Genomic DNA, 144,179 nt, shown 5'->3' on the forward strand with positions numbered 1-144,179 from the left:
CCCAAATCTTAGGGACACAATGACAGCAGTGCTAAGAGGAAAACTAATAGCCCTGAGTGCCTCCAAAAAGAAACGGGAGAGAGCATACACTAGCAGCTTAATGGCACATGGGAAAGCTCTGGAACAAAGAGGAGCTACTTCACCCAGGAGGAGAAGAAGACAAGAAATCATCAAACTCAGTGCTGAAATCAAACAAGTGGAAACAAAGAGAAACATAGAATCAACGAATCCAGTAGCTGGTTCTTTGAGAAAATCAACAAGATAGATAAACCCTTAGCCAGAATGACAAGGGCACAGAGAAAGTATTCAAATTAACAAAATTAGAAATGAAAAGGGATAACAACAGAAACTGAGGAAATACAAAGAATCATGAGATCCCACTACAAAAGCCTATACTCAACAAAACTGGAGGATCTGGAGGAAATGGACAATTTCCTAGACAGATACCAAATACCAAAATTAAATCAGGACCAAATACATCATCTAAACACTCCCATAACCCCTAAAGAAATAGAAGGGGTCATAGAAAGTCTTCCAACCAAAAAAAGCATAGGACCAAATGGTTTCAGTACAGAATTCTATCAGACCTTCAAAGAAGACCTAACACAAATACTCTTCAAACTATTCCATAAAATAGAACCAGAAGGAGCACTACCCAACTCCTTCTAAAAAGCCACAATTACGCTGATACCAAAACCACACAAAGATCCAACAAAGAAAGAGAACTTCAGAACAATTTCCCTTATGAACATAGATGCAAAAATATTCAATAAAATTCTTGCCAACCTAATCCAAGAACACAGAAAAACGATCATCCACCATGATCAAGTAGGCTTTATCCCAGGGATGCAGGGATGGTTCAATATAGAGAAATCCATCAATGCAATCCACTACAAAAACGAACTCAAAGAAAAAAAACACATGGTCATTTCATGGGATGCTGAAAATGCATTCGACAAAATTCAGCATCCTTTCATGCTTAAAGTCTTGGAAAGAACAGTAATTCAAGACCCATACCTAAACATAGTAAAAGCAATATTCAGCAAACCGGTAGCCAACACCAAACTAAATGGAGAGAAACTTGAAGCAACCCCATTAAAATCTGGGACTAGACAGGGCTGACCCCTTTCTCCTTATCTTTTCAATATTGTAATTGAGGTACTAGCTCGGGCAATTAGACAACATAAGGAGGTCAAGGGGATACAAATTCGAAAGGAAGAAGTCAAACTATCATTATTTGCAGATGATATGATAGTCTACCTAAGTGACCCAAAAACCTCCACTAGAGAAATCCTATAGCTGATAAACAGCTTCATCGATGTAGCGGGTTATAAAATCAACTCGTGCAAATCAGTAGCCTTCCTATACTCAAAGGATAATCAGGGTGAGAAAGAAATTAGGGAAATGACACCCTTCACAATAGCCACAAACAATATAAAGTACCTTGGCATGACTCTGACCAAATATGTGAAATATCTGTATGACAAGAACTTCAAGACTCTGAAGAAGGAAATGGAAGAAGACCTCAAAAAATGGAAAAATCGAGGTCCTTCAAGATGCAAGTGGGGCTTCCGGGCAGCCAGCGGGGAGCAGTCGGTGTGCTCCGGTGAATCCAGCGGGCCCCAGCAGGAGACTTTGGGTGCCTGCTTTGGGATCTGAACGGCCAGAGCCACAGCGCTCGGTCTCCAGGAAGTGTGGGAGACCAGGTGTGCACCCAGAGGCAGTCTGGGAGCTCGCAGCACGGCTTGCTCCCAGTCCTGAGGCCTCTGGCGGGAGCCCTCAGCTCAACTCTCTCCGCTTCTGGATCCAGATCAGCCTGGGTGGCAACACCCAGGTCCTCTCCAGGTCCTGCAAGAGGCAAGAGGGGCTTCCGGGCAGCCAGAGGGGAAAAGTCGGTGTGCTCCGGTGAATCCAGTGGGCCCCAGTGGGAGCCTTCGGGTGCCTGCTTTGGGATCAGAACGGCCAAGGCCACAAAGCTCAGTCTCCAGGAAGTGCGGGAGACCCGGCGTGCACCCAGAGGCAGTCTGGGAGCTCTCAACATGGCTTGCTCCTGTGGCCCAGAGCTTGGGTCCCAGTCCTGAGGCCTCTGGCAGGAGCCCTCAGCTCTCAACGCTTCAGGATTCAGATTAGCCTGGGCTGCAATACTACATCTCCAGGTCCTACAAGAAGCGAGAGGGGCTTCCGGGCGGCCAGCTGGGAGAAGTTGGTGTGCTCCAGTGAATCCAGCAGGCCCCAGTGGGAACCTTCGGGTGTCTGCTTCGGGATCTGAACAGCCTGGGCAACAGCACCCTGTCTCCAGGCAGTGCAGGAGGTAAGCTGTGCACCAGAGGCCACCTGGGAAGGGGCAGCTTGCACTGGTGAGTCCAGCACTGACAAGACCAACTAACACTAGTGAGAACTAGATGGCAAAAGGCAAACGCAGGAACGTCACTAACAGAAATCAAGGCAATATGGCAACATCTGAACCCAATTCTCCTCTACCAGCATGTCCTGGATACCCCATCACACCAGTAAAACAAGATTTGGATTTAAAATCACTGGTCATGATGCTGGTACAGGAACACATGAAGGACATACTTAAAGAAATTCAGGAGAAAATGGATCAAAAGTTAGAAGCCCTTGCAAGGGAAAGACAAAAATCGTTGAAAGAAATCCAGGAGAATACAAAAGCCAATAATGAGGAAACGCAAAAAACACTTAAAGAAATACAGGAGAACTTTGGTCAACAGGCTGAGGTCATGAAAGAGGAAACACAAATATCTCTTAAAGAATTAGAGGAAAGCACAAACAAGCAAGTGAAGCAGCTAAGCAAAACCATCCATGATCTAAAATCAGAAGTAGAAACAACTAAGAAAACTCAAAGGGAGACAACTTGGGAGATAGAAAGCCTTGGGAAGAAATCAGGGGACATAGATGCAAATATCAACAACAGAATACAAGAGATAGAAGAAAGAATCTCAGATGCTGAAGATTCCATAGAAACCATGGACTCAACAGTTAAAGAAAATGCAAAATGCAAAAAGCTTGTAACCCAAAATATCCAGGAAATCCAGGACACAATGAGAAGACCAAACCTAAGGATTATAGGCATAGATGAGAGTGAAGATTTACAACTTAAAAAGGGCCAGCAAATATCTTCAATAAAATTATGGAAGAAAATTTCCCTAACCTAAAGAGAGAGATGCCCATGAATATACAAGAAGCCTACAGAACTCCAAACAGACTGGACCAGAACAGAAATACTTCCCGTCGCATAATAATCAAAACACCAAATGTTCTAAACAAAGAAAGAATATTAAAGGCAGTAAGAGAAAAAGGCCAAGTAACATATAAAGGAAGACCTATCAGAATCACAGCAGACTTTTCACCTGAGACTATGAAGGCTAGAAGGTCCTGGGTAGATCTCATGCAGACTCTAAGAGAACACAAATGCCAACCAAAACTACTATATCCAGCAAAACTCTCAATCACCGTAGATGGAGAAATAAGATATTTCATGGCAAAACCAAGTTTACCCAATATCTATCCACAAACCCAGCCCTACAAAGAATAATAGGAGGAAAACACCAATACAAGGAGGGAACCTTCACCCTGGAAAAAGCAAGATTTTTCATCAAACCCAAAAGAAGTTAAGCAGTCAAATTTAAAAAATAACGTCAAAAATGATAGGAAGTAACAATCACTATTCCTTAATATCTCTTAACATCAATGGACTTAATGCCCCAATAAAAAGACAGACTAACTGACTGGATACGCAAACAGGACCCTACATTTTGCTGCTTACAGGAAACACACCTCAGGGTCAAAGACAAACACTACCTTAGAGTAAAAGGCTGGAAGACAATTTTACAAGCAAATGGTCTCAGGAAACAAGCTGGAGTAGCCATTTTAATATCAGATAAAATTGACTTTCAACCCAAAGTCATCAAAAGAGACTGTGAGGGACACTTCTTGCTGGTCAAAGGAAAAATAAAACAAGAAGAACTCTCAATCCTGAACATCTATGCTCCAAATGCAAGGGCACCCTCTTTCGTAAAAGAAACTTTATTAAAACTCAAAGCACACATTGCACCTAACACAATAATTGTGGGTGACTTCAACACTGCACTTTCCTCAATAGACCGATCAGCAAAACAGAAACTAAACAGGGACAATTGAAGCTTTGGACCAATTAGATTTAACTGATATATATAGAACATTCTATCCTAAAGCAAAAGAATATACCTTTTTCTCAGCACCTCATGGTACCTTATCCAAAATCGACCATATAATTGGTTACAAGACAGACCTCAACAAATATAAGAAGATCGAACTAATCCCATGCCTCCTATCAGATCACTATGGAGTAAAATTGGTCTTCAATAGCAACAAAAACAACAGAAAACCCACATACAAGTGGAAACTGAACAATATTCTACTCAATGATACCTTGGTCAAGGAAGAAATAAAGAAAGAAATTAAAGACTTTTTAGAACACAATGAAAATGAAGACACAACATACCCTAATCTATGGGACACAATGAAAGCAGTGCTAAGATGAAAACTCATAGCCCTGAGTGCCTCCAAAAAAGAAAATGGAGAGAGCATACATTACCAACTTAATGACACACCTGAAAGCCCTGGAACAAAAAGAAACTATTTCACCCAGGAGGAGTAGAAGGCAGGAAATCATCAAACTCAGGGCCAAAATCAATCAAGTAGAAACAAAGAGAACCAGACAAAGAATCAACAAAACCAGGAGCTGGTTCTTTGAGAAAATCAACAAGATAGATAAACCCTTAGCTAGACTGACCAAAGGGCACAGAGAAAGTATCCAAATTAACAAACTTAGAAATGAAAAGGGAGATATAACAACGGAAACTGAAGAAATCCAAAAAATCATCAGATCCTACTACAAGAGCCTGTACTCAACACAACTGGAGAATCTGGAGGAAATGGACAATTTCCTTGACAGATACCAAATACCAAAATTGAATCAGGACCAACTAGACCATCTAAACAGTCCCATAATGCCCAAAGAAATAGAAGGAGTCATAGAAAGTCTTCCAACCAAAAAAAGCACAGGACCAGATGGTTTCAGGGCAGAATTCTATCAGACCTTCAAAGAAGAGTTAACACCAATACTCTTCAAACTATTCCACAAAATAGAAACAGAAGGAACACTACCCAATTCCTTCTACGAAGCCACAATTACACTGATACCAAAGCCACACAAAGATCCAACAAAGAAAGAGAACTTCAGACCAATTTCCCTTATGAACATCGATGCAAAAATGCTCAATAAAATTCTTGCCAAGCGAATCCAAGAACACATCAAAACGATCATCCACCATGATCAAGTAGGCTTTATCCCAGGAATGCAGGGTTGGTTCAATATACGGAAATCCATCAATGCAATACACTACATGAACAAACTCAAAGAAAAAAACCACATGGTCATTTCATTGGATGCTGAAAAAGCATTTGACAAAATTCAGCATCCTTTCATGCTTAAAGTCTTGGAGAGAACAGGAATTCAAGACCCATACCTAAACATAGTAAAAGCAATATACAGCAAACCGGTAGCCAGCATCAAACTAAATGGAGAGAAACTTGAAGCAATCCCATTGAAATCAGGGACCAAACAAGGCTGCCCCCTTTCTCCTTATCTTTTCAATATTGTACTTGAGGTACTAGCTTGGGCTATTCGAAAACATAAGGAGGTCAAAGGGATACAAATTGGAAAAGAAGAGGTCAAACTATCATTATTTGCAGACGACATGATAGTCTACCTAAGTGACCCAAAAAATTCCACTAGAGAGTTCCTACAGCTGATAAACAACTTCAGAAAAGTGGCAGGTTATAAAATCAACTCAAGCAAATCAGTGGCCTTCCTATACTCAAAGGATAAGCAGGCTGAGAAAGAAATTAGGGAAATGACCCCCTTCACAATAGCCACAAACAGTATAAAGTATCTTGGGGTGACTCTTACCAAACATGTGAAAGATCTGTATAACAGGAACTTCAAGACTCTGAAGAAGGAAATGGAAGAAGAGCTCAAAAAATGGGAAAACCTCCCATGCTCATGGATCGGTAGAATCAATATAGTTAAAATGGCCATTTTGCCAAAAGCAATATACAGATTCACTGCAATACCCATCAAAATCCCAACTCAATTCTTCACAGAGTTAGAAAGAGCAATTATCAAATTCATCTGGAACAACAAAAAACCCAGGATAGCTAAAACTATTCTCAGCAACAAAAGAAAGTCTGGGGGAATGAGTATCCCTGACCTCAAGCAATACTACAGAGCAATAGTGTTAAAAAGTGCATGGTATTGGTACAGTGACAGGCAGGAGGATCAATGGAACAGGATTGAAGATCCAGAAATGAACCCACACACCTATGGCCACTTGATCCTCGACAACGAGGCTGAAAACATCCAATGGAAAAAAGATAGCCTTTTCAACAAATGGTGCTGGTTCAACTGGAGGTCAGCATGCAGAAGAATGCGAATTGATCCATCCTTGTCTCCTTGTACTAAGCTCAAATCCAAATGGATCAAGGACCTCCACATAAAGCCAGACACTCTGAAGCTAATAGAAAAGAAACTGGGGAAGATCTTTGAGGACATCGGTACAGGGAGAAAGTTTCCGAACAGAACACCAATAGTGTATGCTCTAAGATCAAGAATTGACAAATGGGACCTCATAAAATTACAAAGTTTCTGTAAGGCAAAGGACACCATCAAGAGGACAAATCGGCAACTAACAAATTGGGAAAAGATCTTCACCAATCGTACATCAGATAGAGGGCTAATATCCAATATATATAAAGAACTCAAGAGGTTAGACTTCAGAAATCCAAACAACCCTATTAAAAAATGGGGTACAGAGTTAAAGAAAGAATTCTCACCTGAAGAACTTCGGATGGCGGAGAAGCATCTTAAAAAATGCTCAACTTCATTAGTCATTAGGGAAATGCAAATCAAAACAACCCTGAGATTTTATCTTACACCAGTCAGAATGGCTAAGATTAAAAATTCAGGAGACAGCAGGTGTTGGAGAGGGTGTGGAGAAAGAGGAACACTCCTCCACTGCTGGTGGGGTTGCAAATTGGTACAACCACTCTGGAAATCAGTCTGGGGGTTCCTCTGAAAACTGGGCACCTCACTTCCAGAAGATCCTGCTATACCACTCCTGGGCATATACCCAGAGGATTCCCCACCATGTAATAAGGATACATGCTCTACTATGTTCAGAGCAGCCCTATTTATAATTGCCAGATGCTGGAAAGAACCCAGGTATCCCTCGACAGAAGAGTGGATGCAAAAAATGTGGTATATCTACACAATGGAGTACTATTCAGCCATTAGAAACAATGAATTCATGAAATTCTTAGGCAAATGGATGGACCTAGAGAACATCATACTAAGTGAGGTAACCCAGACTCAAAAGGTGAATCATGGTATGCACTCACTAATAAGTGATATTAACCTAGAAAACTGGAATACCCAAAACATAATACACACATCAAATGAAGTACAAGAAGAAAGAGTGGCCCCTTGTTCTGCAAAGACTCAGTGAAGCAGTATTCGGCAAAACCAGAGCAGGGAAGGGGGAATGGGTGGGTGGGAGGACAGGGGAAGAGAAGGGGGCTTACAGAACTTTCTGGGAGTGGGGGGCTAGAAAAGGGGAAATCATTTGAAATGTAAATAAAAAATATATCGAATAAAAAAATAAAAAAAAATTAAAAAAATGGAAAAATCTCCCATGCTCATGGATCGGCAGGATCAATATAGTTAAAATGGCCATTTTGCCAAAAGCAATATACAGATTCAATGCAATACCCATTAAAATCCCAACTTAGTTCTTCATAGAGTTAGAAAGAGCAATTCTCAAATTCATCTGGAATAACAAAAAACCCAGGATAGCTAAATTTATTCTCAGCAACAAAGGAAATTCTGGGGGAATCAGTATCCCTGACCTCAAGCAATACTACAGAGCAATAGTGTTAAAACTGCATTGTATTGGTACAGTGACCATCAGGCGGATCAATGGAACAGGATTGATGATTCAGAACTGAACCCACACACCTATCGTCACTTGGTCCTCAACAAAAGGGCTGAAAACATCCAATGGGAAAAGGCTAGCCTTTTCAACAAATGGTGCTGGTTCATCTGGAGGTTATCTTGCAGAAGAATGCTAATTGATACATCCTTCTCTCCTTGTACTAAGCTCAACTCCAAATGGATCAACGACCTCCTCATAAAGCCAGACACTCTGAAGCTAATAGAAAAGAAACTGGGGAAAACCTTTGACAACATAGGTACAGGGGAAAATTCCTGAACAGAACAACAATAGAGTATACTCTAAGATCAAAATTTGACAAATGGAACCTCATTAAATTACAAAGCTTCTGTAAGGCAAAGGACACCATCAAAAGGAAAAATCAGCAACCAACAAATGTGAAAAGACCTTCACCGGCCCTATATCAGATAGAGGGATAATAGCCAAAATATACAAAGAACTCAAGAAGTTAGACCCCAGAAAACTAAATAACCCTATTTAAAAATGGGGTACACAGCTAAAGAAAGAATTTTCACCTGAAGAACTTAGGATGGTTGAGAAGCATCTTAAAAATGCTCAAATTCATTAGTCATTAGGGAAATGCAAATCAAAACCTGGAGATTTCACCTTACACCAGTCAAAATGGCTAAGATTAAAAATTAAGGGGACAGTAGGTATTGGCGAGGATGTGGAAAAAGAGGAACACTCCTCCACTGCTAGTGGGGTTGCAAACTGGTACAACCACTCTGGAAATAAATCTGGTGGTTCCCCAGAAAACTGGGCACTTCACTTCCAGGGGATACTGCTATACCACTCCTGGTCATATACCCAGAAGATTCCCCACCATGTAATAAGAATACATGCTCCACTATGTTCATAGCAGCCCTGTTTATAATAGCCAGAAGCTGGAAAGAACCCAGGTATCCCTCAACAGAAGAATGGATGCAAAAAATGTGGTATATAGACACAATGGAGTACTATTCAGCCATTAGAAGCAATGAATTCATGAAATTCTTAGGCAAATGGATGGAGTTATAGAACATCATACTAAGTGAGGTTACCCAGTTTCAAAAGATCAATCATTATATGCACTCACTAATAAGTGGATATTAGACTAGAATATCAGAATATCCAAAATGTAATCCACACATCAAATGAGGTACAAGAAGAACAGAGGAGTGGCCCCTGATTCTGGGAAGACTCAGTGTAGCAGTATAGGGCAAAACCAGAACAGGGAAGTGGGAAGGGGTGGGTGGGAGAACAGGGGGAGGGAAGGGAAGGTGTACTTTTGGGGAATGGGAGGCAGCCTGAAAGGGGGAAATCATTTGAAATGTAAATAAAAAATATATCAAATAAAACAAAAAGAAAAAGAATAGAAAAAAAGAACACCCGCCCTCATGGATCCGGAGAATAACATAATAAACAGTAAAATAACTTCTAGAGGTAACACCATCCCTAATTTTAAAGTCTACCACAGTGCTATAGTAATGAAAACACAAAGTATTCTCATAAAGCTGGTAATGTATGCTCTCTCCATTTTCTTTTTGGAGGCACTCAGGGCTATGAGTTTTCCTCTTAGCACTGCTTTCATTGTGTCCCATAGATTAGGGTATGTTGTGTCTTCATTTTCATTGTGTTCTAAAAAGTCTTTAATTTCTTTCTTTATTTCTTCCTTGACCAAGGTATCATTGAGTAGAATATTGTTCAGTTTCCACGTGTATGTGGGTTTTCTGTTGTTTTTGTTGCTATTGAAGACCACTTTTACTCCATAGAGATCTGATAGGAGGCATGGGATTAGTTCAATCTTCTTATATTTGTTGAGGTCTGTCTTGTGACCAATTATATGGTCGATTTTGGAGAAGGTACCATGAGGTGCTGAGAAAAAGGTATATTCTTTTGCTTTAGGATAGAATGTTCTGTATATATCTGTTAAATCTAGTTGGTCCAAAGCCTCAATTAGTTTCATTGTGTCCCTGTTTAGTTTATGTTCTCCTGATCAGTCCATTGAGGAAAGTGCAGTGTTGAAGTCACCCACAATTATTGTGTTAGGTGCAATGTGTGCTTTGAGTTTTAATAAAGTTTCTTTTACAAAAGAGGGTACCCTTGCATTTGGAGCATAGATGTTCAGGATTGAGAGTTCTTCTTGTTGTATTTTTCCTTTGACCAGCAAGAAGTGTCCCTCAGAGTCTCTTTTGATGACTTTGGGTTGAAAGTCAATTTTATCTGATATTAAAATGGCTACTCCAGCTTGTTTCCTGAGACCATTTGCTTGTAAAATTGTCTTCCAGCCTTTTACTCTAAGGTAATATTTGTCTTTGACCCTGAGGTGTGTTTCCTGTAAGCAGCAAAATGTAGGGTCCTGTTTGCGTATCCAGTCAGTTAGTCTGTGTCTTTTTATTGGGGCATTAAATCCATTGATGTTAAGAGATATTAAGGAATAGCGATTGTTACTTCCTGTCATTTTTGACGTTATTTTTTAAATTTGATTGCTTAACTTCTTTTGGGTTTGATGAAAGGTTACTATCTTCCTTTTTCCAGGGTGAAGTTTCCCTCCTTGTATTGGTGTTTTCCTCCTATTATCCTTTGTAGGGCTGGGTTTGTGGATAGATATTGGGTAAACTTGGTTTTGTCATGGAATATCTTAATTTCTCCATCTATGGTGATTGAGAGTATTGCTGGATATAGTAGTTTTGGCTGGCATTTGTGTTCTCTTAGAGTCTGCATGAGATCTGCCCAAGACCTTCTAGCCTTCATAGTCTCAAGTGAAAAGTCTGCTGTGATTCTGATAGGTCTTCCTTTATATGTTACTTGACCTTTTTCTCTTACTGCCTTTAATATTCTTTCTTTGTTTAGAACATTTGGTGTTCTGATTATTATGTGACGGGAAGTATTTCTGTTCTGGTCCAGTCTGTTTGGAGTTCTGTAGGCTTCTTGTATATTCATGGGCATCTCTCTCTTTAGGTTAGGGAAGTTTTCTTCCATAATTTTATTGAAGATATTTGCTGGCCCTTTAAGTTGTAAATCTTCACTCTCATCTATGCCTATAATCCTTAGGTTTGGTCTTCTCATTGTGTCCTGGATTTCCTGGATATTTTGGGTTACAAGCTTTTTGCATTTTGCATTTTCTTTAACTGTTGAGTCCATGGTTTCTATGGAATCTTCAGCATCTGAGATTCTTTCTTCTATCTCTTGTATTCTGTTGTTGATATTTGCATCTATGTCCCCTGATTTCTTCCCAAGGCTTTCTATCTCCAAAGTTGTCTCCCTTTGAGTTTTCTTAGTTGTTTCTACTTCTGATTTTAGATCCTGGATGGTTTTGCTTAGCTGCTTCACTTGCTTGTTTGTGCTTTCCTGTAATTCTTTAAGAGATTTTTGTGTTTCCTCTTTCATGACCTCAGCCTGTTGACCAAAGTTCTCCTGTATTTCTTTAAGTGTTTTTTGCGTTTCCTCATTATTGGCTTTTGTATTCTCCTGGATTTCTTTCAATGATTTTTGTCTTTCCCTTGCAAGGGCTTCTAACTTTTGATCCATTTTCTCCTGAATTTCTTTAAGTATGTCCTTCATGTGTTCCTGTACCAGCATCATGACCAGTGATTTTAAATCCAAATCTTGTTTTACTGGTGTGATGGGGTATCCAGGACATGCTGGTAGAGGAGAATTGGGTTCAGATGTTGCCATATTGCCTTGATTTCTGTTAGTGACGTCCCTGCATTTGCCTTTTGCCATCTAGTTCTCACTGGTGTTAGTTGGTCTCACCAGTGCAAGCTGCCCCTTCCCAGGTGGCCTCTGGTGCACAGCTTACCTCCTGCACTGCCTGGAGACAGGGTGCTGTTGCCCAGGCTGTTCAGATCCCGAAGCAGACACCCGAAGGCTCCCGCTGGGGCCTGCTGGATTCACTGGAGCACACCGACTTCTCCCAACTGGACGCCTGGAAGCCCCTCTTGCCTCTTGCAGGACCTGGAGATGTGGTGTTGCCGCCCAGACTAATCTGGATCTGGAAGTGTAGAGAGCTGAGGGCTCCCGCCAGAGGCCTCAGGACTGGAATCCAAGCTCTGGGCCACAGGAGCAAGCTGCGCTGCGAGCTCCCAGACTGCCTCTGGGTGCACACCGGGTCTCCCCCACTTCCTGGAGACCGAGCGCTGTGGCCCTGGCCATTCAGATCCCAAAGCAGGCACCTGAAGGCTCCCGCTGGGGCCCACTGGGGCCTGCTGGATTCACCGGAGCACACCGACTTCTCCCTGCTGGCCGCCCGGAAGCCCCTCTTGCCTCTTGCAGGACCTGGAGATGTGGTGTTGCCACCCAGGCTAATCTGGATCCGGAAGCCAATCCCCGACAATATTAATGATACTCTTATGTTTGCAGATAGGAGTCTAGCATGGGTGTTCTGAGAGGCTCCTCCCAACACCTGACGCAGATAGAGGCAGACACCCACAAACAAACAATAGTTGGAGCTTTGGGACTCTCATGGAAGAATAGAATTGATTGAAGAAGAAGAATATGAAGAAGTATGGAGAGGGTCCTGATCCTGGAAAGGATTGATCTAGCATTGGAAGGGAATATAAGGGCAGAGAAAAAGGAGGGAGGTGATTGGAGAAGGGATGGAGAAAAGAAGGTTTATGGGACATATGAGGAGGGGGGATCCGGGAAAGGGGAAATCATTTCGAATGTAAACAAAGATTATAGAAAATAAAAATATTTAAAAAAAAAAGAAGAAGAAGAATAGATTGAGGCTCCCTCAAGGGATAAGAACTCCACAGGAAGACAATCAGAATCAACTGACCTTGACCTTTGGTTGCTCTCAAGTCTGAACTACAATCAAAAAACATACAGGGGCTAAACCTAGGCCTCCCCACACATATTTAACAGGTCCTACTCTTTCAAAAAAGAAGCAGAGAAGGAGTAGAGGAAAGGTTGTGGGAGGGGGTGAACTCAATGAGGTCAGTGAGCAGGATATAAAGAGATTAAGTAAAAAAAATTAATTAAAAAACTTAAAAAATACGAATGTGGCACCTTGGAAAATCAGAAAGTAGCAAAAGCAGGGTGGCCATGCCAGCCTTCTACCTGCCTTTCTTCCCTAACAGAATCCATAACCCTTAGCCCAGTACCACGTTATACCATCAAGTAGTCTACCCATAAAAGATGACTGCACAGGCCTTAAAACTTCTCCCCTATTTTCTTACCAGTATGTTGTGTGTTATTTCCTAAATTGGACATTTTTACTACCTTCCCCCCATCTATCTCTTTTTTAGATTAAGCAAAACATGGATTTCCATTTTTTTATTTCTGAATAATCTTGTGTCTTATGAAAATGAATGTATTTGTTAATGCCTTTCTCTTATAACTATCTCAACATATATATATATATGAATTCAGACTGTCCTCATATAATCAAACATACTGCATGAAATTAATTGAAGAAAAATTAGTATGTGAATGAGAAAAACACTAAACCATGAATCAAATCAAGGCATTTTTCAAATACATTAGTAGGAAACCCATGTTTCCTGTTACAGCAAAGCAGGGACAATCCTGTGACAGATCTCAAGTGTTATCTGATAACACTCTCAGTTTCACAGGACAGCAATCTGTCCTCAAGGATTCATCTATGGGATTTACATGTGGTGATGAAAATATAGCTTCCCTCACCTATAACTTGAAGCATTAGATACAAATGATTAGAAAACATCAACTCTAAAGGAGTTTGCCTGGGTCCAAATGTGTGAACACACACCTTGAACAGCAGCCTATATCTGGGAATTCTACTTAGTTTCTTCTGTAAGGAGTTTGCAAGTGTCAAGTGTTAAGTTGAGGTCTGGTCAATTTGAAATGAATTTTTGCAGACTGAAAGCTATGTATGTAACTTAATTCTTCTACACATGGATATTCACTTTTCTTATGAACAGTTGAAAAACAACTGCATTTTCTCCAGTAAGTATTGTTTATATATCTGGCAAATATCAGATAGCTGTAGATCTGTCTGGCCATATTTGGATCTTATATTATGTTGCATTAATTTCCATATCTATTTTTATGCCAGTGCCATGCTCTTGTTGTGACTACAGCTCTTTAATATACCTTTTTAATTAGATGTATTCTTTATTTACATTTCAAATGTTGTCCCGTTCATGTCTCCACCCCCCCCAAAAAAAATTCCTTAACCCATTCCCTCTCCTCTGCACACCAATCCACCCACTCACACTTTCCTGTCCTGGCATTCCCCTATATTCTGGCATCTAGCCTTTTCAGGAAAAAGGGCCTTTCCTCCCTTTGATGTCCAACAAAGCCATACTCTGCTATATATGCATCTGTAGCAATGGGTCATATGCACTTTGGTTGGTGGATTAGTCCCTGGGAGCTCAGTGGGAACTGGGTGGTTCAAAGAGTTTTTCTTCCTATGGCAAGGCAAACCACTTTCAGCTCCTTGGGTCCATTCTCTAGTTCCTCCATTGGGGACACTGTGCTTAGGTCAATGGTTGGCTGAGAGTGTCCCTCTTTGTATTTGTCATGCACTGGCAGAGCCTCCCACATGAAAGCTATTTCAGCCTCCTGTCAGCAAGCACTTGTTGGCATACACAATGGTATCTGGGCATTGTAACTATATATGGGATGGATCCCTGGGAGGGGCAGTCTCTGGATGGTCTTTTGCTCAGGCTCTCCTCCACACTTTGTTTCTCCTCCTGAGGGTATTTTTTCCCCAGTTATAGGAGGATCAGAGTATCCATACTTTCTTCTTCCTTCTTCTTGAGCTTCATTTTGTCTATGAATTATATCTTGGTATTCCAGACTTCTGTGATAATATCCATTTATCCGTGAGTGCATATCATGTGTGTTCTTTTGTGATTGGGTCACCTCACTCAGGATGATATTTTCTAGTTCCATACATTTGCTTAAGAATTTCATGAATTCAATGTTTTAATAGCTAAGCAGTATTGCATTATGTATATGTATCACATTTTCTGTATCCATTCATATGTTGAGTAACATCTGGGTTCTTTGCATCTTCTGGCTATTATAAATTAGGTTTCTATGAACATAGGTGAGCATGTGTCCTTATTACATGGAGAATACTCTCAATATAAGCCCAAGACTGGTATTGCTGGGTCCTCTGATAGCATTATGCCCAATTTTCTGAGAAACTGACAAACTGATTTCCAGAGTGGTTGTACCAGCTAGCAATCCCATGAAGAGTGGAGGAGTGTTCCTCTTTCTCCACATGCTTGGCAGCACCTGCTGTCTCCTGAGTTTTTAATCTTAGCCATTCTGACTGGTGTGAGGTGGAATCTCGGGGTTGTTTTGATTTGCATTTCCATGACAACTAAGGTTGCTGAACATTTCTTTAGGTGCTTCTCAGCCATACAATATTCCCCAGTTGAAAATTCTTTGTTTAGCTCTGTACCCTATTTTTTAACAGTGTTATTTGGTTCTCTGGACCCTAACTTCTTGAGGTCTTTGTATATATTGGATATTACCCTCTGTCAGATGTAGGGTTGGTAAAGATTTTTTCCAATCTGTTGGTTGCTGTTTTGTGATAGTGACAGTTTCCTTTGCCTTACAGAAACTGTAATTTCGTGAGGTCCCATTTTTCAATTCTTGATCTTAGAGCATAAGCTATTGGTGTTCTGTTGAGGAAATTTTTCCCTGTGCCCATGTCCTCAAGGGTCTTTGCTTGTTACTTTTCTATTAGTTTCAGTGTGTCTGGTATTATGTGGAGGCTTTTGATCCACTTGGACTTGAACTTAGAACAAGGAGATAAGAATGGATTGATTTTCATTCATCATGCTAATCGCCAGTGGAACCAGCGGCATTTGTTGAAAAGGCTATCTTTTATCCACTGGTTGATTTTAGCTCCTTTGTCAAAAATCAAATGACCATAGTGTGTGGGTTCATTTCTGGGTCTTCAGTATGATTCCATTGCTCTACATGCCTCTCACTGTACAATACCATGCAGTTTTTCTCACTATTGCTCTGTAGTACTGCTTGAGGTAAGGAATATTGATTATACCAGAAGTTCTTTTATTGTTAAGAATAATTTTGACTATCCTGGGTTTTTTGTTATTCCAGATGAATTTGAGAATTGCTGTATTTTTTTTCTTTCTTTCTTTTTTCTTATTTTCTATTTCTTTGTTTACGTTCCAAATGATTTCCCCTTTACCAGTTCCCCTCTCCCCATATGTCCCATAAGCCTTCTTCTCTCAACACATTCTCTAATCACCTCCCTCTGTTTTATCTGTCCTGGTAGTCCCATACAAAGATAGATCAAGCCTTTCCGGGATCAGGACCCTCTCCTTACTTCTTCATGGGAGTCATTTGTTATGCTAATTGTGCCTTGGGTATTCAGAGCTTCTGGGCTAATTAATATCCACTTATCAGAGATTGCATTGCATGTGTATTCATTTGTGGTTGGTTTACCTTACTTAGGATGATATTTACCCAGTTCCAAACATTTCCCTAAAAATTTCCCTAAGTATTCCATTGTCCAAATATACCACATTTTCTGTATCCCTTCCTCCATTGAGGGACATCTGGGTTCTTTCCAGCTTCTGGCTATCATAAATAAGGCTGCTATGAACATAATGGAGCATGTGTCAATATTGCATGCCAGGGAATTCTCTGGGTATATGCCCAGGAGAGGTATAGGAGGGTCCTCCGGAACTGTCATGTCCAGTTGTCTGAGGAACCTCCAGACTGATTTCCATAGTGGTTGTACCATCTTAAAATCCCAGCAGCAGTTGAGGAGTGTTCCTCTTCTCGTTCTAGGTTTTCTTTGAAGGTCTGACAGAATTATGCACTGAAGCCATCTGGTCCCGTGCTTTATTTAGTTGGGAGACTTTGTATGATCACTTTTATTTCTTTAGTGTTTATGGGATTGGTTAGATGATCTATTTGAGCCTGATTTAATTTTGTTGTCTGATATCTGTCTAGGAACTTGTCCATTTCCTCCAGATTCTCCAGTTGTGTTGAGTATAGGCTTTTGTAGTAGTATCTGATGATTTTTTGAATTTCCTCATTTTCTGTTGTTATATCTCCCTTTTCCTTTAATTTTGTTAATCTGGATACTGTCTCTGTGACCTTGGGTTAGTCTGGCTAAGGGTTTATCTATCTTGTTGATTTTCTCAAAGAACCAGCTCCTGGTTTTGTTGATTCTTTGTATGGTTCTCTTTGTTTCTATTTGATTGATTCCAACCCTGAGTTTAATGATTTCCTCACTTCTACACCTCCTGGGTGAAATAGCTTCTTTTTATTCCAGGGCTTTCAGGTGTGTCATTAAGCTGCTAGTGTATGCTCTCTCCATTTTCTTTTTGGAGGAACTCAGGGCTGAGTTTTCCTCTTAGCACTGCATTTATTGTGTCCCATAGATTTGGGTATGTTGTACCTTCATTTTCATTAAATTCTAAAAAGTCTTTGATTTCTTTCTTTATTTCTTCCTTGACAAAGGTATCATTGAGTAGAGTATTGTTCAGTTTCCATGTGTTTTTTAATTTATTTTCTATATTCTTTGTTTAAATTCTAAAATCTTTCCCCTTTCCTAGTTCCCCCCTAATATGTCCCATAAGTCCTCTTCTCTCTATCCATTCTCCTATCTTTCCCCCTCCCTTTTCTCTGTCCTGGTACTCCCCTACAATGCTGGATCAAGCCTTTCCAGGATTAGGGCCCTCTTCTTCCTTCTTCATGGAAATCATTTGATATGCTAATTGTATCTTCAGTATTCAGAACTTCAGGGCTAATAATATCCACTTATCAATGATTGCATTCCATGTGTATTCTTTTGTGATTGAGTTACCTTGCTTAGGATGATATTTTCCAGTTCCATCCATTTGCCTAAAAAAACTCATGAACTCATTGTTTTTAATGGCTGAATAGTACTCCATTGTGTATATATACCACATTTTCTGTATCCATTCCTCCATTGAGGGATATCTGGGTTCTTTTCAGCTTCTGGCTGTTATAAATAAGGTTGCTATGAACATAGTGGAGCATGTGTTCTTATTGCATGCTGGGGAATCCTCTGGGTATATGACCAGGAGAGGTATAGCAGGGTCCTCTGGAAGTTTCATGCCCAGTTTTCTTAGGATTATTGTTCAATTTCCGTGTGTATGTGGGCTTTCTGTTGTTTTTGTTGCTATTGAAGAACACTTTTACTCCATAGTGATCTGATAGGAAGCATGGGATTATTTTGATCTTCTTATATTTGTTGAGGTCTGTCTTGTGAACAATTATATGGTCGATTTTGGAGAAAGTACCATTATGTGCTGAAAAAAAGGTATATTCTTTTGCTTTAGGATGAAATGTTCTATATATATATCTGTTAAATCTAATTGGTCCAAAGTTTCAGTTATTTTCACTGTGTCCCTGTTTAGTTTGTTTTCCTGATCGGCCTATTGAGGAATGTGCAGTGTTGAAGTCACCCCCAATTATTGTGTTAGGTGCAATGTGTGCTTTGAGCTTTAGTAAAGTTTCTTTTTTGAAGGAGGGTGCTTTTGTATTTGGAGAATAGATGTTCAGTATTGAGAGTTCTAGACTTTCTTTTCCTTTGACCAGCAAGAAGTGTTCCTCAGTGTCTCTTTTGATGACTTTAGATTGAATGTCAATTTTATCTGATATTAGAATGGCTAATCTGTCTTATTTCCTAAGACCGTTTGCTTGTAAAATTGTCTTACAGCCTTTTACTCTAAGGCAGTTTGTCTTTGAAACTGAGGTGTTTCCTGTATGCAGCAAAATGTAGGGTCCTGTTTACGTATCCATTCTGTTACTCTCTGTCTTTTTATTGGAGAATGGAGTACATTGATGTTAAGAGATATTAAGGAATAGTGATTATTACTTCCTGTCATTTTTTATGTTATTTTTTATATTTGATTGGTTATCTTCTTTTGGGTTTGATGAAAGAAGGTTACTATCTTGCTTTTTCCAGGGTGAAGTTTTCCTCCTTGTATTGGTGTTTTCCTCCTATTATCCTTTGTAGGGCTGGGTTTGTGGAAAAATATTGGGTAAACTTGGTTTTGTCATGAAATATCTTAATTTTTCATTCTATGGTGATTGAAAGTTTTGCTGGGAATAGTAGTTTTGGCTGGCATTTGTGTTCTCTTAGATTTTGCATGAGATCTGCCCAGGATCTTCTAGCTTTCATAATCTTTGGTGAGAAGTCTGGTGGGATTCTGATAGGTCTTCCTTTATATGTTACTTGGCCTTTTTCTCTTACTGTCTTTAGTATTCTTTCTTTGTTTAGTACGTTTGAGGTTTTGATTATTATGTGACAGGAGGTATTTCTGTTCTGGTCCAGTCTAGAGTTCTGTAGGTTTCTTTTATATTCATGGGCATCTCTCTCTTTAGGTTAGGGAAGTTTTCTTCCATAATTTTATTGAAGATATTTGCTGGCCCTTTAAGTTGTAAATCTTCACTCTCATCTATGCCTATAATCCTTAGGTTTAGTCTTCTCATTTTGTCCTGGATTTCCTGGATGTTTTGGGTTACAAGCTTTTTGCATTTTGTATTTTCTTTTGTTGAGTTCATGGTTTATATGGTATCTTCAGCATCTGAGATTCTTTCTTCTATCTCTTGTGTTCTGTTGTTGATATTTGCTCTATGGCCCCTGATTTCTTCCCAAGGTTTTCTATCTCCAACGTTGTCTCCCTTTGTGATTTCTTAGTTGTTTCTACTTCTGTTTTTAGATCCTGGATGGTTTTGCTTAGCTCCTTCACTTGCTTGTTTGTGTTTTCCTGTAATTCTTGAAGAGATTTTTGTCTTAAGCTCTTTCATGACCTCAGCTTATTGACCAAAGTTCTCCTGTATTTCTTTAAGTGATTTTTGCATTTCCTCATTGGCTTCTATCTTTTGACCCATATGCTCCAGAATTTCTTTCAATGATTTTTGTGTTTCCCTTGTGAGAGCTTTTACTTCTGATCCATTTTCTCCTGAATTTCTCTAAGAGATTTATTTATGTCCTTCATGTGTTCCTGTAACAGCATCTTGTCCAGTGATTTTAAATCCATATCTTGATTTTCTAGTGCTGGGGTATCTAGGACATCCTGTTAATGGATAATTGGGTTCAGATGCTGCCATATTGCCTTGATTTCTGTTAGTAACATTCCTATATTTGCCTTTTGCCATCAAGTTTTCACTGGTGTTAGTTGGAATTGTTGTCAATGCTGGACTCACCAGCGCAAGCTGCCTCCTCCCAGCTGGCCTGTGGGTGCACAGTTGGCCTCCTGCACTGCCTGGAGATGGGGCACAGTGGCCAAGGCTGTTCAGATCCAGAGGTGGAGACCCGAGAATTACTGTTTCTAACTTTATGAAGAATTGAGTTGGAATTTCGATGGGGATTGCATTGAATCTGTAGATTGCTTTTGGCAAGATCACCAGTCTATGACCATGGATGATATTTTCATCTTCTGAGGTTTTTTCAAATATTTTTCTCAGAGAATTGAAGTTCCTGTCATACAAAACTTTCACTTGTTTGGATAGGGTCACATCAAGATTCTTTATATTGTTAGTGACTATTATGAAGGCTGTAGCTTCCCTAATTTCTTTCTCAGCCTGTATATCCTTTGAGTATAGGAAGGCAAATGATTTGTTTCAGTTAGTTCAATACCTGGCCACTTTGTTGAAGTTGTTTATCACTTGATGGAGATCTCTGCTGGACTTTTTGGGGTTTTTTAAGTATACTATCTTATCCTCTGCATACAGAGAATTGTTCCTTTCCAATTTGTATCACTTTGACCTCCTTTTATTGCCTAATTGCTCTAGCTAAAACATCAAGTACCATATTGAATAGATATGGAGAGAGAGGGCAGCCTTGTCAAGTCCCTCATTTTAGTGGAATTGCTTCAAATCTCTCTCCATTTAGTTTGATGTTGGGTACTGGTTAGCTGTATATTGCTTTTATTCTGTCTAGGTATGAGCCTTGAATTCCTGATATTTCCAAGACTTTTAACATGAAAGGATGCTCAATTTTTTCAAATGATTTTTCAGCATCTAATGAAATGACTATGTGGTTTTCTTCTTTGAGGTTTTTTTTTTTTTTTAATGCAGTGGATTACAATGATGGATTTCCATATATAGAACCATCCCTGAATCCCTGGCATGAAGCTTACTTGACTCTGGTGAATAGTCATTTTGATGTGTTCTTGGATTAGGTTGGCAAGAATTATATTGAGTATTTTTGCATACATATTAATAAGGGAAATTGATCTGAAGTTCTCTTTCCTTACTTGATCTTTGTGTGGTTTTTGTATCAGCATATTTCTGACTTTAAAGAATGGGTTGTCAGTGTTCCTTCTGTTTTTATTTTGTGCAATATTTTCAAGAGTATTGTTGTTAGGTCTTCTATGAAGGTATGATAGAATTCTGCACTAAAACTTTCTGGACATGGGTTGTTTTCTGGTTGGGAGTTTTTCAGTGAGTGCTTCTAAATCTTTAGAGGTTATGGGACAGTTTAGATGGTCTATCTGATCCTGATTTAACGTTGGTATTCAGTATCTCTCTAAAAAATTGTCCATTTAAAACAGATTTTGCTGTTTTGTTGAGTATAGGGTTTTGTAACAAGATCTGATTTTTTTTAATTTCCTTAGTTTCTGTTGTTATATCTCCCTATTCATTTCTAATTTTGTTAGTTTGGATACTGTCTCAGTTCCCTCTGGTTAGTCTGGCTAAGGCTTTAGCTATCTTGTTAATTTTCTCAAAGAACAAATTCTTGGTTGTGTTGATTCTTTTTATAGTTCTTTTTGTTTCCACTTGGTTGATTTCAGCCCTGAGTTTGATGATTTCCTGCAGTCTACTACTCTTGGTTGTATTAGGTTCTTTCTGTTCTAGAGCTTACAGATAGATGTACAGTTAAGCTGCTAATGTATGCTCTATCCATTGTCTTTTTGCAGGCACTCAAGGCTATGAATTTTTCTTTTATCACTGCTTTCATTGTGTCCCATAAGTTTGGTAATGTTGTGCCTTAATTTTCATTAAATTCTAAAAAGTCTTTGATTTCTCTCCTTATTACTTCCTTGACCAAGGTATCATTGAGTAGAACATTGTTCATGTTCCATGTCTACATGTGCTTTCTGTTATTTTTTTCGCTATTGAAAACCAGCCTTGATGTCTAGTTATCTGATAGGAGGTAAGGGACTATTTCTATCTTCTCATATCTGTTGAGGTTTTGTGACCTCAATAGATATGAGTTTGTGATCAGTTTTCGAGAAGGTACCTGAGGTGCTAAGAAGAAGGTATATTCTTTTTATTTAGGTTCAAATGTTCTATAGATATCTGTTAAACCCATTTGGTCTATAACTTCTGTTAGATTTACTTTTCCTCTGTTTAATTTGTGTTTCCCTGCTCTGACCATTGATGAAAGTGGAGTGTTGATGTCCCCACAATTATTGAGTGAAGAGTAATATGTTTTAAGCTTTAATAAAGTTTCTTTTATGAATGTGGGTGCCCTTGCATTTGGAGCATTGATGTTTAGAATTGAGAGTTATTTTTGGTAGATTTTTCCTTTGATGAGTATGAATTGTCCTCCCATGTGTTTTTTGGTGATTTTGGTTGAAAGTCGATTCCATCCAATATTAGAATGGCAATTTAAGCCTCTTTGCTGTGACCACTTGCATGGAAAATTGTTTCCCAGCATTTTACTCTGAGGTAGTGTTTGTCTTTGACCCTGAGGGGCATTTCCTGTCAACATCAATATGGTGGATCCTGTTTATGTATCCAGTCTGTTAGTCTATGTCTTTTTATTGGGGAACTGAGTCCATTGATGTTAGGAGATATTAAGGAATAGTGATTGTTGCCTCCTATTCGTTTAGAGCACTGTTATTTGGCTTTGTTTTTCCTTAATGTCCAGGGACATCTAGTCTCAAGATCCTAGTCAGGCAAGCAGTGTTACATATGGGTTCCATCTTTGGGAGTAGACTCTAAATCAAATCTTTATTAGTTAGTTACTAATAAAAAGGGAATAGAAAATGACTAAAGGTTGGTCTCATGAACCTTTCCTTGGAGGAGACAGCTCTGATGTGCACATAAATAAAGATTCTTTTTTATTATTTAATTTATATACATTGAAAATGTTGTCCCCCTTCCAGTTCCCCCCATTCATGAGCCCTCCCACATTCTCCCTAGTCTTTTTTTGTGACTAAGAGGCTATTCCCCTACCGACTCAATCCTACCCCATCCCTCTAGCATGAAGCCTCCATAGTACTAAGTGTATCCCTCCCACTGAGGCCTGACAAGTCAGTCCTCTATTACATAGGTAATTGGGACCATAAACCTGACCAGGTACACCCCTTGGTTGGTGGGTTAGTCCCTGCCAGATCCCAGGTGTCCAATTAGTTGATACTTTTGTTCTTCCTATAAATTGTAATCCCATGCAGCTCTTTCAGTCCTTCCCCTAGATTGTCTATTTGGATGACTGGGGTCAATCCAATGGTTAGCTGTAAGTATCTGCGTGTGTCTCAGGCAGCTGCTGTTATAGCCTCTCACAGGACATCCATGCCAGGCTCAGACTGCAATCCACATCTTGGCACCAGCAATAGTGCCTGGGTTTGGTGTCTGTGCTGGGATGGATCCCAAGGTACAGTGATGTCTGGTTGGCCTTTCCTCAGTATCTCCTCCATTTCTTGTCCCTGCATTTCCTTTAGAAAAGAACCATTCTGGGTTAAAAATCTTGAATATGGGTGGTAGCCCCATCCCTCAACTGGTAGCCATGTCTATCTACTGGAAGTGGTATGTACAGGTACTATCTTCCTGCTGTTGGAAAGAATGTTTGAGGAACATTTTGGCTAAGGAAATCTCTATTGAGTCCTGGGAGCCTGCCTCATTCCTGGTGTCTGGTATGTTCTAGTGGTTGCACTCATTCCCCAGCCCACAGTCCTGAATATTTCTATTCAATCTCTTGGTGGTCTGGGATTCTCGCCTGTCTCTCTAACCCCACTCCATACCTGACCTGTCCTGTTCTGTTGCTTCCTCCTCTCCCTCCCACTAAGGTCCTTCCCTCCCTCTGACTCTTATGATTATTTGGTTCCCCCTTGTAAATGGCAATGAAGAATCCAGACTTGGGTCTTCCTTCCTATTAAGCTTCATGTGGACTTGATTTGTATCATGGGTATTCTATACTTTTTGTCTAATACCCACATATCAGTAAGTACATACCACGAATATTCTATTAGCTATGGGTTACCCAAATCAAGAGTATTTTTTATATTTCCACCTATTGGCCTGCAACATTTGTGATGTTCTCATTGTTAATAGCCAATTTGTACTTTATTGTATCAATGTACCACATTTTCTGTATCCAATCGTCTTTTGAGGAACATCTGGGTTCTGTCCAGCTTCTGCCTATGATAAATATTGCTGCTAAGAATCTAGAGGAGCATGTGTCCTTGTCATATGTTGAAGCCTTATGGGGGGTATATGCCCAGGTATTAGATACCTAGGTTTTCAGATAGAACTATTTCCAGATTTCTGAGAAACTGCCAGATTAATTTACAAAATGGTTCTACCAGTTTTCAAACCTACCAGCAAAAAGGAATATTCCTCTTGCTCCACATACTCACTAGCATCTGTTGACAGCTGAGTTTTTGATCTTAGAAATTGTGATTGCTGTAAAGTGGAATCTCAGTCTTGTTTTGATTTGAATTTCCCCAATGACTAAAGGATGTTGAACTTTTCTGTAGGTGCTATTTAGCCATTCATAATTCATCACTTCAGATTTCTCTGTTTAGCAATATACTGCATTGTTACTTGGGTTATTTGGTTTTCTGAAGTGTAACATCTTGAGTTCTTGTATATTTTGAATATTACCCCTCAATCAGATGTAGGGTTAGTTAAGATTTTTGCCCAATCTGTAGTTTGCCTTTTTGTCCTATTGACAGTGTCCTTTGCGTTAAAGATGATTTTCAGATTCAATAGGTCCCCTTTGTTATCTATTGATTTTAGAGCCTGAGCGATTGGTGTGCTGTTCAGGAAATTTTCCTCTGCAGCTCTGTTTTTGAGGCTCTTACCCATTTGTTTCTTCTATTAGATTAAGTATATTTGTTTTTATGTGAAGGTCCTTGATCCACTTGATCTTGAGCTTTCTACCAGGGTATAAAACTGGATCAATTACCATTCTTCTACATGAATACTGCCAGTTAGACCAACACTATACACAGAAGAGGGGAAGGTTAGCAGTAGAGAAGGGAGAGAGGAAATAAGGGAAGGAAGGAGGGAAGGATGGGGGAAACAAAGGGGGGAAGAAGGGAGGAATGCAGGGAAAGAAAGAGGGAGGTAGGGAAGGAGAGGGAGGGAGGAAGGGAACAAGGAGGAAGGGAGAAACAGAATTTTCTTAGACACTGATGACCCACAATATAGGAAGTCATGTCTCTCAGAGCAAAGCCTTGCTAGACTCTTGCCTGCAAGCTCAAATACTTATCATTAATAATGCCAGGGACCAGCTTTTGCCCATAGGATGGATCTCAAGTTGGGGTGATTAATGTTTGGCAATTCCCTCAGTCTTTGCTTCATCCCCCATGGCTGCATTTCATGTAGACAGGCTAAATTAGGGGTTGAAAGTTTCGTAGGTGGGTTGGTGTCTCTATCAGTCCACTGGAATTCCTGCCTGGCTCTAAGAGTTGGCCTCTTCAGTTTCCATGTCCTCAATATTGTTGATCACACTCAACTTCACAACCATTGATTTCTGGGCACCTTTCTTATACCAGGTCTCTGTGTCCATTTTGAAATTACCCTCACCACCTCATCCATGTCAGTTGCAGATTTTCATTTTGTGGCCATTTTCCTTTCTCTCCTGCTATTCCCCATACCTGTTCCTAAATTCCTGCTTTATCCAACACATCCTGCTCCTTTCCATACCCCTTGATGATCTGCCTCTTATGATTACATTATTCACCTTTCTAAATGAGACTCAAGCATCTTCCTTCGTGTCTTCCTTCCATTTTAATTTCTTCAGGTCTATGAAATATTTTTAGATGGAACACCAGGCCAGCACAATTTCCATTCTTTATTAAAAGGAGGAGAAGCAAGGACTAGTAAAAAGAGAGCAAGGGGTCGGGGTCTTGGTGTTTTACCTGGGCTGTGACATAGATGCCAGGTAATGATGCACACTATCATATACACATGATGTGGGTGAGTAGTGCCCAAGGAATGTGTGGCAGTTGCCATGGCAACAGATACAGGATGGTCATTGTCACCTGATTCTGAGGCTAACTGTAAACAGGTTCTGATGCCAACAAGTATAGCATGATACTTGTATTTTATGGCTAATATCTACTTATAAGTAAATACACACTGTGCATGTCATTTTTGGACTGGGTTACATCACTAGGATGATAGCTTCAAGTCTGATCCATTTCCTTGCAAACTTCATGATGGCTTGGTGTATAATAACTGATTAATATTCTATTGTGTACATGTACCACATTTTCTGTATTCAAGCTTCAGTTGAGGGGCATCTAAACTGTTTCCACTTTCAGGCTATTACAAATAAAGCTGCTACAAACATAGTTAAGCCAGTATCTTTGTATGTTGGTGGAATACCTTTTGGTTATATGGCCAGGAATCGTATAGTTGGGTCCTGCAAAAGAACATTTCTCAGTTTTCTGAGAAACCACCAAATAATTTGTGAAGTGGTTATTCAACTTTATACTCCTACCAACAATGAATAAGTGTTCCCCTTACTCCAAATCCTCACAATCATGTGGTATCTCCAGAGTTTTTTAACCTAGCCATTTTGATGGGTGTAATTTTAAACCCTAAAGTTGGTTTTAATTTACATTTCCAGGATAATTAAGGAATTTGAGCATTGCTTTAAGTGCCTCTAATTAAAACAGGGTCTGGGCCACTCCATGTATTAGTTAAAAGGTCTCACCTTTTAACCATGGCATAAGAATTAGAAGTAACAGGATGCCAATGGCAATCCACTGCAGACTGACCTTTAGCATCAGTTTGCAGGAAATTCAAAATGAATAAAACAAAAGCAAGGTGTGCTTTGGATGATTTGGAAGGGTATAGTTTCCCTTTCTTTGTTTTAAAAAGCCAATTTTTAAGAGTGTGATGTGCACGCTCAACAGTTCCTTGGTCCATTGGGTTATAAGGAATTCCACTTTTATATTAATACCAAATTCTTTACAAAACGAGATAAAGTTATTTCCAGTGTAGGCTGGCCCATTGTCCGTCTTAATGCCTTTGGGTAATCCCATGCTATTAAAAGCTTGTAAACAATGATTGATTACATTTTTAGAGGCTTCTCCAGAATGTAGAGAAGCAAAAAGAAATCCAGAACAAGTATCAATGCAAACATGTATAAATTTTAATTTTCCAAATTCTACATAGTAAATTACATCCATGTGGCAAATATGATTAGGCGTAAGGCCTCGTAGATTAATCCCTAAATGAGGAACTTGCAATAATGTAAGGCAGTTCGGGCATTGTTTGACACTCATTCTTGCTTGCTCCTTTGTGATCTTATGACAGGGTCTTAATGTATGGCTAGAAATGTGGAACTTATTATGATTACATCTAGCCATTTCAACAGGTTCTAAAACTAAATGCAATGCTCTGTCAATGCAATAATTGCCTTAAGCTAAAGCTCCAGGAAGACTGGAGTGAGCTTGTATATGGCCGATATGAAAGGGATTTTGTCTAGCAAGAATGATATTTTGCAATTGTGAAAACAAAGATCCTGCTGGCGTATTAAAATTAAATGTGCCACAGGTCTCTAATCACGGTACAGAATCTGCAACATAAGCACTGTCTGTAAAGAGAGTAAAGGTACTATTAACAGATTGAAAGACACATAATACCGCTGTCAGTTCTGATAACTGAGCAGAAAGTCCGGGGGTCTCTATAACCACCTGTTGATTATTAAGAAGATATCCAGCTGTTCCTTTGAAAGAAACATCTGTGAAATTAAAAGAGCATTATGCAGTGGCTGTAAAGATGTCATATTAGGAAATACAACCTCATGAGTATTTAAAAACTTTATCAATTTATCTTCAGGATAACGGTTATCTATAGTTCCCTCAAAGCCTATTTGAGCAAGCAACCAATCTGTGCTATGTTGTTTCAGCCAAGCATCTTGATCTACGTTAAAAGGCTGAATAATAATATCTGGTTCTTTGTCAAAATAAGTTAGTGCCTGCTTTCTTCAAAGTACAGTTACCTGGGATACTGCCTCATAATATGGCAGAATATTACATTGAGGAGACACCCTCAAATGACTCCACATAAGCGGAGCCTTTGCCATAAATAATAATAATAATAATAATAATAATAATCCTGTAGGCAAATGAGTCATATTAAAAATTAGCAGATGTAAAGGTAAAGAATTATCTATTTAGGTAACAAATTGGTTTTCAACAGCTTTCTCAATTTGCTGTTAAGGCCAAAAGCCCTTCTGGAGTTAATAATCTAGGGGATATAGGGTCAGCATCCCCCTTTAGAATATCAAATAAAAGTAATTCTCCTGTAGTACACTTTAAATACGGGAAAAACTATTTAATATCACCCAACAACCTTTGAAAATCATTTAAAGTTTTTAAACTGTACCTGCGAATAATTATCTTCTGGGGAAAAAACTTGATCTGTCAGTGTGAAACCCAGATAATTATACGGACCCTGGTGTTTACTTTCTCTGGAGCTATTTGTAATCCTTTAGAAGCTAAAGCCTGTTGCAAATCTTTAAAACACAAAAGCAAATTCTGAGGATTCCCCCCCCCCCCCCGCAATCAAAGTATCTTCTGTGTAATGGACAAGGTAAATATCTGGCCATTGTTGTCTTACAGGCTGAATGTCCTATGCCACAAACTTCTGACATAAGATGAGACTGTTAGCCATGCCCTGAGGAAGAACTGTCCATTGGTATCTTTTCATAGGTTCCATGAAGTTAATAGAAAGAACACTGAAAGCAAATCTTTTGCAATCCTCAGGGTGCAATGGAATAGTAAATAAACAATCTTTTAAATCTATAACTTATAATATCCTCTAGGAATAGCCATGGGAGATGGAAGAGCAGTTTGTAAAGCTCCCATGGGTACCATGGTCTCATTAACCTTTCTTAGATCTTGTAGCAATCTCCATTTACCAGATTTTTTCATGATAACAAATTTTGGGGTATTCCATGGAGACTGAGACTTTCTTAAATGTCCTGCCTCCAGCTGCTCCTGCACTAGCGAAAAGGCAGCTTCTGCTTTTTCTTTAGATAAAGACCACTGATCAACCCACACAGGATTATTATCAAGCCACTGAATTTTATCAGTGTGGGATGCAGGCAAGATAGTGGTCATTACTGAAAATGCCCCAAACCTCTAGTGTTAGGGTTAGGCTTGGACTTTCAAACCTTTTAATGCCTTGTCCTTCTTTTCCATGGCTAGACCCTGATTATACAAGGGGCCAATTTCGGAACAGAGGTGAAGATAACCAGCTAAGTCTATCTTCCCCCTGTGAGGTCTAATGGTTTTGTGACAGGCTGTGTTAGCATTCTCATAAGCCAACTGAGTGACAAACGGATCTTTTGCCTGAGAATCTCCAAAATTTCTGCTAGCTGTTTTTAAATATCTATCCACAAAATCCTGAAAAAACTCATCAGGAGACTGTCTAATGCCCATTAAGCTTCCACTAAGATCCCCCTTAGATGGTAATAAATTCCACGCATGGCGGGCAGTCATTGCAACCTGTGCATACACTGTGATAGGAAACCCAATCTGATTAGTATTCCTTCATATATAACTTCTCCCAGTCATATTTCAGTATCCCAATCTGGATTGCCTGCCTGAGCATTTACAGTAGCAGTCCTTTTACTAGCTTCACGCCACTCAGAATTCCAAAGCAAGAAATCTCATCCTGACAAAGTAGCCTTACATAGACTTCTCCCATCCTGTGGAGTTAAATTTGACTCCATCAAAGTATCCAATAGAGCTTGTGTAAAAGGAGCCATAGGGCCATACTGCACCAGAGCTGCCTTTAATTCTTTTATCACTCTGAACTCCAATGTCTGATATTGTCTAATCCTATTCTCCTGGTCTCTGATCTCAAGGACAGGGAAGGCTAACAGGTCCGACGTATCCTGTCCTTCCCCACGAGCCTGACTTACAGCTCTTTCCAGAGGCGATTGGCTCATCTCAAGATCATTGTTCTCTCTAATATTTGATACCCTTTTTAGCTCCTGTAACTCATTAGTCAACTTTTGCAACTTAATCTCAAACTCCAATTTTTGTAATTGCATATCCCTCTGGATATCATCTCCTACAACCGAGGTCATAGGGAGAGCAGAAGGCAGGGTAGGAGGCCATTCTTCTCCGTGATGTTCAGCCACTCCTTTTTTTGAATCAGCTTCTTTTCTATAATTAGCTCATCAGCACTATCTCTACACTTTTTTTAAATTTAGGTTTGAGAGGACCCTTTTTTGAGCAAGTTCTCTCCAGCAGGCCTTTTTTTTTCTTTTTCTTGAGATTCCTCAAGTTCTTCCCGCATGATATTTGATTCCTTCAGGGTCCCTTCATCGATAGCCTCCTTTGTAAGTGTCCAGAGGCAGAGGGTAATACTATCTGCCTTGGCGGCCTTTAGCGAATTACCAATTCTTTCCCAGGTTCTCCCATTTAAAGTTCTTTTTTCTTAGAACCATGGGCAGCAAGAATCTATCCGATCTAAGAAATCTTCTAACCTTCGTTTTTCAAACCCGATCCCTTTCACCTGAAGCAGCTCCTGGAGGCTGCAGGCAAAGTCTTGCCTAGAATGTTCCTGTTCCATCCTCCACTATCTATCCTAACTGGATACCTTGCTGGGTCAACACTGGTCCACTTAGCCTTATCCTTTCCCCCCCCCCACAACAACAGTTTCAAAAAGATGAAATTTTACTCTAGCACTAGTATTTAACTCCTATAGTTGTTTACCATACAGGATACCATCCTCTTTCCATTTTTTCTGTGAAGCTTCACGAAGATAGGGTCACCTCAGGAAATCCTCCTGTATCAGGTCTGTCCATGTTCAGGCGCCAGTCTATTGCTGCCTGCAGTGACTGGTGAACCAGAGGCCTAAAAGAGAATCCTGGGGTTTTATGGGAGTCGGCAAAAGAGAACTGAGTCAGGACGACTTTTGTTGATCAAAACTGAGACCTTAATAAACATTAGTAAATATATAGCTTAAAAGCCTCCACGCCCCCCAGGCTTCAAGGTGAAGTCAGAGAACTGGCTGGCTCCCCCAGCAGGTCACCTGCTAAGATTAGCATACTTCAAGTCTAGCAGATCCAGAATACTTCCACACAGCTTCCAGGTGAGAGCAGCAGCCTGTATTGTGTTCTAAAGAACAATGGCCAGGAATTTCACAGGCTGAGCACATAGGCTGGAAACCCCACCTCAATGCTGTAAGTAGAAGAAAAATTCCACTACACTGGGGTATCCAGCCTTCACAAGACAAAGGGCCTCTATTTACATTGATGTCTGACAAGGCCATCCTCTACTACATATGCAACTAGAGCCATGGGTCCCTCTACATGTACTCTTTGGTTGGTGGTTTACTCCCCGTGAACTCAGGGTTCTGGTAGGTCAATATTGTCTTTCCTCCTATTGGACTGCAAACCCCTTCTTCTTCTCAGTCCTTTTTCTAACTACTATCATCTGCATACAGTGAATTCTTCCTTTGAAATTTGTATCACTTTGACCTCCATTTGCTGTCTAATTGCTCTAGCTCTAGACAGCTAGAACTTCATGTACTATGTTGAATAGATATAGAGATAGAGGGCAGCCTTGTCAAGTTCCTGATTTTAGTGGGAGTTTTTCAAATCTCTCTCCATTTAGTTTGATATTGGGTGCTGGTTTGCTGTATGTTGCTTTTACTATGTTTAGGTATGGGCTTTGAATTCCTGATCTTTCAAAGACTTTTAACATGAAAAGATGCTAAATTTTGTGAAATGCTTTTTCAGCATCTAATGAAATAACCACGTGGTTTTCTTCTTTGATTTTTTTTTTTTAGATAGTGGATTACAATGATGTATTTCCGTATTTTGAATCATCCCTGCATCCATGGGATGAAGCTTACTTGACTCTGGTGAATAATTGTGTTGATGCGCTCTTGGATTCTGTTGGCAAGAATTATATTGAGTATTTTTGCATCTATATTTATAAGGGAAATTGTTCTGAAGATCTCTTTCCTGATTGGATATTTGTGTGGTTTTTGTATCAGCATATTTGTGACTTCATAGAACAGGTTGGGTAGTGTTCCTTCTGTTTTTATTTTGTGGAATAGTTTGAAGAGTTTTATATGAAGGTCTGATAGAATTCTGCACTAAAACCATCTGGTTTTGTGCCAGTTTTTGCTTAGGAGATTTTCAATGACTGCTTCTATTTCTTTAGGAGTTATGGGACAGTTTAGATGGTCTATCTGATCATGATTTAACTTTGGCATTTGATATCTCTCTAAAAAAATGCCCATTTAATATGGATTTTGTTGTTGTGTTTAGTATAGTCTTTTGTAGTAGGATCTGATTTTTTTAAATTTCCTCAGTTTCTGTTGTTATATCTCCCTTTTCATTTCTAATTTTGTTAATTTAGATACTGTCTCTGTGCCCTCTGGTTACTCTGGCTAGACTTTATTTATCTTGTTGTTTTTCTCAAAGAACCAATTCCTGGTTGTGTTGATTCTTGTATACTTCTTTTTGTTTCCACTTGGTTGATTTCAGTCCTGAGTGTGATGTTTCCTGCAGTCTATTCCTCCGGGTTGTATTAGCTTCTTTCTGTTTTAGAGCTTGCAGATGTGCTCTTAAGCTGCTAGTGTGTACTCTTTCCAGTTTCATTTTGGAGGCACTCAGGGCTATGAGTTTCCGCATAGCACTGCTTTCTTTGTGTCCCTTAGGTTTGGGTATGCTGTACCTTCATTTTCATTAAATTCTAAAAAGTATTTGATTTCTTTCCTTATTTCTTCCTTGACCAATTATCATTGAGTAGAGCATTGTTTAGCTTCCATGTATATGGGCTTTTTGTTACTTTTGTTGCTATTGAAGACCAACCTTAATCCATATTTATCTGGTAGGAGCCACGGAATAATTTCAGTCTTCTCATATCTGTTGAGGTCTGTATTATGAGCAATTGTATGGTCAGTTTTGGAGAAATTACCATGAGGTGCAGAAAAGAAGGCATATTCTTTTGATTTAGGTTGAAATATTCATCAAATCTTTATTAGTTAGTTACTCCAACAAGTTTTGTCCCAGTATTGTGCTTACATGTCTTGCAGGTAAGACACCACTGTACAGCAAATGGGTTTGTGGAAAGTTTGGTTTCCCTTTTGAGAATGTGCCAAATAAGGTACTGCTTCCTGTAGGCACCTGATTATCTTCTCCATGTTCAATGAGTTGAGTGAGTATGGTCTGTAAAGTTTGTGGAGAGCAGCCTACTTCCTGGGCAATAAGCAAGGTTGTTTGGGAATTTGAGCTGCACCCTACACTGTAAATCTGAAAAGTTCTATAACAAACACTCCAGAAATATTCTTTGGGGAAGACAGCTTTGATGTGTACATAAATATTCTTTTTTATTTGGGTGTAAAGTTGGGGTGAATAATGTTTGGCCATTCCCTCAGTCTTTGCTTCATCCCTCATGCCTGCATTTCATGTAGACAGACTAAATTAGGGGTTGAAAGTTTTGTGTGTGGGTTGATGTCTCTATTGTTCCACTGGAATTCCTGCCTGGCTACAAGAGGTGGCCTCTTCAATTTCCATATCATCAGTGTTGCTAATCACAGTCAACTTCACTACCATTGATTCTTGGGCACATTTCTTATACCAGGTCTCTGTCTCCACCTGGAAATTCCCACCACCACCTCATCCACATATTTTCAGTCACATATTTTCATTCATTTTTGTGGCAATTAAACTTTCTTTCATGTCATTTCCCACACCTGTTCCTGAACTTCCCCATTGTCTACCACATCCTGCTCTTTCCCATACCCCTTGATGATCTGCCTCTAATAACTATATTCTTTACCTTTCTAAATGAGACTGAAGCATCTTTTCTTGTACCTTCCTTCCCTTTTAGCTTCTTCCGGTCTGAAATATTTTTAGTTGGAAGACTAGGCCAGCAAAATTCCCATTCTTCAATAAAAGGGAGAGAAGCAAAGAAGAGTAAAAAGAGAGCAAGTCTCTGTGTTTTATCTGGACTGTGACATAGATGCCAGGTATAGGTGAACACTACCATGTACACGTGATGTGGGTGAATAGTGCTCAGGAAATATGTGGCAGTTGCCATTGTAACATACACAAACTGATTATTGTCAACTGATTCTGAGGCTAACTGTAAACAGCTTCTGATGCCAACAAGTATATCATGGTACCTGTATTTTATAGCTAATATCTACTTATAAGTGAATACACACTGTGCATACCTCCTCCCATGGGTATTATGTTCTGCCTTCTAAGAAGGACCAAAGAATCCATACTTTGTTCGTCCTTCTTCTTGAGCTTCGTTTGGTCTGTGATTGGCATCTTGGGAATTCCAAGCTTCTGGGCTAATGTCCACGTATAAGTGAGTGCATACTATGTGTGTTATTTGGTTATTGGGTTACCTCACTCAGGATGATATTTCTAGTTCCATCCATTGCCTAAGAATTTCATGGATTCATTGTTTTTCATAGCTGACTAGTATTAAACTGTGAATTCATTGATTTTAATAGCTGAGTAGTATTCCATTTTGTAAATGTACCACATTTTCTGTATCTATTTCTCTGTTGAGGGACATCTGGGTTCTTTCCAGCTTCTGGTTATTATAAACAAGGCTGCTATGAACATAAAATGCAGCAAAGAGCTTTGATCATGTGGGCACAGGGGGAAATTTAATGAACAGAATATCAATAGCTTGTGTTCTAAAATCAAGAACTAACAAACGGTACCTCAAAAAATTACAAAGCTTCTATAAGGCAAAGGACACTGTCAATAGGGCGTAAGAACATACAAAAAATCAGAAAAAGATCTTTACCAATCCTACCTCAGATCAAGGCCTCATATCCAGTATATATAATGATCCAAGAAATAAGAGTCCAAGGAACCAAATTACCCTATTAAAACTGGGGTAAGGAGCCTAACAAAGAATTCTCAGCTGAGAAATAAGAAATGGCTGAGAAGCACTTCATGAAATGTTTAACATCATTGGTCATCTGGGAAATGCAAATCAAAACAATCCTGTGATTATACCTCACACCAGTCAGAATGACTAAGATCAAAAACTCAGGTGAAAGCAAGTACTGGGAAGGATGTGGAGAAAGAGGAACACTCCTCCATTGCTGGTGGAATTGCAAGCTGGAAAAACTGCTCTAGAAATCAGTTTGGCAATTTCTCTAAAAACTGGACAAAGTACTACCCAAAAGCACAGCTATACAATTTCCGGGCATATACCCAGAAGATTCTCCAACATGTAATTAGGATACATGTTCTGCTATATTCATTGCAACCTTCTTTATAATAGTCCATTGGTGATCTTAGAGCCAGAGCCATTAGTGTTCTAGTGAGAAAATTTTCTCCTGTACCAGTGTTTTAAGGGTATGTCACTTCTTCTATGGGATTTATCATACAGTTTTATTTGGAGATCCTTCATTCACTTGGACTTGAGTTTTGTGAAGCATGATAAACCTGGATCTATTTTCATCCTCAACATGGAAACATCAAGTTAGAGCATTGGTTCAAGATGCTTTTTTTTCCATTGTATGGTTTTGGCTTTTTTTATCAAAACTCATGTCCTTATATGTGTGAGTTTATTTCTTGAACTTTGATTCAATTCTATCGATCAAGGTCTATTTTTCTATACCAATACCATGCAATTTCTGCCACTATTGTTCTGCAGTACAACTTGAGATGACAGTTTGTAATTTCTCCTGAAATTCTTTTTTTGCTCAGTATTGCTTCAGATTTCCTGAGTTTTTCTTTGCTTGTTTCTTTCTTTCTTTGTATTGTTTTGCATAGACCTTTAAAGATTTCCTCCTTAAAGGTCTATAAAAATTGTATTGAAATTGTATTGGGAGTTATACTGAATCAGTAGATTGCTTTGGCAGGATGGTCATTTCCACTATGTTATCCTACTATCCAGGTGTACAAGAGATCTTTCCATCTTCTGATATCTTCTCTGATTTCTTTCTAAAGGGATTGGAAGTGCTTGTCATACATATCTTTCACTTGCTTACTTAGAGTTACAGAAGATATTTCATGTTACTTTTAACCGTTACAAACTGTGTTGTTTTCCAAATTTCTTTCTCAACCAATTTATCATTTGTATATATAAAAAAGGCCAGCTATTTCTTAAAGTTAACTTTATTTCCACCCACTTTGCTGGAACTGTTTATCAGCTATATATGTTCTCTCAGAGAATATTTTAAGACCCCATTTTATACTATCATATTATGTGGAAATAGAGATATTTGACTTCTTTTACAATTTGTATCCCATTGTTGATTTTCTTATCACAGTTTATGTTGGATTTTCCAGATGAATTTTTATATAATTTAACAACAAACATAATTCTGAATCTTCTTTTGCAATTACTAGGCTTCTAGGTATTTTCTCTTATGATATTTTCATTGTATACTTTTTTATTAGATATTTAAAGCATTATTTAAAGCTTCTAGGCATTTTCTTTCTTCATAATTAATGCCTTCAATCCCAGCACTTGGCAAGCAGAGGCAGGAAGGTATATGTGAGTTTAAGGACAGTTTGGTCCACATAGTGAGTTCCAGGCTAGCCAAAGATACTCACTATGGCAATACATTGTCTGAAAATTTATTTTTATCCTTTGAAAAACTACACAGATGACATTTCAAGCAAGCAGTCTCTACACTGGCATTGTCTCCTATGTAACAGGAAATAAACTGAGAAAAAGGTATGAGAAAATGTAGAACTCACTATGTAGACTAGGCTGGACACAAATTCATAGTGGTCCATGAATATCTTCTTCCTAACTGCTCTGGTAAAACATATGCACCACCATGCCTTGATATTTTTTCTTGCTGATCTTACTTCAGTGTGTGTGTGTGTGTGTGTGTGTGTGTAGAGAGAGAGAGAGAGAGAGAGAGAGAGAGAGAGAGAGAGAGAGAGAGTATTTTCCTGATCCCTTGTCCAGATCCGACATAGGTGAGAAGAGGTTGTCAGATCCCAAGGAACTGGAGTAAATTAACTCAAGCACAGAAATCCCATAATCAAATAATTAGATAAAAAAAAAGGTTCTGATAGAATTCCAACACTCTTTCAAGGTAAAACTTCTGAAGACACTCAAAAGAGAAGGAAAAATTCTCAAAAAAGTAAAGGCTAAAAATAGTAATCCCAAAGCTAATCATCTATACATCATACCGATTGGGGGGAACTTCAAGCATTTCTCATAAAATCAGGAATAAAAAATAAAAGGGTGTCTGCCTTCTCTTCTCCAACTGAATATAGAGCTGCATGAATAAGATAAGAGAAAGCAATAAAAATAATACAAATACGTAAGTTAGAGGCCAGCATGTCTTTACTTGAAGCTGACATGCTTCTCTTAATGCTAGATCCTAAAACTCCACCCCATATATATTTTCTGAAAAGTCTAGCAAAGTGTCAAGATACAAAAATAATATTATAAAAATTGATAACACCTATAACCAATAACAAATATACTAAAAAGTAAATCAGGAAAACATTCCTTAAAAATAAATTCCTAAAAACGCATTTCTTGGACTGAACCTAACCAAGAAAGTGAAAGACTTCAATAATAACTACTTTAAAGCATTGGGGAAAAAATGAAATTAAAGAAGGCACCAGAATATGGAAAGACCTCTTATACTCAAGTATTCAAGAAAATACTGTTGTAAAAAAAATTTTGTAGCAAAATCAATCTACAGGGTTAGTGTAACCCAATACAAATTCCAGTGACATCCTTCATACCAATAGAATAAGCAATATTAAAATAAAAGTAATATTAAAATATAGGAATTAGTAGTGTGTATAAATTAATATTTTGGTAATTGTAAAACTTAACTGGTGAAAGTAGAGTCAAATCCTGCCTGAAAATCTAAAGGACTGATGGGAGGAGAAGGTAAGGTATGTTCAACATGGAGTAGGTACTTATATGATGATGTTGTAAAAACAGAAGGGATGCAGTGGGCCCTGTCTCTAATTCAGAGTTAAGGAGCAATGGAAATACAGAGCATATGTGCCCAGTACTTGAACTCCAAATGAAATTCATATGGCTTCCCACTAAAATAGAAGATGACATTTAAAAACACCAAGTCACATTTTTCAAACACTTTTATTAGGACTCGGTATAGAACTGTATTAAGAAACTAGGAGCCTAATGTTATTCATAGAGATAATCATATGCTCTTTCTCTCAAATAAAATATAAAGTAGAATTTAAGAGACATTAAGCATTGAATAATACTACTTGTTGTTACATCCTGTGAGGTAGGAGATAGATAGAAAGGAAAAGAAAATGTTAAAGGATGAAGACAGAGAACAGCCATAAAAAGAGAACACTTTTGAGATAATGTAGAAGCCCAGAAAAATCCTAGATGGGATGAACCAAAAAAAACTATTATATATATATATTATATATGAATATAAGAAACTATATCATTGTGCCACTGTAGAATTTCCCAATTCGGCATAAATTGCAATCTGATTATTCACCATGTCAGTGTAAATTAAAACAAAATGTAATATCATATTATAATCACAATGTTAAGGAAGGTAACCGTAACAATGACTAAGTACAGACTGCATCTTTTAAAGACTTTATTGAGGGCCCAATTATTCAAATATAATTTAAAAAATGATTGGGTAGATGATGACAAATTAATATTTCTCACTACAACAATGATTATAAAGAAAAATTCTAGATAATCTGTATGGGTATATACCAGTAGACTAATCTAGAAATTAGAAGAAACTTTACTTATCCTAGGAAAAATGATAAAAGTTCAAATTTCTATCATGAAGAGAATTTGGTGCTTATAGAATAATTTTATGTACAGAGATTTAATACTCCTCAGTGGAAAAGATTGAATAGAGCTACATTATAGTTGATTACATGTGTAAACTCCTAAAGCTATCTTAAGAAAAGCTGTAACTCAGAGAATACGTAAAGTATGCCACATTTACATAAACTGAAAATTGACAATCATACAATGTATAACGTAGGCATGGAAATAACTACTTAAGGCACAGAATAGAAATCAACACAAAGCTTATACTGAGGCTTCTCTCTGGAGAACTACAGCAAAGGAAACATGCTTGAAGTAGGGAAAAAGTGGGCTTAAACCATTATAAAAATTCTTAAGGAAAGTGGTGCAAAATGATTGTTTATATAATGAAAATTCTCTAAAGAACCTATGAAATTCTAAAACACTATTCTTCTATAAAATTTTAAGTCAAAATCAAGCAGAAAATTTATATTGGTTTTAAGAAATTACTGGATATTGAGTAGTCTCCATTAACCACACAGTGATTGATACAATGTAACAATTCACAACACATTAGAATGTCTAACGACTTAGTTAGAAACATATATTTGATGAACAGTTACATATTCTTTCAGATAACTCCAACCAGGATGTGAGATTCCTGCCATCCACTTGGAAATGCCCCTGGGCTGTGCTTGCCTTACAACACTATGGTACATGGCTTCAACAGAGAAACTGTCTCTAGGAAACAAGGATTTCTTTATACTCATAGTGTCCATATGCCTGGCAGCTTTTCATAGTGGGATGTCTTCCTCTTTAAGATAGTAAAACCCCATGAGTACACAGTTTCAGACACTTTGAATTCAAGTATTTCTATGTCCATCAAGTAATATCTTTGGAACAAACTTTACTATACCTCTATCAAAGATGATTCCAATGGGAACTTCTGTCCTGCTTTTATGGCCAAATAAAAGCAACTCAGTCTAATATGACATAAATTTGCATAAGTGAAGGATAAGCAATAACTGAGAGACAAGGTAGACTTGAAATACCTAAATGTTTCTTGATCTTAAGACGGGGTCGTATCCAACATTACAGTGTGCAAACAAACTCTTGATTTTAAAAGTAAGGAAGATATAAATAAGACTGGTTCCAAACATAATGAAAACCACTTTGGCTAAGTAGTCTTTTCTGTGCAGGCTTTGACGATGGTTGAACGATAATTTCTCCCAATGTTGCAAGGTCCAACTTTAGTTTGAACTGGGCCTGGTCTAGTAATCATGTTTAAAACAAGTCTTTAGCTAGATAAAAGAAAATACCTGAAAACTACATAGTCTAGGATATAAAGTTCTATGATTCTCTGTGACCTGTTGAATCCCTGGCCTCATATACCTTCTCCATGCCCATATTTACCATCAGAAACTTAGCCTTCCCAGTCCTGTTACATTGTTTAAAAAATGAAAAAAACAACTATGATTGAAAGAAACATTTAGTAGACACACCTAAAGTCACCTCAAGTTGGCAACTCTCTAACCTTTGATAACTGGGTTCATGGTGTCTAGTTGGCTCCAAGGATTGCAGGGACAGGTGATTAAAATACAGATGCCATTGTTTGGTGGAATGCATTGGCTTCACACCACTCTTTTGAATATTCTGACATGAATCATTTTACACAAATCACAATAAATTCCTTTGTCTTAAAGAAGTTATTTAAAGAACTTCTTTCTGGAATGGCCACCTGACCTCAGTAGGATCACATAGCATTTGGGAAGAAACATACATCCCAGTAAACCAGCACTGGAGGCCAGAATTGAAATGATTTCCACAGCTACCATTGTTTTGCCTGTGGAGCTCAGGTAAGTGGGTATAAAAGAAATCCACACACTACAGAAAACCAGCATGCTGAATGTGATTGTTTTAGCCTCATTGAAGGTGTCAGGTAGCCTTCTAGCCAGAAAAGCAATAAGCAAGCTGAGACTGGCCAGAAAGCCCAAGTACCCCAGAACACAATAGAAAGCAAGAGTGGACCCCTCGTTACATAAGAGGATGATTAGCCCATACTCTGACTGCATGTCAACATCAGGGAAGGGAGGATATGTTCCCAGCCAGACTGCACAGATGCACACTTGAATGATGGAACCACAGCTGACTATAGCATTTGAGAGTCGGGTCACAATCCACATTTGTAAGGTGCTTCCTGGTTTGATGACTTTGAAGGCCACAACCACAATGAAGGTCTTTGCCAAGATAGCAGAAACAGCAACGGAAAATACAACCCCAAAAATCATTTGTCTTAAGACACAGGTGACTGTTCTAGGTCGGCCAATGAATATCAATGAGCAAAAGAAACAGAGCATTAAAGAAACAAGGAGGACATAACTGAGATTTCTGTTATTTGCTCTGACAATGGGTGTGTCCCGATAGCAGATAAATAATCCTAAAATCATGGCTGAAAAGACACATAAACTAATGGCCATGGAGACCAAAACAGCTCCCACAGTATCTTCATGGGACAAAAATGCTAAAATTTTAGGGAGACATTGATTCCTCTGCTTATTTGGATACTGATCTTCAGGACACTTGAAGCATTGATCCATATCTGAAAATGAGGCAGATCATTGTATTACATTCAACCTGTAAATCTCCAAATGTACCTATGAGATCTATATCTTGCACACAGAAATTGTTGAATTCTCAAGAAAATGTCTGTGGATATATTCACTGAACCATGATATTGGAAAACAATAAATAAATAAGTTTTTTTTCTGAGAGACAAATACAGATACACTGTATTCATAATATATTCAGAAAGTGAGTGGACTTGAACAATATGAGAGAATGAGAAATGTTGAAATGATGTTGAGGGGAAATCAGACAATATGAAAATTATATTTGATTACTTATGAAAGAAAGTTGACTTTGAAGATTTTACTATTTTTCTCTTTGTTCCATTTGTTTATAAAATATTTATTACTTTAATACATTATATATGCATATCATGTATTTTAATCAAGTCTACCCCAATTTTATTCCCATGCAACTCCTTCTCTCTGTCCCTCCAATATTTTTTCTCCCAACTTTATTTCTGGCATTTTTTCCCACTGAGTTCACTTCATGCTACCTGTATGCATATCAGTATAGGGCCATCGATTATAGCATGAGCAGGACCACATATATGAAACAAACAGACAGTCAGACAGACAGACCTCAATCTTTAACTCCAGCAGCAATCAACTACCAATAGCTTCTAGCTTGAAGTGAGAGTTTGTGATCCTGTTCCCCATCCATGGTGGTATTTTGTCTGCCTTGATATGGCTTCATCTGGTACATGCCTCTGTGAGTTTATGTGCTTCAGGACCTTGCCATTTCTGCCAAATAATGCTTCCCTACAGATCTCCTCTCTGTGGCTCTTATGACCTTTCTGCCTTCTCTATCATGGCGCTCTAATCCCTGAGAGCTATTGGTTGTTGTTATTATGGAAGGTGCCAGGAGACATCTAGGAGAAGCTAAGAACTAGCAGGTGACCTTCTGAGATGTTTTCACTGTGGACTATAAAGTCAACATGCATTTCCCCTTCTAGTCAAGGCTGAAGGAATTACATAAGAGGAAAGGTCTCTGCTATTAATATGCTTTTCCTATTATTATGCATACACACAACCACAGAGAAACACTCATACATACATACACACACACACACACACACACACACACACACACACACATCACCATACCTTAGACCTTTGGGGGAGATTTATGCAGAATTACTCTTTTGCAGTGATTCTATATAGAGAAAGAGATGAATCCTTAATGTGCAATGATGATCCAGTAAGAATCCCTAAAAGTTTACTAATTAGTATGCCCCATACAATAGGACTGCTATTAAGTCCTCTCTGATATTAAAACTACAATGAAAATTCTGCCAGTCTTCAACTGTAACCAGTAAATTGATTCTGAGATAGAAAGCAGTTATCTACAACTTAGAAAATATTCTAAGAAGTTGTAAAAGAATTAAACAAAAGTCATGAAAAGGGAACTAAATGTAGTTTAGGTGCAAGGATAGAAAACAAAATATTGACTGGGTTTATCTATCCAAAACTTAAATATTAACAGTTACAAAATTATGGATTTTAGGCAGCGCAGATAGTCAGGAACAATATGAGTCATCCAGTACTCCCAGAGGAACCTGGGAGAAAACCATTCACCAAAGAGTACACATGGAGTTACCCATGGCTCCAGACACATAGGCAGCAGAGGATGGTCTTGTTAGACACCAGAGGGAGGAGAGGCCCTTGGTCCTGGAAAAACCTGAGGCAGTGGTGTAGAGGAAGACCAGGTCAGGGAAGCAGGGGGGGTTGATTGGGGAAAAGGAGATGGCTTATGAGATTTTCAGGTGAGGGGGGAAACAGGAAAGAGGACAACATTTGAAATGAAAATAAAGAATATATCTAATATAAAAATTATGGATTTTAAATTTCAATGAACCTGTACTGCTAATGACAGATAAAATATGTTGCATTTTAATGGATAGATATGTAAACAATCTCTGTTGTAAACTTCTTATTCAAATAGTGATTTGAATTTATGTTTGTACTTTTAGTGAACTTCTGTGAAAAAGGACTTGGTTGGAAAAACATGTGCTCTATTTGCATAGAATCAGTGTAAAACACTAGGAATGAATATCTTGGAGGCCAATACTACATCAAAGCAGGAGGTGAGAACAAGATGGGAAGGAGAAGAACAGCACAGTAGAATAACTTAGAAATTATAAGTGAACTTAAAGATTAAAAGGAAACTTAGAAATTGGGAAGAACATTTTTTTATTCGATGTATTCTTTATTTACATTTCAAATGATTTCCCCTTTTCTGGGTCCCCACTCCCCGCAAGTCCCATAAGCCCTCTTCCCTCCCCCTGTTCCTCCATCTACTCCTTCTCACTTCCCTGTTCTGGTATTCCCCTATACTGTTGCATTGAGTTTTTCCAGAACCAGGGCCCACTCCTCTGATCTTTTTGGACATCATGTAATATGTGGATTATTTCTTGGGTATTCCAAGTTTCAAGGTTAATATCCACTTACCAGTGAGTGCATACCATGATTGATCTTTTGAGACTGGGTTACCTCACGTAGGTATGATGTTCTCCAGCTCCATCCATTTGTCTGCGAATTTCATGAATTCATTGTTTGTAATGACTGAATAGTACTCCATTGTGTATATATACCACATTTTTTGTATCCATTCCTCTATTGAGGGACACCTGGGTTCTTTCCAGCTTCTGGCTACTACAAATAGGGCTGCTATGAACATAGTGGAGCATGTGTCCTTATTACATGCTGGGGAATCCTCTGGGTATATGCCTAGGAGTGGTATAGCAGGGTCCTCCGGAAATGCCATGCCCAGTTTTCTGAGGAACCGCCATACTGATTTCCAAAGTGGTTGCAACATCTTACAATCCCACCAGCAGTGGAGGAGTGTTCTTCTTTCCCCACATCCTCGCCAGCACCTGCTGTATCCTGAATTTTTGACCTTAGCCATTCTGACTGGTGTGAGGTGAAATCTCAGGGTTGTTTTGATTTGCATTTCCCTAATGCTTAATGATGTTGAACATTTCTTAAGGTGTTTCTGAGCCCTCCAAAGTTCTTCATGTGAAAATTCTTTGTTTAGCTCGGTACCTCACTTTTAATGGGGTTATTTGGTTCTCTGGTTTGTACCTTCTTGAGTTCTTTGTATATATTAGATATTAGCCCTCTGTCGGATTTAGGGTTGGTGAAGATCCTTTCCCAATCTGTTGGTTGACGTTTTGTCCTTTTGACAGTGTCCTTTGCCTTACAGAAACTTTGTAGTTTTATGAGGTATCATTTGTCAATTCTTGATCTTAGAGCATAAGCTATTGGTGCTCTATTCAGGAACTTTTCCCCTGTGCCCATGTCCTCAAGGTTATTCCCCAGTTTCTGTTCTATTAGTTTCAGTGTGTCAGGTTTTATGTGGAGGTCCTTGATCCATTTGGAGTTGAGCTTAGTGCAAGGAGATAAGAATGGATTGATTCGCATTCTTCTGCATTCTGACCTTCAATTGAACCAGCACCATTTGTTGAAAAGACTATCCTTTTTCCACTGGATGCTTTCAGCTCCTTTGTCGAAGGTCAAGTGACCATAGGTGTGTGGGTCCATTTCTGGGTCTTCAATCCTACTCCATTGATCCACTTGCCTGACATTGTACCAATACCATTCAGTTTTTATTACTATTGCTCTGTAGTAAAATTTGAGGTCTGGGATACTGAATCCCCCTGAAGTTCTTTTACTGTTGAGAATAGTTTTAGCTATCCTGGGTTTGTCGTTATTCCAGATGAATTTGAGAATTGCTCTTTCTAGCTCTATAAAGAACTGGGTTAGGATTTTGATGGGCATTGCATTGAATCTATAGATTGCTTTTGGGAAGATGGCAATTTTAACTATATTAATCCTGCCAATCCATGAGCATGGAGGATTTTTCCATTTTCTGATATCTTCTTCAATTTCCTTCTTCAGAGATATAAAGTTCTTGTCATATATGTCTTCACTTATTTGGTTAGAGTCACCCTAAGATACTTTAAGCTGTTTATGGCTATTGTGAAGAGTGTCATTTCCCTAATTTCTTTCTCACTGTGATTATCCTTTGAGTATATAAAGGCTACTGATTTGCTGGAGTTGATTTTGTAGCCAGCCACTTTGCTGAAGTTGTTTATCAGCTGTAGTTCTCTAGTAGATTTTTTTGGGTCACTTAAGTATACTATCATTTCATCTGCAAATACTGATAGTTTGACTTCTTTCTTTCAAATTTGTATCCCTTTGACCTCCTTATGTTGTCTAATTGCTCTAGCTAGAACTTCAAGAACTATATTGAAAAGATATGAAGAGAGGGGGCAGCCTTGTCTAGTCCCTGATTTCAGTGGGATTGCTTCAAGTTTCTCTCCATTTAGTTTGATGCTGGCTACCAGTTTGCTGTATATTGCTTTTACTGTGTTTAGATATGGGCCTTGAATTCCTGTCCTTTCCAAGACTTTTACCATGAAAGGATGCTGAATTTTGTCAAATGCTTTTTCAGCATCTAATGAAATAATCATGTGTTTTTTTTTTCTTTGAGTTTGTTTATGTAGTGGATAGCATTGATGGATTTCCTTATATTGAACCATCCCTGCATCCCTGGGATGAAGCCTACTTGATTCTGGTGGATGATTGTTTTGATGTGTTCTTGGATTCGGTGGGCAAGAATTTTATTTAGTATTTTTGCATCGATATTCATAAGGGAAATTGGCCTGAAATTCTCTTTCTTAGTTGGACCTTTGTGTGGTTTTGGTATCGGTGTAATTGTGGCTTTGTAGAAGGAATTGAGTAGTGTTCCTTCTGTTTCTATTTGGTGGAATAGTTTGAAGAGTAGTGGTGTTAAGTCTTCTTTGAAGGTCTGATAGAATTCTGCACTGAAACCATCTGGCCCTGTGCTTTTTATGGTCGGAAGGCTATCTATGACCCTTCTATTTCTTTAGGGGTTATGGGTCTCTTTAGATGATCTATTTGATCCTGATTTAATTTTGGTATTTGGTATCTGTCTAAGAAATTGTCCATTTCCTCCAGATTCTCCAGTTGTGTTGAGTACAGGTTATTGTAGTAGGATCTGATGATTTTTTTTGAATTTCCTGGGTTTCTGTTGTACTATTTCACTTTTCATTTCTAATTTTGTTAATTTTGGATACTTTCTCTGTGCCCTTTGGTCAGTCTGGCTAAGGGTTTATCTATCTTGTTGATTTTCTCAAAGAACCAGCTCGTAGATTCATTGATTCTTTGTATGGTTCTCTTTGTTTCCACTTGATTGATTTCAGCCTGAGTTTGATGATTTCCTGTCTTCTCCTCCTCCTGGGTGAATTAGCTTCTTTTTGTTCCAGGGCTTTCATTTGTTCCATTAATCTTCTAGTGTATGCTCTCTCGAATTTCTTTTTGGAGGCACTCAAAGCTATGAATTTTCCTCTTAGCACTACTTTCATTGTATCCCATAGATTTGTGTATGTTGTGCCTTCATTTTCATTAAATTCTAAAAAATCTTTGATTTCTTTCTTTATTTCTTCCTTGACCAAGGTATAATTGAGTAGAGTATTGTTCAGTTTCCATGTGTATGTGGGCTTTCTGTTGTTTTTATTGTTATTAAAGACAACTTTTACTCCATAGTGATCTGATAGGAGGCATGGGATTATTTCAGTCTTCTTATATTTGTTGAGGTCTGTCTTGTGACCAACTATATGATCGATTTTGGAGAAGGTACCGTGAGGTGCTGAGAAAAAGGTATATTCTTTTTCTTTTGGGATGAAAAGTTATATATATATATATATATATATATATATATATATATATATATATATTAAATCCAACTGGTCCAAAGCTTCAATTACTTTTATTGTGTCCCTGTTTAGTTTCTGTTTTCCTGATCAGTCCATTGATGAGAGTGGAATGTTGAAGTCACCCACAATTATTGTGTTAGGTGCAGTGTGTGCTTTGAGCTTTAGTAAAGTTTCTTTTATGAATGAGGGTGCCCTTGTATTTGGAGCATAGATGTTCAGGATTGAGAGTTCTTCTTGTTGGATTTTTCCTTTGACCAGCAAGAAGTGACCTTCCATGTCTCTTTTGATGACATTAGGTTGAAAGTCAATTTTATCTGATATTAGAATGGCAACTCCTGCTTGTTTCCTGAGAACATTTGCTTGTAGAATTGTCTTCCAGCCTTTTACTCTAAGGGAAGTGCTAAATGCCAGAGGCTACAGTTTCTGGCCTCTAAAGGAACTGAGAGAGGCAAGCCAGCTACCACTGCAAAGTAACTCAAACTTAAGTCAGGTAAATGTTTTATTATTGAAAAGCATCTATAAATATTTCAAAAAACAAGCCTTGGTCTCTACCCACCACCACCTAATTCTTTAACAACTCAGCTAAATCCAAGAGAGAACCAGACTGCTAGAGCAGTCTCTAACAGGAACACTTAGAAACTAAATCTTCCTAACATTTACTGATATCTATGTTTAGGAACTGTGATATTTTCTTTTGATTCTTTCATTTTTGGTTTTTACCCAAGAATGTATCATTGTTCTAGAAATAAAGCTGAAGCCAGGACATTTTAGGTGAATAGTTTTTCTTAGGAGACAAAACACTTGTTTTGGATGAGTTCCTTAATATCCTGGATTAAACTCTGATTAGAAGTTTATCACTGGCAAAATTTTATGGTAACAATTGCATGATCTGTGGATACAGCTGAGTCTAGGGCTGCATATAAGCCTTTAGGTTCTATTCCCAGCACAAAAATGTGTTAAATGCATGATGATGATAGAAATATTTTTCTCAGAATTATTTAGTAAACTAGAATCATATCACCCAATTAAAATCTTAATTTTCAGTAAATGTAAACATGCACATCACTCACATCACCACACATCACTCAGAACTACACACATCACTCACAGCTCTGGACTTCATTCACAGCCCCAAACATCATTCATCCCCTGGGATCTCTCAGTGGCCTCATGCTGGCTTAGCATACCAGGGAATGCATAATGAGAGCTCCCAAAAGAATCAAAGTATTTCCAAAGGAAACACTGAAATCATACAGGAAATACTTATTTAATCATAAACAAATGCTTATGGAGTTACTATAATTCACCAAAAGGGGTGGGATCAGGGTCCCAGTATCCCATTGTCCCAGGGTTCCAGGAATGGACTGCTGTATCTGCCATCAATGTCACTCTGATACATTCTTTTTACCACTTCCTCTCACTTGACAAATCTGTATTTTGTTTCAGCTGTCTCTAGATTTTATGATCATAGCAATTTATATTGTCTCTAAGCAGTATAATTTCTGTGTAAAAAAATTGCTTATATTAATATTTATCACAAGCATGACATAAGGTCATGCTCTATAATGCATCTCATACTTTAGGGTATACAGGGAGCACTAACTGTTTACAGTATATAGAGAACACTAACTTTACTCATTAATACTGCTATAGCTGTAATAGAACCAGTAGTGAAAAGCAGGGATACAAAGAAAAGAAAATTAAACTCAACGCAGATGTGCAGAAGACAAAGCTGGACTAGATACAGAAGAATACTCTGGTGGTAATAGTCACACAGGAGGCTCAGCCAGGAGGATTGCTGGGAGTCCAGGAGTTTGAGACCAATGCACACAGCATAGCAAATAAAACAGATAAACATCAGTAACAAAAATGACTGGGTTAAGATCAACATTTTTGTATGATTTTTGTTTTGTTTTTCAAGACAGGGTTTCTCTGTTCAGCCCAGGCTGTCCAGAAATTCGCTCTGTCCTGTATCAGGATTGCCTTGAACTCTGAGATCCACATACTGAGAGTTGGCATTAAGAACTTTGCCACACCCACCCAACATTAGTTTGTTTTAAAGTATTGAGAGTTAGCTGCATAAATATAACTGTCTTCAGGTGTTCTGTTATAACCCCTATCTTGTGGCTCATCATTTCCACATTCAGAACGATTTCTAGAAATTTCCATTCAGAACCATTTTACAAATACCTGTTTCATTTGTAATCTCTCCATCGGGACATGGGACACAATCATAACAACAGAATAAATTCCAACTGACAAGTGTTTTCCTAAATCCAAGTAGACAACTTTGACTGCAAACAGATGAAGGTATCTGTATAGAAGACATGGAAGGAACAAAGGCCATCAGCTCATGACATTCAGTATTAGCATCCAGATGGTAAATTTCAGCAGGATATCTGTGTAGTATAAAAAACAAGAAGTACCATGCTTTTAGAGAGTGTGAAACCAAAGTGTCTGTTTCTCCCTTTGCCTAATTCTTCTTTTGAACTCTTGCTTTTTTTATTTCATTGTTTGATTGATTTTCTTGCTTTTATTTATTTCATTTGTTTCATATAATTTTATCATGTCCTTCCCCTCCCATATTTCTGTCCAGGTCCTCTCCCTCTCTCATCCTGCCCAAATTTGAGTTCTTTCTCAAAAAAAAAAAAAAAAAAAAAAAAGACTGAAATCACCAAAACTCAACGAAGCATCAAAACCTTGAAAATAAAGTACAACAGCAAAAGAAAGCAAAACAAAACTGTAACCAAATAACAATATGTATTTATTGTGGATTACCTTCTTGTGCAGCCCAGCTACTCCTAAATATGAGACCTGCCTTGGGGTGGTTGATGTACCCAGTGTTTTGCATTGAAAAAAACTTATCAGGTCTCTTGACAACCATAATGTCCCACATTACCACATATCACCTCTTTTTATGACATCATAGAGATGCTCATGGTGAACAGTTACAACAGTAAGGATATGAGTGTGTCTGCAGATTTACATTCAAATCCAGAAATACCTGTCACAGGATATTTAATAACACTGTGAACCCTGAGATTGTGTTATTTACTGAAAAATTTGTTTCTAGTTGTGCTATGGCTCAGTCCTAGAATATAGCCTTAATCCCAACTAAAGACGGTAGTTAGTTTGTAAAATAAAGCACCCATGATTGAAAATAACTTCTAATTGAGGGGCAGGCAAAGTGACAAATCAGAGAAAGATTTGACAGAATGAGTCAAAGATAGGAAACACCCAACTCTCTTAGAATAGACAGGAAAGAGAAACAATTTGCTAGGGTGCTAGCTTCTACAATCAGGTATTGAGGTGGGACACAGTGACAGCTGAAGGACAAAGGATGAAGACCTCTGGCCATTAATACTCTTACTGTTCTGGGGCCCAGAAACTGATAGCTTCTGGCTATTTAGCTCTCTATTCTGGTGGTAGACGCTGATAGCTTTTGGCAATTAACTTGGTTTTGCTTATCCTAGGCAAAAAGCTGATGACTACTTGCAATTGACTCCTGCTGCATCAGGAGGTGATTAAGAAAAGAAACTTAATTACTTGGGCTCATTAGACATTGACTTAGGGGCCTCTTGCTAAGCAGAAAAGAGGCTCAAATTTGGTTAACTCTTCCCTATCCAGATAAAAAAGAAGGAACAAGAGAAAGAAAGAAAGAAAGAAAGAAAGAAAGAAAGAAAGAAAGAAAGAAAGAAAGAAAGAAAGAAAGAAAGAAAGAAAGAAAGAAAGAAAGAAAGAGAGAGAGAGAGAGAGAGAGAGAGAAGAAAGAAAGAAAGAAAGAAAGAAAGAAAGAAAGAAAGAAAGAAAGAAAGAAAGAAAGAAAGAAAGAAAGAAAAAGAGTAATGAAGAAAGAAAGAGAGAGACACAGAGAGACAGAGAAACAGAGAGAGAAATGAGGGAGAGAAGGAAGGAGGGAGGGAGGAAGGGAATGAAGGAAGGAAGGAAGGAAAAGGAAAAGAAAGAAGGAAGAAGAAATTAAGGAAGGAAAGAAGAAAAGAAGGAATGGAAGAAAAGAAAAGAAATTAAGAAAGTTAAAGTAAGGGACACCGACAGACAAACATACATTGGGAGAAACAGAAAGATACTACTCCAAGTCTTTATTTTTGCTTTCAGTTTTTTATACATTTTTTGTTATGAAAATCCATGTAAAAATTATATCATACATAAAATGGTAAGAAAAAAAAAAGGAATTACAGCAGAAAGGATATTATAAATTCAAAGCAGTGTTTCATTGTATCAGTTCATTATAAGTTCAAAGCAAAAGTTTCATATGGCCTTGCTTTTCCAAAGTGAACACCTGTAGGATATTTCTTGGATCTATGATTGAATAAATGTTTTCTCATTGATCATTAATGTTTCCAATCTGTTTTTCCCCTAACACAATTAGTCCATGAAACATGAAGGTATATAGAGTTCTATTTGCAACTTTTATTTTATAGGGACATTGAGAATACTTGTATCAATTTAGGAGCTCTTTAAAATCATGATCAGCATTAGAAAATCATCAATTCATCAAAACAGCATTATTACATGAAAGTACATCTTCATATTGATTCTGAAGGAAATATATCCAATAGAATGGGTAAATACACAGGAAATCATTAAGCTATATAATACGGTGAGGAAAGAGGGGTAATATCTAAGTCAAAGTCTCTGGGGTCATTGCCTCTCAGAGTGTACCCATTACAACAATTCAAAACTGTGGACTATGTCCAGAAATTTTACACACTTCTCATAGCATTTCCTAGATGACTTCTGCTAGAAACATAAAGGAATGGTGCATGAAGATTGGGGGGCAATGAGTTTTACTTGCACAGTTGTACAGAGACAGGTTGTAGAGAGTACAAGCTAGACAGAGGTAATGACAGAACCAGAAGAACTTGAAAAGGAGCCAAAAGATTAGAACATATTTCTAAACTTAGTATGAATCGAAGCAGAGCAAATTCAGTCAGAAACTGAGAGAAGTCAGATTGAAACAATCAGCTTGAAGAAGAAATTGGGCCAGAATGCCTGAGTTGAACCAGCCAGCCAGAACTCAGAAAGAGATAGACGGGGAGCTTCTTCAGCATTGAGTCTCAAAGGCTGTGAATGTGAACGTTATGGAACTAGAATAGACTGTAGGAGTCTAGAAACATCCTGAAATAGGATTAGGATAGGAGATGGAGGCAGTAAGCCTCAGAGATGACAATTAACTTCATAAAAATCAAAGTTATATTTAGAAATCCTTATTTGGAAAGACTAGTTTCATCCACATGTCTATATTTTATTTATTTACTGAAGGCAGTTACTTCCACTAAAGCCTTGACCACTATGATCCATCCAAACAGCTGTCCAAGATGTTGTTTGTTTTTTTCTTTTTTCTTTCTAGGTAGGCCATGGCTGTATCTGATCATTACAAGAATGAAGCCATCTGAAGAATTAATCCAAAATGAATCAGTAATTCTTACAGTGATTCGTAGGCAGAAAGTATTCAGCATTATAAAGGACAAACTAAGAGCACTCTCAGCCTGACTGCACTCAGCATTTCCTTAACCCTGTTCTCTGAGGACTTCTACTCTTAGCACAGCACACAATGCTTGTGGGACTGTGGCATGTGTAGCTTAATTGGGCAAGGCCATTCTGGACATTCAACTCCATAATCCTGTGGCCATCAGTCATATGTGGCATGACCCATGCCCTAGTGTTCTGGCTGGACTCTACCTCTGCAGTCACCTGGCTACAGACAGCATTTCCCTGCACCTCCTTGCTCTCTTTTATCCAGCTCCCTCATTTCTCTCTCTCTCTCTCTCTCTCTCTCTCTCTCTCTCTCTCTCTCTCTCTCTCTCTCTCTCTCTCATCTCTCTCTCTCTCTCTTTCACATGCTCATTGCCATCCCTCATCTCTCTATCTTCTTTTTCTCCTTTCTCATTTTCTTCTTTTAATAATAAAGCATAAAACTATGAACTGTCTCTTTTATTAAACCTGCTGTGTAAAAGCACAGAGCAAGCCTCTGCATTTCCAGCCTCCATGGGAAAGGATCAAAGCCAGCCTCCACTCAGCCCCACCCATAACAGGTATTCAGAGCTGTGTGAACAGCCAGGCCCACTAGCCCTGCAGCTCCTGTCCTGTGGGCCTTCAGTATGTTTGGTCCTGCTGGTGTTCCTAGCCCCTCAGGATCTGCATGCCAGAGCTCTCATTTGAAGGACTGCTGTCACCATCGCTCACACACTCTCCTACTTTTTTTTCCCCCCGCAGCAAGTGCTGACTTTAAAGATGCTTACCTGACTGTGGTGTTCACCCAAATATATGAGTTTGTCATTTAGGGAAAGATGCTGAACACTTTGAGATTCAAACACAAACTCGCCAACTTTCACTTGAGTTTTGGTACCACTCTTCAGAGACTGGTAATTAAAGATGTCAAGCTTGATTGCTGAAACTTCCTGGTTCACAGCATTCTCCCCATTGATGTTTCTCCCAAGTTGGCCCTTTTGTAAGAATGGATGGAGCTGAAAGAGATAATAACTGTCAGAAATTGCAGTATAACTCACTGAAATGCAAATAAACCTGGTTACTTTAACTGCTTTCTCTTGTGATCAATGTATGTTCCTGTGGCTTTGATTTTTGTTTCATTTATCAAACATTTATCATAAGGCTAGTGCATGTAAGGCTATACAAAGACATTAACATAGTTATATGCTTTTCACCAAATCTATCACCACTATTCACATTTTATTTCTGAACTTTTCTCAGTCACTCAGTGATGACTCTGGCAACCAAATTCTAATTTTTGAAAATTACAATTTGAAAATTTTTGAAAAATAAAAACAATTTGAATAAGGTGTTTTAAACTTTTGCATAATAGTTTTTCAGAAAAATCCACATTTTTCACCACTATAAATAACACATGAAAGTTCAAGTAAAATAAAATTTTCAGATTTTAAAATATGAAATTTGTAAATATGGAAGGAGGCAAAAGAAGAACAACTGTGGTACAGAAATGCATAGGAACATGTGATGGAGACCTGCAAAGGTGGATGGGAGTCAGAGAGAATAGTGTAAGGTAAGTTAAACAAACCTGAAGATTATGACGAAGTCATACATAGCTACAACTTTAAGCTATTTACAAAGAAAAATGCAATTTAAAAAGATTTTAAACAGTGGTATTACAGTTTATTAAATATAAAATATCCTTGTGGCAGTTAAGAAGCCCCCAAAAGACCTCAAGACAATACAGGTTATGATCATTGCCTTTGGTTACACATAAGAACAAGATGGAAAGACCCTACTGCTAAAGACACCACACACTTTGCTGCAGGACACAGCAGTGAGGCCAGAAATAATGTGAAAACTTTCTGTTGTCTTCTGCTTGTCTGTCTGTCTGTCTGGCACTTTTCACTCTGGCAGAAGCTGAACTACAAGCTGTTGAGGAAGTAAAGTCAGCAGAGGCTTGTCCCAACTGTAGATCTTGCATCCTATAATACCCACTTTCCAGACATGATATGCATACTGGGGAAAAACTGGCACAACTGTTATGGGAATAAGCAACTTCTTGCTCATGGTATTTGAGGATGTCCTTAGAAGAGGGACTCATGCCTGCTACTGCAAACCTATTTAAGATCAATGTCTTGGGAGATCAGAAGTCCTATGGGTGTGCCTACTACTTCTGTTTGGCTAAGAAGACACATTATTGAATTTCTTCCTGAATATTTATATACATAGAATCTTGCTATTGTCATATTATATCAGAGAATTTCTTGATGCCAAGAATATCAGTGCCTGGGGAAAGAAATGAATATTGGTTGTTCATATTAAAATAGGACAGTCATGAGAGGATTCCCAAATCATGGGAACCATTGGGAAAGAGGGGATGGAGATGATGCACAAATTAGATGCTTGGTAGGAGGTCCATGAAATACTGTCTTTTATGTATGACATGGTCATGGCACTCAGGAGCTTATAGTAGCTAAGTTTGCCTGCATAGAAACAGAACAAGATAGAGCCCATAAAAATGTTTAATCTCAGATGAGGGAGGATGCTTATGGGGTCAAACCTATCATGTGAGCAGTGTAAGAAGAATTTAGAATTTAGAAAATTCTGAAAGAGAGGAAGTCATTGTAGTCAGAAATACCAACACTTTTGAATTCCTTCTGCCTCGTTGGATATCTGCATACTCATTCCCATATGGAAGGCCCTGTGCATCATAAATCCAGTTGGTCATGAAAGACAAAACAAATCAAAAGACATGAATATAGACCTGGGAAATAGTGGGAGACTGGAGGATCTGTGAGTATGCAGAGAGCTAAGAGCCTAAGAGAAATGGGTGTGAAGAAAAGCCTTATCTAATTGTATACTTGTTGTAGCTGTCAAAGAATAAATTATTTTAATAGACTATATATGGTAGATATAAAAACAACTACATCTAACATTATAATTCAAAATAAAAACAAACAAACAAAATACCAATTCTCTGAAAAATTAAGTGAAAAATATCCCTTCCTTAGAGAGGAGAATGATTTACTTTTAAGGTTGAATCAGCAAAATTTTCTCCTCTTAAAATGAAGGGAAAATGAATATGATCAGATTTAAAAATATCTTCTTCTAGGGTCTGATTATCAAAACAAAACAAACTTTTGGCATCAAATGTACCTAAAATCCTTAAAATATGCCACATTTATACTTGTACAAGTCTCCTCTGTTGTATATTATCATTACTTCACAGAACATTAAAAGCAGTAATAAAAGATGTTAAAATTAAATAACATAAATATTATTGTTTGAATTTGCTTAAACTAGGAAAATCATTTTCTCAACACCATGCACATATTGTTTTCTAATAGAAATGTTAGCTCAACTTTAAACCCTATGACATGTATTTTTCTAACTATTTCTTTGTGCTACTTTATGCTCCTGAATAAACATGAATATGTTGAGAAGGAGATAGTAACAAAAAGAAGCATTCTAGCATAAGAAATGTTTTTCTAACACTATGTCAGATCATGGATCAAAATGCAGAAATTAAAAGCCAGGGCTCAATACTCTAGGAAAGCTTAAACGTAGCTATTATTACCTTCCATGGGAGAGGAGCCTGGAGTCCATCTTTATCGAATGAGTCTCCATTCACTCTGAGTGACAGCTCCTCATGGAGTGCCTGGGCAATGGCATACACAGCTGCATGGACTTTGTAGCTCAAGGGTGAGGTATTCATATCCCAAACATTCACAGATCGTGTGCTCAGGCTGCCATTTTGCTCACATTGACTTAGTTTCCTCACTCCATGCTCATAGAAATGTGGACATTCAAATAAAATCGACCACACATTCTGGATAAAGATATCATGAGGGTATTTTCTAGGTTGAATACTTCTTTGAAAATCCTTGAATCCCAGAATTTCATCCTTGTGAACTGAAAATGATAATGCTCCGCCAAAGTATGTATAAATTACATTTTGTTTAAAGGGTAATATGGTAGTATACCAATCAGAAGTTGTGATCCAGACATTATCAAATGTAGCACAGCAAATGATGAGAAAGAAAAGTGTCAGAAAATCATGAGTGTCACCAAATACAATGACAACACGTGTCAATATGAGACTTTGTACTAATTGGTACCAGCCTACTCCACCTCCAGAAAGAAATACTGGATCCTTTTTTGCAAATGCAAGACAAATTCCATGGTTGTTCAACTCCTCTGTGATTTCCTTAATAAAGAGTTCCCCCCTCATATCATCTGGAACCACCAGACCAACCCAGACCCAAGTGAAGTATAGCAGCAGTTGAATAATTCCCTGGTACAGAGCTGCAGTGTGCACAGGAAACTGGTAAGAAAACTGGAGCTGGAGTTTGGTCTCAAGACTCCGGTCAAAAGGAGCATAACTGATCTGAACAGAAAGAAAGTTACTGCATAAGTCAACACAATTAGATTGATTTTCAAATGATGTGGTTTACCTTTTCTGCTTATGCACTCTAGGAGAAAAGAACATTTAAATAACTTTACTAAGTAATGCCAATTTGTAACCTATGTCACTTACAACCATTTGGAAATCTGTCACTTCAAAACTTTCATGTTCCTGATAATAGAAGTAGAGAGACATTAACAATAAAGGCCATTTACTTGATGTCAGAAATTCATAACGAACTAATAAAGAGGAATCTATTGACAATGTAAAATCCACTATTAACATTTCTAAGTCTTTTGCCTTTTTAAATCCATAGTCAACTATCTTAAAATAAGCTTGCTTGGGTTAGAAGGCTGACTATTTACCTCAGTGATTGTTTTAAATCTTTTTTAAGAGGACCCTCTAATCACTCCATGATGTTGCTAAACTTCTTACCAGAAAATATCAGTTGAGTTGTCTACACTGTCATTCCTACAGACTTTAGGACATCACCTTTGGAATTGGGGGCAGGCTAGAGCATTAATTACCTAATCCTGCTATATGAAATGACTCACTTCCCTTAATCTAATATTGGCATAAAACAGTCCTTTTCCTACATATGTGCTCTTTTATGAGTTCCAGGATTCTTTATTTAGTCCAGGAATATATTTCCAAGGATTGGCCAACACTATCAGTCTGACTTACTTAATTGTCTATCTCTCTCTACACTGGTAGTATCATTGTAGAGAGATATCCCGGTATCCATGGCTCAGACTGGAGCTTGGTCTCCTTTCCACACAAATTCCCTAAAAAATAATCTCCTAAAATCAGATGCTCAAGGGGCAGCAGCAGTGGCAGCAGTGGCAGCAGCAGCAGCAGCAGCAGCTGGTCCAGCAGAAGGGCCATCAGCAGTGGAACGAAGGTGACAGGGTCCAGGCAGACCTTGTGCCCGCTACCAGTGACCTTCGCTGGCCAGCCGGGCTGCAAGCAGTGGTAGATTTACAGAGCCTTTCACCCTACAGAAGTTACATCAGAACTCTGCCTCCGCCAGTCAGTTACGAGAGACTATCTGCCATCTTGGATCTCGGGTGCCAGAAAAATCAGACAGACTGAGGTACAAATATAACCCAAGGCCAACATTGCAGGGGTCTAAGTCCGATAGGAGTTGGCCTGCACCCAGGCCCTGGGCTGTTGGGGGTAGGGGGGTGGGGGGAGCATCGGTGTGCAAACCCAGCCAGGAGGTTGTTAGCAGGCAAAGTCAGCTAAGAGTCATAGCCCGAGGCTAACATAGCGGGGATCTAACCAGGCAGGCCTTGGACTGCCCCCAGACCCTGGGCTGCTCGGTGGGCCATCTGTGTGCCAACCCAGCCAGGAAGTTGTTAGCCTAGCAGACTCTTCCTGCACTTTCAGGGAGCACACGCACACTCCACCATCCTGGCCACCTGACAGAACCAATTAACAGTCATAGCCCGAGGGGAACTTTGCCTGCCAGGCTTAGCCTGCCAGGCTTTTGCCTAGACTCAGAGCCTCAGCAGCTAGGCTAGCCTTGTGTGCACCAACCCGGTTGGGAGATAGGCTGCCCAGCAGAGTGACCAGCACTCGGAAAAGGTCCCCGCAGCATAAACCATCAGCAACTCACTGAAGAAGCAAACGGGCACCATCTGGTTCACACAATCTGGGGCAAGGTACACTAGGGCTCCAAGGACACCCAAGAGGAGGACAGCACATCAGCAATCTCTGACAGGGGAAACCCAGCTATCCAGTGTTGCAGAAATAGCCCTACAGCCTCACAGGGGGCACAGACACCAGCCAAAGAGAAGACCAACTAACCCCAGAAATAACAAGATGGAAAGAGCAAATGCAGGAGCACTACTAACAGAAATCTAGGCAATATGGAAGCAACTGAACCAAACTCTCCAACATCAGCAAGTCCTGGTTACACAAACACACCAGAAAAACAAGATTTGGATTTAAAATCACTGTTCATGATGCTGCTAGAAGAACACAAAAAGGACATAAATGAATCTCTTAAAGAAATACAGGGAACATGAATAAGCTAGAAACCCGTATAATAGAAACACAAAAATCACTTAAAGAAATTCAGGAGAATAAGGCTCAAGAGATAGAAGCCAATAAAAAAGAAACACACAAAAAAAAACTTAAAGAAATGCAGGAGAAAGTGAGTGAAACAGCAGAAGTCATGAAAGATGAAACACAAAAATCTCTTAAAGAATTACAGGAAAACACAAACAAGCAAGTGAAGGAGCTACACAAAACCATCCAGGATCTAAAATCAGAAGTGGAAACAACTAGTAAATCACAAAGGGAGACAACTTTGGAGATAGAAAACCTTGAGAAGAAATCAGGGGTCATAGATGCAAATATCAACAACAGAATACAAGAGATGGAAGAAAGAATCTCAGATGCTGAAGATACCATAGAAACCATTGACTCAACAGTCAAAAAAAATGCAAAATGCAAAAAGCTTGTATCCCAGAACATCCAGGAAATCCAGGACACAATGAGAAGACCAAACCAAAGCATTATAGGTATAGATGAGAGTGAAGATTTACAGCTGAAAGGGCCAGCAAATATCTTAAACAAGATTATGGAAGAAAACTTTCCCAACTTAAAGAGAGAGATGCCCATGAATATACAAGAAGCCTACAGAACTCCAAACAGACTGGACCTGAGCAGAAATAGCTCTGGTCACATAATAATCAAAACCCCAAATGTACTAAACAAAGAAAGAATATTAAAGGCAGCAAGAGAAAAAGGCCAAGTAACATATAAAGGAAGACCTATCAGAATCACCCGAGACTTCTCACCAGAGACCATGAAAGCTAGAAGATCCTGGGCAGATCTCATGCAGACTCTAAGAGAACACAAATGTCAGTCAAGACTACTATACCCAGCAAAACTCTCAATTACAATAGATGGAGAAACCAAGATATTCCATGACAAAACCAAATTTACACAATATCTTTCTACAAACCCAGCTCTACAAAGAATAATAGAAGGAAAACTCCAATAAAAGAAGAGAAACGACACCCTGGAAAAAAGCAAGATAACCACTCAAATATAAAAATAACATCGAAAATGACAGGAAGTAATAATCACTATTCCTTAATATCTCTTAATGTCAATGGACTCAACTCCCCAATAAAAAGACATAGACTAACAGACTGGATAAGGAAACAGGACCCTATATTTTGCTGCATACAGGAAACACACCTCAATGTCAAAGACAAAAACTACCTTAGAGTAAAAGTCTGGAAGACAATTTTACAAGCCAATGGTCTCAGGAAACGAGCCGGAGTACCCATTCTAATATCAAATAAAATTGACTTTCAACCTAAAGTCATAAAAAGAGGATACAGAAGGACACTTCTTGCTGATCAAAGGAAAAATCCACCAAGAAGAACTTTCAATTCTGAACATCTATGTGCCAAATGCAAGGGAACCTTCATTTGTAAAAGAAACTTTACTAAAGCTCAAAGCACACATTGCACCTAACACAATAATTGTGGGTGACTTAAACATTCCACTCTCCTCAGATCAGGAAAACAGAAACTAGACAGGGGCAAAATAAAACTAATTGAAGCTTTGGACCAATTGGACTTGACTGATATTAATAGAACATTTCAACCTAAAACAAAGGAATATACCTTTTTCTCAGTACCTCATGGTACCTTCACCAAAATCGACCTTATAATTGGTCACAAGACAGACCTCAACAAATATAAGAAGATCAAACTAATCCCATGCTTCCTATCAGATCACTATGGAGTAAAAGTGGTCTTCAATAGCAACAAACAGCAGAAAGCCCACATACACATAGAGGCTGAACAATATTCTACTCAATGACACCTTGGTCAAAGAAGAAAGAAAGAAAGAAATCAGAGGCTTTTTAGAATTTAATGAAAATGAAGATAAAACATACCCAAATCTTTGGGACACAATGAAACCAGTGCTAAGAGGAAAACACATAGCCCTGAGTGCCTCCAAATAGAAAATGGAGAGAGCATAAACTAGCAGCTTAACAACACACCTGAAAACCCTGGAACAAAAAGAAGCCAATTCACCCAAGAGGAGTAGAAGAAAGGAAATCATCACTCAGGGCTGAAATCAGTCAAGTGATTTCAAAGAGAACTATAAAAAGAATCTGCGAGATTGTAGCAAGACAGTCAGAGAAGACACTGGAAGTGCCAGATTAAGATCAGAGAGCTGAGACACAGGGTCCAGTTAGGCCCTGCGCCCACGACCACTGACCTTCGCTGACCAGCCGGGCGGCAAGTAGCTGCGGTTCTGCGGAGCCTTTCGCTGCACGGAAGCCACTTCAGAACTCGGCTTCCCGCCAGTCAGGAGAGACTCACCTCCATCTTGATTCCAGGCTCCAGAGATCGGACAGACTGAGGTACACAAACATAATCCTAGGCCCAACACCGCAGGGGTCTGAGCCTGACGGGCGTTGGCCTGCACCCAGGCCCTAGGCTGTTCGAGTGGCCATCGGGGCGCCAACCCAGCCAGGAGTTTTTTTTGCCCTGGCCGGCGCACAAGCCGCCATTTTGCCTACAGGACCCAGAGTGCTCGGGAGGGCAGAGACGGCTAACAAGCGTAGCCTGAGGCTAACAAAATGGGGGTCTAGGCCCCAAAAGGCACAGGACTGACCCCAAGAACTGGACGGCTTGGTGGGCCATCTGTGTGTCAACCCACCCAGGAGGTTATTAGCACAACAGACTCTCCCGGTGCTTTCGGGGAGCACGGACGCGCACGCCCGCCATCTGGGTCACCTGGCAGACCCAATTAACAGTCATAGCCCTAGGGGAACTTTGCTCGGACCTTGGCCACCCAGGCTTTTGCCTGGACTCAGGGCCTGGGCGACAAGGCTAACCTAGTGTGCGCCAGCACGGTTTGGGAAATCGGCTGCCCAGCGGAGTGAGCGGAACACAGGGGAGGTCACAGCAGCATACACCTTCGGAGCTCCCTGGGGGTGCACACGGGTTCCACCTGGTCCACAGACACAATCTGGGGCAAGGCCTCAGGCAGAAGCCCTCAGGTCAACTCTCTCCGCTTCAGATCAGCCTGGGTGGCCGCACCACATCTCCAGGTCCCTCAAGAGGCTAGTGGGGGCTTCCGGGCAGCCAGCTGGGAGAAGTCGGTGTGCTCCAATAAATCCTGCGGGCCCCAGCGGGAGCCTTCAGGTGCCTGCTTCGGGATCTGAACAGCCTGGACAGCAGCACCCTGTCTACAGGCAGTGCAGGGTGTAAGCTGTGCACCAGAGGCCAACGGGGAAGGGGCAGCTTGCACTGGTGAGTCCAGCACTGACAAGACCAAGTAACACCAGTGAGAGCTAGATGGCAAAAGGCAAACGCAGGAACGTCACTAACAGAAATCAAGGCAATATGGCAACATCTGAACCCAATTCTCCTCTACCAGCATGTCCTGGATACCCCATCACACCAGTAAAACAAGATTTGGATTTAAAATCACTGGTCATGATGCTGGTACAGGAACACATGAAGGACATACTTAAAGAAATTCAGGAGAAAATGGATCAAAAGTTAGAAGCCCTTGCAAGGGAAACACAAAAATCATTGAAAGAAATCCAGGAGAATACAAAAGCCAACAAGGAGGAAATGCAAAAAAACACTTAAAGAAATACAGGAGAACTTTGGTCAACAGGTTGAGGTCATGAAAGATGAAACACAAAAATCTCTTAAAGAAACACAGGAGAACCTTGGTCAACAGGCTGAGGTCATGAAAGAAAAAACACAAAAATCTCTTAAAGAATTACAGGAAAGCACAAACAAGCAAGTGAAGGAGCTAAGCAAAACCATCCAGGATCTAAAATCAGAAGTAGAAATAACTAAGAAAACTCAAAAGGAGACAACTTTGGAGATAGAAAGCCTTGGGAAGAAATCAGGGGACAGAGATGCAAATATCAACAACAGAATACAAGAAATAGAAGAAAGAATCTCAGATGCTGAAGATTCCATAGAAACCATGGACTCAACAGTTAAAGAAAATGCAAAATGCAAAAAGCTTGTAACCCAAAATATCCAGGAAATCCAGGACACAATGAGAAGACCAAACCTAAGGATTATAGGCATAGATGAGAGTGAAGATTTACAACTTAAAGGGCCAGCAAATATCTTCAATAAAATTATGGAAGAAAACTTCCCTAACCTAAAGAGAGAGATGCCCATGAATATACAAGAAGCCTACAGAACTCCAAACAGACTGGACCAGAACAGAAATACTTCCCGTCACATAATAATCAAAACACCAAATGTTCTAAACAAAGAAAGAATATTAAAGGCAGTAAGAGAAAAAGGCCAAGTAACATATAAAGGAAGACCTATCAGAATCACAGCAGACTTTTCACCTGAGACTATGAAGGCTAGAAGGTCCTGGGCAGATCTCATGCAGACTCTAAGAGAACACAAATGCCAACCAAAACTACTATATCCAGCAAAACTCTCAATCACCATAGATGGAGAAACTAAGATATTTCACGACAAAACCAAGTTTACCCAATATCTATCCACAAACCCAGCCCTAAAAAGGATAATAGGAGGACAACACCAATACAAGGAGGGAAACTTCACCCTGGAAAAAGCAAGATAGTAACCTTTCATCAAACCCAAAAGAAGTTAAGCAATCAAATTTAAAAAATAACGTCAAAAATGATAGGAAGTAACAATCACTATTCCTTAATATCTCTTAACATCAATGGACTCAATGCCCCAATAAAAAGACACAGACTAACTGACTGGATACGTAAACAGGACCCTACATTTTGCTGCTTACAGGAAACACACCTCAGGGTCAAAGACAAACACTACCTTAGAGTAAAAGGCTGGAAGACAATTTTACAAGCAAATGGTCTCAGGAAACAAGCTGGAGTAGCCATTTTAATATCAGATAAAATTGACTTTCAACCCAAAGTCATCAAAAGAGACTCTGAGGGACACTTCTTGCTGGTCAAAGGAAAAATACAACAAGAAGAACTCTCAATCCTGAACATCTATGCTCCAAATACAAGGGCACCCTCTTTCATAAAAGAAACTTTATTAAAACTCAAAGCACACATTGCACCTAACACAATAATTGTGGGTGACTTCAACACTGCACTTTCCTCAATGGACCGATCAGGAAAACAGAAACTAAACATGGACACAATGAAACTAATTGAAGCTTTGGACCAATTAGATTTAACTGATATATATAGAACATTCTATCCTAAAACAAAAGAATATACCTTTTTTTCAGCACCTCATGGTTCCTTCTCCAAAATCGACCATATAATTGGTCACAAGACAGACCTCAACAAATATAAGAAGATCGAACTAATCCCATGCCTCCTATCTGATCACTATGGAATAAAAGTGGTCTTCAATAGCAACAGAAACAATAGAAAACCCACATACACGTGGAAATTGAACAATACTCTACTCAATGATACCTTGGTCAAGGAAGAAATAAAGAAAGAAATTAAAGACTTTTTAGAACACAATGAAAATGAAAACACAACATACCCAAATCTATGGGACACAATGAAAGCAGTGCTAAGAGGAAAACTCATAGCCCTGAGTGCCTCCAAAAAGAAAATGGAGAGAGCATACATTACCAACTTAATGACACACCTGAAAGCCCTAGAACAAAAAGAAGCTATTTCACCCAGGAGGAGTAGAAGGCAGGAAATCATCAAACTCAGGGCCGAAATCAATCAAGTAGAAACAAAGAGAACCATACAAAAAATCAACAAAACCAGGAGCTGGTTCTTTGAGAAAATCAACAAGATAGATAAACCCTTAGCCAGACTGACCAAAGGGCACAGAGAAAGTATCCAAATTAACAAACTTAGAAATGAAAAGGGAGACATAACAACGGAAACTGAGGAAATCCAAAAAATCATCAGATCCTACTACAAGAGCCTGTACTCAACACAAATGGAGAATCTGGAGGAAATGGACAATTTCCTTGACAGATACCAAATACCAAAATTAAATCAGGACCAACTAGACCATCTGAACAGTCCCATAAAGCCTAAAGAAATAGAAGGAGTCATAGAAAGTCTTCCAACCAAAAAAAGCACAGGACCAGATGGTTTCAGTGCAGAATTCTACCAGACCTTCAAAGAAGAGTTAACACCAATACTCTTCAAACTATTCCACAAAATAGAAACAGAAGGAACACTACCCAATTCCTTCTACGAAGCCACAATTACGCTGATACCAAAGCCACACAAAGATCCAACAAAGAAAGAGAACTTCAGACCAATTTCCCTTATGAACATCGATGCAAAAATACTCAATAAAATTCTTGCCAACCGAATCCATGAACACATCAAAACGATCATCCACCATGATCAAGTAGGCTTTATCCCGGGAATGCAGGGTTGGTTCAATATACGGAAATCCATCAATACAATCCACTACATAAACAAACTCAAAGAACAAAACCACATGGTCATTTCATTGGATGCTGAAAAAGCATTTGACAAAATTCAGCATCCTTTCATGCTTAAAGTCTTGGAGAGAACAGGAATTCAAGGCCCGTACCTAAACATAGTAAAAGCAATATACAGCAAACCGGTAGCCAGCATCAAACTAAATGGAGAGAAACTTGAAGCAATCCCACTGAAATCAGGGACCAGACAAGGCTGCCCCCTTTCTCCTTATCTTTTCAATATTGTACTTGAGGTACTAGCTTGGGCAATTCGACAACATAAGGAGGTCAAAGGGATACAAATTTGAAAGGAGGAAGTCAAACTATCATTATTTGCAGACGACATGATAGTCTACCTAAGTGACCCAAAAAACTCCACTAGAGAGCTCCTACAGCTGATAAACAACTTCAGCAAAGTGGCAGGTTATAAAATCAACTCAAGCAAATCAGTGGCCTTCCTATACTCAAAGGATAAGCAGGCTGAGAAAGAAATTAGGGAAATGACCCCCTTCACAATAGCCACAAACAGTATAAAGTATCTTGGGGTGACTCTTACCAAACATGTGAAAGATCTGTATGACAAGAACTTCAAGACTCTGAAGAAGGAAATGGAAGAAGACCTCAAAAAATGGGAAAACCTCCCATGCTCATGGATCGGTAGAATCAATATAGTTAAAATGGCCGTTTTGCCTAAAGCACTATACAGATTCAATGCAATACCCATCAAAATCCCAACTCAATTCTTCACAGAGTTAGAAAGAGCAATTATCAAATTCATCTGGAACAACAAAAAACCCAGGATAGCTAAAACTATTCTCAGCAACAAAAGAAAATCTGGGGGAATCAGTATCCCTGACCTCAAGCAACACTACAGAGCAATAGTGTTAAAAACTGCATGGTATTGGTACAGTGACAGGCAGGAGGATCAACGGAACAGGATTGAAGATCCAGAAATGAACCCACACACCTATGGCCACTTGATCCTCGACAAAGAGGCTGAAAACATCCAATGGAAAAAAGATAGCCTTTTCAACAAATGGTGCTGGTTCAACTGGAGGTCAGCATGCAGAAGAATGCGAATTGATCCATCCTTGTCTCCTTGTACTAAGCTCAAATCCAAATGGATCAAGGACCTCCACATAAAGCCAGACACTCTGAAGCTAATAGAAAAGAAACTGGGGAAGACCCTTGAGGACATCGGTACAGGGAGAAAGTTTCTGAACAGAACACCAATAGCGTATGCTCTAAGAGCAAGAATTGACAAATGGGACCTCATAAGGTTACAGAGTTTCTGTAAGGCAAAGGACACCATCAAGAGGACAGATCGGCAACCAACAAATTGGGAAAAGATCTTCACCAATCCTACATCAGATAGAGGGCTAATATCCAATATATATAAAGAACTCAAGAAGTTAGACTCCAGAAAACCGAACAACCCTATTAAAAAATGGGGTACAGAGTTAAACAAAGAATTCTCACCTGAAGAACTTCGGATGGCGGAGAAGCACCTTAAAAAATGCTCAACTTCATTAGTCATTAGGGAAATGCAAATCAAAACAACCCTAAGATTTCATCTTACACCAGTCAGAATGGCTAAGATTAAAAATTCAGGAGACAGCAGGTGTTGGAGAGGGTGCGGAGAAAGAGGAACACTCCTCCACTGCTGGTGGGGTTGCAAATTGGTACAACCACTCTGGAAAGCAGTCTGGCGGTTCCTCGGAAAACTGGGCACCTCACTTCCAGAAGATCCTGCTATACCACTCCTGGGCATATACCCAGAGGATTCCCCACCATGTAATAAGGATACATGCTCTACTATGTTCAGAGCAGCCCTATTTATAATTGCCAGATGCTGGAAAGAACCCAGGTATCCCTCAACAGAAGAGTGGATGCAAAAAATGTGGTATATCTACACAATGGAGTACAATTCAGCCATTAGAAACAATGAATTCATGAAATTCTTAGGCAAATGGATGGAGCTAGAGAACATCATACTAAGTGAGGTAACCCAGACTCAAAAGGTGAATCATGGTATGCACTCACTAATAAGTGGTTATTAACCTAGAAAACTGGAATACCCAAAACATAATCCACACATCAAATGAGATACAAGAAGAAAGCAGGAGTGGTCCCTGGTTCTGGAAAGACTCAGTGAAACAGTATTTGGCAAAACCAGAACGGGGAACTGGGAAGGGGTGGGAGGGAGGACAGGGGAAGAGAAGGGGGCTTACAGGACTTTCGGGGAGGAGGGGGGCTAGAAAAGGGGAAATCATTTGAAATGTAAATAAATTATATCGAATAAAAAAAATAACAATAAAAAAAATAAAAAAAAAAAGAATCAGCGAATCCAGGAGCTGGTTCTTTGAGAAAATCAACAAGATAGATAAACCCTTAGCCAGACTGACCAAAGGGCACAGAGACAGTATCCAAATTAACAAAATTAGAAATGAAAAGGGGGATATAACAACAGAAACTGAGGGAATTCAAAAAATCATCAGATCCTACTACAAAAGCTTATACTCAACACAACTGGAGAATCTGGAGGAAATGGGCAATTTCCTAGACAGATACCAAACACCAAAATTAAATCAGTACCAAATAGATCATCTAAACAGTCCCATAACCCCTAAAGAAATAGAAGGGGTCATAGAAAGCCTTCCAACCAAAAAAAGCACAGGACCAGATGGCTTCAGTGCAGAATTCTATCAGACCTTCAAAGAAGACCTAACACCAATACTCTTCAAACTATTCCACAAAATAGAAACAGAAGGAACACTACCCAATTCCTTCTATGAAGCCACAATTACACTGACACCAAAACCACACAAAGATGCAACAAAGAAAGAGAACTTCAGGCCAATTTCCCTTATGAACATCGATGCAAAAATACTCAATAAAATTCTTGCCAACTGAATCCAAGAACACATAAAAATGATCATCCACCATGATCAAGTAGGCTTTATTCCAGGGATGCAGGGTTGGTTCAATATATGGAAATCCATCAATGAAATCCACTACATAAACAAACTCAAAGAAAATAAACCACATGGTCATTTCATTGGATGCTGAAAAAGCATTTGACAAAATTCAGCATCCTTTCATGCTTAAAGTCTTGGAAAGAACTTGAATTCAAGGCGCATACCTAAACATAGTAAAAGCAATATACAGCAAACCGGTAGCCAGCATCAAACTAAATGGAGAGAAACTTGAAGCAATCCCACTAAAATCAGGGACTAGACAGGGCTGCCCCCTTTCTCCTTATCTTTTCAATATTGTACTTGAAGTTCTAGCTCGGGAAATTAGACAACGTAAGGAGGCCAAAGGGATACAAATTGGAAAGGAAGAAGTCAAACTATCATTATTTGCAGTTGATATGATAGTCTACCTAAGTGACCCAGAAAACTCCACTATAGAACTCCTATAGCTGATAAACAACTTCAGCAAAGTGGCAGGTTATAAAATCAACTCAAGCAAATCAATAGCCTTCTGATACTCAAAGGATAAGCAGGCTGAGAAAGAACTTAAGGAAATGACACCCTTCACAATAGCCACAAACAGTATAAAGTACCTTGGGGTGAATCTTACCAAACATGTGAAATATCTGTATGACAAGAACTTCAAGACTCTGAAGAAGGAAATAGAAGAAGACCTCAAAATATGGAAAAACCTCCCATGCTCATGGATCAGCAGGATTAATATAGTTAAAATGGCCATTTTGCCAAAAGCAATATACAGATTCAATGCAATACCCATCAAAATCCCAACTCAATTCTTCATAGAGTTAGAAAGAGCAATTCTCAAATTCATCTGGAATAACAAAAAACCCAGGATAGCTAAATTTATTCTCAACAACAAAAGAAATTCTGGGGGAATCATACTAAGTGAGGTAACCCAGTCTCAAAAGATCAATCATGGTATGCACTCACTAGTAAGTGAATATTAGTCTGGAAAACTGGAATAGCCAAACATAATCCACACATCAAATGAGGTACAAGAAGAACGAGGAGTGGCCCCTGGTTCTGGAAAGACTCAGGGTAGCAGTATAAAGCAAAACCAGAACAGGGAAGTGGGAAGAGGTGGGTGGGAGAACAGGTGGAGGGAAGGGGTCTTATGTGACTTTCGGGGAGTGGGGGGGTCTAGAAAAGGGGAAATCATTTAAAATGTAAATAAAATATATATATCGAGGGCTGGAGTGATGGCTCAGTGGTTAAGAGCACTGACTGCTCTTCCAGAGGTCCTGAGTTCAATTCCCAGCAACCACATGGTGGCTCACAACCATCTGTAAGGGTCTTTTCTGGTGTGTCTGAAGACAGCAACAGTGTACTCATATGAATAAAATAAATTTAAATATATATATATATATCGAATAAAAAAAAAATCAGATGCCCACTAGGTCATGTCCTAAACCACAGTTCATGCTCTGGTTCTATACACTGACTTCTCCCCAGGCATCTGAGTTTAGATGTTTAGTAAACATTTCACTTTATTGAATCCAAAATCATGATAATTGAATACAGACACTCAATATATATGTTAATTGATTGGGAAACAGGAGTGAATGGGGAGGAGAAAAAGTAATACAAAACAAGAAATCACAAAACAAAATATGAATAGTTTGAGGAAGGAAACTAGCATGAAGAAATATGCAATACTTAGTAAATGCACAAAAGTAAGAAATTTAAATAGATGAAGCTTGACAATACAATTTTTATATTAATAAAATCAGATAACAAGTTAGTGAGTATCATAAAAGAAAGTAATTAATAAAACATAATTTGATTTATGTTTTCTTAATTAACAAAATATGATGACTCAACATATATCTAAAAATCTGAATGAACTACTTTTAAACCATAAAATTAAAAAAATACGCTTTTAGTGTGACAAATCACATTAAAAAAAAAACAAAACAACAAGGGTCTGTTCTGGAGAGCCCTGTTGTCCTGCTCACTGGACAAGCCCAGGATACTTTTGGCTTCTAATCCAGGTGCTGCTCTCAGGAAAATGCTGCTCCTCAAGGATATGGGCTGAAAAAACTGAAGAGCTATAATTTGTCACTCTCTATGACTCAGAGGGCTGTGGCAGGCTGTCGTCTCAGGACAGAAATTATCATCTAACACTTACCTACTGTGGGGACTGAGAATGTGGAGTAAAAGGACCTCACAGAATCTACAGGAAAGTGAACAGGCTTGGATGTGGTTGCTTCAGAGGATGGGGTCAAAATAGAAGGTCACAATGTCAAGCAATTGAATAGTTAGGTAAGAAGAGGTTTGGTTCAAGAGGTTTAGGGAGGGAAGATTTAGTTCACTGTTTTGGTGTCTAGGAGCTAACCTCAACATCAAATTATAACTGTAGAGTCCAGTAGGCCAAAGCCAGAGCTGAGGATACTGAAGAACAATGTATAAAACTATTCATACATAAAGATTTTATAACAAATCCATTGTACGATATTATACACACACACACATGTAGATATATAATCATGAGGCTGAAAGGTGGCTCAGTGGGTTGGAAGTGCTTGCTATATAAGCAGAAGGGCCTGCAGTAGAATCCTCAGCATCCCCATAACAAGTCAGACATTGCTCTGTGTACTTGTACCCTAACATAGCAGGGTGGAGACAGGTAAATCCCTAGAGATTTCTGACCAATCAGCTCAAAATCTTGAGCTTCTGATTCAGTACTCTAATTTCAAACAACAATGGAGAAAGTGATGAAGGAAGAATGTCAAGTGTACTGACATGCCTACCTATACAGTCCTAACATACCTCATATGTGCCACACATACCACACAAACACACATACACTCATGCACATCCACACAACCATGCACACACACACACATAGATACACAAACACACAAGGTCAAACACGAGCATACACTCATGCACGTATACACAAAAACGCAGGGAAACACACTGAAAGAGACAGAGACTGAGACAGAGACAGAAAGGGGGAGAGGGAGACTCAGAGAGAGACAGAACAAACAACTATGGCACCTCCATCAGGTCATGATTCCTCAGTATTAGAAATCAAAGAGAATAAGAAAAATGGCATGAGTTACACATGCTGCATAGAGTAACCAATATTAACAAAAAATCATAAACAATTCTCACATAAGCAGGGACATGCAATAAGAGAATCAATTCTGAATCTTAATGGAACTTAGCTAACAGGCATTTGATGGAGAAATTTAAAATGTGGAGAAAAAACTGAAAGTAAAAACAGATAACTAGCAGGAAGCTGTGGAAGGAGAGAAGCCCCATAGCCATATTTGAGGTCTGCAGGGACACAAAAGGATCACTAGGTACTGTAACACCCTGAGCTTTAGATTTCTGGTGATGCAAACCGTCAGGGGTCTGCCTGCACTCAGGAACTGAGCACGTAGGCTGCTTTTGTCTGCCAGCCCGCCGGGCTAGGGGCCCGTGTCCTGCCCAGGAAGCTGTGGAAGGAGAGAAGCCCCGCAGCCATATTTGCTGTCTGCAGGGACACAAAAGGATCACTGGGTTCTGTAACACCCTGAGCTTTAGATTTCTGGTGGTCCAAACCGCCAGGGGTCTGCCTGCACTCAGGAACTGAGCACATAGGCAGTTCATCTGCAAGCTAGTCCATCGCAGGACCTGCGTGCTATGTGAGAATCAACAGAGGGAGTGACTCCCACCACAACTTCTTCCCTCCATAATAGAGCAGACAGAGAACACCTGGTTGACCTCAACAACCTAAGTATAGCATTGCTTGAGGCAAGACTGAGAAGGGCTCCAAAGGCACAAAAGAGGAAGCCAGCATATCAGTAATCTGTGCCAGAAGAAACACAGTCATCCAGTGGTACAGAGATAATCTTAAAGATCCACAGTAGGTTGAAGCACCAGCCAGTGACAATAAGACCATCTAACCCCTGGGAGAACCAGATGGCTAAAGGCAAATGTAGGAATGTTACTAACAGAAACCAAGGAATTATGGCAGCATCTGAACCCAATTCTCCAACATTAGCAAGTCCTGAATACCCCAACACACCAGAAAAACAAGATTTGGATATAAAATCACTGGTCATGATGCTAGTACAGGAACACATGAAGGATATACTTAAAGAAATTCAGGAGAAAATGGATAAAAAATTAGAAGCCCTTACAAGGGAAACACAAAAATCATTGAAAGAAATTCAGGAGAATACAAAAGCCAATAAGGATGAAACTCAAAAATCACTTAAAGAAATACAGGAGAAGCTTGATCAACAGGCAGAGGTCATGAAAGAGGAAACACAAAAATCGCTTAAATTTTTTTTTAAAAAATTTAAAAACACAATTGTGTTTCCTCTTTCATGTTTTACAGTTGTGTAGAGGAAAACACAAACAAGCAAATGACAGAACTGAGCAAAAATTTTCAGGATCTAAAAACAGAAGTAGAAACAAGTAAGAAAGCACAAAGGGAGACAACTTTGGAGATAGAAAACCTTGGGAAGAAATCAGGGACCATAGATGCAAATATCAACAACAGAATACAAGAGATAGAAGAAAGAATCTCACATACCGAAAATACCATAGAAACCATGGACTCAACAGTTAAAGAAAATGCAAAATGCAAAAAGCTTGTAACCCAAAATATCCAGGAAATCCAGGACACAATGAGAAAGCCAAATCTAAGGATCATAGGTATTGATGAGAGTGAAGATTTACAACTTAAAGGGCCAGCAAATATCTTCAACAAAATTATGGAAGAAAACTTCCCTAACCTAAAGAGAGAGATGCCCATGAATATACAAGAAGCCTGCAGAACTCCAAACAGACTTGACCAGAACAGAAATACTTCCCGTCACATAATAATCAAAACCCCAAATGTACTAAACAAAGAAAGAATACTTAGGGCAGTAAGAGAAAAAGGGCAAGTAACATATAAAGGAAGACCTATCAGAATTACACCAGATGTCTCACCAGAGACCATGAAAGCTAGAAGATCCTGGGCGGAGTTCATGCAGACTCTAAGAGAACATAAATGCCAGCCAAGACCACTATACCCAGTGAAACTCTCAATTACTATAGATGGAGAAACCAAGATATTCCATGACAAAACCAAATTTACACAATATCTTTCTACAAACCCAGCCTTACAAAGGATAATAGGGGGAAAGCACCATTACAATGAGGGAAACTATACCCTGGAAAGAGCAGGATATTAAGCTTCTTTCATCAAACCCAAAGAAGATAACCACACACGTATAAAATTAAAATCAAAAATGTTAGGAAGCAATAACCACTACTCCTTGATATCTCTTAACATCAATGGACTCAATTCCCCAATAAAAAGACATAGAGTAACAGACTGGTTACCTAAACAGGACCCTACATTTTGCTGCATACAGGAAACACACCTCAATGTCAAAGACAGAAACTACCTTAGAATAAAAGGCTAGAAGACAATTCTACAAGCAAGTGGTCCCAGGAAACAAGCCGGAGTTGCCATTCTAATTTCAGATAAAATTGACTTTCAACCTAATGTCATCAAAAGAGACATGGAAGGTCACTACTTGCTGGTCAAAGGAAAAATCCAACAAGAAGAACTCTCAATCCTGAACATCTATGCCTCAAATACAAGGGCACCCTCATTCATAAAAGAAACTTTACTAAAGCTCAAAGTACACATTGCACCTAACACAATAATTGTGGGTGACTTCAACACTCCACTTTCACCAATGGACCGATCAGAAAAACAGAAACTAAACATGGAGACAATGAAACTAATTGAAGCTTTGAACCAATTGAGTTAACAGATATTTATAGAACTTTTTATCCCAAAGCAAAAGAATATACCTTTTTCTCAGCACCTCATGGTACCTTCTCCAAAATAGATCATATAGTTGGTCACAAGACAGACCTCAACAAATATAAGAAGATTGAGATAATCCCATGCCTCCTATCAGATCACTATGAAGTAAAAGTGGTCTTTAGTAGCAGTAAAAACAACAGAAAGCCCACATACACAGGGAAACTGAACAGTACTCTTCTCAATGATACCTTGGTCAAGTAAGAAATAAAGAAAGAAATCAAAGATTTCTTAGAATTTAATGACAATGAAGGCACAACATACACAAATCTATGGGACACAATGAAAGCAGTGCTAAGAGGAAAACTGATAGCTTTGAGTGCCTCCAAAAAGAAATTCGAGAGAGCTTACACTAGAAGATTAACGGAACAACTGAAAACCCAGGAACAAGAAGAAGCTAATTCACCCAGGAGGAGGAGAAGACAGGAAATCATCAAACTCAGGGCTGAAATCAATCAAGTAGAAACCAAGAGAACCATACAAAGAATCAACAAGACCAAAAGCTGGTTCTTTGAAAAAATCAACAAGATAGATAAACCCTTAGCCAGACTAACCAAAGGGCACAGAGAAAGTATACAAATTAACAAAATTAGAAATGAAAAGGGAGATAGTACAACAGAATCTGAGGAAATTCAAAACATCATCAGATCCTACTACAAAAACCTGTACTCAACACAACTGGAGAATCTGGAGGAAATGGACATTTTCTTAGACAGATACAAATTACCAAAATTAAACCAGGATCAAATAGACCATCTAAACAGACTCATAACCCCTGAAGAAATAGAAGGGGTCATAGATAGGCTTCCAACCAAAAAAAGCACAGGACCAGATGGTTTCAGTGCAGAATTCTATCAGACCTTCAAAGAAGACTTAACACCAATACTCTTCAAACTTTTCCACCAAATAGAAACAGAAGGAACACTACCCAACTCCTTCTTCGAAGCCACTATTAAACTGATACCAAAACCACACAAAGATCCAACTAAGAAAGAGAATTTCAGGCCAGTTTCCCTTATGAATATCGATGCAAAAATACTAAATAAAATTTTTGCCCACCGAATTCAAGAACACATCGAAACGGTCATCCACCATGATCAAGTAGACTTCATCCCAGGGATGCAGGGATGGTTCAATATAAGGAAATCAATAAATTCTATCCACTACATAAACAAACTCAAAGAAAAAAACCACATGTTCATTTCATTAGATGCTGAAAAGGCATTTGACAAAATTCAGCATCCTTTCATGCTAAAAGTCTTGGAAAGGACAGGAATTCAAGACCCATATCCAAACACAGTAAAAGCAATATAGAGCAAACTGGTAGCCAACATCAAACTAAATGGAGAGAAACTTGAAGCAATCCCACTAAAATCAGGGACTAAACAAGGCTGCCCCCTCTCTCCATATCTTTTCAATATAGTTCTTGAAGTCCTAGATAGAACAATTAGACAACATAAGGAAGTCAAAGGGATACAAATTGGAAAGGAAGAAGTCAAACTATCACTATTTGCAGATGATATGATCGTATACTTAAGTGACCCTAAAAACTCTACTAGAGAACTCATACAGCTGATAAACAACTTCAGCAAAGTGGCTGGCTACAAAATCAATGCAAGAAAATCAGTAGCCTTTATATATTCAAAGGATAAGCAGACTGAGAAAGAAATTAGGGAAATGACCCCCTTCACAATAGCTACAAACAGCATAAAGTATCTTGGGGTGACTCTAACCAAACAAGTGAAAGACCTATATGACAAGAACTTCAGATCTCTGAAGAAGGAAATCAAAGACGATCTCAGAAAAAGGAAAAACCTTCCACGCTCGTGGATTGGCAGGATTAATATAGTTAAAATGGCCATCTTGCCAAAGGCAATCTACAGATTCAATGCTATTCCCATAAAAATCCCAACCCAGTTCTTCATAGAGCTAGAAAGAGCAATTCTCAAATTCATCTGGAATAACAAAAAACCCAGGATAGCTAAAACTATTCTCAACAGTAAAAGAACTTCAGGGGGATTCAATATCCCAGACTTTAAACTCTACTACAGAGCAATAGTGATAAAAACTGCATGGTATTGGTACAATATCAGGCAAGTGGATCAATGGAATAGGATTGAAGACCCAGAAATGAACCAACACACCTATGGTCACTTGGTCTTTGACAAAGGAGCTGAAAGCATCCAGTGGAAAAAAGATAGTCTTTTCAACAAATGGTGCTGGTTCAATTGGAGGTCAGCATGCAGAAGAATACACATCGATCCATTCTTATCTCCTTGTACCAAGCTCAACTCCAAATGGATCAAGGACCTCCACATAAAACCTGACACACTGAAACTAATCGAAAAGAAACTGGGGAAGACCCTGGAGGACATAGGCACAGGGGAAAAGTTCCTGAATGGAACACCAATAGCTTATGCTCTAAGATCAAGAATTGACAAATGATACCTCATAAAACTACAAAGTTTCTGTAAGGCAAAGGACACCGTCAAAAGGACAAAACGTCAACCAACAGACTGGGAAAGGATCTTCACCAACCCTAAATCCGACAGAGGGCTAACATCTAATATATACAAAGAACTCAAGAAAGTAGAACCCAGAGAACCAAATAACCCCGTTAAAAAGTGGGGTAGGGAGCTAAACAAAGAATTTTCACATGAAGAACTTCAGAGAGCTGAGAAACACCTTAAGAAATGTTCAACATCATTAATCATTAGGGAAATGCAAATCAAAACAACCCTGAGATTTCACCTCACACCAGTCAGAATGGCTAAGGTCAAAAACTCAGGAGACAGCATGTGTTGGCGAGGATGTGGAGAAAGAGGCACACTCCCCTACTGCTGGTGAGATTGCAAGATGGTGCAACCACTTTGGAAATCAGTCTGGCGGTTCCTCAGAAAACTGGGCATGTCACTTCCTGAGGACCCTGTTATACCACTACTGGGCATATATCCAGAGGATTCTTCAGCATGCAATAAGGACACATGCTCAACTATGTTCATAGCAGCCCTATTTGTAGTAGCCAGAAGCTGGAAAGAACCTAGGTGTCCTTCAACGGAGGAATGGATACAAAAACTGTGGTATATTAACACAATGGAGTACTATTCAGCCATCAGAAACAATGAATTCATGAAATTCCTAGACAAATGGATGGAGCTGGAGAACATCTTACTAAGTGAGGTAACCCAGTCTCAAAAGATCAATCAGGGTATACACTCACTGATAAGTGGATATTAGCCTAGAAACTTTGAATACCCAGGACATAATCCACAAATTAAATGATGTCCAAAAAGAATGGAAGAGTGGCCCCTGGTTCTGGAAAGACTCAGTGCAAGAGTATAGGGGAATTCCAGAACAGGGAAGTGGGAAGGGGTGGATGGAAGTATAGGGGGACAGAAGAGGGCTTATGGGACTTGCGGGGAGTGGGGACCCAGATAAGGGAAAATCATTTGCAATGTAAATAAAATAAATAAATAAAATAAAACCATCGGTGCAGTCTACTTTGGAACAAAAAAAAAAAAAAGATAAACCTGCTAAAAGAACAAAAAAAAAAAAATAAACCTGCTAAAAATTAATATTCAAGTAAGTCAAATGAAAAGCCACTAAAGAACAACCTTTGTAAATTTTCTTCTACTCAAGAATGTACTCTGAAAATGTGAAAATTAATTAAGAAAGAAACATGTAAGACTCAGCATAGAGAGGACTTAACACACAGAACTAGTTGAGAACAGACATAGAGCACTTAGGTTGGAGAAGACAAGAAATTGAGAGAAGGGATTATCTGTCACAGGTAAAGTTGGAATGATTTGCATATATTAGGGATTCATTTACATACACTATAGATGGTATACTTAATCTACACAGAAAAACGCTAACATAAATGCCAACATGATAAAAGAATAGAAACATTAATATCATATCATCTGCAGTAGAGCACTGCCAGCTCCAGAGTACATCCTTAAGAAGTGTGTGAGGGGATTACTAAAAGGAATGATAAAAATGTCTCAGGACACTGTGAGTATATTGAGGTTGTGTTAAGCTATGTGCATAAGTTTCAGTAGCCACAGGCTGTTGGTTTCTGAGCTCAAAAGTCCTGTCTGCTTGCTGTGTCTGCTCCCCGCGCTCACTTGCACACACAGTGCACCGCGCTGCGGGGATGTGGTGGAGCTGTGAGTTGCAATGAGACACGCTAGGCCAAATAATTCCACGTGGGACTTTATTTAAGATAGGGAAGGGGTAGAGGGCAGGAAGGAAGAAGAGAAAGAGGGAAGGGAAAAGGGAGAGAGGAAAGAGCGCTGCCCGGTTATATACTGGTGGTGATGTAATTACAGGTAAAAGCAGATTATGGAATTCTGGGTAAATGGTAGCTGTTGCCTTGGCAACAGACCTATACATTGCCAGCTTTGCAGGCCTCGGGTACCTACACAGGCAGCCAGATAGCCATAGATGAAAGAGAAAAAATTGAATTTCAACTGTTATAAAGGAGGACATCGTGAACTTTACAGGAAGATGGATAGAACTAGAAAATATTACCCTGGTTGAGGTAACCCAGACCCAAGAGGACTGACTCAGTGATAAGTAGATATTAGCCAAGAAGTACAGAATTATTTTTAATTAGAATTAGCCAAAGAGACAGAGCCTAAAGTAGAAGGATGGCATCACTGAACTACCCTCAAAATTTTTGACTAAGAATTGTACTTGTCTAAAACAAAGGCAGGGACAAAAATGGAGCAGAGAGTGAAGGAATGGCCATCCAGTGATTGGACAACTTGGGATCCATCCCATGGTTGGCCACCAAACCATAACACTATTAGTGATGATTTGTTGTACTTGAAGACTGGAATGCAGCATGGCTGTCCACTGAGAGTCTCTATCAGTAGCTGCCTGAGATAGACTCAGATACTTACAGCCACCCATTGGACTGAGGTTGTGGAACCCTATGGAGGAGATAGGGATAGGACTGAAAGAGCTGAAGGGGATGGCAACCCCATAGGAAGACTATCAATATAAATTAACCCATATCCCTGGGAACTCCTACAGACTAGGCTGCCAACCCAAGAGCACACATGGGTTGGTCTGTGGACCTACATCCAATATGTAACAGAGAACTGCCTACTCTGGCCTCCGTGGGAGATGATGTGCTTATTCCTGCAGAGACTGAATACTGGAGGAAAGAGAGATGATGGGGCACATGTTGTGGGTGGTAGGAATGGATAAGCACAATCTCAAAGGCCAAGGGTAGGGGGAATGGGCTTAAGAACTGCAACATTTGGAATGTAAATAAATCTGTGGCCAAAATGAGCCAAGTACAGTTATATACACATTTGTTATAAATAATTGTATTCATTAGAAATGTCATAATAAACATATGTCAAAAATAATATATTTAAAAGAAGAAATAAAATTCATGAAGACACAGCTATATTACTACTAGGCATATAGCTGAAAGATGCTCCAACATATAACAAGGACATGCTCCATTATGTTCATAGAAGCCATATTTATAATATCCATAAGCAGGAAAGTACCCTAATGTCTTTCAATTAAAGAATGCTTTCTGTTGTTTAATGGATACAGAAAATGTGGTATATTTATACAATAGAATACTACTCAGCAATTAAAAACAATGAATTCATGAAATTCTTAGGCAAATGGTTAGAACGGAAAAATATCATCCTAAGTAAAGTAACCCAATCACAAAAGAACACACATAGAATCCAGTCACTGATAAGTAGATATTAGCCCAGAAGCTCTGAATACCCAAGACATAATTCACATATCAAATCAGGTGAGTCAGGACCTGCAGAGCAGAGGATCCAGCCCTGAGGCCTCTGGCAGGAGCCTTCAGGCCTCCGCTTTGGGATCAGGAGCAGCCTGGGCCATGGCACCCCATCTCCAGGAAGTGCAAGAGGCCAGCAGTACACCCAGAGGCCAGCTGGGAACAAGCAGCATGCTCTGGTGAGTCAGGCCCCGCAGAGCAGAGGATCCAGGCCTGAGGCCTCTGGCAGGAGCCTTCAGGCCTCCACTTCGGGATCAGAAGCAGCCTAGGCCACTGTACCCCATCTCCAGGCAGTGGAGGAGGTCAGCTGGGCACCTGGAAACCAGCTGCAAAGAGGAAACTTGCACTGGTGAGTCCAGCATTGACAACAAGACCAACTAACACCAGTGAGAACTAGATGACAAAAGGCAAACGCAGGAACATCACTAACAGAAATCAAGGCAATATGGCAGCTTCTGAACCCAATTCTCCATTAGCAGCATGTCCTGGATACACCAACACTACAGAAAAACAAGATATGGATTTAAAATCACTGGTCATGATGCTGTTACAGGATTACATGAAGGACATAAATAAATCTCTTAAAGAAATTCGGGAGAAAATGGATCAAAAGATAGAAGGCCTTACAAGGGAAACACAAAAATCATGGAAAGAAATTCAGGAGAATTCAGAAGCCAATAAGAAGGAAACACAAAAATCACTTAAAGAAATACAGGAGAACTTTGGTCAACAGGCTGAGGTCATAAAAGAAGAAACACAAAAATCTCTTAAAGAATTACAGGAAAACACAAACAAGCAAGTGAAAGAGCTAAGCAAAACCATTCGGTATCTAAAATCAGAAGTAGAAACAACTAAGAAATCACAAAGGGAGACAACTTTGGAGATAGAAAACCTTGGGAAGAAATCAGGGCACATAGATGCAACTATCAACAACAGAATACAAGAGATAGAAGAAAGAATCTCAGATGCTGAAGATACCATAGAAACGATGGACTCAATAGTTAAAGAAAATGCAAACTGCAAAAAGCTTGTAACCCAAAACATCCAGGAAATCCAGGACACAATGAGAAGACCAAATCTGAGAATAATAGGCATAGATGACAGAGAAGATTTACAACTTAAAGGGCCAGCAAATATCTTCAATAAAATTATGGGAGAAAACTTCCCTACCTATAAAGAGAGATTCCCATGAATATACAAGAAGCCTACAGAACTCCAAAAGGACTGGACTGGAACAGAAATACCTCCCGTCACATCATAATCAAAACCCCAAATGTACTAAACAAAGAAAGTATATTAAAGGCAGTAAGAGAAAAAGACCAAGTAACATATAAAAGAAGACCTATCAGAATCACACCAGACTTCTCACCAGAGACTATGAAAGCTAGGAGATCCTGGGAAGATCTCATGCAGACTCTAAGATCTCATGCAGACTCATCACAAATGCCAGCCAAAACTACTATACCCAGCAAAACTCTCAATCACCATAGATGGAGACACCAAGATATTCCTTGACAAAACCAAGTTCACCCAATATCTTACCACAAACCCAGCTCTACAAAGGATAATAGGAGGAAAACACCAACACAAGGAGGGAAACTTCACCCTGGAAAATGTAAGATAGTAATCTTCTTTCATCAATCCCAAAAGAAGATAACCAATCAAATATAAAAGATAACATCAAAAATGACAGGAAGTAATAATCACTATTCCTTAATATCTCTTAACATCAATGGATTCAATTCCCCAATAAAAAGACATAGACTAACAGACTGGATATGTAAATAGGATCCTACATTTTGCTGCATATAGGAAACATACCTCAGTGTCAAAGACAAACACTACCTTAGAGTAAAGGCTGGAAGACAATTTTGCAAGCCAATGGTCTCAGAAAACAAGCAGGAATAGCCATTCTAATATCAGATAAAACTGACTTTAAACCTAAAGTCATCAAAAGAGACACTGAGGGACACTTCTTGATGGTCAAAGGAAAAACACACCAAGAAGAACTCTCAATCCTAGACATCTATGCTCCAAATGCAAAGGCACCCTCATTCATAAAAGAAACTTTAATAAAGCTCAAAGCACACATTGCACCTAACACAATAATTGTGGGGGACTTCAACACTGCACTTTCCTCAATGGACCAATCAGGAAAACAGAAACTAAACGGGCACACAGTGAAACTAATTGAAACATTGGAACAATGAGATTTAACATATATAGAACATTTCACCCTAAAGCAAAAGAATATACCTTTTTCTCAGCACCTCATGGTACCTTCTCCAAAATCAAACTGGTCACAAAACAGACCTCAACAAATATAAGAAGATTGAAATAATCCCATGCCTCCTATCAGATCACTATGGAGTAAAAGTGATCTTCAGTAGCAACAAAAACAACAGAAAGCCCACATACACATGGAAACTGAACAATACTCTACTCAATGATACCTTGGCCAAGAAGAAATAAAGAAAGAAATCAGAGACTTTTAAGAATTTAATGAAAATGAAGACACAACATACCCACATCTTTGGGTATCAATGAAAGCAGTGCTAAGAGGAAAACTCATAGCCCTGAGTGCCTCCAAAAAGAAAATGGAGAGAGCATACACCAGTAGCTTAATGACACACCTGAAAGCCCTGGAGCAAAAAGAAGCCAATTCACCCAGGAGGAGTAGAAGGGAGGAAATCATCAAACTCAGGGTTGAAATCAATCAAGTAGAAACTAAGAGAACCATACAAAGAATCAAAAATCCAGGAGCTGGTTTTTTGAGAAAATCAACAAGCTAGATAAACCCTTAGCCAGACTAACCAAAGGGCACAGAGACAGTATCCAGATTAACAAAATTAGAAATGAAAAGGAAGATATAACAACAGAAAGTGAGGAAATTCGAAAAATCATCAGATCTTACTACCAAAGTCTATACTCAACACAACTGGAGAAACTGGAGGAAATGGACAATTTCTTAGACAAATACCAAACACCAAAATTAAATCAGGATCAAATAGATCATCTAAACAGGCCCATAACCCCTAAAGAAATAAAAGGGGTCATAGAAAGTCTCCCAACCAAAAACAAAAGCATGGGACCAGATGGCTTCAGTGCAGAATTCTATCAGACCTTCAAAGAAGACCTAACACCAATACTCTTCAAACTGTTCCACAAAATAGAAACAGAAGGAACACTATCCAACTCGTTCTACAAAGCCACAATTACACTGATACCAAAACCACACAAAGATCCAACAAAGAGAACTTCAGGCCAATTTCCCTTATGAATATCGATGCAAAAATACTCAATATAATTCTTGCCGACCAAATCCAAGAACACATCAAAATGATCTTCCTCCACGATCAAGTGGGCTTCATTGCAGGGATGCAGGGATGGTTCAATATAAGGACATTCATCAATGCAATCCACTTCATAAGCAAACTCAAAGAAAAAACTCTATGATCATTTCACTAGATGCTGAAAAGCATTTGACAAAATTCAGCATCCTTTCATGCTAAAAGTCTTGGAAAGAACAGGAATTCCAGGCCCATACCCAAACATAGTTAAAGCAATATACAGCAAACAAGTAGCCAACATCAAACTAAATGGAGAGAAACTTGAAGCAATCCCACTAAATCAGGGGCTAGACAAGGCTGCCCTCTCTCTCCATATCTTTTCAATATAGTACTTGAAGTTCTAGCTAGAGCAATTAGACAACATAAGGAGGTCAAAGGGATACAAATTGGAAAGGAAGAAGTAAAATTATCACTATTTGCAGATGACATGATAGTATACTTAAGTGACCCAAAAAAACTCCGCCAGAGAACTCCTACAGCTGATAAACAACTTTAGCAAAGTGGCAGGTTATAAAATCAACTCAAGCAAATCAGTTGCCTTCCTATACTCAAAGGATAAGCAGGGTGAGAAAGAAGTTAGGGAAATGACACCCTTCACAATAGCCACAAACAATATGAAGTATCTTGATGTGACTCTAACCAAACAAGTGAAAGATCTATACGACAAGAACTTCAGGTCTCTGAAGAAGGAAATCGAAGAAGAACTCAGAAAATGGAAAAATCTTCCATGCTCGTGGATTGGCAGGATTAATATAGTTAAAATGGCCATCTTGCCAAAAGCAATATATAGATTCAATGCAATCCCCATCAAAATCCCAACTCAGTTCTTCACAGAGTTAGAAAAAGCAATTCTCAAATTTATCTGGAATAACAAAAAACCCAGGATAGCTAAAACTATTCTCCACAGTAAAAGAACTTCTGGGGAAATTAGTATCCCAGACCTCAAGCAATACTACAGAGCAATAGTGTTAAAAAAAAAAAAACTGCATGGTATTGGCACAGTGGCAGGCAAGTGGACCAATGGAATAGAATTGAAGACCCAGAAATGAATCCACACACCTATGGTCACTTGATCTTCGACAAAGGAGCTGAAAACATCCAGTGGAAAAAAAAAGAGCCTTTTCAACAAATGGTGCTAGTTCAACTGGAGGTCAGCATGCAGGAGAATGCGAATTGATCCATTCTTATCTCCTTGTACTAAGTTCAACTCCAAGTGGATCAAGGACCTCCACATAAAATCAGCCACACTGAAACTAATAGAAAAGAAACTGGGGAAAAACCTTGAGGACATAGGCACAGGGGAAAAGTTCCTAAACAGAACACCGATAACTTATGCTCTAAGATCAAGAATTGACAAATGGGATCTCATAAAATTACAAAGATTCTGTAAGGCAAAGGACACAGTCAAAAGGACAAAATGGCAACCAACAAATTGGGAAAAGATCTTCACCAATCCTACATCCAATAGAGGGCTAATATCCAATATATACAAAGAACTCAAGAAGTTAGACCCCAGGGAACCAAATAACCCTATTAAAAATGGGGTACAGACCTAAACAAAGAATTTTCACCTGAAGAAATTGGGATGGCCAAGAAGCACCTTAAGAAATGCTCAACATCATTAACCATTAGGGAAATGCAAATCAAAACCCTAAGATTTCACCTTACACCAGTCAGAAATGGCTAAGGTTAAAATCTCAGGAGACAGCAGGTGTTGGCAAGGATGTGGAGAAAGAGGAACACTCCTTCACTGCTGGTGGGATTGTAAGATGGTACAACCACTATGGAAGTCAGGCTGGCAGTTCCTAAGAAAACTGGACATAACACTTCCAGAGGACCCTGCTATACCTCTCCTGGACATATACCCAGAGGATTCCCCAGCATGCAATAAGGACACATGCTCCACTATGTTCATAGCAGCCTTATTTATAATAGCCAGAAGCTGGAAAGAACCCAGATATCCCTCAGTGGAGGAATGGATACAGAAAATGTGGTATACATACACAATGGAGTACTAGTCAGCAATTAAAAACAATGAATTCATGAATTTTTTAGGCAAATGGATGGAACTGGAAAATATCATTCTAAGTGAGGCAACGCAATCACAAAAGAATACAAATGGAATGCAATCACTGATAAGTAGATATTAATTAGCCCTGAAGCTCTGAATACTGAAGATACAATTAGCATATCAAATGATTGCCATGAAGAAGGAAGAAGAGGGCCCTAATCCTGGAAAGGCTTGATCCAGCACTGTAGGGGAGTACCAGGACAGAGAAAAGGGAGAGGGAAAGATAGGAGAATGGATGGAGAGAAGAGGATTTATGGGACATATGGGGGGGGGGGAACTGGGAAAGAGGAAAGCTTTTGGATTGTAAACAAAGAATATAGAAAATAAAAATATATATTAAAAAAATTATTCCCAAAAAGAAGGAAGGAGAGGACCCTGGTCCTGGAAAGGCTCCATGCAGCAATGTAGGGGATTACTACACAGAGAACTGGGAGAGGGTTGACTGGGGAAGAGGCAGAGGGAAGAGGGCTTATGGGACTTATGGGGGGGGACCAGGAAAGGGGAAAACATTTGGAATGTAAACAAAGAATGTAGAAAATTTAAAAAAAAAATGGATACAGAAACTGTGGTACATTTACAAAGTGGAATACTGATCAGCTCTTAATAACAATGACTTCACAAATTTTGCAGGTAAATGAATGAAACTAAAAAATATCATCCTGTTTAAGGTAACCCAGATCCAAAAGGACATACATGGTATACACTCACTAGTAAGTATATATTAGCCCCAAAACTCAGAATATTCCATGGTAGGGAACAGACAGGTGGGAGGAACCATCAGAAAGTCCCAGATACTACGGATGTGAAAGGCTCCTAAGACACAATTGGGATGACATTAGCTGCAATACCCAACAGAGGGGAGATTGATCCTAAGGAGAACACCTCCAGAAGATAGGTATGGCTAACAGTTGAGGGATGGGACCTGGGACCATTCACCCATCTTAAAATATTTAACACAGAATTGTTACTGTCTAAAGAAAACTAGGGCCAAAGAAGCAAAAATGGAGCAGAGACTGAAGCAAAGGCCATCCAGAGTTTGCCTCACCTTGAAATCCATCACATCTGCAGACACCAAAACATGACACTATTGCTGATGCCAAATTCTTGCAGAGAGGAGCTAGTACAGCTGTCCTCTAAGAGTTTCTGCCAGCACCTGGAGAAGACAAAGGCAGAACCTCACTGCCAACCATTGGATTGAACCTAGGGACCCCAGTGGAAGAGTTAGGGGAAGGACTGAAGGAGATGAAAGTAATTTCAACTCCGTATGAAGAACAGTATCAACTAACTGGACCCCGGAGAGATACCATAAATTAAACTACCAAACAAACAGTATACATGAGGGGTTCCATGGCTCCTACTACATATGTATCAGAGGAATGTCTTATTTGGCACCAAAGGGAGGGGAGGCACTTGGTCCTGTGGAGGCTTGTTGTCCCAGTAAAGGAGGATGCTAGAGGAGGGAGGCAAGAATGTGGGTGGGTGGTTGCAGAATTACCCTCTTAGAGTCAAAGTGGAAGGGGGATGGGATGGAGGGTTTGGGGAGGTGAGACTGGGAGGAGGGAAAACATTTGAAATGTAAATAAATAAAATGACAAATGTTTACAAAATAACTTATAAAACCTTATAAAAATAAAAATCTAGTAAAGCATGATGGCGTGTGATGTTGATCCCAGCCCTTGGCAAGCAAAGGCATGAGGATCTCTCTAATGCTATCTTGGGCTGCAAAGGCAGTTCAAGTCTGGGCAAATCTGCATAGTGAGAATGTGTCTCAAAAATAAATGTATGGGTAAAAATTAAACAGCATGGCAGCCTCATTCATTTTACTAAGATATATGTTACTTCACTGAGGATAGTAGGAAACATTAACCACTGGATCACTGTTATTTGCACACTAATGTATTTCTAAGTAAACTTTCCCAAGTTTATGACTAAGATGCAATTGACTTATAAATGTTACCCCTGAAGCACTGTTTATAAGAAATTATTACTGATAAACAGAAAGATTCTTAAACAAAGACAAAAGTAAAAACTTTCCTAACAACAGAGAAAATTACAAACAGTACTTATGTCCAGCCAGTGTAACTCAGACCTATGGTTCTTATTATAAATGAGTCTTATGTGGCAATCTGAGCTGATACCACAGTAAAATAATCAGGACTATGCTCATAGTAGTTACTGTGTACATATGAGCATAGAATTATTATAGCCCTGATGCTTTGTGATGCTCTAAAACTGCATACAAAAGGAAGATGGTATTAAAACTGGTAAATAGCAAAAGAAATTTTGTTGGAGTGATAAGAATACAGGTTGTGATTACTTTTACTTACATTTTTTTCAATTTTAAAGGCTTTGAAATTAAATTTATTTTACAAACATTTCATCTTAAGAATTAATGATTCTTGGGAAGGGGGATCCGGGAAAGGGGAAATCATTTGGAATGTAAGCAAAGAATATAGAAAATAAAAATATTAAAAAAAAATGCAGAAAAAAAAGAATTAATGATTCTATATTGGGAGGGGGAACTGGGAAAAGGGAAAGCTTTTGGATTGTAAACAAAGAATATGGAAAATAAAAATATAGGGAATAAAAAATTATAACAAAATAGTAAATTATTAAACAGTCCCATATTTCATCAATAATCAATAACTGGATTAATTAGCATTTATCACTATCTTACTATCTTTAACCTAAGAAGTAGACTGCTTTGTGTACCTGTGGGATGTTGTAGAGACTTAGAACTCGGGAGATCTGAGTTGATATTCGTGTTGAAATGCCTCCTATCACTGCAACCAGCTGATCAGTCTTCTCAGGCCTGCAGCTGTAGTTAGGAATTGGGGGGCTCTCTCCTGAGAGCAAAGCCATAGAACTTTCCATGGCCTTTGTTTCAGAAAAGTCAACATTGAAGAGATAGAATCCCAGGGACATATTGAATAGAATATTTGGGTCCTTGTTGATTTTTTCTACAGCAAAAACCATTGCCAAAATGTGCTGATAATTTTTGGTGAGATTCCTGGGAGGAAAATTGGAAAGATCATTTTTGTGTTCTTTTTATATTAATTAATTAATTAATTAATTTTAAAAATTAATGTGTGTTCTTTTATATTAATTTATATAATTATTTATATTACTTTATATATGTTAACATTATAATTAAAATATAATTACATCTTTTACCTCCCTCACTTTTCTCTATGTAGCTCCTCTCATTTTACCTCTCAAATACTTCATTTTTATTTATAGCAACATAATTCATATAAAAATTGTACATGATATTCCAAGAAACAGGCAGTCTAGTCAATATTAAAAATATGGAGAAAATTGTGCTAAAAAAGAAGATTCATAGTACAACTTGTTATTAAATATATTATTTTTGTTTTTGAATTTTTTTGAGGCAGTGTCTTGCTTATTCAACAAAGGTTTAATTTAAACTCGTGTAGTCTAGGTTAAACTCATACTCACGAAGAGCTAACTGCCTCTGCATCTCAAGTTTTGGGATTAAAGTTTTGCACAATCACATACTATTAAATATACATTTTTCAATATTTTCTGTACAATTTGTGTCTGAGAAATAAAATGGAAGAGTAAAGCATGTGGGAAATAGCAAACATTAAATCTTAGTTTTTCATGCAGTCTTCAAAGAATAGGATAAACCTCAGGAAAATACAAAGTACTTGATCACCAATAGCAACTGAAAAAAAAATAGTGTCAAGTGTAAATTTAAACAGGAAAACTAAAATATTCTCAATACACTACACTAAATAACTAAAAAGAAAAATTGTTTTTTGACAGCAAAATGTTTTCAAAAATTTCTTACATATTTAAGAGAATTCAGCATGTGTAGGGGAGAGATACACAGAGTCATGGCTGAGTAGCTATTGGCATTTGGTGGTTACTGTGGAAGGGACAGTCAGTTTCATTAGGAGGTTTGCCCTTGTAGCTTGCCTAGACTCTAGATAATGCCCTATCTATACTCCTGCAATACTGGCATGCCTATATGAACTCAATACATTAAAATTTGAGAGAGACTGAGAGAGATAGGAAGACCGACAGACAGGCAGAGAGACCCCATGAAGTTGAAGGCAGGAGGCATTGGAAGGGAAGCAGTAGAGTAGGGTGAGATCAACATTTGTTGCTTACATGTGTGAAATCTTGAAACAATATTTTTTTAAAGAGAGAAGCCAAACACTTACACAATAACAGCTTCCGGTATAGTCATTGTATCATTAAAGCCAAATTTAATTCTATTGTCTCTAGCAGTCACTCTGAGGGAAAAGAGACCTCCAATAACAAAATGCCCATCTTGATAGTAGCCAGGAGAAGCAGGTATACTTAAGGAAAAGCAAGAAATTTGTTCCTGGAAAGCAATGAGAAAAATCAGGAGAGAGAAAGCATTGAGTAATTCCATAATAACATTGATGAATAAGTGATATCTAGATATTCATCTCAACTGAATATTCATCCCTAGGAGCACATGAACAAACTGGTAAAAGATGTCTGGTTGATCCGTGTGGATCAAGGTTATGAAGCATTGTTTTGTCCTGGTCCAGGCCCACCAGTATCCAAACACTCCCTCAGTTCCCTGGAGTCCAATCTGCTTTATACCTTCTTAGCCCTAGATTATGTCCCCTTCACAGAGTCACTGTGAGTCTCTAAGGGCTCAGAAATCTCTCACTTGGCACCTGGGAATCCTGATTCTCAGCAGGAAAACACACAATTAAGAATAAGTGTGAAGTCCACTAACACACCTGTGGGGTGTGTACACTCACTGAGCTGAGACTTGTCCAGTTCTCAGGGTAAAGAGAGAATAACCAGTGGAAACAACATTAAGTCATGAAGAGTCATCTGAAGGAGACATCAAGGGCTCAGTGTTTGTTAGGCAAGAACTAGACTCTGAATTATTTAACATCAGTATCATTTTAGAGTATTTCTGTAAGGAAAACAATTAGTGTTACATTAGAAAACATTATTTCTGATTACAATATTGGGTCAAATATCAACTTGTATTATTTATTGGATATTTTATGTATTTACATTTCAAATGTTATCCCCTTTCTTGGATTCCTCTCCAGATCTGTCCTCTCCCATTCCCCCACCCCCATGCTTCTATGAATGTGCTCACCCACCCACTCCCACCTCACTACCCTGTTATTCTCCTACACTGGGGCATCAAGCCTTCACTCAACCAAGGGCCTTTTCTCCATTGATGACAGACAATGTCATCATCTGCTACATATGTAGCTGGAACAATGAATCCCTCCATGTGTACTCTTCGCTGGATGGTTTTGTCCCTGAGATCTCTGGGGAGTCTGCTTGATTTTATTGTTGTTCTTCCTAAGGGGTTGCAAACCCCTTCACCTCCATCAGTCCTTTCTCTAAATCCTCCATTAGGGACTCCATGATCAGTTCAATGGATGGCTGTGAGTATCCACCTCTGTACATGCCAGGTCTGGCAGAGATCCTGGCTATATCAGGATCCTGTCTGCATGAACTTAATGGCATCCACATAGTGTGTGCATTTGGTGACCGATTGTTAATACTTGTTTTGATGTATGTGGTGATAGTGTGTGGGTTTGTTTATTGGGGTGTGTTTGTGTCTGTGGTCTGTGTGTGTGTGTGTGTGTGTGTGCACTTTCATGATTTTTTTTAGCTTTGCCAGCATGCAATTATTTATTTCCTGCATTTTTGTGCATGTAGTTAATGTCCTTGAATTTGAGTTTTAATTCTTGTATACTGTATATGGATAGATTTGTGGATGGACGTTTAGCTTTAGATTTCTCATGAAATGTTTTCTGTTCTCCATCTGTCATGATTGAAAATGTTACTGTTCATAGGAGCCTAGACTATGATCTGTGGTCTCTTAAAGTGTAAATGACATTTGTCTAGGCCATTCTGTTTTTTAAAAACTTGGGTAGGAAAACAGGGGAAGGGAAGGGGACTGATGGGACTTTCGGGGAGTGGGGGTCCAGAAAAGGGGAAATCATTTGAAATGTAAATAAATATATCAATAAATTTAAAAAAAAAAGAAAAAAAACTCTGTAAAGATGGAACTTGTAATTCTAATAGGTTTTCTCAGCACCTCATGGTACGTTCGCCAAAATCGACCATATAATTGGTCACAAGACAGACCTCAACAAATATAAGAAGATCAAAAGAATCCCATGTGCTCGCTTCGGCAGCACATATACTAAAATTGGAACGACACAGAGAAGATTAGCATAGCCCCTGCGCAAGGATGACACCCAAATTCATGAAGCGTTCCATATTTTTCCTTAACATCTCTTAACATCAGTGGACTCAATTCCCCAATAAAAAGACATAGACTAACAGACTGGATAAGGAAACAGGACCCTACATTTTGCTGCATACAGGAAACACACCTAAATGTCAAAGACAAAAACTACCTTAGAGTAAAAGGCTAGAAGACAATTTTACAAGCCAATGGTCTCTGGAAACGAGCCGGAGTAGCCATTCTAGTATCATATAAAATTGACTTTCAACCTAAAGTCATCAAAAGAGACACTGAGGGACACTTCTTGCTGGTCAAAGGAAAAATCCACCAAGAAGAACTTTCAATTCTGAACATCTATACCCCAAATGCAAGGGCACCCTCATTCATAAAAGAAACGTTACTAAAGCTCAAAGCACACATTTCACCTAACACAATAATTGTGGGGGACTTCAACACTCCACTCTCCTCAATGGACCGATCAGGAAAACAGAAACTAAACAGGGACACAGTAAAACTAATTGAGCTTTGGACCAATTGAATTTGACTGATATTTATAGAACATTTCACCCTAAAGCAAAAGAATACACCTTTTTCTCAGCACATCATGGTACCTTCTCCAAAATAGACCATATAATTGGTCACAAGACAGAACTCAACAAATACAAGAAGATCGAATGAAACCCATGCCTCCTATCAGATCACTATGATGTAAGAGTGGTTTTCAATAGTAACAAAAACAACAGAAAGCCCACATACACATGGAGGCTGAACAATACTCTACTTAATGACATCTTGGCCAAAGAAGAAATAAAGAAAGAAATCAGAGACTGTTTAGAATTTAATGAAAATGAAGGCACAACATACCCGAATCTTTGGGACACAATGAAAGCAGTGCTAAGAGGAAAACGCATAGCCCTGAGTGCCTCCAAAAATAAAATGGAAAGAGCATACACTAGCAGCTTAACGACACACCTGAAAGTCCTGGAACAAAAAGTAGGCAATTCCCCCAGGAGGAGTAGAAGGGAGGAAATCATCAAACTCAGGGCTGAAGTCAATCAAGTGGAAACAAAGAGAACTGTACAAAGAATCAACGAATCCAGGAGCTGGTTCTTTGAGAAAATCAACAAGATAGATAAACCCTTAGCCAGACTGACCAAAGGGCACAGAAAAAGTATCCAAATTAACAAACTTAGAAATGAAAAGGGGTCAACAAATGGTGCTGGTTCAACTGGAGGTCAGCATGCAGAAGAATGCGAATTGATCCATCCTTGTCTCCTTGTACTAAGCTCAAATCCAAATGGATCAAGGACCTCCACATAAAGCCAGACACTCTGAAGCTAATAGAAAAGAAACTGGGGAAGACCCTTGAGGACATCGGTACAGGGAGAAAGTTTCTGAACAGAACACCAATAGCGTATGCTCTAAGAGCAAGAATTGACAAATGGGATCTCATAAAATTACAAAGTTTCTGTAAGGCAAAGGACACCATCAAGAGGACAAATCGGCAACCAACAAATTGGGAAAAGATCTTCACCAATCCTACATCAGATAGAGGGCTAATATCCAATATATATAAAGAACTCAAGAAGTTAGACTCCAGAAAACCAAACAACCCTATTAAAAAATGGGGTACAGAGTTAAACAAAGAATTCTCACCTGAAGAACTTCGGATGGCGGAGAAGCATCTTAAAAAATGCTCAACTTCATTAGTCATTAGGGAAATGCAAATCAAAACAACCCTAAGATTTCATCTTACACCAGTCAGAATGGCTAAGATTAAAAATTCAGGAGACAGCAGGTGTTGGAGAGGGTGTGGAGAAAGAGGAACACTCCTCCACTGCTGGTGGGGTTGCAAATTGGTACAACCACTCTGGAAAGCAGTCTGGCGGTTCTTCCGAAAACTGGGCACCTCACTTCCAGAAGATCCTGCTATACCACTCCTGGGCATATACCCAGAAGACTCCCCACCATGTAATAAGGATACATGTTCTACTATGTTCATAGCAGCCCTATTGATAATTGTCAGATGCTGGAAAGAACCCAGGTATCCCTCAACAGAAGAGTGGATGCAAAAAATGTGGTATATCTACACAATGGAGTACTATTCAGCCATTAGAAACAATGAATTCATGAAATTCTTAGGCAAATGGATGGAGCTAGAGAATATCATACTAAGTGAGGTAACCCAGACTCAAAAGGTGAATCATGGTATGCACTCACTAATAAGTGGATATTAACCTAGAAAACTGGAATACCCAAAACATAATACACACATCAAATGAGGTACAAGAAGAAAGGAGGAGTGGCCCCTGGTTCTGGAAAGACTCAGTGAAACAGTATTCGGCAAAACCAGAACGGGGAAGTGGGAAGGGGTGGGTGGGAGGACAGGGGAAGAGAAGGGGGCTTACGGGACTTTCGGGGAGTGGGGGGGCTAGAAAAGGGGAAATCATTTGAAATGTAAATAAATTATATCGAATAAAAAAAATTTAAAAAAAAAAAGAAATGAAAAGGGGGATATAACAACAGAAACCGAGGAAATCCAAAAAATCATCAGATCCTACTACAAGAGCCTATACTCAACACAACTGGAGAATCTGAAGGAAATGGACAATTTCTTTGACAGATACCAAATACCAAAATTAAATCAGGACCAAATAGATCATCTAAACAGTCCCATAACCCCTAAAGAAATAGAAGGGGTCATAGAAAGCCTTCCAACCAAAAAAAACACAGGACCAGATGGCTTCAGTGCAGAATTCTATCAGACCTTCAAAGAAGACCTAACACCAATACTCTTCAAACTATTCCACAAAATAGAAACAGAAGGAACTCTACCCAATTCCTTCTACGAAGCCACAATTACACGCTGATAACAAAACCACACAAAGATCCAACAAAGAAAGAGAACTTCAGGCCAATTTCCCTTATGAATACTGATGCAAAAATACTCAATAAAAATCTTGCCAACCGAATTCAAGAACACATCAAAACGATCATCCACCATGATCAAGTAGGCTTCATCCCAGGGATAAAGGGATGGTTCAATATAAGGAAATCCATCAATGCTATCCACTACATAAACAAACTCAAAGAAAAAAACCATATGATCATCTCATTAGATGCAGAAAAAGCATTTGACAAAATTCAGCATCCTTTCATGCTAAAAGTCTTGGAAAGAAGAGGAATTCAAGGCCCATACCTAAATATCGTTAAAGCAATATACAGCAAACCAGTAGCCAACATCAAACTAAATGGAGAGAAACTTGAAGCAATCCCACTAAAATCAGGAACTAGACAAGGCTGTCCTCTCTCTCCATATCTTTTCAATATAGTACTTGAAGTTCTAGCTAGAGCAATTAGACAACATAAGGCGGTCAAGGGGATACAAATTGGAAAGGAAGAGGGTGTGGAGAAAGAGGAACACTCCTCCACTGCTGGTGGGGTTGCAAATTGGTACAACCACTCTGGAAAGCAGTCTGGCGGTTCCTCTGAAAACTGGGCACCTCACTTCCAGAAGATCCTGCTATACCACTCCTGGGCATATACCCAGAGGATTCCCCACCATGTAATAAGGATACATGCTCTACTATGTTCATAGCAGCCCTATTTATAATTGCCAGATGCTGGAAATAACCCAGGTATCCCTCAACAGAAGAGTGGATGCAAAAAATGTGGTATATCTACACAATGGAGTACTATTCAGCCATTAGAAACAATGAATTCATGAAATTCTTAGGCAAATGGATGGAGCTAGAGAACATCATACTAAGTGAGGTAACCCAGACTCAAAAGGTGAATCATGGTATGCACTCACTAATAAATGGATATTAACCTAGAAACCTGGAATACCCAAAATATAATCCACACATCAAATGAGGTACAAGAAGAAAGGAGGAGTGGCCCCTTGTTCTGGAAAGACTCAGTGAAGCAGTATTCGGCAAAACCAGAACGGGAAGTGTGAAGGGGTAGGTGGGAGGACAGGGGAAGAGAAGGGGGCTTACGGGACTTTCGGGGAGTGGGGGGCTAGAAAAGGGGAAATCATTTGAAATGTAAATAAATTATATCGAATAAAAAATTAAAAAAAAACAAATTGGAAAGGAAGAAGTAAAATTATCACTATTTGCAGATGACATGATAGTATACTTATGTGACCCAAAAACCTCCACCAGAGAACTCCTACAGCTGATAAACGACTTCAGCAAAGTGGCTGGTTATAAAATCAACTCAAGCAAATCAGTTGCCTTCCTATACTCAAAGGATAAACAGGCTGAGAAAGAAGTTAGGGAAATGACACCCTTCACAATAGCCACAAACAATATAAAGTATCTTGGTGTGACTCTAACCAAACAAGTGGAAGATCTATACGAGAAGAACTTCAGGTCTCTGAAGAAGGAAATCGAAGAAGACCTCAGAAAATGGAAAAATCTTCCATGCTCGTGGATTGGCAGGATTAATATAGCTAAAATGGCCATCTTGCCAAAAGCAATCTACAGATTCAATGCAATCCCCATCAAAATCCCAACTCAGTTCTTCACAGAGTTAGAAAAAGCAATTCTAAAATTCGTCTGGAATAACAAAAAAAACAGGATAGCTAAAACTATTCTCAACAACAAAAGAAATTCTGGGAGAATCAGTGACTTCAAGCAATACTACAGAGCAATAGTGTTAAAAACTGCATGGTATTGGCACAGTGACAGACAAGTGGACAAATGGAATAGAATTGAAGATCCAGAAATGAATCCACATACCTATGGTCACTTGATCTTCGACAAAGGAGCTGAAAACATCCAGGGGAAAAAAGATAGCCTTTTCAACAAATGGTGCTGGTTCAATTGGAGGTCAGCATGCAGAAGAATGCAAATTGATCCATTCTTATCTCCATGTACTAAACTTCACTCCAAGTGGATCAAGGATTTCCATGTAAAACCAGACACACTGAAACTAATAGAAAAGAAACTGGGGAAGACCCTTGAGGACATGGGCACAGGGGAAAAGTTGCTTAACAGATCACCAATAGCTTATGCTCTAAGATCAAGAACTGACAAATGGGACCTCATAAAATTACAAAGTTTCTGTAAGGCAAAGGACACTGTTAAAAGGACAAAACAGCAACCATCAAATTGGGAAAGGATATTCACCAACCCTACATCTGATAGAGGGCTAATATCCAATATATACAAAGAACTCAAGAGGTTAGACCCCAGGGAACCAAAGAACCCTATTAAAAATGGGGTACAGATCTAAACAAGGAGAGGTATAGCAGGGTCCACCAGAAGTGTCATGTCCAGTTTTCTGAGGAACCGCCAGACTGATTTCCAAAGTGGTTGTACCATCTTACAGCCCCACCAGCAGTGGAGGAGTGTTCTTCTTTCTCCACATCCTCACCAACACCTGCTGTCTCCTGAGGTTTTTTTTTTACCTTAGCCATTCTGAATGGTGTAAGGTGAAATCTCAGGGTTGTTTTGATTTGCATTTCCCTAATGACTAATGATGTTGAGCACTTCTTAAGGTGCCTCTCGGCCATCCGAATTTCTTCAGGTGAAAATTCTTTGTTTAGATCCGTACCCCATTTTTTAATAGAGTTATTTGGTTCCCTGGGGTCTAACTTCTTGAGTTCTTTGTATATATTGGATATTAGCTCTCTATCAGATGTAGGGTTGGTGAATATCCTTTCCCAATTTGATGGTTGCTGTTTTGTCCTTTTAATGGTGTCCTTTGCCTTACAGAAACTTTGTAATTTTTTCCACAAGAAAATAAACTGATTAGAATCAGGAATTACCTCTTTTCACCATGATCTGCTATTGGAGGCATGAAGACCTTTGCCAACAAATCAGGAGCTTAATCTCCATTAGAAAGCCAATCTCCACTTCTAGCCACAAATAGCCACCAAGCCTGCTTCAGCAAAGGTAAAAACAATCTCTTCTACTAGGAATGAGAGCTCCATTTTTACCATGGCCAGGGACTAGGCATTTTCCCCAGGTCTCAGTCCCCACCTCGCACACACCCCACCCCTGCTCTCCCCTTTCTATACTAATATGGAAAGAGGAGGGTTTTGTAACACAATTGAAACACCCAATCTGCATAGTTTAGATGCAAAGAAGACAAACAATACCAAAACAAAAGTGTAGGGATTGTTATCAATAATGTCATAGTAGAAAAGTCCCCAAATCTACAAAAGGAGATGTTCAATTAAGGAGAATAGGCCTACAGAGAACACACAGGATCATAAAAGAAAGTTCACATGACATACTATAGCTAAAATACTTGAAATATAAAATAAAGTGCATTAAAAAGCACAAGCCAAGTCACTTATAAAGACATGTCCATCTGAAAAACTACAGAGTATACATTAAGTAGAAGCACGTAAAACAGAAGATTCTGGAAGATGAATTCCAAATTCTGAAAGATCACAAATGCCAACCTGAGTATTTTACATAGTAAAACTATGCCTTATATTTGAAGGAGAAATACAAACATTCCATGATAAAAATACCGAAGAATTTATGACACCTAAGCATCTCTATATAGAATTCTAGAAGTAAAGCTTAAATCTGAAGAGAGTGATTAGCATAAACGATTGGCCTCCAAAGATAAATGAACTCTATCAGGAAAGTTACTAAAAAGAGGTACAAGAAAACAATACAAAATCAACAAATGATAGGACCATAAACACCTCCTCTATCACGAAATGTTAACAGTTTAAAAAAAAAAAAAAGGAGACTAGCAAGATACCTTAGAAAACAGAATTCATCTCCTTTATAGAACCAAAAAATTATGTCTTACAACCAAAGATAGATACCATCTTAGAATAAAAGGATGGAAAATTATTTTTAAGAAAATGGGAATAAGAATCAAGCAGGCATGGGTCTAATGTAATATCTGATAAGATAGACTTCAAACCAAACAGAGAAATAGTATTAAAAACTGCACGGTATTGGTACAGTGACAGGCAGGTGGATGAATGGAATAGGATTGAAGACCCAGAAATGAACCCACACACCTATGGTCACTTGATCTTCGACAAAGGAGCTGAAAACATCCAGTGGAAAAAAGATAGCCTTTTCAACAAATGGTGCTTGTTCAACTGGAGGTCAGGATGCAGAAGAATGCCAATTGATCCAACTCCACGTGGATCAAGGACCTCCATGTAAAGCCAGACACACTGAAACTAATAGAAAAGAAACTGGGGAAGAGCATTGAGCACATGAGCAGAAGGAAAAATTTCCTGATCATTATGCTCTAAGATCAAAAATTGACAAATAGGACCTCATAAAATTACAAGATGTCTGGAAGGCAAAGGACACTGTCAAAAGGACAAAATGGCAACCAACAAATTGGGAAAAGATCTTCACCAACCATACATCTGACAGAGGGCTAATTTCCAATACATACAAAGAACTCGAGAAGTTATACACCAGAGAACCAAATAACCCTATTTAAAAAATGGGGTACAGAGCTAAACAAATAATTTTCCCCTGAAGACCTTCAAATGGCTGGGAAGCACCTTAAGAAATGTTCAACTTCATAAGTCATTAGGGTAATGCAAATCAAAACAACCCTGAGATTTTACCTCACACCAGTCAGAATGCCTAATATTAAAAACTCAGGAGACAGCAGGTGTTGGCAAGGATGTCGAGAGAGAGAGGAAAACTCCTCTGCTGCTGGTGGGAATGCAAGTTGATACAACCACTCTGGAAATCAGTCTGGCGGTTCCTCAGAAAACTGGGCATGACACTTCCTGGGAACCCATCTATACCACTCCTGGGCAAATACCCAGAGGATTCCCAGCAATGAAATAAGGACACATGCTCCGCTCTGTTCATAGCAGCCTTACTTATAACAGCCAGAAGCTGAAAAGAACCCAGATGTCCTTCAATGGACGAATCGACCCAGAAAATGTGGTATATTTACTCAATGGAATACTACTCAGCAATTAAAAACAATGAATTCATGAAATTCTTAGGCAAATGGTTGGAACTGGAAAACATCATCCTAAGTGAGGTAACTCATTCACAAAAGAACACACATGGAATGCAGTCACTAATAAGTAGATATTAGCCCAGAAGCCCTGACACAACTCACATATCAAATGAGTCCTAAGAAGAAGGAAGGAGAAGGGCCCTGATCCTGGAAAGGCTTGATGAAGCATTGTAGGGGATTACCAGGACAGAGAAGTGGGAGGGGTTGATTGGGGAATGGGCAGAAGGAAAAGGGCTTATGGGACTTATGGGGAGGGGGGAATCCGGAAAGGAGAAATCATTTGGAATGTAAGCAAAGAATATAGAAAAGAAAGAAACAAACAAAAAAAGAGACAAAGAAAGGAAGAAAGAACAAAAATGGGAATAAGAATCAAGAAGGCATGGCTAATATCATATCTGATAAGATAGACTTCAAACCAAACTACTCAGAACAGATAAGGAGGGTCTCTTCATCCTCCTAGAAGGAACAGTTCATGATGAGACTATTAGAAGTTTAGAACACACCTGCCACCACCCTGTTCCTTCAGATGTGATAGACTGATACCATTTCTGCCACAGGGAAGATACTACTTCCTGATACTTTCTAGAGAACCAGCAGCAGCAGGGCATTCCTTAAGAACCATCCCGCACCTCTAAAGGCCCAAAGCAGCTCTCGCCCCACCGGCCCACCACTGCCCCGTTCCTTCAGATGTGGTAGACCCATGCCACTTCTGCAATGGGGAAGAGCCCACTTCCTGATACTTTCTAGAGAAACAGCAGCAGAGAATTCAAGAACCGACAGCAGAAGGACATTTGAAGACTAGTGGCCTGCAGGCCATTAGAGTCTTGCCAAGTCTGCCACAGTGAAGACCCCATCTCCTGATACTTCCTGGAGAACCAGCTGTATGCAGGGCATTTTAGAGAAATGGAATCCCAGGAGTACAGAAACACAGGCCTGCAAGACAGAGAAGTTAGAGACAGTAAGATCAGCTCGTGCCAGAGATGACTAGATGGCCAAAGGCAAATGCAAGATTATTACCAATAGAAACCAAGACAACATGGTTCCATCAGGACCCAGTTCTCCAACAGCAAATCCTGGATACTCCATTGCATCAGAAAAGCAAGAGCTAGATTTAAAATCACATCTCATGATGCTGATGGAGGACTTCAAGAAGGACATAAATAACTCCCTTAGCGAAATACAGGAGAACATGGGTCAACTAGTAGAAGCCCTTATAAAGGAAACACAAAAAACCCTTAAAGAAGTACAAAAGAATATAGATCAACAGGTAGAAGCCTTTAATGAGAAAACACACAAATCCCTTAAAGAAATTTGGGAGAACATGGGTCAACAGGTAGAACCCCTTAAAGAGGCAACACAAAAATCCCTTAAAGAATTTCAGGAAAAAACAAACAAACAAGTAAAGGAATTGAACAAAACTGTCTAGGATCTAAAAATGGAAGTAGAATCAATAAAGAAATTGCAAAGTGAGAGTCTCTAGAGATAGAAAACCTTGGAAAACATTCAGGAGTCATAGATGCAAGCATCAACAACAGAAATCAAGGGATAGAAGAAAGAATCTCTGATGCTAATGATTCCATAGAAAACATTGACTCAACAGTCAAAGAAAATGCAAAATGCAAAAAGCTTGTAAAGCAAAACATCACAGAAATCCAGGACACAATGAGAAGACCAAACCTGAGGATTAAAGGTAGAAGAGAGCAAGGATTTACATCTTAAAGGCCCAGTAAATATCTTCAACAAAATTGTAAAAGAAAACTTCCCTAACCTAAAGAAAGAGTTGTGCATAAGCATACAAGATGCCTACAGAAGTTCAAACAGACTGGACCAGAGCAGAAATTCCTCCAGTCACATAATAATCAAAACACCAAATGCATGCACTAAACAAAGAAAGATATGAAAAGCAAAATATTAAAAGATCAAGTAACATTTAAAGACAGACCTAAAAGAATTACACCAGACTTCTCACCAGAAACTATGAAAGCAAGAAGATACTGGGCAGGTGTCATATAGACCCTAAGAGAACGTAAATGTCAGCCCAGACTACTATACCCAGCAAAACTTTCAATTACCATAGAAGGAGAAAAAGCAAATTTACACAATACCTTTCCAAAAATGCAGCTCTGCAAAGGATAATGTGTGGAAAATACCAACAGAAGGAGAGAAACAACACTGTAGAAAAAGCAATAAAGTAATCTTTTAACAAACCCAATGGAAGATAGCTACATAAACAGAATTTCATCTTTAACTAAGAAGATAACAGTTAGCAACAATCACTTTTCCTTATTATCTGTTAATATAAATGGACTCAATTCCCCTATAAAAAGATATAGACTACAGACTAGTTACATAAACAGAGCCCAACATTTTGCTGTATACAAGAAACCCACCTCAATGACAAAGACAATCACTATTTCAGAGTCAAAGGTTGGAAAAAATTTTTCCAAGCAAATGGTCCCAAGAAACATTCTGGAGTGGCCATTCTTATATGGGAAAAAAATTGACTTTCAACCAAAAGTGGTCAAAAAAGAGAAGGAGGGACACTTCATATTGGTCAAAGGAAAAGTCTACCAAGATGAACTTTTAATTCTGAACATCTATGCTCCGAACGCAAGGGCACCCAAATTCATAAAAGAAACTTTAATAAATCTCAAAGCACAAATTGCACCCCACACAATAATAGTGGGAGACTTCAACACCCCACTGTCAAAAATGGACAAATCATGGAATCAGAAACTAAACAGAGATACACTGAAACAAACTGAACTTATGGACCAAATGGATCTAACATATATTAATAGAACATTCCAGACTAAAGCAAAAAAATATACCTTCTTCTCAGCACCTCATGGTACCTTCTCCAAAATTGACCATATACTTGGTCATATACTGGCCTCAACAAAAACAGAAATATTGAAATTATTCCATGTACCTTATCAGATCACCACAGCCTAAGGCTGGCCTTAAGCTCAAACAAAAACAATGGAAAACACACATACACATGGACTTTGAACAATGCTCTTCTCAATAAAAGCTTGGCCAATGATAAAAGAAAGAAAGAATTTAAAGACTTCTTAGAATTTAATAAAAATGAAAACACATCATACCAAAATTTATGGGACACAATGAAAGCAGTGCAAAGAGAAAAACTGATACCTTTGAGTGCCTTCACAAAGAAAATGAAGAGAGTTTACACTAACAGCTTAACAGTACACTTGAAAGCTCTAGAATAAAAAGAAGCAAATACACCCAAGAGGAGTAGACGGCAGGAAAAAATCAAACTCAGGGCTGAAATGAACCAAATAGAAACAAAAAGAACTATACCAAGAATCAACAAAACAAGGAGCTGGTTCTTTGAGAAAATAAAGAAGATAGATAAACCCTTAGCCTGACTAACCAGAGGGCACAGAGGCACTACCCAAATTAATAAAATCATAAATGAAAAGGGAGACATAGTCTTGAAGTACTTGTCATACAGATCTTTCACATGTTTGGTAAGAGTCACCCCAAGGAAATTTATACTGTTTGTGGCTATTGTGAAGGGGGTCATTTCCCTAATTTCTTTCTCAGCCTGCTTATCCTTTGAGTATAGGAAGGCTACTGATTTGCTTGAGTTGATTATATAACCTGCCACTTTGCTGAAGTTGTTTATCAGCTGTAGGAGTTCTCTAGTGGAGTTTTTGGGTCACTTAGGTAGACTATCATATCATCTACAAATAATGATAGTTTGACTTCTTCCTTTCCAATTTGTATCCCTTTGACTTCCTTATGTTGTCGAATTGCCCGAGCTAGTACCTCAAGTACAATATTGAAAAGATAAGGAGAAAGGGGGCAGCCCTGTCTAGTCCCTGATTTTAGTGGGATTGCTTCAAGTTTCTCTCCATTTAGTTTGATGCTGGCTACCGGTTTGCTGTATATTGCTTTTATTATGTTTAGGTATGGGGCTTGAATTCCCGTTCTTTCCAAGACTTTAAGCATGAAAGGATGCTGAATTTTGTCAAATGCTTTTTCATCATCCAATGAAATGACCATGTGGTTTTTTTCTTTGAGTTTGTTTATGTAGTGGATTGCATTGATGGATTTCCATATATTGAACCAACCCTGCATCCCTGGGATAAAGCCTACTTGATCATGGTGGATGATCGTTTTGATGTGTTCTTGGATTCAGTTGGCAAGAATTTTATTGAGTATTTTTTCATCGATGTTCATAAGGGAAATTGGTCTGAAGTTCTCTTTCTTTGTTGGATCTTTGTGTGGTTTTGGTATCAGCGTAATTGTGGCTTCATAGAAGGAATTGGGTAGTGTTCCTTTTGTTTCTATTTTGTGGAATAGTTTGAAGAGTATTGGTGTTAACTCTTCTTTGAAGGTCTGATAGAATTCTGCACTAAAACCATCTGGTCCTGTGCTTTTTTTTAGTTGGAAGACTTTCTATGACCCATTCTGCTTCTTTAGGGGTTTTGGGACTGTTTAGATGGTCTGTTGGTCCTGGTTTAATTTTGATATTTGGTATCTGTCTAGGAAATTGTCCATTTCCTCCAGATTCTCCAGTTGTGTTGAGTATAGGCTTTTGTAGTAGGATCTGATGAATTTTTGAATTCCCTCAGTTTCTGTTGTTATATCCCCCTTTTCATTTCTAATTTTGTTAATTTGGATACTTTCTCTGTGCCCTTTGGTCAGTCTGGCTAAGGGTTTATCTATCTTGTTGATTTTCTCAAAGAACCAGCTCCTGGATTCATTGATTCTTTGTATGGTTCTCTTTGTTTCCACTTGATTGGTTTCCGTCCTGAGTTTGATGATTTCCTGTCTTCTACTCCTCCTGGGTGAATTGGCTTCTTTTTGTTCCAGGGCTTTCAGGTGTGTTGTTAAGCTGCTAGTGTATGCTCTCTCCAGTTTCTGAAGAAGGAAATGGAAGAAGACCTCAAAAACTGGAAAAACCTCCCATGACCATGGATCGGCAGGATTAATATAGTTAGAATGGCCATTTTGCCAAAAGCAATATACAGATTCAACACAATACCCATCAAAATCCCAATTCAATTCTTCATAGAGTTAGAAAGAGCAATTCTCAAATTCATCTGGAATAACAACGAAACCAGGATAGCTAAAACTATTCTCAACAACAAAAGAAATTCTGGGGGAATCAGTATCCCTGACCTCAAGCAATAGTACAAAGCAATAGTGTTTAAAACTGCATGATATTGGTACAGTGACAGACAGGCGGATCAATGGAATAGGATTGAAGATCCAGAAATGAACCCACACACGTATGGCCACTTGATCCTCAACAAAGGGGCTGAAAACATCCAATAGAAAGAATATAGCCTTTTCAACAAATGGTGCTGGTTCAACTGGAGGTCAGCATGCAGAAGAATGCAAATTGATCCATCCTTGTCTCCTTGTACTAGACTCAACTCCAAATGGATCAAGGACCTCCACATAAAGCCAGATACTCTGAAGCTAATAGAAAAGAAACTGGGGAAGACCCTTGAGGACATCGGTACAGGGGGGAAGTTCCTGAACAGAACACCAATAGCTTATGCTCTAAGATCAAGAATTGACAAATGGGACCTCATAAAATTACAAAGTTTCTGTAAGGCAAAGGACACCATCAAGAGGACAAATCGGCAACCAACAAATTGGGAAAAGATCTTCTCCAACCCTACATCAGATAGAAGGCTAATATACAATATATACAAAGGACTCAAGAAGTTAGACCCCAGAAAACCAAATAACCCTATTAAAAAATGGGGTACAAAGTTAACCAAATCAATTCTTTATACATCTAGAAAGAGCGATTCTCAAATTCATCTGGAATGACAAATAACCCAGGATAGCAAAAACTATTATCCACAACAAACGATCTCCTGGGGGAATCACCATCCCTGACCTCAAGCTCTACTACAGAGCAATCATGATAAAAACTGTTTGGTATTGGTATGGAAACAAGCAGTAAAAGCAATAAAATACAACTGAAGACCCAGAAATGAACCCAAACACATATGGTCACTTGATATTTGACAAAAGAGCTAAAATCATCCATTAGGGGAAAAAATGGCATTTTTTACAAATGGTGTTGGATCAACTGGAGGTCAGCATGCAAATAAATGTAAATCAACCCATTCTTATCTCCTTGTACAAAGTTCAAGTCCAAGTGGATCAAGGATCTACACATAAAACTAGACAAACTGAAGCTTATAGAGGAGAAAGTGGGGAAGAATCTTGAACACATGAGCACAGGAGAAAAGTTCCTGAACAGAACACCAATGATTTATGCTCTAGGAACAGGAATCTACAAATGGAACCTCATAAAACTACAAGGCTTCTATAAGGCAAAGGATATGGAAAATAGGAAAAAAATACAAACCAACAAATTAGGAAATGATCTTTAAGAATCTTCCATCCAATAGAGGGCTAATATCCAATATATACAAGGAACTAAAGAAGTTAAACTCCAGAGAGTCAAATAACCATATTTAAAAATGGGGTACATTGCTAAACAGGGAATTCTCAACTGAAGAAATCAAATGGCTCTAATGCACCTAAGAAATGTTCAGCATCCTTAGTTATCCGGGGAATGCAAATCAAAACAACACTGAGATTCCACCTCATACCAGTTAGAATGGCTAAGATGGAAAACATAGGGGACAGCAGATGTTGGAGAGGATATGGGGAAAGAGGAACACTTCTCCATTATTAGTGGAATTGTAAGCTGGTAAAAACACTCTGGAAATCAGTTTGGTAATTCCTCACAAAATAAGACACAGTACTACCTTAGTTCCCAGCTATACCACTCCTGGGCATATACCCAGAAGATGCTTCTACATGTAATAAGGACACATGCTCCACTATGTTCATAGCTGCCTCATTTATAATAGCCAGAAGCTGGAAAGAACACAGATGTCCTTCAATAGAGGAATGGATACAGAAACTGTGGTATATATACACAATGGAGTACTAGTCAGCTGTTAAAAACAATGAATTCATGAAATTCTTAGGCAAATGGATGGAACTAGAAAGTGTCATCCTGAGCAAGGTAACCCAATCACCAAAGAACTTACATGGTATGCACTCACTGATAAGTGGATGTTAGCCCCAAAGCTCAAAATAAACAAGTTGCAATTCACTCAGCACAGGAAGCTCAAGAAGAAGGAGGGCTTAAGTGAGAGTACTTTGGTTCCTCTGAGAAAGGGAACAAAATACTCACAGGAGCAATAAAGGAGACTAAGTGTGGAGCAGAGACTTAAGTAAAGGCCACCCAGAGTCTGCCCTACCTGGGGTTTCATCCTATAAACAGTCACCAAACCTTGACACTACTATGGATGACAAGAATTGTATGTCAAAAGGAGCATGCCGGCATATACCCAGAGGATTCCCCAGCATGCAATAAGGACACATGCTCCACTATGTTCATAGCAGCCTTATTTATAATAGCCAGAAGCTGGAAAGAACCCAGATATCCCTCAATGGAGGACTGGATACAGAAAATGTGGTGTATATATATACAATGGAGTACTATTCAGCAATTAAAAACAATGAATTCATGAATTTTTTTTAGGCAAATGAATGGAACTCGAAAATATCATCCTAAGCGAGGCAATGCAATCACAAAAGAATACACATGGAATGAAATCACTGATAAGTGGATATTAATTAGCCCTGAAGCTCTGAACACTGAAGATACAATTAGCATATCAAATGATTGCCATGAAGAAGGAAGAAGAGGGCCCTAATCCTGGAAAGGCTTGATCCAGCACTGTAGGGGAGTACCAGGACAGAGAAAAGGGAGAGGGAAAGATAGGAAAATGGATGGAGAGAAGAGGACTTATGGGACATATGGGGGGGGGGGGAACCGGGAAAGGGGAAAGCTTTTAGAATGTAAACAAAGAATATAGAAAATAAATAAATAAAAAGAAAAAAGAAAAGAAAAAGTGGAGACTAGGTTAAAAAAAAAAAAGGAGCATGCCATGGTTGTCTCTGGAGGGGTCCTGTCATAGCCTTACATGTACAGTGGCAGATTCTAGCAGTGAACCATTGGCCTGGGCATGGAGTTCCCAGTGGAGGAGGTGGAGGGCAGACTGGAGGAGCTGAAGGAGTTTACAGCCCCATGGGAAGAACAATTATTTTGGACACCTAGAGGCTCCAGTACTCCCAGGGACTAAACCATCAAACAAGGGGTACACATGGCTCCAGCCAAAAATGTGGCAGAGGAATGCTTCATTGAGCATCAGTGGCAGTAGTGGTCCTCAGCCAGGTGAAGGCTCAATAGATGCCACAACAAAGGGAAATCAATGGGGGTGGAGGGGGGTGGGAGTGGGTCCAGTGGAAGGGCATATAAGAGGAGGCAGGGGATACAAGGCGGGGTTGGGCTCTTTGGGGAGGGAAATTGGGAAAGGTTTTACGATTGGAAATGTAAATGAAGATGATATTCAATAAATAAAATTAAAAAAAAAAAGAAATCTGGGATATCATGAAAAGACCTAACACAAGAATAATAAGAGCACAAGAAGTTGAATAATCCCACCTCCATCTCCCAGAACACACTTTCAACAAAATCATAGTAAAAAGCAAGCCCAATAAAAAGAGGTGCCTGTAAACATACAAGAAGCAGATAGAACACCAATGAGAATGGACCAGAAAAGAAAAATCCTCCTACCACACAATTGTAGCCGCCCAAAGCTGCTAACTGCAGGTTCTCTGGAAGAAGAGATGGGGATAAGAAGAACAAGGTGGCAAGGGAAAACACATGGAGACAGGCATGATTTCTTGATCAAGACTCAGCCTTTAGTTCATCTCTCCAAAGATAAATAGGCAAGCCAAGCCCCTCCCCTGAAGGCTGGAAACTGGTTCTGCTTGTTCTTCAGGAGGCTGGTGGTCAAGTGGCTGGGCTGCTATTCTTTGAGAACAATGGGCTGGGGGAGGTCACAATTCCTCCTTTTTCATTAAATTTAAGAAAAACCAGTGGATAAATATCTGTCCAAAGACCATGTGCTTTGATCAGAGAGGGAAAGCATTGACTGTGATACCCTCAAATATTATATGACTTCTTTTGCAGAGGAGGGGAATAGACTTCCTTATTATTATTATAAGGACAGTCTCTCACCTCTATGCAGTCAGGTGTGCTTCCAGGGAACTCAGAGCCAGAAAATATGATCCTTCCCTTGTAGTGCTTTGCCTCGCACCTCCTGCTGGTGCCCGTGTATGCTTGATTAGCAAAGACCCATAGATCTGAGTTCTGTATGGATCCTTTTTGGAGATCCACTGGTTAAGTAAATGCCCTGTGAATGTGAGCTGGCTGGCCCTCACAGCCCACCTTTCTTCTAGTCTTGAGGAGCCACTTAGCTATGTCTGAATGAGACCTACTTGAAACACAAAACAAGAGATTGAGGATAAAACCACCGCTTACACTGAATCTGTAAGGCCCAGAGTATTTAATTCAGTTGTAAATTAGTAGCTCAGGAACAAAAACTGGATGCAAATTAATGGCTAGAGGAAAAAGAGCCTACCTTCCTAGTATGGGGGAAGCAGCTTTAAGAACACTATTCAATTTGTCATGCTTACCAGCTGATTCAGGGTCTCTATTTACCTGCCATACCAATCTTTCTGACAGCCATTGGGCTCCATCTTATTTTTGAGAGAAAATAAAAACAGAACCTCATCCCCAAATTAAAACAGGGTCTGGCCTGTTCCATGTCTTAGTTAAAGTGTCTCGACATTTAACCATGGCGTAAGAATTAGAAGTGACAGTATACCAATGGTGATCTGTTGCAGACTGACCTTTAGCATCAGTTTGCAAAAAATTCAAAACAAAACAAAAGCAAGACATACTTTGGATGATCTTGGAGGGTACCTTTTTCCCTTCTTTGTTTTAAAAAAGCCAATTTTTAAGAGTGCAATGTGCAGCTCAACAATTCCTTGGCCCATTGGGTTATAAGGAATTCCATTTTTATGTTTAATACCAATTTCTTTATAAAGTGATATAAAGTTATTGCCAGTGTAGATTGGCCTATTGTCCATCTTAATGACTTTAGGTAATCCCATGGTATTAAAGGCTTGTAAAAAGTGATCAATTAAATTTTTAGAGGCTTCTCCCAAATGTAGAGAAGTGAAAAGAAATCCTGAACAAGTATCACTACAAACATGTATATATTTTAATTTTCCAAATTCTGTATAGTGAGTTACATCCATTTGCCAAATATGATTGGGCATAGGCCACATGGATCAACCCCTAAATGGGGAGCTGGAGATAAGGTAAGGCAGTTAGGGCATTGTTTCACAATCATTCTTCCTTGTTCCTTAGTGATTTTATGTCAGAGCCTTAATGTATGGCTAGAAAGATGGAACTTATTATGATCACGTCTAGCCAATTCAACAGGTTCTAAAACTAAAGCCTCTCCCATTAGAGCTCTGTAAATGCAATGAATGCCTTCAGCTAAATTAAAATTAAATGTGCCACAGGTTTCTAATAAAGGGGAAGATTCTGCAACATACAAACTAACTGTAAAAAGATTAAAACTACTATTTATAGGTTGAAAAACATATAATATCACTGTGAGCTCTGCTAACTGAGCTGAGAGCCCAGATGTTTGTATGACCACCTGTTGATTATTAATAAGATATCCAGTTCTTACTTTGGAAGAGCCATCCATGAAAATTAAAAGAGCGTTATGCAGTGGCTATAAAGATTTAATATTAGGAAATACAACCTCATGCATATTTAAAAACTTTAGTAATTTATCTTGAGGATAATGGTTATCTATAACTCCTTCAAATCCTATTTGAGCAAACAACCAATCTGTGCTATGCTGCTTCAACCAAGCATCTTGATCTACCTTAAAAGGCTGAATAATGATATCTGGTTCTTTGCCAAAATGTTAGCACCTGCTTCCTTCCAAGCACAATTATCTGGGCTACTGCCTCATAATATGGCAGGATGTTACTTTAGGGGACACCCACAAATGAATCCACATAAGAGGAGCCCTTGGCCATGATAAGCCTGTAGGGGAATGAGTCGTTATAATTTTTCCTTTAGATCAGTTTTTCAAAGGTAGTTTAACAGTCTCCAATTTCTCTGTACCACCAGTTCTAAAACCTTGAAGGAAGGCAATTTATTTAATCTGGGATATTTGACAATTAAAGTGTACTCAATATAGCTTTTCTGTTACCATTCTTCGGGCACTCAGCAAGCCCACAGTCAGCATGATCTTCAGTATTACTCTGGCAGCTAGCATGCTTCTGCAACATTCTGTGGAAAAAACAGACATGCCTTCTTCCCCAGTATTAAGTGAGGATCACGTCATATGCCAATAAGTGAATTCTTCCATCTCACCTAGGCGTCAGTATACCTAGCTATAGGATTCCATATATACTAAGCAAGTAGTTCCTTGGCATCCAAATTTTAAAATTTTCTTAAAAATATACAAGCATAATTTAAATGATATACATGGGGATACAATTTCCCCTCTCTTTTCCTTTTTTAAGAAGACACTGTTTTAAAATATTTTTTAAATTACCTCATCTTTGAGGATAATAAAGAATTAAATTGTCAAAGACATCTCAAATGTTTGATAACTTTTATTCATTAACTGGCCAATTCCAATGTCTGTTTTAATTTAAGTTGGAACACCAAGCATATACCATATTATAGACAATAGCTATGTAATTATAGAAAATAAATGTAGCATTTTTGGTTGCTTTTTCTTTTAAAGCAGTTGCAACTAGAAAGCCTAAAAGTGAATCATTAGTCACATGCACATATTTTAGTTTTCTAAATTAGAAACATGAGAATTATTTATCTGTAATAATTAATTAAGTCCTCTAGAATTAACACCATTATGTGGTAGAGGTAGAAATTGAGGACACCAAGGGCAAATCTTTATAATTTGATGTGCACAAAAATATAAAAATATTTTTAAGCCATTACCCTTTTGATGATATAAAGAATATGCTTGTATGGCCAATTGTTTCTATATAGTCTGTCTGGGACACAAATTCATGTGCCTTGCCTTAAGGGGTCTTGTCCAGGCACCTTTTAAAAGATTAATATTATATATAAGTATACTCTTGCTATCTTTAGACATGCCAGAAGAGGGCATCAGATCTCTTTATGGATCTTTATGGATCTTTATGGTTATGAGCCACTATGTGGTTGCTAGGATTTGAACTCATGACCTTTGGAAGAGCAGAGAGTGTTCTTACCCACTGAGCCATGTCTCCAGCCCCTAGACCAGCTCTCAAATATCCAAAGGACAGTCATTTAAAGAGCATATCTTTTTTAACTTGAATTACATTCGCATAAAACTTAAAGAATTATCAGTATCAAAAAAGGAACAACTTTAAGCAATTGTAAACAGTGATATATATATAGTATTATTATATAGTTTATATAGTATAACTATATAATAACTTATATTATATAGTTACTATATAAATATTTTAATATATATACTATTATTAAAAGCTTGAATGTTAACATCTTAAAAATAGCCACTATTACACCCAAGTCAGTTATCTGTGCTGAAGCAGGGGAAAACTCAAAAGAACAGACATGTGATCTAATTATATGAGCTTTACTTCCACAGTAGATGTAGTCCTTATAAGATGTATGTATAGAAATATAAATGCTAATTGGAACAAATTATCTTTTGGATAACAATTATTAATTTTGCCTAAAAGGACTTGCAATGTAATAGATCAACCATCAATAATAATCAAGTTGATTGCTACTTGAAGCAAGGAACAAAAGTTTCATTAGGTTCTTAAAACATTCCTTTAAAATACCTTTATGATTTTTTCTTATAACATTTTACCAACACACCAATATCTTTATTAAAGGGTGTAAAAACTTTATTTGGAGAGGAAAAATGATGATTTTTTTGTTAATATTCTCTTTGTCAATGAATTGCAATGAACATGTAACAAACTGTTTGACAAATGATTGCAGAAGCTTTGTCTGAGTTATGTCTTTTTACTATTTATTTTGAAAATATCAGAGGCTTAAATCCTCTTGTGGCAAGCTTAAAGCAATGTCTTAGCCAATTAACTGATCTTAACAACTTTTGAAAATTATTTACTTAAAATTTTTAAAAGCCCAGTTAAGAGCAAAGGCCTGTAACAAAAATTCTATGAACAATATACTACAAAAAATCTAAGATCCTAGCTTCTTGTATTGAAGCAGAGACAAAACATCCTTCCTCACATAAGGTAAGCCTATATTTGAACTGTATTTTTAATCACATATGCAGGAATCCTCTAAAAATATTTTCTTGGCCAGAAACTCTGCAAGTGAGATCTATAAGCCAAAGGCAGCATAGTTTCCTAGCCAAAATCAGTACCCCACTAGCCTCTATTGAGGCAACTTCAAGCCTACAACTCAAAAGCAAAATCTCTATTGTCTCCAAGGCCAGATTCACACCCACTGATTCAACATGACTGCAGCCTGTGGCCAGACCTCATTGTGTGAGCTTTAAAAGAAACTTTTTTCTTTCTTTTTTTATCTTGGGGGGGGTAAATTTTGCTCCCACCATATCAACACAGGCTCATACTAACCACAGCTGTTTTTAACCTTTATCACTCTTAAAATTATCTTAACTATAAAATATGTTAAGAATCATGAGCCTTTAACCAGACTGCAAACCGCAGCCAATGGCACACTGGTAATCCTTCTTGTAACTTTTAACTTTCTCTTGCAACACCAGAGCATAACCACAGCTTTGGAAAGAAAACCCAATTTTAAATAATATATTTTCTTTAAAAAATCAATGGTAAATGCATTATTTTTACAGCACAAGGATTGTCTGCCAGTTTTTATGTTCAAATGTATGACAGTATAACTTATTAAGGAAACATTATTTTAAATCTTATTCTTTATAAGTCTAATTTCTAAGTTAAGATTCATACAAAACACCATGCCAATTTAGAAGCATCTTAGAGGCCTGTATTTTATGAATTGTAACATGTCACATGTTCAAGACGGCTGCAACCCTGAGCAACCAGCTCTAAAGTCACCTCTTATTAATAACCTTAATCCTTTTAAATCATAACCAATAATATATAACTCTATAGTCAAGATATGTAAAAACATTATATCTTTAAGACCAAATAGAAACAAGAATAAAGTAATTACACAAATCTCATAAGTTAAACAAAGTTTTCCCAAAACTTGAGCCTGCTGAACCTTTAAGAAGCAGCTTTTCATTAGGGAAATGCAAATCAAAACAACCCTAAGATTTCACCTTACACCAGTCAGAATGGCTAAGATTAAAAATTCAGGAGAAAGCAGGTGTTGGCGAGGATGTGGAGAAAGAGGAACACTCCTCCACTGCTGGTGGGGTTGCAAATTGGTACAACCACTCTGGAAAGCAGTCTGGCGGTTCCTCAGAAAACTGGGCACATCACTTCCGAAAGATCCTGCTATACTACTCCTGGGCATATACCCAGAGGATTCCCCAGCATGTAATAAGGATACATGCTCCACTATGTTCATAGCAGCCCTATTTATAATAGCCAGAACCTGGAAAGAACCCAGGTATCCCTCAACAGAAGAGTGGATGCAAAAAATGTGGTATATATACACAATGGAGTACTATTCAGCCATTAGAAACAATGAATTCATGAAATTCCTAGGCAAATGGATAGAGCTGGAGAACATCGTACTAAGAGAGGTAACCCAGCCTCAAAAGATCAAGCATGGTATGCACTCACTAATAAGTGGATATTAGCCTAGAAAACTGGAATACCCAAAACATAATCCACACATCAAATGAGGTACAAGAAGAACAGGGGAGTGGCCCCTTGTTCTGGAAAGACTCATTGAAGCAGTATAGGGCAAAACCAGAACAGGGAAGTGGAAAGGGGTGGGTGGGAGAACAGGTGGAGGGAAGGGGGCTTATGGGACTTTCGGGGAGTGGGGGGCTAGAAAAGGGGAAATCATTTGAAATGCAAATAAGGAGCTTTAGATTTCTGGTGGTACAAACCGCCAGGGGTCTGCCTGCACTCAGGAACTGAGCACATAGGCAGATTTGTCTGCCAGCCCGCCGTGTCCTGCCCAGGGAGCTGCGGAAGGAGAGAAGCCCCGCAACCATATTTGCTGCCTGCTGGGACAGAAAAGGATCACCCTGAGTATTGTATCACCCTGAGCTTTAGATATCTGGTGGTGCAAACCGTCAGGGGTCTGCCTGCACTCAGGAACTGAGCACATAGGCGGGTTTGTCTGCCAGCCCACCGGGCGCAGGGCCTGTGTCCTGCCCAGTGAGCTGCAGAAGGAGAGAAGCCCCGTGGCCATACTCTCTGCCTGCCGGGACAGAAAAGGGTCACAAAGTACTATATCACCCTGAGCTTTAGATTTCTGGTGGTGCAAACTGCCAGGGGTCTGCCTGCACTCAGGAACTGAGCACATAGGCGGTTCATCTGCAAGCTAGTCCATCGCAGGACCTGTGTCCTATGTGAGAATTAACAGAGGGAGTGACCCCCACCACAAGATCTTCGCTCCATAATAGAGCAGACAGAGATCACCTGGTTGACCTTGACAACCTAAGTATAGCATTGCTTGAGGGAAGACTGAGAAGGGCTCCAAAGGCACAAAAGAAGAAGCCAGCATATCAGTAATCTGTGCCAGAAGAAACCCAGTCATCCAGTGTTGCAGAGATAACCTTAAAGACCAACAGTAGGTTGAAGCACCAGCCAATGACAATAAGACCATCTAACACCTGGGAGAACTAGATGGCTAAAGGCAAACGTAGGAACGTTACTAACAGAAACCAAGGCATTATGGCAGCATCTGAACCCAATTCTCCAACATTAGCAAGTCCTGGATACCCCAACACACCAGAAAAACAAGATTTGGATTTAAAAGCACTGGTCATGATGCTGGTACATGAACACATGAAGGACATACTTAAAGAAATTCAGGAGAAAATGGATAAAAAATTAGAAGCCCGTACAAGGGAAACATAAAAATCATTGAGAGAAATTCAGAAGAATACAAAAGCCAATAAGGAGGAAACACAAAAATCACCTAAAGAAATACAGGAGAACTTTGATCAACAGGCAGAAGTCATGAAAGAGGAAACACAAAAATCTCTTAAAGAATTAGAAGAAAACACAAACAAGCAAATGACAGAACTGAGCAAAAACTTCCAGGATCTAAAAACAGAAGTAGAAACAACTAAGAAAGCACAAAGGGAGACAACTTTGGAGATAGAAAACCTTGGGAAGAAATCAGGGACCATAGACGCAAATACCAACAACAGAATACAAGAGATAGAAGAAAGAATCTCAGATGCTGAAGATTCCATAGAAACCATGGACTCAACAGTTAAAGAAAATGCAAAATGCAAAAGGCTTGTAACCCAAAATATCCAGGAAATCCAGGACACAATGAGAAGACCAGATCTAAGGATTATAGGCATAGATGAGAGTGAAGATTTACAACTTAAAGGACCAGCAAATATCTTCAACAAAATTATGGAAGAAAACTTCCCTAACCTAAAGAGAGAGATGCCCATGAATATACAAGAAGCCTACAGAACTCCAAACAGACTGGAACACAACAGAAATACCTCCCATCACATAATAATCAAAACCCCAAATGTACTAAACAAAGAAAGAATACTTAGGGCAGTAAGAGAAAAAGGGCAAGTAACATATAAAGGAAGACCTATCAGAATTACACCAGATTTCTCACCAGAGACCATGAAAGCTAGAAGATCCTCGGCAGAGCTCATGCAGACTCTAAGAGAACACAAATGCCAGCTGAGACTACTATACCCAGCGAAACTCTCAATTACGATAGATGGAGAAACCAAGATATTCCATGACAAAACCAAATTTACACAATATCTTTCTACAAACCCAGCCCTACAAAGGATAATAGGGGGAAAACACCATTACAACAAGGGAAACTATACCCTGGAAAGAGCAGGATATTAAGCTTCTTTCATCAAACCCAAAGAAGATAACCACACACGTATAAAATTAAAATCAAAAATGATAGGAAGCAATAAACACTACTCCTTGATATCTCTTAACATCAATGGACTCAATTCCCCAATAAAAAGACATAGACTAACAGACTGGTTACGTAAACAGGACCCTACATTTTGCTGCATACAGGAAACACACCTCAATGTCAAAGACAAAAACTACCTTAGAGTAAAAGGCTGGAAGACAATTCTACAAGCAAATGGTCCCAGGAACCAAGCCGGAGTTGCCATTCTAATTTCAGATAAAATTGACTTTCAACCTAATGTCATCAAAAGAGACATGTAAGGTCACTACTTGCTGGTTAAAGGAAAAATCCAACAAGAAGAACTCTCAATTCTGAACATCTATGCCCCAAATACAAGGGTGCCCTCATTCATAAAAGAAACTTTACTAAAGCTCAAAGCACACATTGCACCTAACACAATAATTGTGGGTGACTTCAACACTCCACTCTCACCAATGGACCGATCAGGAAAGCAGAAACTAAACAGGGAGACAATGAAACTAATTGATTCTTTGAACCAATTGGAGTTGACAGATATATATAGAACTTTTCATCCCAAAACAAAAGAATATACCTTTTTCTCAGCACCTCATGGTACCTTCTCCAAAATAGATCATATAGTTGGTCACAAGACAGACCTCAACAAATATAAGAAGATTGAAATAATCCCATGCCTCCTATCAGATCACTATGGAGTAAAAGTGGTCTTTAGTAACAGTAAAAACAATAGAAAGCACACATACACATGGAAACTGACCAATACTCTACTCAATGATACCTTGGTCAAGGAAGAAATAAAGAAAGAAATCATTTCTTAGAATTTAATAAAAATGAAGGCACAACATACACAAATCTATGGGACATAATGAAAGCAGTGCTAAGAGGAAAACTCATAGCTTTGAGTGCCTCCAAAAAGAAAATGGAGAGAGCATACACTAGAAGATTAACGGAACAACTGAAAGCCCTGGAACAAGAAGAAGCTAATTCACCCAGGAGGAAAAGAAGACAGGAAATCATCAAACTCAGGGCTGAAATCAATCAAGTAGAAACCAAGAGAGCCATACAAAGAATCAATAAGACCAAAAGCTGGTTCTTTAAAAAAATCAACAAGATAGATAAACCCTTAGCCAGACTAACCAAAAAGCACAGAGAAAGTATCCAAATTAACAAAATTAGAAATGAAAACGGAGATATTACAACAGAAACCGAGGAAATTCAAAAAATCATCATATCCTACTACAAAAACCTGTACTCAACACAACTGGAGAATCTGGAGGAAATGGACATTTTCTTAGACAGATACCAATTACCAAAATTAAACCAGGATCAAATAGACCATCTAAACAGACCCATAAGCCATAAAGAAATAGAAGGGGTCATAGATAGGCTTCCAACCAAAAAAAGCACAGGAACAGATGGTTTCAGTGCAGAATTCTATCAGACCTTCAAAGGAGACTGAACACCAATACTCTTCAAACTTTTCCACCAAATAGAAACAGAAGGAACACTACCCAACTCCTTCTTCAAAGCCACTATTACGCTGATACCAAAACCACGCAAAGATCCAACTAAGAAAGAGAATTTCAGGCCAATTTCCCTTATGAATATCGATGCAAAAATACTCAATAAAATTCTTGCCCACCAAATCCAAGAACACATAAAAACGATCATCCACCATAATCAAGTGGGCTTCATCCCAGGGATGCAGGGATGGTTCAGTATAAGGAAATCCATCAATGCTATCCACTACATAAACAAACTCAAAGAAAAAAAACCACATAATCATTTCATTAAATGCTGAAAAAGCATTTGACAAAATTCAGCATCCTTTCATGCTGAAAGTCTTGGAAAGGACAGGAATTCAAGGCCCATATCTAAGCATAGTAAAAGCAATATACAGCAAACCGATAGCCAACATCAAACTAAATGGAGAGAAACTTGAAGCAATAACACTAAAATCAGGGACTAGACAAGGCTGCCCCCTCTCTCCATATCTTTTCAACATAGTTCTTGAAGTCCTAGGTAGAGCAATTAGACAACATAAGGAAGTCAAAGGGATACAAATTGGAAAGGAAGAAGTCAAACTATGACTATTTGCAGATGATATGATCGTATACTTAAGTGACCCTAAAAACTCTACTAGAGAACTCCTACAGCTGATAAACAACTTCAACAAAGTAGCTGGCTACAAAATCAACTCCAGCAAATCAGTAGCCTTTATATATTCAAAGGATAAGCAGACTGAGAAAGGAATTAGGGAAATGACCCCCTTCACAATAGCTACAAACAGCATAAAATATCTTGGGAAAGACCTATATGACAAGAACTTCAGATCTCTGAAGAAGGAAATCGAAGAAGATCTCAGAAAACGGAAAAACCTTCCATGCTCGTGGATTGGCAGGATTAATATAGTTAAAATGGCCATCTTGCCGAAGGCAATCGACAGATTCAATGCTATTCCCATAAAAATCCCAACCCAGCTCTTCATAGAGCTAGAAAGAGCAATTCTCAAGTTCATCTGGAATAACAAAAAACCCAGGATAGCTAAAACTATTCTCAGCAGTAAAAGAACTTCAGGGGGATTCAGTATCCCAGACTTTAAACTCTACTACAGAGCAATAGTGATAAAAACTGCATGGTATTGGTACAATGTCAGGCAAGCAGATCAATGGAATAGGATTGAAGACCCAGAAATGAACCAACACACCTATGGTCACTTGGTCTTCGACAAAGGAGCTGAAAGCATCCAGTGGAAAAAAGATTGTCTTTTCAACAAATGGTGCTGGTTCAATTGGAGGTCAGCATGCAGAAGAATGCGCATCGATCCATTCTTATCATCTTGTACCAAGCTCAACTCCAAATGGATCAAGGACCTCCACATAAAACCTGACACACTGAAACTGATCAAAAAGAAACTGGGGAAGACTCTGGAGGACATGGGCACAGGGGAAAAGTTCCTGAATAGAACACCAATAGCTTATGCTCTAAGATCAAGAATTGACAAATGGGACTTCATAAAACTACAAAGTTTCTGTAAGACAAAGGACACCATCAAAAGGACAAAACGTCAAAACAGACTGGGAAAGGATCTTCACCAACCCTAAATCCTACAGAGGGCTAATATCTAATATATACAAAGAACTCAAGAAAGTAGAACCCAGAGAACCAAATAACCCCGTTAAAAAGTGGGGTAGGGAGCTAAACAAAGAATTTTCACATGAAGAACTTTGGAGAGCTGAGAAACACCTTAAGAAATGTTCAACATCATTAATCATTAGGGAAATGCAAATCAAAACAACCCTGAGATTTCACCTCACACCAGTCAGAATGGCTAAGGTCAAAAACTCAGGAGACAGCAGGTGTTGGCGAGGATGTGGAAAAAGAGGAACACTCCTCCACTGCTGGTGGGATTGCAAGATGGTGCAACCACTTTGGAAATCAGTCTGGTGGTTCCTCAGAAAACTGGGCATGATACTTCCTGAGGACCCTGTTATACCACTCCTGGGCATATATCCAGAGGATTCTTCAGCATGCAATAAGGACACATGCTCCACTATGTTCATAGCAGCCCTATTTGTAGTAGCCAGAAGCTGGAAAGAACCTAGGTGTCCTTCAACGGAGGAATAGATACAAAAATGTGGTATATTTATACAATGGAGTACTATTCAGCCATTAGAAACAATGAATTCATGAAATTCTTAGACAAATGGATGGAGCTGGAGAATATCATACTAAGTGAGGTAACCCAGTGTCAAAAGATCAATCATGGTATGTACTCACTGATAAGTGGATATTAGCCTAGAAACTTTGAATACCCAGGACATAATCCACAAATTAAATGATGTCCAAAAAGAATGGAGGAGTGGCCCCTGGTTCTGGAAAGACTGGGTACAAGAGTATAGGGGAATTCCAGAACAGGGAAGTGGGAAGGGGTGGATGAAAGAACAGGGGGACTGAGGAGGGCTTATGGGACTTGTGAGGAGTGGGGACCCAGAAAAGGGGAAATCATTTGAAATGTAAATAAAAATATATCAATAAAAAAATGAAATGCAAATAAAAAATATATCGAATTAAAAAAAAAAAAAAGAAGCAGCTTTTCCCCCAGCCATGCTTAACTCATAGTTGAGTATGGGGTGGTTTTAAATCAGCCTCTGTTGTACAAACTGCTGCCAGATCAAGAGATGAAATCCTTACCAATTTTTCTTTTTAACATGAAACAAATAAACAATCTTTCAAAGACATAAAGAGGACACAAAAATACACATACACACAGTGCACTCTGGAGACAAAAAAAAAAACTATACATAGAAAGGGAAGCATGTTTGAAATGCAATTAAATCCATTTTCCTTCTCTCTTTCATATTTCTAGAATCTGTTTTTTTGTTTTGTTTTTTACTCTTTTATTTTATTTTATGCCCTATTTCTCTTGCCTGGTGCAGTTCTTAGACTGTGGACAAAATGCCTCATTGAATTAATTTTCTGTTCCATTTTGCTGTCACACCCTAGCTGATCTCAGCATTGGGCTTACATTGACCCACTCTAGCCTCTATCTCTTCAAACCCCTGCAACACCAGCCTTTAAAAAATGACATTGTTAGCAATAAAATTAATACTCTGTTGCTTACCGTGCTGAATACATAACCTTTTTCTTTTTCCATGGAGCTCCACGCAAGACAGCGAGCCTCATTCGGCCTCTTTGTTTCCAGGTCCACTCTGTTGGGTGCCATTATGTAGCTGCCTGCAGCTACATGCTAACTGTGGGTTCTCTGGAAAGAGAGATGGGGATAAGAAGAGAGAGTGGCAAGGGAAAACACATGGAGACAGGCATGATTTCTTGATCAAGACTCAACCTTTAATGCATCTCTCCAAAGATAAATAGACAGGCCAAACACCTCCCTGAAGGCTGGAAACTGGTTCTGCTTGTTCTGCAGGAGGCTGGTGGCCAGATGGCTGGGCTGCTATTCTTTGAAAACAATGGGCTGGGGGAGATCACACATAATAGCCAAAACATAAAATATACAGACCAATGAAAGAATATTAAAAGCAGCAAGGGAAAAAGGGCAGTTATCATACAAGGCAGACTTATCAGAATAATACCTGACTATTCAACAGAGCCTCTAAAATCAAGAAGGAACTAAAAAGATAGCTTGCAACATCTGAAAAATTATAGGTGACCACGTAGACTACTATATCCAGCAAAGCTCTCAGTCAACATAGATGGAGAAAACAGGCAATTTCAAGACAAATCTAAAATCAAAGAGTATCTATCAACAAATGGGCCATACTGAAAATACTAGAAAAAAACCAAAAGGGATAACTGCATCCAGGAACAAACAGTAAATACGTAATTTTATACTGGCAAAACCAATAAAAGCATAATATAAAGAAACACAGACACACCACAACCACCAGCACCACCACCACACCATCATCATAATTAGAGAAAATAACAATCACTGGTTATTAATATCTCTCAACATCAATAGACTTAATTTTCCAGTAAAGACAGAGGCAAATAGAATGGATATGAAAACAAAGATCCATCATTCCTCTGCATATAAGAAACACAACTCAGCAAAAGAAATAGACATTACCACAGAGTAAAGAGCTGCGAGAAAGATTTCCAAGCCAATGGACCCAAGAAGCAAGCTGGAGTAGCGATTCTAAAATTTAACAAAATAGACTTTGAACAAATATTAGTCAAAAGAGACAGAGAAGGACACATATTCATGAGAGGAGAAATCTACCAAGATGAACTCTCAATACTGAACACTGAAGCCCCAAACACAAGGGCAACTACATTTTTAAAGAAACATTGATGAAGCTTAAATTGCACATTGAAATCCACACATAAACAGTAGGTTACTTCAACACCCTACTCTCACCAGATAACAGGCTATCTAGACAAAAAGTAAACAGAGAAATAATGAAACTAACAGACATTATAAATCAAATTGAACTAACAGACATCTATAGAAAATTTCAAACAAGCACCAAAGAATATACCTTCTTCTCAGCACCTCATGGATCCTTCTGCAAAACTGACCTCATAGTCACAAAGCAAGCTTCAAAAGAGAGAAGAAAATTAAAATATTGCATTATAGATTATCAGATCATCTTGGATTAAAGCTGGACTTCAACAACAACGAAAACACAAAAAATCTTATACACTCAGAAAAATTAATCAACTCTATATTCAATATCTCTTGTTCAGGTGAAAAAAAAAGAAATTGAAGACAATGTACCATTCAATGAAAGCACAACACTGGAGAGTCACAGATGCCATAATGTCATCCAGGAAGAACAATAAAACTCAGTGAATTAGTTGATCTGTCACTTCAAATACCTAAAAGAAACGTACTCTGTTAGCTATCTTGAAATATACTGTATGTTACTGGTAACTTCACTCAATATGTAAAATAATTGACTTCTAAAAGGTACTTATTCTTTGTGGTGTCTCATCAATATAAAACTTATCTTGTAAAAAATTGCTGAAATAAGTATTTCAATCTAAAATTAGAGCATACTAATTCATAAAAAGGAAAACATGCCAAAGTACAAAGTCATGGGCAAATTATATATATACAAATTCAGTATAACTAAATTTAATAATGATGATATATAAATTATAACTATAGTTCAGTGGTTTAAAACAATAAAGGTAATCATGCTGACATAGTAATGGATACATAATGCATGAAGATATTGATTTTAATATCAAAAAACAGGGATAACTGGAAGTACATAACTATGCATGTAATTGAAATTAAGTATAACACAGAGCTTAAAGATATTTTATGTATGGTGGTCATAAAACAAAATCAGAGTGGAAAATAGGACAATAAATGGAAAGGAAGAAGCTAATTAAATCATATCCCTATAAGAAATTACAAATAAAAACAAAAGAAAATCATGAAATGTATAAATAAGTAAATAAATAAATAAACAAAAAAATGGAAAGAATATGATTTTACCCAGCAATAATTACAATTTGATAATTTAAAAATGATTACAGCCTTGTTTCCATTCTGAAAAATCCCTTATTAAAAAATTGTGTGATAGAGCAAATTTTTCAGAGTATGAATGCAGTGTGACCACATGATCACTATAAAACAAAAGCTTGATAGGTCGGGAGGACCCAACATCTGTCCAAATACCCCGGGAGTAACTGGGACCAGCAGGACCCAGGCACACAGGAACTCTGCCACAGCAGTGGCACAGGTCCCTTCCAGTCTGTCTGGGCCAGTGTCATGAGGAAACCTGGGGCACAAACTCCACAGCCAGTCCAACCACACCCAGTGGAAGCTCCACTCCCAGGTGCTCTAACAAGCCCAGGATTACAGGATCACCAGATCCCAGGAGTTTGGTCACACCAGGATCGCAGGATTCAGAGGTAGCTTGACTCCCAGGAGCTCAGACACACCCAGAATCATAGAATCACAGAAAGCAACAATCACTATTCCTTAATATATCTTAACATCAATGAATTCAATTCCCCAATAAAAAGGCATAGACTAACAAATATTTTTCATGTAAATCCTCAATTTTATCAGAAAATCTTTGTAATTCTTCTTTCAATTAATTTAGTAATGTTTTGTATGTCTACCATTATATCTGCATTATTTTTCATGATAATTTTCTATTTTAACATGTTTTTCTATATATTTCCTCAATTTTATTAGAAATGTTTTCCATGTAAATCTCTGATTGAATCACAAGATGTTTTTCATTCCACCTCCAATTGATTTAGAAAGGTTTTTTTATATCTACCATTATAGCTGTGCAATTTTCCATGAAATAGTCACTTTTAACTTGTCTATATATTTCTTGAATTTGATGAGAAATATTTTCCATGTAAATCTTCAACTTTACCTAAAAATGTTTATTATTCCACTTTCTTTTTTAATATTTTTATTTTCTATATTCTTTGTTTACATTCCAAATGATTTCCTCTTTCCCGGATCCCCCCTCCCCATATGTCCCATAAACCTTCTCTCCATCCATTCTCCAATCACCTCCCTCCTTTTTCTCTGTCCTTATATTCCCTTCCCATGCTAGATCAATCCTTTCCAGGATCAGGACCCTCTCCATACTTCTTCATGGGAGTCATTTGTTATGCAATTTGTGCCTTGGGTATTCAGGGCTTCTGGGCTAATTAATATCCACTTATCAGAGATTGCATTCCATGTGTATTCTTTTGTGATTGGGTTACCTCACTTAGGATGATATTCTCCAGATCAAACCATTTGCCTAAAAATTTTGTGAATTCATTGTTTCTAATTGCTGAGTAGTATTCCATTGTGTAAATATACCACATTTTCTGTATCCATTCCTCCTTGGAGGGGCATCTAGGTTCTTTCAAGCTTCTGGCTATTATAAATAAGGCTGCTATGAACACAATGGAGCATGTGTCTTTATTGCATGACAGGGAATCCTTTGGGTATATGCCCAAGAGAGGTATAGCAGGGTCCTCTGGAAGTCTCATGTCCAGTTTTCTAAGGAACCTCCAGACTGATGTCCACAGTGGTTGTATGATCTTAAAGCCCCACCAGCAGTGGAGGAGTGTTCCTCTTTCTCCACATCCTTGCCAACACCTGCTGTCTCCTGAGTTTTTGACCTTAGCCATTCTGACTGGTGTAAGGTGAAATCTCAGGGTTGTTTTGATCTGCATTTCCCAAATGACTAATGATGTTGAGCACTTCTTAAGATGCCTCTCGGCCATCTGAATTTCTTCAGGTGAAAATTCTTGGTTAAGATCTGTACCCCATTTTTTAATAGGGTTATTTGGTTCCCTGGGGTCTAACTTCTTGAGTTCTTTGTATATATTGGGTATTAGCCCTCTATCAGATGTGGGGTTGGTGAATATCCTTTCCCAATTTGATGGCTGCCGTTTTGTCCTTTTAACAGTGTCCTTTGCCTTACAGAAACTTTGTAATTTTATGAAGTCCCATCTGTCAATTCTTGATCTTAAAGCATAAGCTATTGGTGATCTGTTCAGGAACTTTTCCCCTGTGCCCATGTCCTCAAGGGTCTTCCACAGTTTCTTTTCTATTAGTTTCAGTGTGTCTGGTTTTACATGGAGGTCCTTGATCCACTTGGAGTGAAGTTTAGTACATGGAGATAAGAATGGATCAATTCGCATTCTTCTGCATGCTGACCTCCAATTGATCCAGCACCATTTGTTGAAAAGCCTATCTTTTTTCCACTGGATGTTTTTTGGTTCCATTGTTGAAGATCAAGTGACCATAGGTGTGTGGATTCATTTCTGGATCTTCAATTCTATTCCATTGGTCCACTTGTCTGTCACTGTGTCAATACCATGCAGTTTTTAACACTATTGCTCTGTAGTATTGCTTGAAGTCAGGGATACTGATTCCCCCAGAATTTCTTTTGTTGTTGAGAATAGTTTTAGCTATCCTGGGTTTCTTGTGATTCCAGATGAATTTGAGAATTGCTTTTTCTAACTCTGTGAAGAACTGAGTTGGGATTTTGATGCGGATTGCATTGAATCTGTAGATCGCTTTTGGCAAGATGGCCATTTTAACTATATTAATCCTGCCAATCCACGAGCATGGCAGATTTTTCCATTTTCTGAGGTCTTCTTCGATTTCCTTCTTCAGAGACCTGAAGTTCTTGTCATATAGATCTTTCACTTGTTTGGTTAGAGTCACACCAAGATACTTTATATTGTTTGTGGCTATTTTGAAGGGTGTCGTTTCCCTAAATTCTTTCTCAGCCTGCTTATCCTTTGAGTATAGGAAGGCAACTGATTTGCTTGAGTTGATTTTATAACCAGCCACTTTGCTGAAGTCGTTTATCAGCTGTAGGAGTTCTCTGGTGGAGGTTTTTGGGTCACTTAAGTAGACTATCATGTCATCTGCAAATAGTGATAATTTGACTTCTTCCTTTCCAATTTGTATCCCCTTGACCTCCTTATGTTGTCTAATTGCTCTAGCTAGCACTTCAAGTACTATATTGAAAAGATATGGATTGTCTAGTCCCTGATTTTAGTGGGATTGCTTCAAGTTTCTCTCCATTTAGTTTGATGTTGGCTACTGGTTTTGCTGTATATTGCTTTAACAATGTTTAGGTATGGGCCTTGAATTCCTGTTCTTTCCAATACTTTTAGCATGGAAGGATGCTGGATTTTGTCAAATGCGTTTTCTGCATCTAATGAGATGATCATATGGTTTTTTTCTTTGAGTTTGTTTATGTAGTGGATAGCATTGATGGATTTCCTTATATTGAACCATCCCTGCATCCCTGGGATGAAGCCTACTTGATCATGGTGGATTTTGATGTGTTCTTGGATTCGGTTGGCAAGAATTTTATTAAGTATTTTTGCATCAATATTCATAAGAGAAATTGGCCTGAAGTTCTCTTTCTTTGTTGGATCTTTGTGTGGTTTTGGTATCAGCGAAATTGTGGCTTCGTAGAACGAGTTGGGTAGAGTTCCTTCTGTTTCTATTTTGTGGAATAGTTTGAAGAGTATTGGTGTTAGGTCTTCTATGAAGATCTGATAGAACTCTGCACTGAAGCCATCTGGTCCCGTGCTTTTTTTTTTTTTTGGTTGGGAGACTTTCTATGACCCTTTTTATTTCTTCAGGTGTTATGGGACTATTTAGTTGATCTATTTGATCCTGATCTACTTTTGGTGTCGGATATCTGACTAGGAAACTGTCCATTTCCTCCAGATTCTCCAGTTGTGTAGGCTTTTGTAGTCGGATCTAATGATTTTTTGAATTTCGTCAGTTTCTGTTGTTATATCTCCCTTTTCATTTCTAAGTTTGTTAATCTGGATACTGTCTCTGTGCCCTTTGGTTAGTCTGGCTAAGAGTTTATCTATCTTGTTGATTTTCTCAAAGAACCAGCTCCTGGTTGTTGATTCTTTGTATGGTTCTCTTTGTTTCTACTTGATTGATTTCAGCCCTGAGTTTGGTGATTTCCTGCCTTCTACTCCTCCTGGGTGAAATAGCTTCTTTTTGTTCCAGGGCTTTCAGGTGTGTCATTAAGCTGGTAATGTATGCTCTCTCCATTTTCTGTTTGGAGGCACTCAGGGCTATGAGTTTTCCTCTTAGCACTGCTTTCATTGTGTCCCATAGATTTGGGTATGTTGTGTCTTCATTTTCATTGTGTTCTAAAAAGTCTTTAATTTCTTTCTTTATTTCTTCCTTGACCAAGGTATCATTGAGTAGAATATTGTTCAGTTTCCACTTGTATGTGGGTTTTCTGTTGTTTTTGTTGCTATTGAAGACCACTTTTACTCCATAGTGATTTGATAGGAAGCATGGGATTAGTTCGATCTTCTTATATTTGTTGAGGTCTGTCTTGTGACCAATTATTGAGGTGCTGAGAAAAAGATATATTCTTTTGCTTTAGGATAGAATGTTTTATATATATCTGTTAAATCTAATTGGTCCAAAGCTTCAATTAGTTTCATTGTGTCCCTCTTTAGTTTCTGTTTTCCTGATCGGTCCATTGAGGAAAGTGCAGTGTTGAAGTCACCCACAATTATTGTGTTAGGTGCAATGTGTGCTTTGAGCTTTAATAAAGTTTCTTTTACGAAAGAGGGTGCCCTTGCATTTGGAGCATAGATGTTCAGGATTGAGAGTTCTTCTTGTTGTATTTTTCCTTTGACCAGCAAGAAGTGTCCCTCAGAGTCTCTTTTGATGACTTTGGGTTGAAAGTCAATTTTATCTGATATTAAAATGGCTACTCCAGCTTGTTTCCTGAGACCATTTGCTTGTAAAATTGTCTTCCAGCCTTTTACTCTAAGGTAGTGTTGGTCTTTGACCTGAGGTGTGTTTCCTGTAAGCAGCAAAATGGAGGGTCCTGTTTACATATCCAGTCGGTTAGTCTATGTCTTTTTATTGGGGAGTTGAGTCCATTATTCCACTTTCAATCAACTTAGAATTATTTTATCTGTATCATTATATCTGTATAATTTCCATGATGATCTTCAATTTTAATATGTTTTTCTATATATTTCTTCAATTTTATCAGAAATATTTTCTGTGTAAATCTTCAACTTCATTACAAAATGTTTATAATTCCACTTTCAGTCAACTTATGAATACTTTTATGCCTACCATTATTACATCTATATAAAATTTTCCATGATAATCTTCAATTTTAACATGTTTTTCTACAATATTATCAGAAATATTTTCCACGGGGCCTGGAGAGATGGCTCAGTGGGTAAGAGCACTGACTGCTCTTCCAGAGGTCATGAGTTCAATTCCCAGCAACCACATGGTGGCTCACAGCCATCTGTAATGGGATCTGATGCCCTCTTCTGGTGTGTCTGAAGACAGCAACAGTGTACTCACATTAAATAAATAATTAAATACATACATACATACATACGTACGTACATACATAAATCTTTTTAAAAAAAGGAATATTTTCTACGTAAATCTTCAATTCTATCAAAAATGTTTCTATTACATTTTCCAATTAATTTAGTAATGTTTTATGTCTACCACTTTACTTCTAATTTTACATGAAAACTGTTAATTTTAACATGTTTTTCTATATATCTTTTCTACTTTATCAGAAATATTTTCCACATAAATCTGCAATTTTATCATAAAATGTTTTTACCTCCTTTTTCAATAAAAGAGGTAAATGCTTTTCAAAAAAAGATTGCTTTGGTAGGATAATAATTTTTATGTTAATCCTTTGGATCCGTGAGCTCTCTTTCCATCTTCTGATATCTTCTTCACATTCTTTCTTAAATGCCTAAAAGTTTATAGCACACAAGTGTTTCACTTGACTGGTTAGAGTTGCTGCAAGATATTTTGTATTATTTGAGGCTTGTTGTTTCAATGATTTCTTTCTCAGTCTGTCATTTGCATATAGGAAGGTACCTGACATTTGTGAGTTAATTTTGTATTCTGGTACTTTGTTGAAAGAATTTATCATCTTTAGAAGTTCCCTGGTAGCATTTTTAAGCACATTTATATATGGTAGCTAGCATATCATCTACAAATAAAGATATTTTGACTTCTTCCCTTCCCCCCCAAAAGATCTGCATTTAAAATCACATCGGATGATGCTGATAGAAGACATCAAGAACATGGGTCAACAGGTAGAAGCCCATAAAGAGGAAACACAAAAACCCCTTAAAGAAATACAGGAAAACTCAAACAAACAAGTGAAGGAAGTGAACAAAACCATCCAAGATCTAAAAATGGAAGAAAAAGCAATAAAGAAATCACAAAGAGAGGTAGCTCTGGAGATAGAAAATCTTGGAAAAAAATCAAGAGTCATAGATGCAAGCATCAACAACAGAATGCAAGAAATAGAAGAAAGAATCTCAGGTGCTGAAGATACCATAGAAAACATTGATTCAACAGTCAAAGGAAACGCAAAATGCAAAAAGCTTGTAACCCAAAACATTCAGGAAATCCAGGAGACAATGAGAAGACAAAACCTATGTATTATAGATATAGAAGAGAGAAAAGATTTACAATTAAAAGGGCTAGCAAATATATTCAACAAAATTATAAAAGAAAACTTCCCTAAACTAAAGAAAGAGATGTCCATGAACATATATGAAGACTACAGAACTCCAAACAGACAGGACCAGAACAGAAATTCCTCCTGTCACATAATAATCAAAACACCAAATGCACTAAACAAAGGAAGAGTATTAAAAGAAGTAAAAGAAAAAGGTCAAGTAACATACAAAGGCAGACCTATCAGAATTACACCAGACTTCTCACCAGAAACTGTGAAACCTAGAAGATCCTGGGCAGATGGCATACAAACCCTAACAGAACATAAATGTCAGCCCAGGATACTATACCCAGCAAAATTCTCAATTAACACATATGGAGAAAACAAGATATTCCATGACAAAACCAAATTTATACAATGTATTTCCACAAACCTAGCTCTACAAAGGATAATGGGTGGAAAACACCAAAAGTTGTCAAAAAAGATAAGGAAGGACACTTCATAGTGGTCAAAGGAAAAATCTACCAAGATGAACTGTCAATTATGATGAACATCTATGTTCCAAATGCAAGGGGACCCACACTCATAAAAGAAACTTTACTAAAGCTCAAAGCACACATTGTACCCCACACAATAATAGTGGGAGACTTAAACACACCACTCTCATCAATGGACAGATCAGGAAAACAATAACTAAACAGAAACACAGTGAAACTAACATGTTATAAACCAAATGGTTCTAACAGATATTTATAGAACATTCCATTATAAAGCAAAAGAATATACCTTCTTCTCAGCACCTCATGGTACCTTCTCCAAAACTGACCATATAATTGGTCACAAAACAGGCCTCAACAGATACAGGAATATTGAAATAATTCCATGCACCCTATCAGATCACCATGGTCTAAACCTGGACTTAAGTTCAAACAAAAACAACAGAAAACACACATACACATGGACACTGAACGATGCTCTACTCAATGATAACTTGTTCAAGAAAGAAATAAAGAAAGAAATTAAAGACCTTTTAGAATTTAATGAAAATGAAGACACATCATATCAAAGCTTACAGGACACAATGAAAGCAGTGCCAAGAAGAAAATTCATAGCGCTAAGTGCCTCCAAAAAGAAAATGGTGAGAGCTTACAACAGCAGCTTGACAACACACCTGAAAGCTATAGAACAAAAAGAAGTAAATAAACCCAAGAGGAGTAGATTGCAGGAAATAATCAAACTCAGGGCCAAAATCAACCAAAAAGAAGCAAAAGGAACTATACAAAGAATCAACAAAACCAAGATCTGTTTCTTTGAGAAAATCAACAAGATAGATAAGCATTTAGCCAGACTAACAAGAGGCCACAGAGACACTACCCAAATTAAGAAAATCAGAAACAAAAAGGGAGATATAACAACAGAAACTGAGGAAATTCAAAAAATCATCAGATCCTACAACAAAAATTTATACTTAACAAAATTGGAAAATCTGGACAAAATGAACAATTTTCTAGAAACATATCAGGTGCCAATGTTAAAACAGGATCAGATAAACCATCTAAATAGTCCCATAAGTCCTGAGGAAATAGAAGCAGTTATTAACAGGCACCCAACCAAAAGAAATCCCAGGACCAAATGGGTTTATGGGGAATTCTATCATATCTTCAAAGAAGACCTAATACCAATTCTCCTCAAACTATTACACAAAACAGAAACATAAGGAACACTACCAATTCATTCTATGAAGCCACAATAATGCTAATACCTAAACGAAAGCCCAAACAAGAAAAGAGAACTTCAGACCAGTTTCCCTTATGAACATTGATGCAAAAATACTCAATAAAATTCTTGCCAACCGAATCCAAGAATACATTAAAATGATAATTCAACATGATCAAGTAGGCTTCATCCCAGGGATGCAGAGATGGTTTATTATAAAGAAATCCATGAATGTAATCAACTACATAAACAAACTCAAAGAAAACAAACACATGATCATTTCACTAAATGCAGAAAAATCATTTGACAAAATTCAGTATCCCTTCACGTTAAAAGTTCATCTCTCCCTTGGAGAGATAGGGAATTCAAATCCCATACCAAAACAGTGAAAGTAATATACAGCAAACCAGTAGCCAACATCAAACTAAATAGAGAAAAACTTGAAGCAATCCCACTAAAATCAGGTACCAGACAAGGGTGCCCCCCTCTCTCCCTACCTGTTCAATATAGTACTCGAAGTCTTATCCAGAGCAATTAGACAACAAAAGGAAGTCAGAGGGATAAAAATCTGAAAGGAAGAAGTCAAAGTATCACTATTGCAGATGATAAGGTCATATAATTAATTGACCCCAAAAATTCCACTAGAGAACTCCTAAAGCTGATAAACAACTTAAGCAAAGTGGCTGGATATAAAATTAACTCAAACAAATCAGTAGTCTTCCTCTACTCAAAGGATAACAAGCTGAGAAAGAAAGCAGGGAAATGACACCCTTCACAATAGTCACAAATAATATTATATACCTTAGGGTGACTCTAACCAAGCAAGTGAAAGATCAGTATGACAAAAACTTTAAGCCTCTGAAGAAAGAAATTGAAGAAGATCTCAGAATACGTAAAGATCTCCCATGCTCATGGATTGGCAGGAGTAATATAGTAAAAAGGGCCATCTTGCAAACGCAATATACAGATTCAATGTGATCCCCATCGAAATTCCAAATCAATTCTTCATAGAGCTAGAAAGAGCAATCTGAAAATTTATTTGAAATAATAAAAAACCCAGGATAGCGAAAACTATTCTCCATAACAAAAGAACTTCTGGGGAAATCACCATCCCTGACAAACTGTACTACAGAGCAGTAATGATTAAAAAAAAAAAAAAAAACTTACAAAGACAGGCAGGAAGATCAATGAAATAGAATTTAAGACCCAGAAATGAACCCAAACACCTACAATCACTTGATATTTGATAAAGGAGCTAAAAATATCCAGTGGAAAAAAGACAGCAGTTTTAACAAATCGTGCTGAATCAACTGGAGGTTGGCTTATGCTCTAAGAACAAGAATTGATAAATGGGACCTCATAAAACTGCAAAACTTCTATAATGCAAAGGACATTGTCAACAGGACAAAACAGCAACCAACAGATTGGGAAAAGATCTTTACCAATCCTACATCTGATAGAGGACTAATAGCCAATGTATACAAAGAACTCAAGAAGTTAGACTCCAGAGAGTCAAACAACCCTAAGAATGGGGTATAGAGCTAAACAGAGAATTCTCAACTGGGGAAACTTGAATGGCTGTGGAGCACCTAAAGAAATGTTCAACATCCTTAGTTATCAGGGAAATGCAAATCAAAACAACACTGAGATTCCACCTCATACCAGTCAGAATGTCTAAGATGAAAAACTCAGGGGACAGCAGATGCTGGAGAGAATGTGAAGAAAGAGGAACACTCCTCCATTGCTGGTGGGATTGCAAGATGGTACAACTACTCTGAAAATCAGTTTGGCAGTTCCTCAGAAAATTAGACATAGTACTACGTGAGGACCCAGCTATACCACTCCTAGGCATATACCCAGAAGATGCTCCAACATGTAATAAGGATACATGCTCCACTAGCTTCACTGCCAGAAGCTAGAAAGAACCCAGATGTCCTTCAACAGAAGAATGGATACAGAAAATGTGGTATATTTATATAATGGAGTACTACTCAGCTATTAAAAACAATGAATTCATGAAATTCCTATGAAAATAGATAAAACTAGAAAGTGTCATCCTCAGTGAGGAAACCCAATCAAAAGAACACACATGGTATGCACTCACTGATAAGTGGATATTAGCCCAAAAGCTCAGAATAAACAAGATACAACTCACAGACCACAAGAAGCTCAAGAAGAAGGAAGACCAAAGTGGGTGCTTTGTTTTTTTCTGAGAAAGGGAATAAAATACTCACAGGAGCAATAATGGAGACCAAGTGTGGTGCAGTGACTGAAGGAAAGGCCACTCAGAGACTGTCCTACCTAGGGATTCATCCTATAAACAGTCACCAAAGCCAGACAATATTATGGAGGACAAGAAGTGCTTGCCAAAAGGAGCCTATTATGGCTGTCTCCTGAGGGGCCCTGCCAGAACCTTACAGATACAGAGGTAGATGCTAGCAGCCAACCATTGGACTGAGCACAGGGTTCCCTAATGGAGGGCATGGAAGGAGAAGTGGAGGAGCTGAAGGGTTTTGCAGCCCCATGGGAAGAAGACAATGTCAGTCAACCAAGTCCCCCCAGGGCTACCAGGGACTAAGCTATCAACCAAGGGGTACACATGGTTCTAGCCACAATTGTGGTAGAGGTATGCCTTGTCGGGCATCAGTGGGAGGAGAGGTCCTATGAAGGCTCAATAGATGCCCCAGTATGGGGAAATCAAGGAGAATTAGGTGGGAGTAGGTTGGGCAGAGGTGTATCTTCTTAGAGGCAGGGGGTAGGAGGATGGGTTAGGGGTTTTCTGGGAGGGGGAAACTGGGAAAGGGTATAACATTTGAAATGTAAATGAAGAATAGATAGATAGATAGATAGATAGATAGATAGATAGATAGATAGATAGATAGATAGATAGATAGATAGACAAAAAGAATTACACCTGACTTTTCAGCAGAGACTCTAAAAGACTCTGGTTGTTCTTCCTGGCAAACTATCTTTTGCAGAAATAAGTGGCCCACTTATAAAGAAGAGTGGCCTGAGGAAGAAACTTTTCATCTCCCCACAATCTACATGATAAAGGCTATCATCTATGAGGCCAAGGACCACAAATCACTACATGGCAGCACCTGTCAAAAACGCTCTTGTTTGGTTGAAATTGTTTTTGTCACCAGTTTACAACCTTCCTTACTCTGCAGGAAGAAGCCTTGCAACCCATCCCCTCCCTTGCTTCCTCCCTCTATTCCTGAAGAGGATTTCAGTCCTCCTCCTATCTCTGCTCTTGCCACTGCTGCCCCTGATCAGCCAGCACAGACAGAGGAAAGAGAAACCCCTGACTCCCCTGACTCTCCTGACTCTACTTGGACTCCAACATCATACTTGGGCCCTTACTAACCAGAGGGCTGACTATACTTCAACCTTACCCCTCCAGGCTGTAGGACCTCCAGATGTATAGGGGAGATAGTTTATGACATATATGCCATTTGCTAGTAGTGATATTTATTATTGAAAGTTGCAAAACCCCCCAATTCCAGACAGACACTCAGAACTTATAGGTCTTTTAGCCATGTTAATTTAGTGGCCCACCTGATCCAACTGTCAGAAACTGCTCCAGGTATTCTTCATGATAGAGAAAAGAAAAAAAATTTTAATCATGGGAACTGCCCCAAAATTGGTTCCAGGAGCAAATGGACTGTGCACAGAGGTCCAGACTGATAATGATGTGGCCTTCCCTTTGACTCAGTCTAACTGGGATGATGACACTGAACTAGGTAACGAGAGACTTTGGGCCTAATGTCAAATTTGATCGGGGGATCTCTGAGAAGTCACTAGATGATTCATAAATTTTTCTGAGGTAAATCTAGGTGAGGCAGAGAAAAAAATGAGAGCTCCAGAGAATATATAAAATGACTTTTTGAAGCTGATAAGTCTACAAGGGACAGGAAGTCAAACTAAAATGGTCGTGGGGTTTTTTTTTATTCGATATATTCTTTATTTACATTTCAAATGATTTCCCCTTTTCTGGCTCCCCACTCCCTGAGTCCCATAAGCCCTCTTCCCTCCCCCTATTCCCCCATCCACCTCTTCCCACTTCCCTGTTCTGGTATTTCCCTATACTGCTGTACTGAGTCCTTCCAGAACCAGGGGCCACTCCTCCATCCCTCTTGGACATCATTTAATATGTGGATTATGTCTTGTGTATTCAAAGTTTCTAGGCTAATATCCACTTATCAGTGAGTGCATACCATGATTGATCTTTTGATACTGGGTTACCTCACTTAGTATGATGTTCTGAAGCTCCATCCATTTGTCTAAGAATTTCATGAATTTGTTGTTTCTAATGGTTGAAGAGTACTCCTGTGTAGATATACCACATTTTTTAAATCCATTCCTCTGTTGAGGGACACCTAGGTTCTTTCCAGCTTCTGGCTACTACAAATAGGGCTGCTATGAACATAGTGGAGCATGTGTCCTTATTGCATGCTGGGGAATCCTCTGGGTATATGCCCAGGAGTGGTATAGCAGGGTCCTCCAGAAATGTCATGCCCAGATTTCTGAGGAATCGCCAGACTAATTTCCAAAGTTGTTGCACCATCTTGCAATTCCACCAGCAGTGGAGAAGTGTTCCTCTTTCTCCACATCCTCACCAACACCTGCTGTCTCCTGAGATTTTGACCTTAGCCATTCTGACTGGTGTGAGGTGAAATCTTAGAGTTGTTTTGATTTGCATTTTCCTAATGATTAATGATGTTGAACATTTCTTAAGGTGCTTCTCAGCCATCCGAAGTTCTTCATGTGAAAATTCATGTTTAGCTCTGTAAAGCCTTGGTGGGATTATGGCTCTGGGCCTCTTGGATTTTCACAAACCATACCACCTGTATGTGGATTTAAAAAGGAGATAGCAAAAGAAATGTTCACCCAAACTTTGGGCCCATGAAAGAGACCAATAGCTTATTCATCTAAAAAGCTGAGCCCAGTGGCCCAAGGATGGTGAACCTGCCACCAGATCATAACTGTCACTGCCTGGCCATTCAAGGATGCTGACAAGATAACCTTGGGATATAAACTTGTTATCACCATCCCCCATGCTAGTGAGGGGTCCCTCAGGAATCCACCTAGTCAATGGTTGTCCAACTCCAGACTACTATACTCTCAGGTGCTACATAATTTTTTTATATTTATTTAGTTTTATTTATATGAGTACACTCTAGCTGTCTTCATACACACACAGTATAGATTGCACAATACTGTAATCATATCCCATTACAGATGGTTGTGAGCCACCATATGGTTGCTGGGAATTGAACTCAGGACCTCTGGAAGAACAGTCAGTGCTCTTAACCACTGAGCCATCTCTTTAGCCCCATCCTCTACTTTTACTTTCTGATTGAGCTATCCAAGTCAGTCAACAGGTTCTCCAGAGCAGGAACAAGGATTAAAAAGTAAAGAGACAATTAGACAACACTGTAGCATGACCCCAGCCAGATCAGAGGCTGAGGTGGGTTTATTTTCTTCCAATCTGCTTTTATACCATTTTAATGACATGCAGATAATAAAGTCAGTTCTAAGTTAAGGAACAAGCAAGACAATAAACATAAATTGTCAATAAGCAAGAAAGGAAATAAACAAATGCCCATGATCACTGTTTCTAGGGACTTATTAGGATGACCAAGATATCTGAGCATACTTCACTGTCCTGGCCCAATGTCAAATTCCTGCCAAGCGGCCCCAAAAGCTCTCCACATCTCACCCTTTTTTATTTCATCAACAAAATTTATGTCATTCTTAGGTTGTTCTAACAGGAATGCCTTTTTTTTTACCCATCATGGAATATGCATTATCAAAAGCAGTACATTTCTGTCTTAGGTTGGTAAGGATCTATGCAGAACTTACCCATCTCTGACTGCCAGCCTTTAATTAATAATTTGGTCTGGGGGACCATTTTTAGTTTCAAGCCATGAATTTTAACTGCCAACATATTGATGCTGTTATAAGCAAGTTTTATTACAATGGGAAAAAATAAAAGTATTCCCAGGACATGAAAGGCTAGCATGATCAAGCTAATATGCCATTCTTGAAGCTTGACCAAGATAGAAATATTGACCTTAGGCCATGAATAATTTTTATCAGCAATATCTGCAGCATCAAAGCTCAATGGAACAGCTTTCTTTAAACTCATAACCTTGATATGTAAAGTTAAAACATCCAGAGAGGCATTAGAATTATGCCAAATATCCTGCAAGTATCTTTTAACTTTTTCCCAATTATAGTGACTATCATTGTAAATTTTAGAAGTAACTTAAATCCATTGGTAGTTAGCATGACACCCAAGATGGCTTCTTACTCTTAAACTATGAAACTCCTCTTCAATAATTTGAATGGCATCAAGAAGAGCATCAATTCATTCTTCCAAATACTTAACTAAATCCTCTTGAATACTCAGAACATTAGTAACATTTTTGCTAAATGATTAACAAAAGTAGCTGTCTTAACTTCTTGTGTCAAAGCAATTGCAGAAGCCGTGGTTGGTACTAGTTATTAAAGTAATCAAAGCTGCTATACCAGCAATAATCATGCCAACTACCTTCTTGCTTCTACTTAAAGCCTGACCCACTTCTTCCAGTATTTTCAAGCTATTTTCAGAACACCAGGGTGCTGTAATAGTCACAAGCAATAAAACAAAAACTAGTTGATAGACCACCATAAGAGACATGCCAGTTTTCGATACACTAACACAATTAGAAAGTATAAAATCAATACAACTTACATTAAATACTATGGAAGAAACAAAGTTTTAGCATGACCAATTAATAAAAGATTAGAAACCTTAACACATGCATTAACACTTGTTTAAAATCCAGATCATGTCCCAATGTTATCCACTGCAAATGTAACTTTATACAAGGCAGTTCTGAATTTCAAAATACATCTCTGAAAATGTCCAGAAGCAGACTTCCAAATGAAGACTGTCATTTCCAATATTGGATTTATTTGTATACCAGTTCATGATTGAGTCAGAATAACTGCTCACATTAAAGGAAAGAGAAGAGTCATTATAACTTCTCTTTTTGATTCTCTGTCCCACAAGGTCTAAAATCTTGAGACAAGGAAGCTTGTCAAATCTGGAATATAGGCAAGCAAAAGTGAGTCAGGAACATACAGCCAAAACAGCTTCCCAATCACCATGTCAGGACACACAGCAAGCTCACAGGTCAGCATCATTCTTTGTCCCAGTATCAGCATGTCTCACCAATCACTCTGGAAGCAACCACACTCCTGAGGAAAAAACACAAGCATGCCCTCTTCCCCATATTAAATACCTGATCAAAATCATGCCATATGCCAGTAAGTGAATGCTTCCATTTCATCTATGCATAAGTATGCCTAGTTATGGGGTGTCATAGACACTCAGCAGAGTTCCTTGGCATCCAAATTTAAAAATTTTTAAAATAAAAAGAGCATGATTCAAATAATTGTGTGGTATATAGGGATATAGCTACTCCCCCTTTTTATTTTATTAAGATATTGTTTTAGAGATCCATAATACCTGTTTCACAATACCTTGCCCTTGATGATTATAAGTAATCACAGTAATATGGGTAATATTAAATTGTGGACAAAACATCTCAAATGCTTGATTGCAATAGCCAGTTCCATTATCTGTTTTAATCTGATTTGGAATATCAAGCATAGAAAAACAACATAGACAATGACTAATTACATTTTTAGTTGCTTCTCCTGTTAAAGCAGTTGCAACTAGAAAGCCTGAAAAGGTGTCAATAGTCATATGTACATATTAAATTTTCCAAAATCAGAAACATGAGTAACATCCATTTGCCATAATTCATTTGGTACAAGTCCTTGAGGATTAGTGCCATTATGTGATACAGGTAGAAATTGAGGACATTGACAATAAGTCTTTACAATTTGACTTGCACATTCTCTGGAAATATCAAATTGTTTTCTCAAGCTATTACTATTTTTGATGATGTAAAGAATGAGATTGCATGGTCAATTATTCCTATGTAAGGTCTATAATCTGCCTGGTATGCAAATCTGCTATGTCATTGACCTCACTAAGGGGTCCAAGCAATCTAGTATGAATTCTTAAATGTCCTATAAAGTTAAGGAACAGTACATTCTCTTAAAGTAAGCTGTATTTGCATAAATAATTACAAATTTTGAGGATTAGCAGTATCTAAAAAGGGAACAATTTCAAGCAATTGCAAACCATAAACTATATATTTATACAAATTGAAAGCTTGATTTTTCACTATTTCAAAAACGGCAGCTGCAGCACGTAGTTCAATTATTTGTGCTGAAGTAGGGGAAAACTCAAGAGAATAAATGTGTGATCCAATGATATATGCTGTCTTCCCATTGGAAGAGCCATCTGTAAATACAATAAGTACATTTTCTATAGGCACAATGCCTACAGAAATTTATAGGAAATGCAAAAGCAATGTGTAAAAACTTGTCTTTTGAATAATGATTATCAATTTTGCCTGAAAAGTTTGCACATGCAATAGGCCAAATATCAGTTATCTACAATGACCAATTTAATTGCTGTTTGGAATAAGAAATAAATATTTCATCAGGTTCTTTCCCAAAATATTTTCTGGTTTATATACTACAATTTTATATTAACATAGCAACTGCTTCATAATAGGCTGTTAAAACTTTCCTTAAAGATGAAGAAAGATGAATCCACATTAACGGTCCCTTTTGCCAAAGGACTGCTGTGGGTACATAAGTAGCAATAACACAAACAGCCAACAGCTGTTCATAGTCTATATAGCATATCTGTTGTTGACTAATAGATTCCTCTACTTTCTGCAAAGCTATTTGTCCCTCATCAGTTAATTATCGAGGAGAATTATTATTTGCACCCCCTTGAGAATATCAAACAGAGGTGTAAGTCCTCCTGTGGTGAGCTTAGGGTGAGATTAACCTCTCTTAGCAACTTTTGAAAATCATTAAAAGTAAACTCTCTTTTCTTATTTGAATTTTCTGTGCCAGAATTTGTTTAGGATATAACTGATGTCCCAAATATTGAAAAAGATATTGCCTTTGAACCTTTTCTGGAGCAACAACTACTCCAAATTTTTAAATTTCATTGTATAAAAGCAAATGCTTGTAGTAAAACTCCTTCAGAAAGATCAGCTAATGAAATACCATCCATATGATGAATAATATAAACTGAAAGATTCAAAGTCCTAACTTCTTGTATTGACAAATTTTTATATCATTCCTTCAGGCAAAACTTTCCAATGATAGAGCTTCATGGGTTCTCCAAAATTAAAAGCAAACACACCAAATTTAAACCTCCCACAGTCACCAGAATGCTAAGGAACAATATAAAAACAAATTTTCTAAATTGAGAATAATTCTATACACATTTCCTGGAATGGCAGCTGGAATAGGCAAGCAAGGCTGCTATGTCCCACAAGTTCCATAGCCTCATCAACCCTTTGCAAACCCTGAAACCAATGAAACAAATGTGCAGACAAACTGACAGACATAGACAGATTGGTGCACCAAGGACAAACAATAGAGAGGAAAGAGAACTAGATGTCCCACCAAAATGACCCAGATATCATACCCAAGAGATCAAGAACCAGAAATGAGGATTTCTCCAGTAGGAGCCAGGGAGGAAGCAGGACATCTCCCAACCTCCTCCTGTCCCTAGGAACAGCTCTGGAACAGCTTATGGTCATTTCCCTTCTCTTTTGTCAAGGCACACCTGGATAGTCAGGGAGAACTGCTCTTCTCAAACCCATTCTCTCTCATGTCTAGGATGTAAACTATCTCTAGTCAGGGTCCAAAGACTAAAAGCATTGATGAGAATTATCTTTGATTCTCTAGATTTTAGCATAACTCTAAACACATGCACAAAAAGCATTTTACCATTTCCTTGTCCCTTTTTATAAGGTTTATTCACCACTGGCCCAAACCCTCTTTTACTTTACTTTGTGTGCATTTCCCACAGTTTCCTTCACTGTACCCTGCTTACTGGAGCTCCAACACTAAGGCATCATCTGACCAAGCCAGCTTAGTAGGTCAGCAGGTTCTCTAGGGCAGGAGCAAGGATTAAAAAGAAAAAAAGACAATTAGCATATAAGGTTTTATGTGGAGGTTCCTGATCCACTTGGACTTCAGTTTTGCTCAAGTAGATAAGAATTGATCAATTTACACTCTTCTATATGCTGTCATCCAGTTGAATCAGCACTATTTGTTGAAAATGCTGTCTTTTTTCCAATGGATGATTTTAGCTTCTTAGTCAAAAATCAAGTGTGTGAGTTCACTTCTGGATGTTCAGAATAGTTTTTCTCTATCCTGGGCTTTTTGTTGATCTAGATTAATTTGAGAATTGCTCTTTCTATCTCTATGAATAAATTAGTTTGTAGATTACTTTTGGTAAAATGGCCATTTTTACTATGTTAATTATGCTGATCCATGAGCATGGGAGATCTTTTCATCTTCTGAGATCTTCTTCAGTTTCTTTTTTCAGAGTCTTGAAATTCTTGTTATACAGATCATTGACTTGCTTGGTTAGAGTCACACCAAGATATTTTATATTTTTGTGACTATTGTGAAGGGTGTCATTTTTCCTTAATTCTTCTATAGAAGAATATAGAAGAAGGCTACTGGTTTGTTAGATAATTTAATATCCAGCCACTTTGCTGAAGTGGCTTATCAGATATAGAATTTCTCTGGTGGAATTTTTGGCATTGCTTATGTATACTAACATATCATCTGCAAATAGAAATATCTTGACTTCTTCCTTGCAGATTTGTGTCTTCTTGACCTCCTTTTGTTGTCTGATTGTTCTGACTAGAAATTCAAGTAATATATTCAATAGATAGGGAGAGAGTGGGCAGCCTAGTCTAGTCCCTGATTTTAGTGGGATTGCTTCAAGTTTCTTCCAATTAACTTTGATGTTGGCTACAGGTTTGCTGTATATTGATTTTACTATGTTTCGGTATGGGCCTTGAATTTCTGATCTTTCTAAAACTTTTAAGTGATGAAGTGATGTTGAATTTTGTCAAATGTTTTTTCAGCATCTAATGATCATGTGCTCTTTTTCTTTGAGTTTGTTTATGTAGTAGATTACATTGATGGATTTCCATATATTGAGCCATCCCTGCATGCCTGGGATGAAGCCTACTTAATCATGGTGAATGATCATTTTGATGTATTCTTGGATTTGGTTGGCAAGAATTTATTGAGTATTTTTGCATCAATGCTCATAAAGGAAATTGGTCTGAAGTTCTCTTTCTTTGTTGGGTCTTTTTGTGGTTTAAGTATCAGTGTAACTGTGACTTCATAGAATGTATTGGTTAGTGTTCCTTCTGTTTCTATTTTATAGAATCGTTTGAGAAGCATTAATATTAAGTCTTCTTTGAAGATCAGATATAATTCTGCACTAAACTCACCTGGTCCTGAGCTTTTTTTTGATTGGGAGACTTTTAATGACTATTTGTATTTCCTTAGGGGCTATGGGTCTATTTAGATGGTTGATCTGATCCTGATTTAAATGTGGTACCTGCCTAGAAAATCATTCATTTAATCTATATTTGCTCATTTTGTTGAGTATTTAGGTTTTTGTTGTAGAATCTAATGATATTTTTAATTTCCTCAGTTTCTGTTGTTATCTCTCCCTTTTCATTTCTGATTTTGTTGATTTTGATACTGTCTCTGTGCCTCTAGTTAGTTTGGCAAAGGGTTTATCTATCTTGTTGATTTTCTCAAAGAACCAGCTCCTATTTTTGTTGATTCTTTGTATATGTCTCTTTGTCTCTACTTGGTTGATTTCAGTCCTGATTTTATTGTTTCCTGCTTTCTACTCCTCTTGGGGTGTATTTGCTTTGTTTTGTTCTAGATGTGCTGTTAAGCTGCAAGTGTATGATCTCTCCAATTTCTTTTTTTTAATTCGATATATTTTTTATTTACATTTCAAATGACTTCCCCTTTTCTGTCTCCCCACTCCCCGAAAGTCCCATAAGCCCTCTTCCCTCCCCATTTTCCCCCATCCACCCCTTCCCACTTCCCTATTCTGGTATTGCCCTATACTGCTACACTGAGCCTTTCCAGAACTAGGCTAATATCCACTTATCAGTGAGTGTGTACTATGATTGATCTTTTGAGACTGGGTTACCTCACTTAGTATGATGTTCTCTAGCTCCATCCATTTGTCTAAGAATTTCATGAATTAATTGTTTCTAATGGCTG

General features: G+C 38.5%; 1 protein-coding gene and 1 non-coding gene across 2 annotated transcripts; one reads left to right on the top strand and one right to left on the bottom strand.

Annotated features, from left to right (window-relative positions):
• Window positions 1-40,453: 40,453 nt before the first annotated feature.
• LOC127677658 (vomeronasal type-2 receptor 26-like) lies at window positions 40,454-90,011 on the bottom strand. Its single transcript, XM_052172690.1, has 6 exons — window positions 89,797-90,011; window positions 88,319-88,616; window positions 56,332-57,141; window positions 53,546-53,770; window positions 49,473-49,596; window positions 40,454-41,516 (listed from the first exon to the last, which is right to left on the bottom strand). Exons 1-6 carry the CDS (start codon window positions 90,009-90,011, stop codon window positions 40,624-40,626), a joined length of 2,565 nt encoding a protein of 854 aa, XP_052028650.1. The 3' UTR covers window positions 40,454-40,623.
• A 1,755-nt stretch (window positions 90,012-91,766) lies between these two features.
• Window positions 91,767-91,873, top strand: LOC127679448 (U6 spliceosomal RNA). Its single transcript, XR_007976761.1, has one exon. It is a non-coding gene; the product is annotated as a U6 spliceosomal RNA (small nuclear RNA).
• The last annotated feature ends 52,306 nt before the right edge of the window (window positions 91,874-144,179 follow it).

Source organism: Apodemus sylvaticus, chromosome 2 (assembly GCF_947179515.1).
Source record: "Apodemus sylvaticus chromosome 2, mApoSyl1.1, whole genome shotgun sequence".
Lineage (NCBI taxonomy): Eukaryota > Metazoa > Chordata > Mammalia > Rodentia > Muridae > Apodemus > Apodemus sylvaticus.

Excerpts from the sequence above, each read along its gene's own strand:
- LOC127677658 (XM_052172690.1), bottom strand. The coding sequence starts at position 90,011 with ATGGAATTACTCAATGCTTTCTCTCTCCTGATTTTTCTCATTGCTTTC. Across the intron at positions 57,142-88,318 it reads GTCTCTACAACATCCCACAG|ATCAGTTATGCTCCTTTTGA; the intron begins GTACACAAAGCA and ends CTTTCTGTTCAG. Across the intron at positions 49,597-53,545 it reads TGGGTGAACACCACAGTCAG|ATACCTTCATCTGTTTGCAG; the intron begins GTAAGCATCTTT and ends TCTTCTATACAG.